Source organism: Haliotis rubra, unplaced genomic scaffold (assembly GCF_003918875.1).
Source record: "Haliotis rubra isolate DU_JTF1 unplaced genomic scaffold, ASM391887v1 Scf767, whole genome shotgun sequence".
Classification (NCBI taxonomy): domain Eukaryota; kingdom Metazoa; phylum Mollusca; class Gastropoda; order Lepetellida; family Haliotidae; genus Haliotis; species Haliotis rubra.
The window spans coordinates 90,549-234,727 of NW_025767487.1; the positions used below are offsets into that span (position 1 = coordinate 90,549).

At 38.8% G+C, this 144,179-nt stretch overlaps 1 protein-coding gene and 2 long non-coding RNA genes across 4 annotated transcripts; 2 read left to right on the forward strand and 1 right to left on the reverse strand.

The window, feature by feature from the left end:
• Window positions 1-24,399: 24,399 nt before the first annotated feature.
• LOC124260513 (ergothioneine biosynthesis protein 1-like) lies at window positions 24,400-89,661 on the reverse strand. The gene is made up of 19 exons (XM_046694842.1): window positions 89,533-89,661; window positions 65,687-65,783; window positions 65,028-65,092; window positions 43,666-43,778; window positions 43,457-43,525; window positions 42,799-42,939; window positions 42,482-42,608; window positions 42,120-42,237; window positions 40,045-40,208; window positions 39,721-39,841; window positions 36,455-36,602; window positions 36,280-36,366; window positions 35,803-35,967; window positions 29,888-30,074; window positions 29,233-29,489; window positions 26,521-26,676; window positions 26,236-26,314; window positions 25,623-25,731; window positions 24,400-24,959 (listed from the first exon to the last, which is right to left on the reverse strand). Exons 2-19 carry the CDS (start codon window positions 65,761-65,763, stop codon window positions 24,872-24,874), a joined length of 2,271 nt encoding a protein of 756 aa, XP_046550798.1. The 5' UTR covers window positions 65,764-65,783; window positions 89,533-89,661; the 3' UTR covers window positions 24,400-24,871.
• On the forward strand, window positions 34,007-49,586 carry LOC124260514. Its single transcript, XR_006894110.1, has 4 exons — window positions 34,007-34,017; window positions 35,101-35,105; window positions 46,326-46,338; window positions 49,461-49,586. It is a non-coding gene; the product is annotated as an uncharacterized LOC124260514 (long non-coding RNA).
• Window positions 89,662-115,023: 25,362 nt separating the features above from the next.
• On the forward strand, window positions 115,024-118,768 carry LOC124260512. Of its 2 annotated transcripts, none has more exons than XR_006894108.1 (3): window positions 115,024-115,068; window positions 118,396-118,478; window positions 118,725-118,768. It is a non-coding gene; the product is annotated as an uncharacterized LOC124260512 (long non-coding RNA). The 2 variants fall into 2 exon arrangements; XR_006894109.1 differs by having other exon boundaries at window positions 115,035-115,072.
• Window positions 118,769-144,179: the final 25,411 nt, after the last annotated feature.

Sequence of the window (144,179 nt, forward strand, 5' to 3'; positions counted from 1 at the left end):
TATCTGTAGACTACAATGCTTTCTACCGAAATACCAATTTATGACCCTTTCGGTAGTATTTGTAAGAATAAGACAGCTTGGATTGTATGGGTATCGCCAATAATTGGAACATACTGTCTATGTAACAAGCGTTCGGTACGTCTGGGCCGGCATTCGAGGGTGTCAAATTTAGCTTGAATATCTCCGTTTTTGTAAAAATCATGTTTGTATCTGTAGACTGCAATGTTTTCTACCGAAATACCAATTTATGACCCTTTCGGTAGTATTTGCAAGAATGAGACAGCTTGGATTGTATGGGTTTCGCCAATAATTGGAACATACTGTCTACATAACATGCGTTCGCTGCGTTTGCGCCGGGCATTCGAGGGTGTCAAAACCAGCTTGAATACCTGAGTTTTTGTACAAATCGTGTTTGTATTTGTAAACTAAAATGTTTTCTACCGAAATACCAATTGATTGCTCTTTCGGGTAGTATTTGCAAGAATTAGAGAGCTCGGAATGTAGGGGTATCGCCAATAATTGGAACATACTTTCCACATAATATGGGTTCGGTACGTTTTCGCCGGGCATTCAAGGGTGTCAAACCAGCTTGAATACCTCCAGTTTTGTAAAATCGTGTTTGTATCTGTAGACTGCAATATTTTCTACCGAAATACCAATTAATGACCCTTTCGGGTAATATTTGCAAGGATTAGACAACTCGGAATGTACGGGTTTCGCCAATAATTAGAACATACTCTCTGCATTACAAGCGTTCGGTACGTGTGGGCCCGGCATTCGAGGGTGTCAAAACCAGCTTGAATACCTCAGTTTTTCTACAAATCGTGTTTGTATCTGTAGACTACAATGCTTTCTACCGAAATACCAATTTATGACCCTTTCGGTAGTATTTGTAAGAATAAGACAGCTTGGATTGTATGGGTATCGCCAATAATTGGAACATACTGTCTATGTAACAAGCGTTCGGTACGTCTGGGCCGGCATTCGAGGGTGTCAAATTTAGCTTGAATATCTCCGTTTTTGTAAAAATCATGTTTGTATCTGTAGAATACAATGTTTTCTACCGAAATACCAATTGATGGCTCTTTCGGGTAGTATTTGCAAGAATTAGAGAGCTCGGAATGTAGGGGTATCGCCAATAATTGGAACATACTGTCTACATAACAAGCGTTCGCTACGTTTGCGCCGGGCATTCGAGGGTGTCAAAACCAGCTTGAATACCTCAGTTTTTGTAGAAATCATGTTTGTATCTGTAGACTACAATGTTTTCTACCGAAATACCCAATTTATGACCCTTTCGGGTAATATTTGCAAGAATTAGAGAGCTCGGAATTTAGGGGTTTCGCCAATAATTGGAAAATACTGTCTACATAACAAGCGTTGTTACGTTTGCGCCGGGCATTCGAGGGTGTCAAAACCAGCTGGAATGCCTGAGTTTTTGTACAAATCGTGTTTGTATCTGTAGACTGCAATGTTTTCTACCGAAATACCAATTTATGACCCTTTCGGTAGTATTTGCAAGAATGAGACAGCTTGGATTGTATGGGTATCGCCAATAATTGGAACATACTGTCTACATAACATGCGTTCGCTGCGTTTGCGCCGGGCATTCGAGGGTGTCAAACCAGTTTGAATACATGAGTTTTGTACAAATCGTGTTTGTATTTGGAGACTAAAATGTTTTCTACCGAAATACCAATTGATTGCTCTTTCGGGTAGTATTTGCAAGAATTAGAGAGCTCGGAATGTAGGGTATCGCCAATAATTGGGACATACTGTCTACATAACAAGCGTTCGCTACGTTTGCGCCGGGCATTCGAGGGTGTCAAAACCAGCTTGAATACCTCAGTTTTTGTACAAATTGTGTTTGTATCTGTAGACTACAATGTTTTCTACCGAAATACCAATTCATGACCCTTTCGGTAGTATTTGCAAGAATGAGACAGCTTGGATTGTATGGGTATCGCCAATAATTGGAACATACTGTCTACATACCATGCGTTCGCTGCGTTTGCGCCGGGCATTCGAGTTTTTGTACAAATCGTGTTTGTATTTGTAGACTAAAATGTTTTCTACCGAAATACCAATTGATTGCTCTTTCGGGTAGTATTTGCAACACTTAGAGAGCTCGGAATGTAGGGGTATCGCCAATAATTGGAACATACTTTCCACATAATATGGGTTCGGTACGTTTTCGCCGGGCATTCAAGGGTGTCAAAACCAGCTTGAATACCTCAGTTTTTGTAAAAATCGTGTTTGTATGTGTAGACTGCAATATTTTCTACCGAAATACCAATTAATGACCCTTTCGGGTAATATTTGCAAGGATTAGACAACTCGGAATGTACGGGTTTCGCCAATAATTAGAACATACTCTCTGCATTACAAGCGTTCGGTACGTGTGGGCCCGGCATTCGAGGGTGTCAAAACCAGCTTGAATACCTCAGTTTTTCTACAAATCGTGTTTGTATCTGTAGACTACAATGCTTTCTACCGAAATACCAATTTATGACCCTTTCGGTAGCATTTGTAAGAATAAGACAGCTTGGATTGTATGGGTATCGCCAATAATTGGAACATACTGTCTATGTAACAAGCGTTCGGTACGTCTGGGCCCGGCATTCGAGGGTGTCAAAACCAGCTTCAATACCTCAGTTTTTGTAAAAATCGTGTTTGAATCTGTAGACTACAATGTTTTCTACCGAAATACCAATTAATGACCCTTTTGGGTAATATTTGCAAGAATTAGAGAGCTCGGATTGTACGGTTTCGCCAATAATTGGAACGTACTTTCTGGATTACAAGCATTCGGTACGTCTGGGCCCGGCATTCGAGGGTGTCAAAACCAGCTTGAATACCTCAGTTTTTCTAAAAATCGTGTTTGTATCTGTAGACTACAATGCTTTCTACCGAAATACCAATTTATGACCCTTTCGGTAGCATTTGTAAGAATAAGACAGCTTGGATTGTATGGGTATCGCCAATAATTGGAACATACTGTCTATGTAACAAGCGTTCGGTACGTCTGGGCCGGCATTCGAGGGTGTCAAATTTAGCTTGAATATCTCCGTTTTTTTAAAAATCATGTTTGTATCTGTAGACTACAATGTTTTCTACCGAAATACCAATTGATGGCTCTTTCGGGTAGTATTTGCAAGAATGAGAGAGCTCGGAATGTAGGGGTATCGCCAATAATTGGAACATACTGTCTACATAACAAGTGTTCGCTACGTTTGCGCCGGGCATTCAAGGGTGTCAAAACCAGCTTGAATAACTCAGTTTTTCTAAAAATCGTGTTTGTATGTGTAGACTGCAATGTTTTCTACCGAAATACCAATTAATGACCCTTTCGGGTAATATTTGCAAGGATTAGACAACTCGAAATGTACAGTTTTCGCCAATAATTAGAACATACTGTCTACATAACAAGCGTTCGGTACGTTTGCGCCGGACATTCGAGGGTGTCAAAACCACCTTGAATGCCTCAGTTTTTGTACAAATCGTGTTTGTATCTGTAGACTACAATGTTTTCTACCGAAATACCAATTTATGGCTCTTTCGGGTAGTATTTGCAAGAATAAGACAACTCGGAATGTAGGCATATCGCCAATAATTGGAACATACGTTCTACATTATAAGCGTTCGGTACGTCTGGGCCCGGCATTCGAGGGTGTCAAAACCAGCTTGAATACCTCAGTTTTTCTAAAAATCGTAATTGAATCTGTAGACTACAATGTTTTCTACCGAAATACCAATTAATGACCCTTTTGGGTAATATTTGCAAGAATCAGAGAGCTCGGATTGTACGGTTTCGCCAATAATTGGAACGTACTTTCTGGATTACAAGCGTTCGGTACGTCTGGGCCCGGCATTCGAGGGTGTCAAAACCAGCTTGAATACCTCAGTTTTTCTAAAAATCGTGTTTGTATCTGTAGACCACAATGTTTTCTACCGAAATACCAATTGATGACCTTTTCGGTAGTATTTGCAAGAATGAGACAGCTTGGAATGTAGGGGTATCGCCAATAATTGGAACATACTGTCTACATAACAAGCGTTCGCTACGTTTGCGCCGGGCATTCAAGGGTGTCAAAACCAGCTTGAATACCTCAGTTTTTGTAAACATCGTGTTTGTATCTGTAGACTACAATGTTTTCTACCGAAATACCAATTTATGACCCTTTGGGGTAATATTTGCAAGAATGAGACAGCTCGGAATTTAGGGGTATCGCCAATAATTGGAAAATACTGTCTACATAACAAGCGTTCGGTACGTTTGCGCAGGGCATTCGAGGGTGTCAAAACCAGCTTCAATACCTGAGTTTTTGTACAAATTGTGTTTGTATCTGTAGACTACAATGTTTTCTACCGAAATACCAATTTATGGCTCTTTCGGGTAGTATTTGCAAGAATAAGACAGTTCGGAATGTAGGCGTATCGCCAATAATTGGAACATACGTTCTACATTATAAGCGTTCGGTACGTCTGGGCCCGGCATTCGAGGGTGTCAAAACCAGCTTCAATACCTCAGTTTTTGTAAAAATCGTGTTTGAATCTGTAGACTAAAATGTTTTCTACCGAAATACCAATTAATGACCCTTTCGGGTAGTATTTGCAAGAATCAGAGAGTTCGGAATGTACGGTTTCGCCAATAATTGGAACATACTTTCTGCATTACAAGCGTTCGGTACGTCTGGGCCCGGCATTCGAGGGTGTCAAAAGCAGCTTGAATACCTCAGTTTTTCTAAAAATCGTGTTTGTATCTGTAGACTACAATGTTTTCTACCGAAATACCAATTGATGGCTCTTTCGGGTAGTATTTGCATGAATTAGAGAGCTCGGAATGTAGGGGTATCGCCAATAATTGGAACATACTTTCCACATAATATGGGTTCGGTACGTTTGCGCCGGGCATTCGAGGATGTCAAAAGCAGCTTGAATACCTGAGTTTTTGTAAAAATCGTGTTTTATCTGCAGACTGCAATGTTTTCTACCGAAATACCAATTAATGACCCTTTGGGGTAATATTTGCGAGGATTAGACAACTCGGAATATACGGGTTTCACCAATAATTAGAACATACTCTCTGCATTACAAGCGTTCGGTACGTGTGGGTCCGGCATTCGAGGGTGTCAAAACCAGCTTCAAGACCTCAGTTTTTGTACAAGTTGTGTTTGTATCTGTAGACTGCAGTGTTTTCTACCGAAATAGCAATTAATGACCCTTTCGAGTAATATTTGGAAGAAGGAGACAGCTTGGAATGTAGTGGTATCGCCAATAATTGGAACATACTGTCTACATAACAAGCGTTCGCTACGTTCGCGCCGGGCATTCGAGGGTGTCAAAACCAGCTTCAATACCTGAGTTTTTGTACAAATCGTGTTTGTATCTGTAGACTAAAATGTTATCTACCGAAATACCAATTAATGACCCTTTCGGGTAGTATTGGCAAGACTGAGAGAGCTCGGAATGTAGGGGTATCGTCAATAATTGGAAAATACTGTCTACATAACAAGCGTTCGTTACGTTTGCGCCGGGCATTCGAGGGTGTCAAAACCAGCTTGAATACCTCAGTTTTTGTACAAATCGTGTTTGTATCTGTAGACTACAATGTTTTCTACCGAAATACCAATTTATGGCTCTTTCGGGTAGTATTTGCAAGAATAAGACAACTCGGAATGTAGGCATATCGCCAATAATTGGAACATACGTTCTACATTATAAGCGTTCGGTACGTCTGGGCCCGGCATTCGAGGGTGTCAAAACCAGCTTCAATACCTCAGTTTTTGTAAAAATCGTGTTTGAATCTGTAGACTACAATGTTTTCTACCGAAATACCAATTAATGACCCTTTTGGGTAATATTTGCAAGAATTAGAGAGCTCGGATTGTACGGTTTCGCCAATAATTGGAACGTACTTTCTGGATTACAAGCATTCGGTACGTCTGGGCCCGGCATTCGAGGGTGTCAAAACCAGCTTGAATACCTCAGTTTTTCTAAAAATCGTGTTTGTATCTGTAGACCACAATGTTTTCTACCGAAATACCAATTGATGACCTTTTCGGTAGTATTTGCAAGAATGAGACAGCTTGGAATGTAGGGGTATCGCCAATAATTGGAACATACTGTCTACATAACAAGCGTTCGCTACGTTTGCGCCGGGCATTCAAGGGTGTCAAAACCAGCTTGAATACCTCAGTTTTTGTAAACATCGTGTTTGTATCTGTAGACTACAATGTTTTCTACCGAAATACCAATTTATGACACTTTCGGGTAATATTTGCAAGAATGAGACAGCTCGGAATTTAGGGGTATCGCCAATAATTGAAAAATACTGTCTACATAACAAGCGTTCGGTACGTTTGCGCAGGGCATTCGAGGGTGTCAAAACCAGCTTCAATACCTGAGTTTTTGTACAAATCATGTTTGTATCTGTAGACTACAATGTTTTCTACCGAAATACCAATTTATGGCTCTTTCGGGTAGTATTTGCAAGAATAAGACAGTTCGGAATGTAGGCGTATCGCCAATAATTGGAACATACGTTCTACATTATAAGCGTTCGGTACGTCTGGGCCCGGCATTCGAGGGTGTCAAAACCAGCTTCAATACCTCAGTTTTTCTAAAAATCGTGTTTGAATCTGTAGACTAAAATGTTTTCTACCGAAATACCAATTAATGACCCTTTCGGGTAGTATTTGCAAGAATCAGAGAGTTCGGAATGTACGGTTTCGCCAATAATTGGAACATACTTTCTGCATTACAAGCGTTCGGTACGTCTGGGCCCGGCATTCGAGTGTGTCAAAAGCAGCTTGAATACCTCAGTTTTTCTAAAAATCGTGTTTGTATCTGTAGACTACAATGTTTTCTACCGAAATACCAATTGATGAGCTTTTCGGTAGTATTTGCAAGAATGAGACAGCTCGGAATTTAGTGGTATCGCCAATAATTGGAACATACTGTCTACATTACAAGCGTTCGGTACGTCTGCGACGGGTATTCGAGGGTGTCAAAACCAGCTTGAATACCTCAGTTTTTGTACAAGTCGTGTTTGTATCTGTAGACTACAATGTTTTCTACCGAAAAACCAATTTATGACCCTTTCGGGTAATATTTGCAAGAATGAGACAAATCGGAATTTAGGGGTATCGCCAATAATTGGAAAATACTGTCTACATTACAAGCGTTCGCTACGTATGCGACAGGTATTCGAGGGTGTCAAAACCAGCTTCAATACCTCAGTTTTTCTAAAAATCGTGTTTGAATCTGTAGACTAAAATGTTTTCTACCGAAATACCAATTAATGACCCTTTCAGGTAGTATTTGCAAGAATCAGAGAGTTCGGAATGTACGGTTTCGCCAATAATTGGAACATACTTTCTGCATTACAAGCGTTCGGTACGTCTGGGCCCGGCATTCGAGTGTGTCAAAAGCAGCTTGAATACCTCAGTTTTTCTAAAAATCGTGTTTGTATCTGTAGACTACAATGTTTTCTACCGAAATACCAATTGATGAGCTTTTCGGTAGTATTTGCAAGAATGAGACAGCTCGGAATTTAGTGGTATCGCCAATAATTGGAACATACTGTCTACATTACAAGCGTTCGGTACGTCTGCGACGGGTATTCGAGGGTGTCAAAACCAGCTTGAATACCTCAGTTTTTGTACAAGTCGTGTTTGTATCTGTAGACTACAATGTTTTCTACCGAAAAACCAATTTATGACCCTTTCGGGTAATATTTGCAAGAATGAGACAAATCGGAATTTAGGGGTATCGCCAATAATTGGAAAATACTGTCTACATTACAAGCGTTCGCTACGTATGCGACAGGTATTCGAGGGTGTCAAAACCAGCTTGAATACCTCAGTTTTTCTAAAAATCGTGTTTGTATCTGTAGACTACAATGTTTTCTACCGAAATACCAATTAATGACCCTTTCGGGTAATATTTGCAAGGATTAGACAACTCGGAATGTATGGGTTTCACCAATAATTAGAACATACTCTCTGCATTACAAGCGTTCGGTACTTGTGGGTCCGGCATTCGAGGGTGTCAAAACCAGCTTGAATACCTCAGTTTTTGTACAAATCGTGTTTGTATCTGTAGACTACAATGTTTTCTACCGAAATACCAATTTATGACCCTTTCGGGTAATATTTGCAAGAATGAGACAACTCGGAATTTAGGGGTATCGCCAATAATTGGAAAATACTGTCTACATAACAAGCGTTCGGTACGTTTGCGCCGGGCATTCGAGGGTGTCAAAACCAGCTTCAATACCTGAGTTTTTGTAAAAATCGTGTTTGTATCTGTAGACTACAATGTTTTCTACCGAAATACCAATTTATGGCTCTTTCGGGTAGTATTTGCAAGAATAAGACAGCTCGGAATGTAGGTGTATCGCCAATAATTTGAACATACGTTCTACATTATAAGCGTTCGGTACGTCTGGGCCCGGCATTCGAAGGAGTCAAAAGCAGCTTGAATACCTCAGTTTTTGTAAAAATCGTGTTTGAATCTGTAGACTACAATGTTTTCTACCGAAATACCAATTAATGACCCTTTCGGGTAGTATTTGCAAGAATTAGAGAGTTCGGAATGTACGGTTTCGCCAATAATTGGAACGTACTTTCTGCATTACAAGCGTTCGGTACGTCTGGGCCCGGCATTCGAGGGTGTCAAAAGCAGCTTGAATACCTCAGTTTTTCTAAAAATCGTGTTTGTATCTGTAGACTACAATGTTTTCTACCGAAATACCAATTAATGACCCTTTCGGGTAGTATTTGCAAGAATGAGACAGCTCGGAATTTAGGGGTATCGCCAATAATTGGAAAATACTGTCTACATTACAAGCGTTCGGTACGTCTACGACGGGTATTTGAGGATGTCAAAACCAGCTGGAATACCTCAGTTTTTGTACAAGTCGTGTTTGTATCTGTAGACTAAAATGTTTTCTACCGAAATACCAATTAATGACCCTTTCGGGTAATATTTGCAAGGATTAGATAGCTCGGAATGTAGGGGTTTCGCCAATAATTAGAACATACTCTCTGCATTACAAGCGTTCGGTACGTGTGGGTCCGGCATTCGAGGGTGTCAAAACCAGCTTGAATACCTCAGTTTTTGTACAAGTCGTGTTTGTATCGGTAGACTACAATGTTTTCTACCGAAATACCAATTTATGACCCTTTCGGGTAATATTTGCAAGAATGAGCCAGCTCGGAATTTAGGGGTATCGCCAATAATTGGAAAATACTGTCTACATAACAAGCGTTAGGTACGTTTGCGCCGGGCATTCAAGGGTGTCAAAACCAGCTTGAATACCTCAGTTTTTGTAGAAATCGTGTTTGTATCTGTAGACTGCAGTGTTTTCTACAGAAATACCAATTAATGACCCTTTCGAGTAATATTTGGAAGAACGAGACAGCTTGGAATGTAGTGGTATCACCAATAATTGGAACATACTGTCTACATAACAAGCGTTCGGTACGTTTGCGCCGGGCATTCGAGGGTGTCAAAACCAGCTTCAATACCTCAGTTTTTGTAAAAATCGTGTTTGTATCTGCAGACTACAATGTTTTCTACTGAAACACCAATTTAAGACCCTTTCGGTAGTATTTGCAAGAATGAGACAGCTTGGATTGTATGGGTATCGCCAATAATTGGAACATACGTTCTACATTACAAGCGTTCGGTACGTCTGGGCCCGGCATTCGAGGGTGTCAAAACCAGCTTGAATACCTCAGTTTTTGTACAAGTCGTGTTTGTATCTGTAGACTACAATGTTTTCTACCGAAATACCAATTGATGACCTTTTCGGCAGTATTTGCAAGAACGAGACAGCTTGGAATGTAGGGTATCGCCAATAATTGGAACATACTGTCTACATAACAAGCGTTCTCTACGTTTGCGCCGGGCATTCGAGGGTGTCAAAACCAGCTTGAATACCTGAGTTTTGTAGAAATCGTGTTTGTATCTGTAGACTACAATGTTTTCTACCGAAATACCCAATTTATGACCCTTTCGGTAGTATTTGCAAGAATGAGACAGCTTGGAATGTAGGGGTATCGCCAATAATTGGAACATACGGTCTACATAACAAGCGTTCTCTACGTTTGCGCCGGGCATTCGAGGGTGTCAAAAACCAGCTTGAATACCTCAGTTTTTGTAAAAATCGTGTTTGTATCTGTAGACTACAATGTTTTCTACCGAAATACCAATTTATGGCTCTTTCGGGTAGTATTTGCAAGAATAAGACAGCTCGGAATGTAGGTGTATCGCCAATAATTGGAACATACGTTCTACATTATAAGCGTTCGGTACGTCTGGGCCCGGCATTCGAAGGAGTCAAAAGCAGCTTGAATACCTCAGTTTTTGTAAAAATCGTGTTTGAATCTGTAGACTACAATGTTTTCTACCGAAATACCAATTAATGACCCTTTCGGGTAGTATTTGCAAGAATTAGAGAGTTCGGAATGTACGGTTTCGCCAATAATTGGAACATACTTTCTGCATTACAAGCGTTCGGTACGTCTGGGCCCGGCATTCGAGGGTGTCAAAACCAGCTTGAATACCTCAGTTTTTCTAAAAATCGTGTTTGTATCTGTAGACCACAATGTTTTCTACCGAAATACCAGTTAATGACCCTTTCGGGTAGTATTTGCAAGAATGAGACAGCTCGGAATTTAGGGGTATCGCCAATAATTGGAAAATACTGTCTACATTACAAGCGTTCGGTACGTCTGCGACGGGTATTCGAGGGTGTCAAAACCAGCTTGAATACCTCAGTTTTTGTACAAGTCGTGTTTGTATCTGTAGACTACAATGTTTTCTACCGAAATACCAATTAATGACCCTTTCGGGTAATATTTGCAAGGATTAGATAGCTCGGAATGTAGGGGTTTCGCCAATAATTAGAACATACTCTCTGCATTACAAGCGTTCGGTACGTGTGGGTCCGGCATTCGAGGGTGTCAAAACCAGCTTGAATACCTCAGTTTTTGTACAAGTCGTGTTTGTATCGGTAGACTACAATGTTTTCTACCGAAATACCAATTTATGACCCTTTCGGGTAATATTTGCAAGAATGAGCCAGCTCGGAATTTAGGGGTATCGCCAATAATTGGAAAATACTGTCTACATAACAAGCGTTAGGTACGTTTGCGCCGGGCATTCAAGGGTGTCAAAACCAGCTTGAATACCTCAGTTTTGTAGAAATCGTGTTTGTATCTGTAGACTGCAGTGTTTTCTACAGAAATACCAATTAATGACCCTTTCGAGTAATATTTGGAAGAACGAGACAGCTTGGAATGTAGTGGTATCACCAATAATTGGAACATACTGTCTACATAACAAGCGTTCGCTACGTTCGCGCCGGGCATTCGAGGGTGTCAAAACCAGCTTCAATACCCTCAGTTTTGTAAAATCGTGTTTGTATCTGCAGACTACAATGTTTTCTACTGAAACACCAATTTAAGACCCTTTCGGTAGTATTTGCAAGAATGAGACAGCTTGATTGTATGGGTATCGCCAATAATTGGAACATACGTTCTACATTATAAGCGTTCGGTACGTCTGGGCCCGGCATTCGAGGGTGTCAAAACCAGCTTGAATACCTCAGTTTTGTACAAGTCGTGTTTGTATCTGTAGACTACAATGTTTTCTACCGAAATACCAATTGATGACCTTTTCGGCAGTATTTGCAAGAACAGAGACAGCTTGGAATGTAGGGGTATCGCCAATAATTGGAACATACTGTCTACATAACAAGCGTTCTCTACGTTTGCGCCGGGCATTCGAGGGTGTCAAAAACCAGCTTGAATACCTGAGTTTTTGTACAAATCGTGTTTGTATCTGTAGACTACAATGTTTTCTACCGAAATACCCAATTTATGACCCTTTCGGTAGTATTTGCAAGAATGAGACAGCTTGGAATGTAGGGGTATCGCCAATAATTGGAACATACGGTCTACATAACAAGCGTTCTCTACGTTTGCGCCGGGCATTCGAGGGTGTCAAAAACCAGCTTGAATACCTCAGTTTTTGTAAAAATCGTGTTTGTATCTGTAGACTACAATGTTTTCTACCGAAATACCAATTGATGGCTCTTTCGGGTAGTATTTGCATGAATTAGAGATCTCGGAATGTAGGGGTATCGCCAATAATTGGAACATACTTTCCACATAATATGGGTTCGGTACGTTTGCGCCGGGCATTCGAGGATGTCAAAGCAGCTTGAATACCTCAGTTTTGTAAAAATCGTGTTTTATCTGCAGACTGCAATGTTTTCTACCGAAATACCAATTAATGACCCTTTGGGGTAATATTTGCAAGGATTAGACAACTCGGAATATACGGGTTTCACCAATAATTAGAACATACTCTCTGCATTACAAGCGTTCGGTACGTGTGGGTCCGGCATTCGAGGGTGTCAAAACCAGCTTCAAGACCTCAGTTTTTGTACAATTTGTGTTTGTATCTGTAGACTGCAGTGTTTTCTACCGAAATAGCAATTAATGACCCTTTCGAGTAATATTTGGAAGAACGAGACAGCTTGGAATGTAGTGGTATCGCCAATAATTGGAACATACTGTCTACATAACAAGCGTTCGCTACGTTCGCGCCGGGCATTCGAGGGTGTCAAAAACCAGCTTCAATACCTGAGTTTTTGTACAAATCGTGTTTGTATCTGTAGACTACAATGTTTTCTACCGAAATACCAATTTATGGCTCTTTCGGGTAGTATTTGCAAGAATAAGACAGCTCGGAATGTAGGTGTATCGCCAATAATTGGAACATACGTTCTACATTATAAGCGTTCGGTACGTCTGGGCCCGGCATTCGAAGGAGTCAAAAGCAGCTTGAATACCTCAGTTTTTGTAAAAATCGTGTTTGAATCTGTAGACTACAATGTTTTCTACCGAAATACCAATTAATGACCCTTTCGGGTAGTATTTGCAAGAATTAGAGAGTTCGGAATGTACGGTTTCGCCAATAATTGGAACATACTTTCTGCATTACAAGCGTTCGGTAACGTGTGGGTCCGGCATTCGAGGGTGTCAAACCAGCTTGAATACCTCAGTTTTGTACAAGTCGTGTTTGTATCGGTAGACTACAATGTTTTCACCGAAATACCAATTTATGACCCTTCGGTAATATTTGCAAGATTGAGCCAGCTCGGAATTTAGGGTATCGCCAATAATTGGAAAATACTGTCTACATAACAAGCGTTTCGGTAATGTTTATGCCGGGCATTCGAGGGTGTCAAACCAGCTTGAATACCCCAGTTTTGTAGAAATCGTGTTTGTATCTGTAGACTGCAGTGTTTTCTACAGAAATACCAATTAATGACCCCTTCGAGTAATATTTGGAAGAACGAGACAGCTTGGAATGTAGTGGTATCACCAATAATTGGAACATACTGTCTACATAACAAGCGTTCGGTACGTTTGCCGGGCATTCGAGGGTGTCAAAACCAGCTTCAATACCTCAGTTTTTGTAAAAATCGTGTTTGTATCTGTAGACTACAATGTTTTCTACCGAAATACCAATTTATGACCTTTTCGGGTAGTATTTGCAAGAATGAGACAGCTCGGAATGTAGGGTATCGCCAATAATTGGAACATACGTTCTACATTATAAGCGTTCGGTACGTCTAGGTGCCCGGCATTCGAGGGTGTCAAACCAGCTTGAATAACCTCAGTTTTTTGTACAAGTCGTGTTTGTATCTGTAGACTCAATGTTTCTTCTACCGAAATACCAATTGATGACCTTTCTAGTATTTGCAAGAACGAGACAATTGGAATGACTCCTTTCTGCAATACTACACCGTTTTTGCACGCTAAAGAATGCGTTCGCCAGACAAACCAGCTTGAATAATTGTAGTTTTGGAACAAACGGTGGAATACCCGTTATGACCCTCTTTCGGTAGCATTTGCAAGAATCAGCTCGGAATTTAGGGTATCGCCAATAATTGGAAAAATACTGTCTACATAACAAGCGTTCCGGTACATCTGCGACGGTATTCGAGGGTGTCAAACCAGCTTGAATACCTCAGTTTTGTAAAAATCGTGTTTGTATCTGTAGACTACAATGTTTTCTACCGAAATACCAATTTATGACTCTTTCGGGTAGTATTTGCAAGAATGAGACAGCTCGGAATGTAGGGTATCGCCAATAATTGGAACATACCGTCTACATTATAAGCGTTCGGTACGTATGCTACCCGGCATTCGAGAGGGTGTCAAAACCAGCTTGAATACCCCAGTTTTTGTAAAAATCGTGTTTGTATCTGTAGACTACAATGTTTCTACCGAAATACCAATTAATGGCCTTTCGGGTAGTATTTGCAAGAATAAGACAGCTTGGAATGTACGGTATCGCCAATAATTGGAACATACTGTTCTACATTACAAGCCGTTCGGTACGTCTGGGCCCGGCATTCGAGGGTGTCAAACCAGCTTGAATACCCTCAGTTTTGTAAAAGTCGTGTTTGTATCGGTAGACTACAATGTTTTCTACCGAAATACCAATTTATGACCCTTTCGGTAGTATTTGCAAGAATTAGACAGCTTGGATTGTGTATGGGTATCGCCAATAATTGGAAACATACTGTCTACATTACAAGCGTTCGGTACGTCTGGGTCCCGGCATTCGAGGGTGTCAAAACCAGCTTTGAATACCTCAGTTTTTGTACAAGTCGTGTTTGTATCTGTAGACTACAATGTTTTCACCGAAATACCAATTCTATGACCCTTCGGGTAATATTTGCAAGAATGAGACAGCTCGGAATTTAGGGTATCGCCAATAATTGGAAAATACTGTCTACATTAACAAGCGTTCGGTACGTTATGCGAGGGTAATTCGAGGGTGTCAAACCAGCTTGAACACCTCAGTTTTGTAGAAATCGTGTTTGTATCTGTAGACTACAATGTTTTCTACCGAAATACCAATTAATGACCCTTTCGGTGTAGTATTTGCAAGAATGAGACAGCTTGGAATGTAGGGTATCACCAATAATTGGAACATACTGTCTACATAACAAGCGTTCGGTACGTTTGCGTCCGGGCATTCGAGGGTGTCAAAACCAGCTTGAATACCTCAGTTTTGTACAAATCGTGTTTGTATCTGTAGACTACAATGTTTTCTACCGAAAACACCAATTTATGACCCTTCGGGTAGTATTTGCAAGAATGAGACAGCTTGAATGTAGGGGTATCGCCAATAATTGGAACATACTGTCTACATTACAAGCGTTCGGTACGTTTGCGCCCGGCATTCGAGGGTGTCAAAACCAGCTTGAATACCTCAGTTTTGTACAAGCCGTGTTTGTATCTGTAGACTACAATGTTTTCTACCGAAATACCAATTGATGACCCTTTCGGTAGTATTTGCAAGAATAAGACAGCTCGGAATGTAGGGTATCGCCAATAATTGGAACATACTCGTCTACATAACAATAAGCGTTCGGTACGTTCTGCGCCCGGCATTCTTAGAGGGTGTCAAAACCAGCTTGAATAACCTCAGTTTTTGGTAAAAATCGTGTTTGTATCTGTAGACTACAATGTTTTCTACCGAAATACCAATTAATGACCCTTTCGGGTAGTATTTGCAAGAAAGAGAGCTTCGGAATGTAGGGGTATCGCCAATAATTGGAACATACTTGTCTGCATTACAATGCGTTCGGTACGTTTGCGCCGGCATTCGAGGGTGTCAAACCAGCTTGAATACCTCAGTTTTGTAAAAATCGTGTTTGTATCTGTAGACTACAATGTTTTCTACCGAAATACCAATTAATGACCCTTTCGGGTAGGATATTTGCAAGAATGAGACAGCTCGGAATTTACGGGTATCGCCAATAATTGGAAAATACTGTCTACCACACAAGCGTTCGGTACGTCTGCGACGGGCATTCGAGGGTGTCAAAACCAGCTTGAATACCTCAGTTTTGTACAAATCGTGTTTGTATCTGTAGACTCATAATGTTTTCTACCGAAATACCAATTAATGACCCTTTCGGGTAATATTTGCAAGGATTAGACAGCTCGGAATGTAGAATGACAGTTTCGCCAAATGTTAGAAACATACTCTCTGCATTACAAGCCGTTCGGTACGTGTGGGTCCGGCATTCGAGGGTCGTCAAAACCAGCTTGAATACCTCAGTTTTTGTACAAATCGTGTTTGTATCTGTAGACTACAATGTTTTCTACCGAAATACCAATTAATGACCCTTCGGGTAATATTTGCAAGAATGAGACAGCTCGGAATGTAGGGGTATCGCCAATAATTGGAAAATACTGTCTACATAACAAGCGTTCGGTACGTTTGCGCCGGGCATTCAGAGGGTGTCAAACCAGCTTGAATACCTCAGTTTTGTAAAATCGTGTTTGTATCTGTAGACTGCAATGTTTTCTACCAGAAATACCAATTAATGACCCTTTCGAGGTAATATTTGCAAGAATGAGACAGCTCGGAATGTAGTTAGGGTATCGCCAATAATTGGAACATACTGTCTACACTATAACAAAGCGTTCGCTACGCGATTCGCGCCGAGGCATTCGAAGGTGTCAAAACCAGCTTCAATACCTCAGTTTTGTAAAAATCGTGTTTGTATCTGTAGACTACAATGTTTTCTACCGAAATACCAATTTATGACCCTTTCGGTAGTATTTGCAAGAATAAGAGAGTTGGAATGTAGGGGCATCGCCAATAATTGGAACATACGTTCTACATTACAAGCGTTCGGTACGTCTGGGCCCGGCATTCGAGGGTGTCAAAACCAGCTTGAATACCTCAGTTTTTGTAAAAAGTCGTGTTTGTATCTGTAGACTACAATGTTTTCTACCGAAATACCAATTAATGACCTTTCGGGTAGTATTTGCAAGAAGAATGAGAGCTCGGAATGTAGGGGTATCGCCAATAAATGGAAAATACTGTCTACATTACAAAGCGTTCGGTACGTCTGCGCCCGGCATTCGAGGGTGTCAAAACCAGCTTGAATACCTCAGTTTTTGTAAAATCGTCGTGTTTGTATCTGTAGACTACAATGTTTTCTACCAGGAAATACCAATTAATGACCCTTTCGGTAATATTTGCAAGAATGAGACAGCTCGGAATTTAGGGGTATCGCCAATAATTGGAACATACTGTCTACATAACAAGCGTTAGGTACGTTTGCGCCGGGCATTCGAGGGTGTCAAACCAGCTTCAATACCTCAGTTTTTTTGTACAAGTCGTGTTTGTATCTGTAGACTACAATGTTTTCTACCGAAATACCAATTGATGACCTTTTCGGTAGTATTGGCAAGAATGAGACAGCTTGGAATGTAGGGGTATCGCCAATAACTGGAACATACTGTCTACATAACAAGCGTTCGCTACGTTTGCGCCGGGTATTCAAGGGTGTCAAAACCAGCTTGAATACCTCAGTTTTTGTAAAAATCGTGTTTGTATCTGTAGACTACAATGTTTTCTACCGAAATACCAATTTAAGACCCTTTCGGGTAATATTTGCAAGAATGAGACAGCTTGGAAATTAGGGGTATCGCCAATAATTGGAAAATACTGTCTACATTACAAGCGTTCGGTACGTCTGCGACGGGTATTCGAGGGTGTCAAAACCAGCTTGAATACCTCAGTTTTTGTACAAGTCGTGTTTGTATCTGTCGACTACAATGTTTTCTACCGAAATACCAATTTATGACCCTTTTGGGTAATATTTGCAAGAATGAGACAGCTCGGAATTTAGGAGGTATCGCCAATAATTGGAAAATACTTTCTACATTAAAGCGTTCGGGTACGTCTGCGACGGGTATTTGAGGGTGTCAAAACCAGCTTCAATACCTCAGTTTTTGTAGAAATCGTGTTTGTGTCTGTAGACTACAATGTTTTCTACCGAAATACCAATTTATGGCTCTTTCGGGTAGTATTTGCATGGATTAGAGAGCTCGGAATGTAGGGGTATCGCCAATAATTGGAACATACTGTCTACATAATATGCGTTCGCTACGTTTGCGCCGGACATTCGAGTGTGTCAAAACCAGCTTGAATACCTGAGTTTTTGTACAAATCGTGTTTGTATCTGTAGACTACAATGTTTTCTACCGAAATACCAATTAATGACCCTTTCGGGTAGTATTTGCAACAATGAGAGAGCTCGGAATGCAGGGGTATCGCCAATAATTGGAAAATACTGTCTACATAACAAGCGTTCGGTACGTCTGGGCCCGGCATTCGGGGTGTCAAAACCAGCTTGAATACCTCAGTTTTTGTAAAATCGTGTTTGAATCTGTAGACTACAATGTTTTCTACCGAAATACCAATTGATGACCTTTCGGTAGTATTGGCAAGAATGAGACAGCTCGGAATTTAGGGGTATCACCAATAATTGGAAAATACTGTCTACATAACAAGCGTTCGCTACGTTTGCGCCGGGCATTCGAGGGTGTCAAAACCAGCTTGAATACCTCAGTTTTGTACAAATCGTGTTTGTATCGGTAGACTACAATGTTTTCTACCGAAATACCAATTTAAGACCCTTTCGGGTAATATTTGCAAGAATGAGACAGTTCGGAATGTATGGGTATCGCCAATAATTGGAACATACTGTCTACATTACAAGCGTTCGGTACGTCTGCGACGGGCATTCGAGGGTGTCAAAACCAGCTTGAATACCTCAGTTTTGTACAAGTCGTGTTTGTATCTGTAGACTACAATGTTTTCTACCGAAATACCAATTTATGACCCTTTCGGGTAATATTTGCAAGAATCAGACAGCTCGGAATTTAGGGGTATCGCCAATAATTGGAAAATACTGTCTACATTACAAGCGTTCGGTACGTTTGCGCCGGGCATTCGAGGGTGTCAAAACCAGCTTGAATACCTCAGTTTTGTACAAGTCGTGTTTGTATCTGTAGACTACAATGTTTTCTACCGAAATACCAATTAATGACCCTTTCGGTAATATTTGCAAGAATGAGACAGCTCGGAATGTAGGGGTATCGCCAATAATTGGAACATACTGTCTACATTACAAGCGTTCGGTACGTTTGGGTCCGGCATTCGAGGGTGTCAAAACCAGCTTCAATACCTCAGTTTTTGTACAAATCGTGTTTGTATCTGTAGACTACAATGTTTTCGACCGAAATACCAATTTATGACTCTTTCGGGTAGTATTTGCAAGGATGAGCCAGCTCGGAATGTAGGGGTATCGCCAATAATTGGAAAATACTGTCTACATAACAAGCGTTCGGTACGTTTGCGCCGGGCATTCGAGGGTGTCAAAACCAGCTTGAATACCCCAGTTTTTGTAAAAATCGTGTTTGTATCTGTAGACTGCAATGTTTTCTACCGAAATACCAATTAATGACCCTTTCGGGTAGTAATGAGAGCCCTTTGGTAAGAACACTGGAGACAGCTTGGAATGTAGTGGGTATCAACAATAAGTGGAACATACTGTCAACATAACAAGTGTTCGGTACGTTCAGCACCGGGCATTCGAGGGTGTCAAAACCAGCTTCAATACCTCAGTTTTTGTACAAATCGTGTTTGTATCTGCAGACTACAATGTTTTTCTACCTGAAATACCAATTTATGACCCTTTCGGTAGTATTTGCAAGAATGAGACAGCTCGGAATGTAGGGGCATCGCCAATAATTGGAACATACGTTCTACATTATAAGCGTTCGGTACGTCTGGGCCCGGCATTCGAGGTGTCAAAAGCAGCGAATACCTCAGTTTTGTACAAATCGTGTTTGTATCTGTAGACTACAATGTTTTCTACCGAAATACCAATTTATGACTCTTTCGGGTAGTATTTGCAAGAATAAGACAGCTCGGAATGTAGGGGTATCGCCAATAATTGGAACATACGTTCTACATTACAAGCGTTCGGTACGTCTGCGCCCGGCATTCAAGAAGGGAGTCAAAACCAGCTTGAATACCTCAGTTTTTGTAAAAATCGTGTTTGTATCTGTAGACCACAATGTTTTCTACCGAAATACCGATTTATGACTCTTCGGGTAGTATTTGCAAGAATTAGACAACTCGGAATGTAGGGGTTTCGCCAATAATTGGAACATACTCTCTACATTACAAGCGTTCAGGTACGTCTGGGCCCGGCATTCGAGGGTGTCAAAACCAGCTTCAATACCTCAGTTTTTGTAAAAATCTCAATGTTTTCTACCGAAATACCAATTGTGACCTTTTCGGTGTATTGGCAAGAATGAGACAACTTGGAATGTAGGGGTATCGCCAATCTGGAACATACTGTCTACATAACAAGCGTTCGCTACGTTTGACGGGTATTCAAGGGTGTCAAAACCAGCTTGAATACCTCAGTTTGTAAAAATCGTGTTTGTATCTGTAGACTACAATGCTCTGGAAATGTATTTAAGACCCTTTCGGGTATTTCGAGACAGCTTGGAATTAGGGGTATCGCCAATAATTGGAAAATACTGTCTACATTACAAGCGTTCGGTACGTCTGCGACGGGTATTCGAGGGTGTCAAAACCAGCTTGAATACCTCAGTTTTTGTACAAGTCGTGTTTGTATCTGTCGACTACAATGTTTTCTACCGAAATACCAATTTATGACCCTTTTGGGTAATATTTGCAAGAATGAGACAGCTCGGAATTTAGGGGTATCGCCAATAATTGGAAAATACTTTCTACATTAAAAGCGTTCGGTACGTCTGCGACGGGTATTTGAGGGTGTCAAAACCAGCTTCAATACCTCAGTTTTTGTAGAAATCGTGTTTGTGTCTGTAGACTACAATGTTTTCTACCGAAATACCAATTTATGGCTCTTTCGGGTAGTATTTGCATGGATTAGAGAGCTCGGAATGTAGGGGTATCGCCAATAATTGGAACATACTGTCTACATAATATGCGTTCGCTACGTTTCCGCCGGACATTCGAGTGTGTCAAAACCAGCTTGAATACCTGAGTTTTTGTACAAATCGTGTTTGTATCTGTAGACTACAATGTTTTCTACCGAAATACCAATTAATGACCCTTTCGGGTAGTATTTGCAACAATGAGAGAGCTCGGAATGCAGGGGTATCGCCAATAATTGGAAAATACTGTCTACATAACAAGCGTTCGGTACGTCTGGGCCCGGCATTCGAGGGTGTCAAAACCAGCTTGAATACCTCAGTTTTTGTAAAAATCGTGTTTGAATCTGTAGACTACAATGTTTTCTACCGAAATACCAATTGATGACCTTTTCGGTAGTATTGGCAAGAATGAGACAGCTCGGAATTTAGGGGTATCACCAATAATTGGAAAATACTGTCTACATAACAAGCGTTCGCTACGTTTGCGCCGGGCATTCAAGGGTGTCAAAACCAGCTTGAATACCTCAGTTTTTGTACAAATCGTGTTTGTATCGGTAGACTACAATGTTTTCTACCGAAATACCAATTTAAGACCCTTTCGGGTAATATTTGCAAGAATGAGACAGTTCGGAATGTAGGGGTATCGCCAATAATTGGAAAATACTGTCTACATTACAAGCGTTCGCTACGTCTGCGACGGGTATTCGAGGGTGTCAAAACCAGCTTGAATACCTCAGTTTTTGTACACGTCGTGTTTGTATCTGTAGACTACAATGTTTTCTACCGAAATACCAATTTATGACCCTTTCGGGTAATATTTGCAAGAATCAGACATCTCGGAATTTAGGGGTATCGCCAATAATTGGAAAATACTGTCTACATTAAAAGCGTTCGGTACGTGTGCGACGGGTATTCGAGGGTGTCAAAACCAGCTTTAATACCTCAGTTTTTGTAAAAATCGTGTTTGTATCTGTAGACTACAATGTTTTCTACCGAAATACCAATTGATGACCTTTTCGGTAGTATTGGCAAGAATGAGACAGCTTGGAATGTAGGGGTATCGCCAATAACTGGAACATACTGTCTACATAACAAGCGTTCGCTACGTTTGCGCCGGGCATTCGAGGGTGTCAAAACCAGCTTCAATACCTGAGTTTTTGTACAAATCGTGTTTGTATCTGTAGACTAAAATGTTTTCCACCGAAATACCAATTAATGATCCTTTCGGGTAGTATTTGCAACAATGAGAGAGCTCGGAATGTAGGGGTATCGCCAATAATTGGAAAATACTGTCTACATAACAAGCGTTCGGTACGTTTGCGCCGGGCATTCGAGGGTGTCAAAACCAGCTTGAATACCTCAGTTTTTGTAAAAATCGTGTTTGTATCTGTAGACTACAATGTTTTCTACCGAAATACCAATTTATGGCTCTTTCGGGTAGTATTTGCAAGAAGTAGACATATCGGAATGTAGGGGTATCGCCAATAATTGGAACATACTGTCTACATAACAAGCGTTTGCTACGTTTGCGCCGGGCATTCAAGGGTGTCAAAACCAGCATGAATACCTGAGTTTTTGTAAAAATCGTATTTGTATCTGTAGAGTACAATGTTTTCTACCTTAAAATCAATTTATGGCCCTTTTGGGTAGTATTTGCAAGAATTAGAGAGCTCGGAATGTAGGGGTATCGCCAATAATTGGAACATACTTTCTACATTACAAGTGTTCGGTACGTATTGCCAGGGGATTTGAGCGTGTCAAAACCAGCTTGAATAACTGATTTTTTGTAAAAATCGTATTTGTATCTGTAGACTACAATGTTTTCTACCGAAATACCAATTTATGGCTCTTTCGGGTAGTATTTGCAAGAAGTAGACATATCGGAATGTAGGGGTATCGCTAATAATTGGAACATACTGTCTACATAACAAGCGTTTGCTACGTTTGCGCCGGGCATTCAAGGGTGTCAAAACCAGCATGAATACCTGAGTTTTTGTAAAAATCGTATTTGTATCTGTAGACTACAATGTTTTCTACCTTAAAATCAATTTATGGCCCTTTTGGGTAGTATTTGCAAGAATGAGACAGCTCGGAATGTAGGCGTATCGCCAATAATTGGAACATACGTTCTACATTATAAGCGTTCGGTACGTCTGGGCCCGGCATTCTAGGGTGTCAAAACCAGCTTGAATACCTCAGTTTTTGTAAAAATCGTGTTTGTATCTGTAGACTACAATGTTTTCTACCGAAATACCAATTGATGACCTTTTCGGTAGTATTGGCAAGAATGAGACAGCTTGGAATGTAGGGGTATCGCCAATAACTGGAACATACTGTCTACATAACAAGCGTTCGCTACGTTTGCGCCGGGCATTCAAGGGTGCGCCGGGCATACCTCAGTTTTGTAAAAATCGTGGTGTCAAAACCAGCAATTGAATACCTCAGTTTTGCAAAAATCGTGTTTGTATCTGTAGACTACAATGTTTTCTACCGAAATACCAATTTAAGACCCTTTCGGGTAATATTTGCAAGAATGAGACAGCTTGGAAATTATGGGTATCGCCAATAATTGGAAAATACTGTCTACATTACAAGCGTTCGGTACGTCTGCGACGGGTATTCGAGGGTGTCAAAACCAGCTTCAATACCTCAGTTTTTGTAGAAATCGTGTTTGTGTCTGTAGACTACAATGTTTTCTACCGAAATACCAATTTATGGCTCTTTCGGGTAGTATTTGCATGGATTAGAGAGCTCGGAATGTAAGGGTATCGCCAATAATTGGAACATACTGTCTACATAATATGCGTTCGCTACGTTTGCGCCGGACATTCGAGGGTGTCAAAACCAGCTTCAATACCTGAGTTTTTCTACAAATCGTGTTTGTATCTGTAGACTAAAATGTTTTCCACCGAAATACCAATTAATGACCCTTTCGGGTAGTATTTGCAAGAATGAGAGAGCTCGGAATGTAGGGGTATCGCCAATAATTGGAACATACTTTCTACATTACAAGTGTTCGGTACGTATTGCCAGGGGATTTGAGCGTGTCAAAACCAGCTTGAATAACTGATTTTTTGTAAAACTCGTGTTTGTATCTGTAGACTACAATGTTTTCTACCGAAACACCAATTTAAAACCCTTTGGGGTAGTATTTGCAAGAATTAGACAGCTCGGAATATAGGGGTATCGCCAATAATTGGAACATACTATCTGCATTACAAGCGGTCTGGACCGGGTATTCGAGGGTGTCAAAACCAGCTTGAATAACTCATTTTTTGTAAAACTCGTGTTTGTATCTGTAGACTGCAATGTTTTCTACCGAAACACCAATTTATAACCCTTTCGGGTAGTATTTGTAAGAATTAGACAGCTCGGAATATAGGGGTATCGCTAATATGTAATTGGAACGTACTATCTACATTACAAGTTTTCGGTACGTCTTGCCCTGTGTGTGCGTGCGTGTGCGTGTGCGTGCGAGTGTGTGTGTGTGTTTGTGTTCAGTAATGTCCTGCAGGCGTTTTGGGGTTGTCCTTTTGCTTCAAGACATGAATTACACAAACATAAATAAGTCTCAATCATTTATTAACTTATATATCTAAACATATCTTTTTTTTATAAAATGTACTTTAAAGGGATAATAGAATACAAGAAAACCTTCTATGTTCGGTTTGTGTTGGGGATTATGAGAAATAAATTGTACCGTAACTTCCCATACATTCATGCAACCTCAATACCAGTAAAAGACTGTGAACAGTGAGTCTTCCATGGAAAACGCAAAATCATAACACGTGTAGATACACAATGCAAAAAGAATACCAACCTAATGGAAAACGTCATGCAATAATTTCTTAAATTTGTTAAACCTCAGTTTATGCAGCATGACCAACTCACAATGTAAAAACACACCATGGTTGTAGCAATTATACATTGTGCTGTGCTAACATCTTCCTCTCTAGCGCATTGTCGGTTAGTTTATCTGTTTCCTTCGAAATCATGTACATCGCGCACTTCCAGCAGAGGTGACTCTCTGTCTCTACCTAGTGATGTCGCCATGCGGTGACCACTGCAGTGTGACTCCCTGAACGACAGTGATATTCAGTGGCTTCACTCAGAACGCATGACATCCTAAAAGAAAGAACAATTTGTATTTATCATGTCTGCACATAAGTATGTTTTCTTGCAGTATTCCAGCAATATCACGGTGGACACCACAAATGTCGTCTGCTAGCAAGTAAACAAAGGGGGATAACTCTTCACAAACTAATGAAAATGGATTAACGGAGTTGTCTCTCTTGAATGAAACCAAGCACTTGATAGCTGGTCAAGGTTGTTTATACTAGAAATCCAATTAAACATATTCCTAAAATTCTCAATAGTTTCTGGTCATACTATAACAGCGGTCGGTAAATAATCGGCTCTGGTCCAGACAATATAGTGTCTGTCATGATGAGCATCGAGTTACGCAACTGGGATGCGAGCCTTACCAGTCAATCGGGCCAAAGGGTAGTTGTAGCCAATTCTAGGGATCTTCAAGGGACAAGCAAGTAAGTGATATTGTATATGTAAGTAACATACACTGTAAATTTGAAGGTAACGTGCACTGTACATGTACGCATAAGGTATAGTAGTAGACGTAACTGACATTTTGCGTGATTACATAACACTGACAATTTGTTTCAGTATTCTGCTTGTGTATGAAGTCAATATCAAATCACGTGGAAACTATGAATTGGACGAAACACCCTGAAGTCCATATTTCTGTAAAATTAAGCGAGTTGTTGTACTCACCTCTCACCCAACATAGGTTGCATCTTCTCCAGGGTCCACTCACCGCTGAGACTTCCAACGATAGCAATACCGTTGGGTTTTGTGATTTCCCAAACACGCATCAACCATGCTGCAATATTTGCATGTCAAAGTACACGTGCTATCTGACGTAATTTGCGTTCTGGAATAATGACATCATGCGTCGTTGGAATTAAGAATAATAAGAAACATATGCAAAATATAGAATAAATAGACCGCACTTCAAAGTGTTCGCTGAAACACCACTTATCGTTAATGTCCAACTGATGGTTGTGCCAAATACATTGTCTCTATGTACACAGATTTGTGACCTACATTTTGCATACCACGTCCCACAGTGAAGCTTGTAAAAGTCTGACACGAAACATGAACCGTTTACATTTTAAAATGTATTCTCGTGGTTATGTAAACTGCATCCTCTAAATATGCCGTTATTGGCGATATACATTTGTGAACGACCTATTTTATCCATCAAGGCTCTGTGATGTAATCGAACTGCAAGTCTGGTGTTGATGTATAAAATTGACAAAATTAGCAAATTAATAATCTAGAGTGCTTGGTTTTAAAGAATGTACAAAACCTGGGCTTTACTGACCTTTAGGATTCTGGACTCGGTCCAAATGACTTAAGAGGACCAGATCATGACTGTCCAGCTCATTTGATATCCACGTCAACTGATAATGTAAACATTTAATATGTAAGCGCTTACACAAACTCACACACAGTGGAACTAATGACAATGTTACTGTCACGGAAGAATTGGTTTACTCATATGAACTACCCAGATTTTCTCTAAGTTACTTGGCAATTGACAGAATTCTCAACATGAAAACTAGTCACAACACACTTTTTAAAGTGGAGTCATCCGTCATGATTTTACCTGTTTAAATGTGATCCTCTCAGGATTGGCATCGCAATCATTTAAATTTATCGCTGTTGCAGAATTGCTATGTGTGGTTGAAAATGTCAAAGTACGCTTTTCTTGCAATTTCAGAGACGCGTCGACAAATCTGCCGACAGGTTCCACTCCAAGGACCTATGTGCGAACGTTGTAAAACAAAACAATGTTACTTAAGATAACATCACACAATGCCACACGATACAATAGTTAATCAGACAATGCCTACATATGTTTTATGTTGTTGATTAACGCCATACTCAGCAATATTGCAGCTACACGACGGCGGTATGTAAGTAATCAAGTCTGGACCAGACAGTCCAGCGTTGACATCATAATCATCATTCAACGCCATTAGGATACGATATAGGCCCGAAAGGCAATAATGACTGACGATTCAATAAAACCATCTTCTAATTTTGTTTGATCGGTATTCTAGAAGTTGGTGAGTCAATAATGAAACACAACTTTAATTATAAACGTCAACTTTTTTATTTCAAAGAGAGAGGTTTCGATGTAGATTCGAATTAAAACGCCCGCACAAGACCATGCACACGCACACGCACACGCACACGCACACGCACATGCCCTTTAGAAAAGACTAAACTCATTCCACTGATAACATAAAAACTTTTTTTTAAAAACAAACAGAAATTGGAGAATTGTTAAGGAGGCTTTGAAGCTGTTCGAAACTGGTTATGAAATTTCTTAGCTGTGGGAGACTTCAGAAAATTCTTTAAACGTTGAATTTGAGAAATACAATTAAAGGAACTGCTGGACTCATGTGGAATACATGATACGATTAATAGGGAAGGCAAGACCTCACTCATTTACAAATGATATTTGATATACACTAGGCACATAAACAAACTGTGCATACAAAAAAATAAAATCTAAATTTATCAAAGCTGTGTAGACACATAAGGATTTAAACTCAGAGAATAGTGACATGTATCCAACATGCATGCACGTGCCACGTTCCGCGACGTCAGTGGGTTCGTCCTTGAGACATGCAATACGTTGTTGCACGTGCATTCCGGGAAAGACAAACAGAGCAAATGAATGCCACACAATACTGTCACTTTGGAAAGCTCAACCCCTGCCTTTGCGATCGTTCAAAAAATTAAACGGCTATTGAAACGCATAGCATGCCAAGGCTCACGTCTGCACAACGTCATGAGGCCATTGGGATGGTCCGTGGGCAAATGTCTCAACAACAAGTGGCTGCACATTTCCACTGCCACCGGAACACCATTTCTGCACTGGTGAGACGCTACCAGAACACAAATGACGTCATCGATCGGCCAAGTTCTGGACGTCCACGTGTAACAACGCCAAGACAGGACATATGGATAAGGGTGACCTATCTTCGCCACAGGTTTCAGACTGCAGTGATGACTGCCCGAACCATCCCAGGACTTCGCCGTATCCACCCCGGGATCAGACCACGACGTCCCGCCATACGGCCTATCCTGACACAACGTCATCGACAAGCTCGCCGAATGTGGTGCCGAAATCATGTCCGCAGACCCTTGTTTTGGTGGAGAAATGTTGTTTTTACAGATGAGTCCAGGTTTAACATTTCCCATAGTGATGGACGTCAACGTGCCTATAGACGCGTGGGAGAACGTTATGCACAGGCCTGTGTCTTGGATAGAAATCGCTTTGGTGGTGGTTCCCTGATGATTTGGGGTGGAATAACAGCACGCCAAAGAACTCCTTTGGTGATTGTTCAGGGCAACTTAACTGGTGTGGGCTACAGGGATCAGATTCTTCGACCTGTGGCAATTCCTTTTCTGCAACGTCATGGCCCTGGGTTAACATTCCAACAGGACAATGCCCGCCCTCATACGGCAAGGGTTGCTATGGATTTCTTGCAACACCACAACGTTGACTTACTGCCTTGGCCTGCAAATTCACCGGATCTCTCCACGATAGAGCATGTCTGGGACGAGATGGATCGAAATCTGCGCCGTCTTCCTCATTCGCCAGATAACGTCCTTGACCTTGCAACAGAACTTGACTGCCTGACTGAGTTTGGTTTTACGCTGCTTTTAGCAATATTCCAGCAACATCATGGCGGGCAACAGAACTTGAGAGAATCTGGTGTGACATCCCACAAGCCTTCCTTGCACGTTTGATAGGCTCTATGCGTCGTCGATGTACTGCTGTTCTCAATGCCGATGTCGGACATACCCGTTATTGAGCTTGTGACATGGTCGTTTGACCCCTGTCCCACTTGTGGATTCGTGACGTCATTGTGATTGACTTTTCAATTGATATTCTCCCGACTTGTTATGGTCTCATGATCCCTCCATTAAAGTTAATATGTACATATGTATATAGTGACATTGTTATCGTACTTATCAACTGGGATCACATTTTGACAATGCACAGTTTCTTTATGTGGCTAGTATATATATATAGAATCGAAGTGTGCAAAACATTGCTGTAAAATACCCATTATTTTTACTAGTGCTTTCAGGGACTGTCGAACTCACATATGTGAGTGAGTGAGTGAGTTTGGTTTTACGCCGCTTTTAGCAATATTCCAGCAATATCACGGCGGGGGACACCAGAAACTCACATATGTGCCAAATGAGTATTTCTGTCGATCCTATACACGTTCTGAAACATTGTCTGGAATAATAAGCCACATTGCTTAAAACTATATCATCGCAAATTGACACTTACTTGCAAAAAAACCTTGCTAAGTTCAAACGCCCCCCGTCCTGTTCCTGCCCCAAGATGCAGCGCTGTGTTTGTTGGGATGCCCATGTCACGCGCGTAGTCCACACACATCGCGGCCAGGACGGCCACGCCCGAGTCTCGGAAGCCGAATTCCAATTCCAAGATTCCTACCAGTGAATCTTCACCTTCATAGCAATAGTTGAGGTTTGTGGTAGGAACACTCTCAACACGATACTTCCCATGTAGACTTCCGTTGTTGGCTAAACACAAATACAATTTCTTCAAAACAAATTCATATTCACAAAAGTGTGCAAACATGTGATATGTCAACAATGAGACTTGAACTTGTTTGTTTACTAAATAACACTCATAATACATCTTATATTTTGCATTTGTTGTTTTACATCAGCTGACAAGGCGACTTGTTTTCATCATTCACGATAGCAATAGTTGATGTAATTATGCAAATTATGATTTTACAATGTCAACGGAGGTGTTGCACCCTATACGCACGTTATCTATTTCAGTGTTCTGTTTCTGGTTCACACGGAAAAAACACGTCAAACAGTATGCAGAATTTCTTTCATTAAAGCACGAACATAAATGGAAAGAAATCTAAAACATGCTTGGTTTGAGTAATATTTTTATCCAAATATACCTGTGACGCCCTGCCCTAACACGAATACTGGTGTATTCACAACTCGGGCTGGCAATGACACTTTCCCATCTTTCGGTTGGTCTATTGTCTGCACAAGTCGGAATCCAAGGTGTTGGAAGAAATGTCGTCTAAAGCCAAACCTGGCGAAACGAGATGCCTCATCTCCGGTCGATATCCAAGAACCGCCCTTTATAGTAAAACATATCTTAGTGATATACCATCAGAAGAACTGATTTTCAAAATTAACCATCGTGGTAAACTGATCTTTAAAGCATAACTGTATTTTCATGAGCTACATTAAAAAAATTGAACTTATATTGAAAATTGATACGACTTTATAGAGATAGGGTTATCTTGACAACCTGAAACACTATCACGGCGTCTCAGCAACATGCATACAAATCAGATCATGGATTACATTGACATTGGGATGCGATTTTATCGCTGGAATATTCACTCAGAATCATAAAAAACCTTTCGTTCACAATTTGGGTTGATGAGGGCTACCTTCCTGTAATTCGAGCCCCATTTGTTTGTCAACAACCAGCACCTTTCTTTCTTCTCCAAATGTTAACAGGTAATATTGTTTGATCGGCATTCCAGAAGTTTGTGAGACAAAAATGAAGTATACAACTTTATGGATGAACCTCACGAAGCTCAAGTTGTTTGCTGTTTTTAACACGAAGTACAGACCACTGAAACTGATGGGATTCAGGAGTAGGCGTTTCTTGATATTGTCTCGCTCTGTTCATTTACTCTTTATAATACTAATTAGACCCTCAGATCCAGTGGGGACCTTCGGGATTTTGGTTAGGTACAGATTACATATAGCTCATTTTGACATAATATCAACCTTTGATGCCCAGACACAGTAGACCACCCGAGTATGCAGTCAACAGTTTTAACCGTCAGCAAAGAGAGACAATTAACCCATATAGTGATACTTAAATATGTTCTGCACAATAATTGCTGATTTATTTATACACATAATACGAAACAACTTGGGAAGTTTCAACATTTTTCTATCTGCATCTGTGATTATACCATTCATTGCCTTACAATTCAAAATATGAATTTCTTGGATAGTAATTGATACATTTAGACAATTAGAGTTTATTTTAAAAGAATCATCTGTAAATATCCACGTAAAAGTGCTGAAATATCACTCCACAATAACTTCCTAAACAAATTTATTACCCACGTGGTCAACGTATGGGTAGTTGCATACTAATCTCGTACGTCACACGAGTGTGGTATCGCGTTGACCTGTGTCGTAACGACTTGAACTGAGATTCTAACGATTTGATTGGATAACCGATGACCTCTCAGTTAGGTCACGTTCTGACGGAACTACTTGTTCATTCGTAACAAACACGTGAATTTATTCTCTCTACAACTTATATGCATTGTGGGAATGTCAATATTGCGAACGTTGCCGTGTCGTTGTTTAATTGTGAGTCGAACTGAGATATTATATCCGTCGAAAAACATAAACGCAATGTTTCCACCAGTGCTGTTAGCCGAGTGAAGCAGTTGCAAACCAAGAAACGGGGTTCTACAGAGTAGTGTACTGTAGAAGGCTGTACGAGGCGATGACAACTGACATGCATCGTGACGTCGGTTACCAAGGGGACAGACGAGAATGGCGTAGTGACGTCATTACAGTGTGACGTCATGCAAAAGTGTACTACAGAACAAAATCCTTCTGCAACCTCTTTATGAAACCGGTTTCGGTTTGAAACCATAACAATAACAAAAATACGCTATTTTGTTAATTTAATGCATTTAAGACGTGGGTAATAAAATAAAATACCACACTCGTTCTCATTATATGCGAGTTATACGAAACTCGTGACCTTCCTATGGTTTGTGATCTCATAGGAAGGAAACTCGTTTCGTATTATTCGTATGTAATGAGACCTCGTGTAGTAGTCTCTATGTATCTGATGGGATATGCTGCAAACGTGCTGCAGTGTGTGACACGTTTCATTGGATGACTCTCTAAAAGTCTTTGATGTTGCTTCTGTGAGATAATATTTGCTGTGATGCTTAGATTTTCGTATGCACACATCACAATCAAGATGGCTATTTCGGTGATTCCTACAAATCTTATCATTACATGCATGTATTGTTGTGTGTGAACGACCTTTAAGTTTGACATTGTCAATACTTATGATAATGTCCATGACTAGCTCTCTATAGCATCCTGTTTGGGTACAACTGACCTGCTGTCCTCGGTCCTATTTCATACATTGAATGTCTCACGTGGATTTATCATTTACATTGACTGAAGGGATCCTCTTTGTTGTTACTTTAAACATTTGTTTGTTGTTTAACGCTGCACTCAGCAACATTCCGGCTACATGGTAGTGGTCTGTAAACATTCGAGTCTGGACCAGACAATTCAGTGATTAACAGCACGAACATTGATCTAAGCAACTGGAAGAGATTTGCATGTGCCCATTAGGTCCACGAGCCTGATCCCCGATCCCGTTACTTGCCTCTCACGACAAGCATGGTAGCCGAAAATCAATTCTTACCCAGATTTTGATGGGTTTTCCTGTTAAGACATGCGACATACGTTATTGACACGATAATTACAGACTGTAAAAGGATGAGCAGACAGAACGGTGATGAAGGATAACAATATATGGAAGAACAACTTCTTTATTGCAGTCAGAGCGAGCTTTCGATGTAGGTTTCTAACAACCTAAATACCTCCCAAGGAAGTTAGACAGAACGGTCTCTTCAGTGAGACTGAGCACCGGCATTCGTTGCAATTGTTCTTCCGACACCGAGAACAGGTTTCAACCCCAATGAAGGAAACACATTTTAACTGAAAACGTGGACTCTTTCATTTTTGAAGTAATTTCGCCAGTCAATTTATTGTTTGTTTTAGGCTATTTCCGTTTTTCTCCTTTCATTTTTGTCAAGTACATGTATTTGTGATAACGTATGCCCAAAATATTGAAATAAGCAAAGTTGCTCTTTAACATATACTTCATCTTACTTACGTATTTAAACATTTATAAGCGCCTTAGCTTATGTGATGAAACATTCAAATCTTTTATAGGTTTTCTATGTAATGGAAGATTTAAATGCGTCCTAGATTCGGTAACTAAACATTTATATGCCTTGTACCTTATGTGATGAAAGATTTAAATGCGTCCTGGTTCCAGGAAATAGACATTTCAGAGCGCCCAAGCTCTTGTATTGATAGATTTATGTTTGTTTGTTGTTTATTTTTCAGCTTTTCAGCAATATCCCAGCAGTATTATAAATATTGTCTGTAATTAATTCTTTTGGACCACACAATCCAGTGCCTGATTTCATGAGCATCGGTATAAGCAACTGGGAAACGACATGTATTATTTCAGTCAACGAATCTGACCTTCTTGTCCCCTTAGTTGCCCCTAAAGGTAAATTCTCACGTGTTAAAATATCTAAGAGCTTTAGCTTATGTAATGAGAAAATTATATTTGCTTAAAGGTTACATGTAACCAAAAAATCAAACATAATTAAAACACAATTATCACTTATTCATGACATATAATAAGCATTGCTGATTATGAAAAAACATATAAACAAAATTATAAGCGTATAATCGCAAATCAAAAGTGCAATATTTTGTACTTGGGTTTACCTCCCTCGAAACGAAGCAGCCGGGATACCGAACCCAGTCAGAGCGGGTGGGTGTGCACTCAAGTGTAACGGCTGGTTCATTAGCAGACGCCGCCTTCACGGCTCATTGTGTGTGTATATATAGAAAGTTGGGTTTTGTAAATACATGCTCATTTTTTGTGTATAACATTTTGCAATCAACAGACATCATAACATGTCATGTGTTCAAGTATCACACCTGCCTGTCTGTGTAATTACATAATGTGACAGAGACCGAACTCGGGCCATAACTCAATGCGTTTTGTTTATGGTGTATAGCCTGATTGGTGTTAAGTTCAAATTGCATGTGGTCAGTGATCGCAGTTGTGTATTGAATATTGTCATTAGCAGACAGGCAGGCAGACACACAGGTGTCAATAAAACAAGACATTGAGTTTTGTCTGTGACAGCGACATATCTATATCACAGTTAGAAATTCTGTCAACTCTAAATAATGACATTGCTTTTAAGTATCGAACTGAGAAAGTGACTCGGTAAGAAGAACGTGTGGTGAAATAGACAAATGAAATTATATAAACAGTTTATTTACTGTCATAACATATAAAAAGCTCGCGCCTGTGAGATATCAACAAAACATTATGAAAATAGCTCACACCAAAGCCTTCACCGAGTATTCACCAGACAGCCCGCTTCCAAGTTGCGCGAACCTATTTCACTGCGCACGTGCTATGAGCGCAGCCCAGCTGTTGAAACCCGTATTTCCCAGAAAAGTCGGGGGAAAATTAGTGAAACGTTTGAACTCCGATTTCGCGCGTTTTTTTTCATCGCGTTATTTTTCAACTTTATAAGTTGAATTTGCATTTTTGACGCTTTGTTTCGGTAAGTCCATACCGAAAGGTATCAGAATCTGCAAAGTTGTATTTTACGTTGCATGTGACCTTTAAGATTATTCAATGAAACATTTATACGCGCTTACTCACGCAATGAAACTTTTTCTAAGCTTTAGCTTATGCAATGAACCATTTTTGGCGCTTTAGTGTACATAACGAACCATTAATTGCGCCCAACCATTTGAAACATTTATATTTGCCTACCTCATGTATTGAAACTTTAAAAATATTTGCAATGAAACATTTAGGAGCGTGTAAGCTTTTGTAAGTATTTATGTGCGCTCTAGTTTATGTAGTGGACATCTTTGTTTCATTATTGAAACAAATACATGCGCATTTTTGGTGTCTAAGAATCAGAAATGTCCTCAGCTTATAAGTTTCGTTCGACAGTGTAGCAGCATGTAACCTAGTGGTTAAAGCATTTTCGGATTATCGTGTGGTGAAGTGATTAACGCAGAACAAAATAATACCTATTGTTACAGCACATACGTTTAATTAACTTAGCTACATATAGTTTTCATTATGATATATTTCAAAATGTATCTAACGAACAAAATCTGTTATGTGGTTAATGTTCTGACACATACAATTATTGTTAAGCACAATCAATAACTGTGCACCATTTCAAAAATGAATTTCAAGGTCGTAAGTTGACGAGTTGATTGATGTTGTATTGATGTGTCGACATGTTTCGTATATTAGTGATGGTATGGACGATGGACTGTTTATGATACCACACTGCTTCCAATAACGCGATACCGAAGTATGAGTTCGTATGCCCTGTTTCAAACATATTTGGTGGGGTATTCAGAAATAGACCGTAGGCAAATCCAAAAAGAATCAAATAAAATATGTCTGCATAGTCAAGAGACAGAGTCATAAGCTTCCAAACGATATTTTATATCAAACCGCTTTGGGTAATATTTGGGTCACAGTGTGTCAGAATTAACACATTTTATGCTGGGTGTTCGTAAATAACTACAGTTCATTTCACCACCATCTACAACAACTGATAAAAACCCTTGCTGTAACATACTGTAATTGTAGTTTGAAAATACAGAGAAATATTGACTGGGTTTCAATTTTTTAAAATGATGAAAAACTTCACATAAGTTTCGCATGGTAGAATTATGTATACCAAGTTTCACGTTGATTTGAGATGCAGAGGACCCAGTACTGACATGGAGGCTTCATAGACATGATCCCTGTTCAAGTGAGTCGAACAAAGGGCTCATCATGGCTCATCATGCATGTTATTTGGGTATGAACTAAACGTAAGATGTCTTCACATACACATATCAATATCTTCCTTTCTTGATAGTTTTTATGAAAAGGAACTTAGAATAGAAAATCAATTCTTCAAATGTTCCAAAGCAGTGAATCATTAGTTAAAGGGATATATACCAGTATCATGTTGTGATGACCATCGAAGCACGGCGAAGAAAAGTCGTCATACAACCAGTGTGTGTCAAATCCGGAGAGTCCATTGAAGTGATCCTCCACCCATGTCCATACATTCCCACATACGTCATGGAAACCCAACTCATTGCTTGGGAACAGGTTAACAGGCTACCGAACAAAGAGTCAACAATATTAACGACATTTTGGACAGTGATGCTTGATGTTGATATTTTAAGCACTGACAGAACCAAGTCGTCAATAACAATATGTTTTAACGAGTGGGATCATTATTGTGTGACTGTCGGAAAATGCGTCTGAAAATGTTGGAAAGAATGTGTATGATTAATTGAACCACGATACCCTGATTGAACCAGGGTATATGCCATGATTGTTTTCCACCCCTTTCACTTATACCTAGTCATCAGCCCCGACTCAAACAAATGTTAAAAGGTCCCGACTATCACCGAATACCATACTCACAGTTGAGGAGCCGTATTGAAGATTTAAGTTGGCTTCGATGTTGTCACTGTATATGATGTCACACGCTGTACCATCGCTCACTGATCGCTAATGAGAGAGAAAATCAATCACGTACACACATCCAGATTCAACAAGTGTTCCTTATGCTAGACAAAGACACATAGTTAAGACTAACCTGCTTGCCTCTCATGACATTATGCTCCGCTTCGGTTGGTAAGCGGAAATCCTCTCCCTTCCAGTAACAAAATGCCTTTGCTTCGTGGTAATTAACTTCAACTGGCCAGTCGATGGGAAGGTTTACCAGATCAAACATCAACCTCAGCCTGAACAAATGTATAACTTACACAATGCAATTTCGAAATTGGTCAGATGTAACGTATGTGATACTGAGAAGTACTCCTTGTCAGTAAAGTACATATTCCAGGATTCGAACCCACTCTCTCAGAGTACGGCACCAAACCGTCAGCGATCTAACCCACTCAGCCACCGTGGCTTCCACTAAAGGTACTAGAATCTGTACCTTACTGAAAAAATGTAATGCTGAATGTAAGCCACGTACAAACTGCATAAAGGTGGTCATGATCCCCAACGTTTGTATGCATATACACAAAACCAGATCTGTATGGAACTATTGCAACACAAAACCATTTTCTTTATGAAACAACATAAGGTATCTGTCAAGAAGATTATATTTATGCAATGACAGGTATATTTCCTTGTGTGTACTTTATTCATATCAAACTTTAGTGAGGGAAATAATAATTCAACATGCATTGTATTGGTACGATGAAGATATTATCAGGGATACTGTAGGGTACATTCATTGTAAACTGCCACTCATTTCTCAAGTCACTGTGAGGGTAACTTTATTCAGAAAACAGTTTGGGTTTTAAAAGTATACTCAGGCATTTTAAGCTGTTTTTAGCTGTTCGAAGTGTGGCCGAGTTAAGTTTTAAGTATTTGTATATAATAGTAAGATATTATATTTTTGTAATCCTATAACTGTACTATACACCGCCATCAGGAAACAGGAACCGTAGTACAGAAAATGATCAGCTAACGTTTGAGATACATACAGCTAACTTTCACCGATGAAGATAGCAACTAAAAAAATATAATTTCACTTGTCCCTCTGTTGTCTTTGGAGATACATTACTGCAATCACTAGTTATAATCGACACTAACAGCCCACTTGGACAGGTACATTTGGGTCGAAATCGGACGGTTGGTTTGAGAGTTACGGGTGTTTGAATTGTATTTGAGGACTAGAAATCGTCCAAAACGGAGACAGAACACGTTTTTTACAGGCGAGCGGCTCTTCCTAACACAGCCGGGGTCGCGGGGTCATGTAGTTTTAAGAAGTTCTGGAGAAGAAATAGTTCCCTCTTTAAAAGGCTGTATCTCAGCTGTTCTTGGGATTACGGTCAAAACAATTAGTGTTCTGGAATCACCAAGACTTCTTTTTGTGCAAAATTGGAACAATAGTTACTGGACATCAGTTATGGAAAGTTTGGAATATTGAGAGCTGATGGTTCGAGCTCAGCACATTTTGGGAGCAGACTACTCAGAAAACTGCTGAAAAACATGGCCAAAAACTGAAAACAAAAATAACTGCCAAACAGTACATTTTAGCGACTTGACCCGTCCAGGCACAATTGTTGGGAATTCGATTGTGCATCTGTACAAGAGATTTGGAAATGTTGGAACAAATATACTTGAGATATTTGCTGTCAAACTTTGAAATTTTGGAATTAATTTTGAATTAACTCCCCTTTGCTATTGGGCTTAGAGCCTAGAGATTTTTAAGGGGAATATCTTCACCTCGGTGGACATCTGTGTGATTTTTTGTAAGCGATTCTGAACACTGGTTTAGGAGGTATGTTTGGTAGAAAAATCGGCGGAATAATAAATAACAATAATAATAATAAATAAATATAGTTGCAAACAACGATGATGGCTCCTTGGCTTGGATACAATCTAGCCATTTGTACCTGTCACGCAGATGTCGCAAGTAGTAAAGGCTATAGTAATTATGGATTATATCACTGTCAGTAATGAGAAATGCTTCAGTAATTAACTTTGAATTCTTATGGACAAGGGTTAGATACAAAGGATTGTGTGGTATGGTTTGGATTTGGCTTGGAAGAAATAAGAATAATGGTTGCACGTTCAATTGCTAATTATTTATTTCTTTTTACTGTATTGATGACATCCTCACCAGTTCAGACAAATTTATTGTGCTGTCTGAAAACATTTTAACTGGAAGTACTGGACGTTCTGTAAAATTAGATAATTTAGCTTGAACTGCATTCCTGGATCTGGATTTAAGAATATCATTATGATATCTACATTGTATGTAGATGTGGGTGTGGGAAAGGGAAAGGTAGTTATTGTTTATGTGGTTGTTTATGGTGTTTATTTTGTTGTGAGTGTAGATATCATTTCCATATAAATATCAACAACAGCCAAGTAGAAATGTGACACGCATCGCCCGTACTCTGTATTTGTGTTGCATGTACCAATATCCACAACGCTGTTTCTCTCACGCTGAGCTTGGTTGACACATGTTCATCGGTTCCCAATTGCTCAGATCAATGTTCATGCTGATAATGACTGGATTGCCTTGTCCAGACTCGATTATTTACAAACCGCCGCCATACAGCTTGAATATTGCTGAGTACGGCGTAAAACTAAACTCACTCACTCACTCACTTACTCTCACGCTCACGCAAGTGAACTTGTGATTTCACAGCAGTTAAGGTAATTCAGTAGTTTGTAACAGTATCCATTACACTGTTACACTCGGGCTGTTGCAACTGAATTTGTGAATCGAGAGCAGGTATATATACTTGAAATACACGTAACGACTCGATACAGGTCACCTATGAAGTGTTAATATCCATGCAAACTGCAGAAAACCCAAATGTTACCGAAAGCGCATTACTCTTTAGGCATTGCACAGACGGCGAGTGGGTGTTGTTGAAAGATTTTACTGGCGCTTCCTTCAGCTAGCATAACGCAACTACCGCCAACACACACACATACATACAAATACATACACACGTACACACACACACACACACACATATATATATATATATATATATATACACACACACACACACACACACACACACATAATTTCTATGTGTTTGAAATTGTACGTTCAATGTTATATGTACTCTTCTAACTAATAGCTAGTATGTAGTTTGGCGTGAGTGTGTATTAGTTATGTTATGTTTTAAGATTGAATACATAATGATGTTAATGTCATATTTTCAATGCCGATGATGAATATTAATATAATTTTTGTCATAATCGTGCTCTCTGAATTAAACATCTATACCCACGAGTAGCGTCATGTGTGTGTCCCACCCACCAACATCAACCCCATATTCGTTACTGCAGACGCTTAATCGCGATGCAGGAAAATGGTTAAACCTGTATTCCGTGTCAACGCTGGGACAGTCGTTTTCATCCTTTTCAAGTATCTTCTCTGGTACACCTTTGATATGGCAGTGAGACCAGTCAGCTAGGTCCCCACCACATCCCCCTATGCATCCTGTAAGAAATCAGTTCATCTGTTAAGTCTTCGACTATGAACAACGGAAGTCATTTCCATAGTACACACTGGACAGAAGAGAAATGCATGTCGGGATTTACTTGTTTCAATAATTCACGTGACGAGAGCTTTACACAACACAATCTTGTATCTTGAATCAAATGTTCTTTCAGCCATTAATACAGTTTAGATGAAATAAGCACCGTTATTGCAGATCCAGAACACCGGGTGGTTTGCCTGTTTGAACACTCGCCACTTCCATCCCTCATCTGACCAATACTTCTTGCACTTGTATCCACCAGCACGGACAAAACCTAGAAACTCCCTGTTGGTCACCAGATATTTAGATGCTTTAAATGGCGGCACACTGGAATATAACAAAGGCACATATTATGCTAACGAAAATTTCATAAATTCAGACAAGTTGATTGTTTCACGTCGCCATCACTGATGATAATAATAATGCCCAAATTCAAGACAAACTTCGGGTCGCATATAAATCCCGCTTAAAAGAAATTCTGGAGCTCAGAGCTAACTTATTCGAAACAAAGTCAAAGCCACCATTCTTTTGCTGTGCAAGTCCTTTCCTATATCTTTGGAGTAGTTGATCGAACAAAACAAGACATCCAGAGTCTTGACCGCCTGACCAGAAGGATCATGTCTGATAACAGAGCCCACCACCCTCGTTCCTCCCAGTCAATTCGGATGGTAGGGGTTTGATTAATGTGGACGCTCTTCATGATTTAATTCTACTGTGTACTTTTGCATATATTTATTTATCGGTTGATCCTCTGGTGATGTATGTCAAGACATTCGCTATTTTAAGCGTGCCAAGGTTGTTGTACAGAATCTGATTTTGTCGATGGCAATGTACTGCTGGACGGTACAGCGATGGCAGTAAACCAGGTGAAGTCCTTCACCAAGACTGCCCAGTGTCGGTCATTTGTGGAGAAGCTTTCTGAGAAGCCACTGTATCGTGTGTATGCAGTGTGTGGAACAGAACAGTAATCCAACCGGCTGGTCGTAAATGTGAAAATGAGGGCTCTCTTTTTGCTGCTCAGGACCAGTCCACTTCCCACTCGCAATCGCCAAAATGTTATTCTTGAACAAACTACTAATATGAAATGTCCACTTTGCAATGAATTTACTGAGAATGTCCAACACAGTTCAATGGCACAAACAACATATCTTAAAAGACATGATGACATGGCTCGCTGCTTCTACTATCGTCTTCGTCATGCTTTTGGCTTTGACTCCGAGGTCCATCCATGGTACGACTCTGAACATGTCCAGGGCGTCACTTAAAATGATGCTTTTGAACTTCTTTGGAATAGGTTCATATACAGCCTCAGAAGAATTCCAGCCAAACAAACCTGGTCTTGTCCTTTTTGATAAAGCCAATGAATTTATTTATATCATTGAATTATCTGTCCCTTTTGACAGCAACATGTTTGGCGTGATTCAGGAAAAACATTCTAAATATGGGGATATCGCCTTTGAAATGCATCGCTTGCATCCCAAAAACACTGACGTGAGGCTCCCCATTGTTCTTGGTGCATGGGTTCTCCGACGGGAACACAGCCCTTCTGACACTCTGGGTAATGCAGGCTGCAGTGTTAGAGAGCCTTCATATTCTGCGGAAAGTTCTTCGTGGGTTCGACTGGGCAGCGCTTCCAGGGAGAAGTCCGACTCGCCGCTGATATGGAAGTTCCTGATATGATAACGTGTTTAACCAGCCTGACCGATTACCCTAACCCTCTACTTCAATCTGTAAGTACTAACGATAATGTGATAATTCATAATGCGCCAACTCAACGCCCTTAGCAAGTTGAAAAACAAAAATTCTTGATTGTGTACCACAGTATTAAATAGTGACGTATCAGATGTCACTGCAAGGGTAAATCTATTCAGAAATATGCTGGGTTTTATAAATATACTTGGACATCTGTATTTAAGCTGTTCAAAACTTGCACGCAATGCAGTGTCAAAAGTGATGATAACCTGGTCTTCATGAAAATGTGAACTTACTATTCGAAAGCGGTGCACAGATGTGTACAGAAGTAATCTAAGACTGTTGATGAATATATATGATCTATATCCCATCCTTTTCGAAAGGGAATAATAGCACACTTGGAATATGATAATGAAATTATCAGCCTTGCATATATACTAACTTTTAAATATATGTTCATTTACGCATTCATATTACATACAATATTATCATTTCAGAGTATCGAGTTTGGAATCTTTCAATGAATACCCCGACCCCATAACTTACTGTATCTCAGCTTGGCCATACTCGTTGTCCCACCCATAGGAAGGAAAGCTTTTAGGCTTGCCAATTGTGATGTCTTTTGCCTCCATGGAGAGTAGTGTGTTCTCAGTCGCGCTAGAGCCTGGAAAGTACTTACATATAATATCTTCAGGCACATATCCATGCGTGTGTGTGTGTGTTCAAATAAAGTTTAATGACCAACAAAAACTTATTAATAGAGGTATATTTCGTTGTATTTGTGATATTCGTTTCCTGAACAAACATGTTGCGTCATAATAAATTGCGACCGTAGTATTATGTTTTATCTTCAATGCTACCAAAACAAATAATATTAAAAACAAACCCGAAATATAATTCATACCTACCACTTTTCACGGGGCCATATGTCCATCTTTCGGGCTTGAGGACCAAATGTATGGGCAATTGGCGTATGAGAACAGATGAAGTCTCCACGTGAATCCTTTCATGCTCCATTCCCATGATAAGGCCCCACTATTTTAAACAGACATAAATCATATATATTCTTTGCATTCATATAGGTTCCACAGGATGGCTATATCCGCCGTGGCTGATCGACAGAACACATATTTAAAGAACGAATCTTGGTGTGTGTCGTGGTAATCCGACGCCAATGACACACGTTATTATAACACGAATTTAGGACGAAATACAAACGTCTTACCCATGAATGGTCCATTGTAACAGGCAGAGTGAGTGGGGTGTTATCTATCTGGTCAAGAATCAGATTTCTCACTTTTCGTCTGTACTCCACCACTTTGTCCAGGGTAGGCCATATAAAGTTTCCTCCCATGCGGTAGTTCTCCTACAACAAATAGACCATTAAGCAAAATGTTTATTACAACACTTCTGTAAGTGGTCTGTAAGCGGAAAGATGACTATTACTGCTGTTGCCACTAAAGCCTAACGTGATTTTTGTAATACTCGCTAGCTATCTGTCTATCTATCCATCCATCCATCCATCCAACCATCCATCTGTGATTGTGAATCTACCTTACATATACCAATGTGTTGGAAGTTTTGCATTTGCCCTACATATTCTACAAGTATATGATGTACTCTGTACCCAGGGGTAATCTGCATCTGATATACTATATGCAGATGAAAGTTATGTGTACCGGATTTAACATCTCTTGAAATTACAGTTCTTTTCATCTTAAACCCAATGAAACTATTGGGTATGAAATATATCATATTAGCGGAAACTGTTTTAAACCAGGAAATGTGCTAAATGTAAAGTACCTAATGTACACTGGCCACGTCTACTCCTGAAACAGTAAATTACCTGATGTTGGATCCTTGATGTGATCGCTGCGACTTACCGTGTCGTCCCATGACATTTCATCTACGCCAGTTTCAAACATTGTTTCAAATTCAACATTCACTCTGTCCTGAAAGAAAGAAACACTGTTTTGTACTTTTCAACAATGGTCAATGATGATATGTGGTGCTTGTAGCAATTCTGCCGTCTCCTGCGTTTTTAATTATGTAATCGTTGTTTTCATACGAAAACAAAAAAGAAAAAAATTACCTTGATAAAGCCCGCAAGAAGAAGTTTATTGACGTAGACAGTGGCTGTATGGGCGAAGTAGAAGATGAGAGGGAGGCGGAGACGGTCGGGGCATTTGTAAAATGCAGACTCATCTACAGATGGAAGAGAAAGTATTTTTCACATGCATATATATTTAATCCTCGCCTCAAGCAGGAATTTAAGGAGTTTTAACTGCTGTTATACACCAGTTGTCACACATGCAGGCGGTGTGTTGTGACCACCCGACATTAGGCGTCTCTTTGCATTGGTTAATAATTTGAAACAAAAGAAACAAGGAAACAAGAAACAACTTTAACTTTGAAACAAACTAAAAGTGTAACTTTGAATAAAAATGAATAATTGTATGGTGAAACAATACAAAAGTAATGTGGAATTTATCGCAGTTCGGTAGTACAAGGATGCTGAAATTTACACGTGGCTCAAATTCATTTGCCTTATCATATTTCTGGGCCAAGTAGCTGTTAATTAGGATTGTTAAGTGGTAGCACGGAATGCCTTGCATGTATTTGTAGTGGCAAAATTAGGAAAGCCTTGGTAAAACGGGTACCGTCGTGGCAAGAAATTAGCAGTATTCAGGGTGGGTTGATCGTTCTACCTCACTGAATGACAGACGTCGCCAATGTAGGCCTTTGAAGAGACGTCATTTTAACTGTTCAAACAACTCTACTGATAAAGTCAATTTGGTGTAGTAAAGCAGAAATCCTCAGACAGTCAATTAGTGGGGTTTATGAATACCCATTCTTAAAGGTCAATCGTACAGACAGACTTAGTATGACCAACATGGAACATGAAGATTTTTTGTAGAACCCAGAACCAAAACTGACTGCGAAAGAAAGAGACACGTCTGTAATTCCACAATACCCTCAAAAGAACATATAAATGGGAGACACGTCAAGAAAATGTAGTACACTGAAGGGTGCCATTGGCTCTGGAAACAGCAATGGATTGGAAAGAAGATATATAACATTCACGTTGTATTAAATCTTTCGAAGAAAGGCAGGTACACATCCTTAAAAACAGCAGAGTTTGGTAGCTGAAAACTACAAATGTATTACTCCTTTGTGAAAATGACATCGGATATAGGCTTTGGCTGACCATCCACAAACGAAAGTGGTGAAGTTTGTGATGAAAATTAGAAATCAAATGACCTTACTCACCAGGGGTAAGCCCTGTCCATGCTCAACAGGAAGTTGGTCGTCATCAAGTACCATTTCCCCGATAGATTGTAGATCCCGGTAGAGAGTGAGACCCAAACTTCGTAATATTATAATATTTCCAAGTAGTAAATGTTTATGAAATCGACTTGTCTTATAATAAGCTAAATGGTCATGGATTATAACCCCTATATCATTTGGTCATGACACATTATATTTTGTTTACATTTGAAGCATTTCTTGACACGTCTTTCGGTGCGAATAAGAAAAGCCGAGAAGTCGACCACTTTCGACGGCTTTACAACATTATCAAATGAATTCATTTCACGTATTGTGCATTATTAGGCTAAATGAGGTTATGTAGCCGCTGTGTCAAGATTTTAGCTTCTGTCAAAGCATACAAACTGAGATATTAACGAAAACAATAACTGTACGCATCGATGGTAGTTGCTTCATCACCGTACGGGTTGTTGGTTTCTTCTCACACAAAACTGTCTTGGTAGTTGCAGCTATCGAATTCTGATTCGTTCCCTTTTTCTCTTCTGTAGGTCACTATTACAACCACAGTATGTACTGAGATTATCAGTTCGTTTGCTTTCAATCATGGGTGGAAGTTTCCATTGTTATTATTGCGCAGAGAAATCAAAATTTTGAAACATTATTAATCACTTCTGTAAGCACCATCCACATAATGTCAGCAAGGTTTGCCAAAGGATGTCTGATATTGACAGTAAAAAAATATAACTTCACACCAAACCATTTGCAAATATAATTCCCTTAGAAATCCATAAAATGTGGCAAGTCGTGTACACCAGACCCATTTACATTGACCTTGATGGACATAGAAAGAGAAGGTTGATGAAAATAACACTGACCACGACTTTGCGTGCAGCAGCACCAGCAGTCGCTTTGAAAGAGATGTCAATACAGAGGAGGATGCCACGTCCGAGGTGATTGAACTTCTTCCAGGTGTCATTTCCGCATTGAAAGAATTAGGACACCTTCCCAGGTTGTAGATTGGTAATGTCACAACGTTAGTGTTTCGTCATTTTATAACATTATGTCACAACGTAATAACAACGTTGCAAAGTTACGTGAGGAAACTTAATGCTTTGGGCTCCTCACAACGTTAAAACAACGTTTCTTATAACTTGGTGTCACCGAGTTTTCTGTAAAACCTTTCAGAGATTCTTTCTTCACTATTCAGCTTCAGCATCAAAAACACACGACTAAAACTTCATGCAAATTGACAAATAAACATTGAAGTGAATTTCTGCTTTGTTTCTTATGTACTGTTGTTCATTACTGGGAAAACTATTCAACTTTTAAAGTTAAATATACCGTAAAACAACGTTAGCATTAGTTAAATAACTTGAACTTTGCGGCGACGTAAAAATGACATATCAAAACGTCCACAGAATAACGGTGTAACAACAAAGCTAAACGCTGTGACAACGTGAGATTGTTAGCTGGGTTGACACCTAGATGAAGTTCAACCGTTTGTCACACAATGGAAAACTCCCTTTGGATAACATTGCTTTCCTATTGTTTGAAGACGTAATACAGTGGTATTCACTTAAAACAACTAAAATGGGATACAGAGATGAGATGAGATTAAACAACTCTGGAGAATCGGTAAAAAGTTATTTCATGGAAAATTATTCCGTTTTATGAGAGATATTAAAAACACAGGTCACAGGAAGAATCGGATAAAGGTGACTTAAAGCCAGATGATTTGGACAAGGTTCAAAAGACATTAAAGCGCACAGATGGCCAAGGCATCTCTAGTGAGGTTCTTGCTAACATTTAAGAATATTGGGGTTAGTGTCAAAGCAGCTGCCCTAAACTTACAAGGAAAACCGTATACTATCATGGAACAGTTCACAGGGGAGATAGGCTCCTACAGGAGGGAAGTGTTAGTTCCACTCACGAAGGAAGCTAGAAGCAAGAACCAAAAGGCTCACATATCTGTTGATAACATCTATGTATAGTATGACCAGAAATTATTGAGAAGTTTAGGAATATGTTCAATTGGATTTCTAGTATAAGCAACCTTGACCAGGTATCAAGTGCTTGGTTTCATTCAAGAGAGACATCTCCGTAAATCCTTTTTCATTAGTTTGTGAAGAGTTATCCCCCTTTGTTTACTTGCTAGCAGACGACATTTTCAGTGATCCTCAGTTTGGATGATTTAGAGAAGAGGAAGTAGATTTTAGAGTATTATAACAAGGACAGCAGATCAGCTTAAGTGATTTCAAGTAGAACAGGCATCCCTTTGTCCACTGTTTATCGTGTTTTGAAAAATATTGCAAATGCTAATGGCATTGAGCACAAGGGAGACGCAGGTAGGCCCAGAAAATTGACTGTCGGTGACAGGAGGCGGCTTTGTATTCTTGTTTCTAAAAACAAACGAAGGAGTTTAGAAAACTTAAGGCTGGATATGATTGATAGAGGAACTGTGGCTGTCTGTAAGGAGACAATTAGAACTGAGCTGCATGCAATAGGTTGGCAGAAAAGTCGAGGAATTCCATCACCGATCATGAAACCTGAACAAAAGGAGCGAAGGTTGAACTGGTGCTTACAGCATAGAAATCTTAACTGGGACAATGTGATTTTCTCAGATGAAAGGTCTGTGTGGCTGTTTCCTAATACACTGAAATTCTGGACCAAACAAACTGAAAAATCTTTGTATCAGCGCCCAAAGTACAGTCCGAAATGTAACGTGTGGGGTGGCATATCTGTGTTAGGGGCAACGCCCCTCTGTGTATTTGAAGGGAATATGAACAGTGAGCGGTACATTTACCTCCATCTGCTCACGTGTTCTATGGAAATTTGTGGATTTTCCAGCAGGACAACGACCCAAAACATCGTTCAAAGTATTCACAGGCCAGGTTTTGGACCCAAAATATGACATTCTTAGATTGGCCAAGCTATAGCCCTGACCTAAATCTAATAGAAAATGTTTGGGGACTTATGAAGGAAAGTGTCAATAAGAAAAATCTGACAAATATTGCTGAAATGAAAGAAGAGGTGGTCCGATATTGGGACAGCATGGACCACGACTTTCTAACTTCTTTGATCAGTAGTATGCCCCGCCGCATTGAAGCCTCTACTGCTGCCCATGGTGACTTGACAAAATACTAACTGTTCACCTGTCTTTGAATCTGGAGTTATATTCTGCTAATATTCACATTTAATACGTGAGTAATGAGTGAAAAAAAATATAAAATTACAATCTTTAAATTCTCAATAATTTCTGGTTGTATGTAAATAATGTGCTCCAGCAAGTGTCTATACCGCCCCCTTACCGTGCACCCCCACAGCTAACCCAGGCCAAGACCTCCTTTAGATAAGGGTGTGCCGGTGGTCAGGGGCAGTTAGTGCTACCCCATGGTAGTAGGGAAGCACACATAAACGACAATGAGTCTTCTACTCGTACAGTTTGTGATCCCCATCAAACGGACCCAGTTAACACTACCAAACACAACAGCCAATATCGAAATATCGTGGAACACAAGATAATGTCAAGATTAATATTTATGACATTAGACTAATTGAAATTTGCAAAACCTTATGTATGTTTATTTGCAACAGTAGAGTTGGTAGTGACAAATTAATAGGTAAAACGACGTGCAAATATACTAGTGTAATCAACTACTTAATAGCCTCACCAAAATGTTGACATATTTTCACTGAGCTAGAAAGTAAAGAATTCTGACCTTTGTTTTCTGCCGTGCACTGCCCATTTGTCTTTAAGTTAAAAGCAGTAGAATTCACCACCTCCACTCAAGATAATCCTTGTAATATCTCATTGGAAAACGACTCCAAACCGGGTAGATATGATAAATCTAAATCCGAGGTATTTGTTAACAACTTAAATACGCTCCAAATAAACAAATTATTACAATCGATTCGTGACGCACGCAGAGGTCAGTGCGACCCACTTGTCGTGAATGATCTCGCTGAGCGCATAACGCACGTGCTCACCAACGCCGCACGAGAAACATTCGGAACCCGTTATCAGTTTGTACATAAGAAAGGCGTGCAAAATAAATAAACCGTGGTTCGGATATGAATGTTTACAATTACGAAAACAATTTCATAAAGCTAAAAGTCGTCTTCAGAATTCAAACACCGCTCAAAATATAGAAATGTTCCGTAAAACATCGAAATTTTATAAGAAATGTATGGATAGACACATACGAAAATACAAGAAACAGGTACAAGATATGCTGAGAAATTCCATGAAATACTCCCCCAAGGGATTTCTTGCATTTATTTAACAAACATCCAGTTAAAAACCTGAATAATGCAACCCCAGATATAAATAGATTCTATGATTACTTTACATCACAAAACAGTACGCAAATCATAATACCGAGATATTTGACGAATCGGATACTGCACCAGCACGTTATGACTGTAAAGAATTGAACAAAGATATAACGTTAGAAAAAATCCAAAAAGCATTGAGGGAATTAAAAAGAAACAAAAATGAGATTTTATCTTTTGCTCAGACTGTATTTCGAAAACATTTTATGACTGCTGATAATATGTTTGTCCTTCACCTACTCATGCATTTTTTGAAATGCTTTTTACGAGTATTGTATTATGATGAAGTTAATATTGTGAAAACTGAAGTTGTTATATTTCGAGGCGGTCCTGCTATATCATTAAAACTTGCCTTCTTTTACGGTAGAAATTGTATATAGATGGTTGATTCCTATACTTATCTTGGAAATAACATGCATAGAAAGACGATTTATATATGCAATAAAATCTCTATGCGAAAATGCACAAAAAGCAATGTATGATCTACTCAGGAAGTCTCGAAATATCAACTTACCGCAAGACTGCTTATTATCAGCATTTGACACTTTGGTTGTTCCAATTTTAACATATGGCTCAGTAGTTTGGGGGGTTGAAAACCTACACTTAATTGAACAAGTTCATCTAAATTCCTTAAGCTCACTGTCGGCCTACGAAACTTACACCAAATTTATGGTATATGGGGAACTAGGAAGAGAAACTTTACACAGCAAGATATACAAGCGTATGTTACATTTCCAAACAGGTGTAACTAAATTCTCTCGAATAATGCTTCGGTTTGTTCGGTTAGATTTTGAAACTAATAACAATGACAACCATGGCTTACTTGTATACAGCGTTTCTTAAATAACATTGGTTTAAACCATGTTTGGAATAATCCATCTGGGTACTCCACCCCATGGTTAGTTTCGAACGCTGAACGAATTCTAAAAGACCAGTTCTTTCAGAATTGGAAAGGCGATATCTCTGCAAGCCCTAAAGGTTTATATTATTGCTATTTTATACAGTCTTTTGGATTTGAATCATACCTTCTTCTTCCTAAGACGTTATCATTACAACTGGTGAAATTGCGAACATCAAACCATAGCTTCCCTGTGGAAACAGGCCGATGGAGTGGAGTACCAAGAGCTGAAAAACTTTGTCCTCTCTATAACTCAACTGCTATCGCAGATGAGTTCCATTACCTTTTCAAGTGCGAAACCTTCACCCAAGAGAGATCTATATATATTCCCAAAATATTCTGCCAATTCCCAAACTTAACTAAAATGGCAATCCTTCTTCAATCAAAAGAGACAAGCATCCTATGTAACCTTTCCAGATACCTTAAATTAATATCATCAAAACTTAGGAGATAATCCCTACATTCCATAAAAAACTTCCATCCGTTACTTGTTTTCATGCCTGGTGTATTCGTATGACATTTGTCTGTATATCTGATATGTTTGACGTATTCATGTAGATGTATTCCTGTTCGATCTGAGGTATTACAAATGACTTATAATTTATATTCATGTATGTTCTGTCATCTTGATGTTTACTGTATATATACTGAACATCATTGCAAACGCACCACGTATAAAAGTTCAGATTATTAAAAGCACGTGTAAGGAATTGATATTTTTTGAGTGGATAATAACAGATGGACGACTGACAAAAACAACAACACAGAATAGACGCTCATTCATTGAAATGTTCCACAGTCAGAAAGGATCCAACACACGTGGTGTCAAATCGAAATGTCAATATCGCGTGTGACCGCTATTTGCACTGACACATGCAGTTCAACGTCTCCTCATTGAGTCAATAAGCGTCCGAACAGAGTTCTTCAGGATGGCATTCCACTTCTTCAATAGTGCAGCCTCATGTTCCCGGATGTTTCGCATCTGTTGTCGCCGCGAAAGACTTTGACCAATTTCGTCCCACAAGTGCTTCATGGTGGATACACCTGGCGAGTGTGCTGGCCAATGAATAACATGGATGTGTTGCTAGGACAGATACTGCATGGAAAGTCTTCTTGTGTGTGCCCGTGTGTTGTCCTGTTGAAAAGATGGACATCTTGGTGGTGATTGAAGAAAGATACGATGTGATTCTGAAGAATCTGCTCACGGTAGTAAAGGGCATTAACTCTCCCTTGACAGACATGAAGGCAGTCCTGTGATTGTAATATAATCCACCCAGACCATGACACTCCCACCACCCAAAGGTCTGTCTGAACCACACACTCATCAGCATAACGTTCACCACGTCTACGCCAAACACGTAATCGGCCGTCAGCATTACGTAGATAAGACGTGATTCGTCAGTGACTACCACACCATGCCATTGTTGTAACCTTTACTGAAAATGCCTACTAGCCCATTGTATACGCTCATTATGGTGTCTGTCAGTCAGAATTGGTCCAGCGTAAGGACGTCGAGCATGGAACCCTGTAGCGTGTAGACGGCATCGCATGGAGTCAACGCTGATGACCACCACGTCAACCTTGAACTGGTGCAGCAGTCCTAGCAGACGGCAGTGTTCAATCACTGATATGGACAAGGTCAATATGGCGATCCTGATGGAGCGTCGTAACACGTTGTTGCCAAGGTCATTGTCTACTGATGTCGTCTATGAAGCCAAACGATGGTGGAGTGGCCAAGTCCAAGTTGTCGTGCAATATCCCTGCTGCTGGTGACAACCTGAATCATGCCTTGTGCACGTTCTCTTTCGTGAGGTGTTAACCGCGGCATCTCTGTCCTCGTTTCACAATCGTGGACAGGAATTTGTTTCTATTTTTTGCAACTGGACATGCCCTTCGACTTCATGTTAGTTATATTCATTGATCATTGTAATGCTGAAATCCATCTTGATGAAAATATGGAAAATTTTACACTGGTGCGTTTTCAATGATGTTCAGTATATATGCCATTATGTCTCATGTACCATCGTGGGTGGTTTCGAGAAATAAATGATGATGATGATGTGTACAGCTGCATACTTCAAACTTCATACTTTCATCATTCACTGCAGTTGATTTGTTCACATGAGTAACTAACATCGGCGCGTACAGTTATTGTTTTTTGTGAATATCTGTATTGACAGAAGCTAAAATCTTGACACAGTGGCTACATAACCTCATTTAGAATAAAAATGCACAATACGTGAAATGAATTCAATTGATTATTTGTAAAGCTCTCGAAAACGGTCGACTTCTCGGCTTTTTCGATTCGCGCTGAAAGACATGTCAAGAAATCCTTCAAATGTAAACAAAATATAATGTGTCATGACCAAATGATATAGGGGTTATAATCCATGCTTATAAGACAAGTCGATTTCAGAAACATTTACTACTTGGAAATATCAAAATCGTACAACGTTTGGGACTCACTCTCTACCGGGATCTACAGTCAATCGGGAAAATGGTACTTGATGACGACCAACTTCCTGTTGAGTATGGACAGGGCTTACCCCCTGTGTTACTTAACTAAAACATATTCTGACCAGCATCCTTTAATAAGCAGCACCTGTCTAACAAAGTCTCTTTTATTCCACATAAGTATCATATCATATCTTGATTTATCTTGATAAGTATTTGCCTATATGCATGTACCAGGCACCAACACATAAGTTTTCATAATAACTTTTTAACCTAGTTATTCTTTCAACTATCATCAATTGACAGTTCTGAATAGACGTCTAGGACTCTTTCATACACTATGCAATAATATTAGTACATGTTCTGCTTGCCATACAAATTTGATACCACCTTTTCAGAATGGAATGCAAGAAGACATGGTCAAATTCTCTTATTTCTTTGAACAGAATGGACTGTAATAAAGTTTATAAAAATGGGCTGGAAATAGTTTTCCGTAACAGGCTAATATTCGCCCTTGAGTAACAATCAAGCTTATCATATTTGCTGCTGACACAAACTAAATTATATATAGAAAGAAACGAACGATCTATCTATCTATCTATCTATCTATCTATCTATCTATGTGAGACATTCTAAAAAAATCGTGCATATTCATATTAATTGTTTGTACCCGACAAACTGAAGTCAAAATCAATATTTTACGGTAACCGATTTATCTCAGTTTATTCTACACAGTAACACAATTGGGGAAAAAATAATTGTATGTTTATTTTAACCCCCTCAAACCATCCAAGTTTTATTCAATTCCCATGTGTCACAACTCCAGTGGCTGACTACCGTAACATAAAAAATGCACTCATGATTACTCCATGGACTGTCTGCTAGTTCTACTTCCTGTTTGCAAGCAATGGCATTGAGGAAAAATGACTGTCAAACACTGACACAAAAAATCATTTTTCTGAATTTTATCGCAAAAAGAGATGAGTACAAAATGATATCTGAGATTTTTGCATGTCCTTACCGTTACGGTAGCTACCACTAAAACCAATTAATTTTGTGAAGCCAAACAACGCCAAGTACTTCAGGCAGTGGGGGAAATCATTTGAAACCATGTGCTCAGTAAACTTTTGGGACCAGTTATTGTTTTTAAACTTTCAGTTGTATAAATATAGACGGTGTGTATCAGATAAAGATGGGTTTTCTTTACATAAAATCAATAAGTGCAAATGTTCAAATCTATTGAGAAGAAATTCTGGAAAATATTACAGATGTGAATATTAAACAAGCTTTTAGTTCATTGAATGATTTAATCCTGAATTCTGCTCAGTTAATGAAAATGCGAATACAACAAAGAGTTGTGAAACAATCTGTTTGGTTCGATAGCGATTGACAGAGATCACGTGATCAAAGGGCATGGCGGTTGTTATGATTTTGCTGTGAGAATGTTTCCTCAGTGCAAGATTCCTAGTGATACATACAGTCAATATTCTTTCTTAACTTACACATAAACCTCAGAGCGAATATGGGGGTTAATATTGTTGAATGGAGGGCGAAACTTGGATGTTTCAGTCCACGAGGCAGGCGAGGCCATGTTATGAACCCCGGTATAACAATACCACACGGGACTCGTTTGTGTTTGCGTCTGATTCTTCTCTCTTTGACTCTCTTACTTGTTGCTGGCGATGTTGAGGCAAACCCAGGGCCTCCTAAATCTGCATCAGACAGAATTCAAACGCGTTTATCAGTTCAAAATGTGTCTGGACAGTGTATAACCTCTGACCCACCTTCACAACACTGAGTGACCTCGTTGCAACGCTGGCATCAATACAGCTGCAGATCACTAAACTGAATGACAAGTTGACATGTTTGCCCAGGACTATAATAAAAAGAATCTCTGTACTCCAAGAGGAAAACATGTCATTGAAAACCAAACTCTCTGATCTTGAAGCCAAAACAGATAAAATTGAGGCGCAGTCTCGAAGAACAAACTTAATATTTCATGGTTTACCTGACAAACGAGGAGAGAAGTGGGATGAGAGTGAAAGGTGTGTAAGAGATATTTTATGGAAGCTTCGCTTCATCTAGATAATGCCACATCTCTTCCCATTGAGCGAGCTCATAGGCTACATTCAAAGTCTGGAACTCGGCCTATAATTGTCAGATTTACTTTCTTTAAAGATAACTGTGCTGTTCTGGACGCTGCCAAAAAGAATCTCAAGGGCAACAAAGACTTCAGAGTCTCAGAAGATTTTACTGAGAGAGTGCGTAGAGCTAGGTCCCAACTATTCCCCTTCATGAAGGCTGCGCGAGATGATGGTAAACTGTCTCATATGAACTATGACAAGCTAGTAATAGATGGTGCTGTCTATGTGTTTGACTATGAGATGAACGATATTAGACAAGTAGGCCAGAGGCGTGGATGGGTTTCTCATAAACCAAACCAGTTGCATCTCTCAGAATCTGTCTCAGAAACTGTCTCTCCAAGATAAGATTCCGGTCATGCCTCCAGTTCATCCAACACACATTTAGAATATTCAAATGACTCTCACAATGCAAATACTTGCAACACCAACGAACAGGATTACCCTACTACAATTTCTACTCAGTCGCCTGTACACATTTCTACCTCAGTAACTGATACAGTAACCTCTCAGGATACTGATGTAGATCAACATACTGCCTGCAGTAAAACAGCAAATAATGAAATGACCACAATATGTACATGGAACATACATGGCTTTAAATCAAAAGGTAAGTATACTGAATTTATAGATTTTTGTTAACATTTTGATATATTTTGCTTACTTGAAACAATGTGTTCTGATGCATCAAATGAGTTGCAGACTATTTTTCATGAATACGATATCTTTGTTAGCAATGCTAAACGTTCTGGAAACAAAGGACGGTTTGTATAAACAAATGTATATCTTCTTATTTTGAAAGAGTTTACTGCCAGTGGGAAAATACTTTATTCTTCAGATGCACAAATGACCAGTTACCCTTCCACCTGTTCCTGGTATTTGCATACATCCACCCTGAGCATTCTGCTGTCTACCATAATGAGGAGTCTAACGGTATAGACAAGTTGCAAGACCAACTTAGTCAAATCATGTTTGACTATGGAGAAAACTGTAAATTCATTATCAGCGGTGATTTTAATGCAAGTACAGGGAATGAAACTGATTATATTATTGATGATAAAACAGAATATGTATACCTGTCGATCAAGACTACAGATCTGATAACTTCTCTTGCAGTAAAGATTCGTGTGATACAGTCATTAATAACTTTGATAGATTCTTATTAGATATGTGTAAATTGATGGCTGTTCATACGGACGGTTTGATGGTGATAATGTGGGTGATTTTACGTTTGTTTTACACACTGGGTGTAGTACAGTTGACTCCTTTATTAGTTCACCTGATTTGTTCTCTGATGTTACTGATTTGTCTGTTCAAAGTAGAACAGAAAGTGACCATTTGCCAGTGATCTCTTCAATGAAAAATATTTTTGGCTCTTCTACACACAGAGAGAATCCTGTAGATGAGATACAGATTCCTATTTCAATTACAACTGTTCCCAAATATCGTTTGCCAAGTGAACATATACCTGATTATATAAGACACATTTCAAGTAATGAGTGCACTCATATGTTTGCAGAAATTTGTTCTTCATTACAAACGGATGTTAATATTGCTGTTGGAAAGTTATCAGATATACTTATTTATTGTGGAGAAAACGCAGGTGCATTATGTATATGGCCAAGAAGAGTTATATAGAAAAAACAACCGTTGTGGTTTGATGCAGAATGTCTACAATTAAAATCTAAGATAAATAAACACTTAAATAAATTCAGAACTTTTAAATGTGATGAGAATTTAAGGAACTATTTCAATACAAAATCTGAATATAAGAAGATATGTACTTTAAAGCAAAATTTATACAAGATGAAACTTAGTAATGAAATAAATGCTGTCAAATATGGTGATTGTAAAGAATTCTGGAGAACTGTAAATAAATATCTGAAGGGTTATGCTGGTGAAAATGATGTAGCACCCGAAGTGTGGTATGAATACTTTAAGGGTCTTTTAAACCCCACAGAAGCAACAAAGTTGAGTGAATTTGATAAATTAGTATCTGAATTTTGAGATTCTCACTCATGCACAGATTGTAGTGACTCTTGTCAGGTGAAATCATTGAACATCAGATTAAACAAGCATTGAATGAATTAAAGATTGGTAAGGCTCCTGGTATGGATGAAATATCACCTGAATTTCTTAAGAGTATAAGTCAGTTTATAATTCCGTATCTTAAACTATTGTTTAATAAGATTTTGGATACTGGTGTATTTTCAGATGCTTGGAATGTAGGAATGATACTTTCTCTTTATAAGTCTGGAAACAAATTGGAACCCAGCAATTATAGAGGTATATCTATATTAAATGTCCCAGGTAAACTATTTTCTGCTGCAATTGAAAAACCTATCAGAATTTGGCTTGATGTAAATGATTTCCTATCAGAAGCCGAGCAGGATTTCGACCTAACTATTCAATAGTAGACAATGTATTTGTTCTTCAAGCTTTATATACTAAATACCTAAGCAGACCAAAGGGGCGTTTTTATTGCGCATTCATTTATTTAAAAAAGGCTTTTGATTATGTGGATAGGAAGAAAATGCTTTATTTATTGATTCATAAAGGTTTAAGTGGAAAAATAGCAATTGTATTAAAAATATGTATGCATCATTCAAAGCATGTAGCAGAACAGACAAAGGTATTACTGATTGTTTTACAACTTCAAGTGATGTCAGACAAGGCTGTGTTCTCAGCCCAGTTTTATTTATATTTTCCCTCAATGAACTTGTATCTGATATGTATAATGAATGTGATCATGGTGTATTTGTTTCTCAGGAAATTGTAGATATAATGCTTCTTCTTTTTGCATATGATATTGCTTTGTTTTCTTATTCAGTTAATGGCTTACAGAAACAATTACATGTATTACAGTCTTATTGTTCCAAATGGGGCTTAACGGTGAACTTAGATAAATCTAATGTGATTGTTTTAGAAATGGTGGTATTGTAAACAGATTTGAAAAATGGACATATTGTAATACAACTATGAAGATAGTTTCATATTATAGTACTTAGGATTGATGATGTCTTCTAGACTAATATGGTCTACAGCATGTTAGCAGTTAGCACTTCAAGCATCTGAAGCAATAATGCCTGTTTATAATTTGTTCAAGCAAAATGATTTTATATCATTTAATGTAGCTTCTTCTATTTTTGATAGTAAGATTGCACCCATTCTATTATATGGTTCTGAAATTGGGTGTAAAATATCATGACTCTATAGAGAAAATACAAACTTCATATTTAAAGAAATGCTTAGGTGTCGGTAAATATGTTTCCAACAAAGCGATTCTTGGCGAAACAGGTAGATATTCTATGTTTGTTTCAACACAATTAAGAGCAGTCAGCTATTGGATAAAGTTAATACGTATGGATGCTTATAGATACCCGTATCAATGTTATGTTATGTTAAAACAATTAGATGACAAAGGTAAAAATAGCTGGGTGTCTGATATTAGAAATATTCTTTTCATGTATTGGTTCTCTTATGCATGGATATCACAGGATGTCGGTGATAAAAAGATGTTTAATTTCATTCTTAAACAAAGACTAAAAGACATATTTTACCAAGATTGGCATTCTTACGTACACTCATCCAATTATCTTTCTCATTATGCTCTTGTAAAATCGTTATTAGCGCCAGACAAATATTAACTGTATTACATGACAAATCTTTGAGGAGAGCTTTTTTTAAACTCCGGATCTCTTTGCATGATTTCAATGTAAACTCTGAGCGTAAAAGAAAAAAATTAAATCCAAGTGAAATTAAATGTGTAAAATGTAATAGCAACCAGGTCGAAGATGAATATCATGTGTTATTTGTGTGTAAGCACTATAGAGACCTGCGACATAAATATCTTCCAAACTTATGTGCAAGGTACAAGGATCAACATTTAATGATAAATCTTTTAAGTTCTAAAAATGAAGATGTTATTACCTCTGTTGCTCGTTTTCTTAAAAATATATTTATATATAGATGTAAAACGTGATAAGTATGTAAACTTTGAAAATATGTAACTGTACTATGGGTCGCTTGGCCTAAAATGCTGAATAAACTGTGTGTCTGTCTGTCAGAAAGCCAAGAGGCAAAAATATGCTAATCTTATGAAGTTTAGAAGAACGCATTATGATAATGATTTAAGCATGTATTTAGACAGTAGAAGAAACTTTGGATCTATTTGTCAACGAAAGCAAATTCAGACGGATGAAGCATATATGCATGAATTGATGGAAAATCTTAATGCGCCTAATCGTATTGGAAAACAGTAAAGCACACATTAAACAGTCGAAAAACTTCCACACGTAAAACTAACATATCTATAGATACATGGACGGAATACTTTTGTAAATTGTTCAATGATGGAATCGAGAATACTTCTTCTCCATTGGAGACGGACGAATGTAGTGATTATAATGATATTGATGAAGTTTCGAATATGATTTTAAACAAAGAAATAACCGAGACAGAAATAACAAAAGCAATCAATGGTTTGAAGAGGAATAAGTCAGCTGGTCTTGATAAATTAATTACTTAATTTTTCCTACATGGTGCTGGTGTTTTAACCCCAGCTCTTCATAAGTTATTCAACAAGAATTTTGACACGGAATGCATACTAGATGAATGATCGAAGTTTATCATTATCCCACTACATAAAAGTGGACCGTCAAATGATCCACGTAACTATCGAAGGATATGTCTTTAAAGCATATTTAGTAAAATATTTACATCAATCATATGTAAACTACTAAGAATGTGGACAGAGATGAAACAAACAACTTTATGGATGACAACTTCTTATTTATTGCATAGAGCGACGTTTCGATGTTGATTCTTACACCATTATCAAGCTAAAGGTGAATACAACCAGATGTAGAGGAGTATATATACACAGTATGTTTTGACAACAGCAGATTAACATTAACAACAACATGTAATTGAATAACAACTGGTACATACTTATGAGAGGCCAGTGGGAGACTAAGAACAACAAATGAAGCTGGGAACGAAGCCAACAAACAAGGGGGATTAAGTTGTAATAACAAGCTGATTAGATGCGTATAGAGTCTATAGTTTGATTAGTTATTCAATTACATGTTGTTGTTAATGTTAATCTGCTGTTGTCAAAACATACTGTGTATATATACTCCTCTACATCTGGTTGTATTCACTTTTAGCTTGATAACGATGTAAGAATCTACATCGAAACGTCAGTCTATGCAATAAATAAGAAGTTGTCATCCATAAAGTTGTGTGTTTCATTTTTGAGTCACCAACTTCTAGAATGCCCATCAAACAATTAGTGGACAGAGATATTTCATAACATTGTTGGATCGCAAGCTGGATTTAGACATGAGTATTCTACCATTGATAACGTATTTATTTTGAGTGCAGTGATAGAGAAACAAATAACGAAGAAAAGAGAGAAAGTATATGCAACTTCCATAGACTTTAAGAAGGCTTTGGACACAGTAAGGCGACCATAATCATTTAAATTATTTAATCGCATCGGAATAAAAGGCAGATTATTTCAAATAATACATAATCTATGTAATGATGTTGCTGCTTGTGAAAGAAATAATAGAACGTATTCAGAATTCTTCAATTGTCCTATCGGTTTAAAACAGGGTAGCATTATGAACCCTTTGATATTTCCTATATACATAATTGAATTAGCAACTAGTATTGAATGTTCAGACTGTTATGGGCCACAACTGATGCCTGATCTTGAACATATATATTTATTTATTTTTGCTGACGACATTATGTTGTTTTCTAATGTGGGTAAGGACTCCAAAAACAGTTAAACAGTCTTTCGATCGAATTTGGATTGAAATTTAACATGGCAAAATTAAATATAATTGTATTCAGAAAGGGAGGGAGGAATTTGATGGGGAAAAGTTAAAAGTTGTGAATAATTATAAATACCTAGGTATATATTTCACTCCTCAGCTATCATGGAAATATGCTATTAGAAGAAGAGCTCTGGAAGGGCAGCGAGTTTGAAATAGTGTTCTACAGACAGACAGAATACATTGAAGTTATTCTTCCATATTTTCCATACCAAAATATTACCAATCCTAACACACGGATGTGAAATTTGGTGATATATACTATACAATGAACCAGAAAGAATTCAGTCAATAGCTGGCAAGATATATTTACAACTAGCAGTAAAGACACTAACACGCTCTATTTCTTAACACTTCAGTAAGAGTCATTAAATATTGGCTTAAAATAAACAGGATGCCTGACCATAGATATGTAAAAAAATGTTACAGAATGTCACTTCTCTATGATACTAATGGAAAAGTAGACTGGGTTACCAAGGTAAGAAACATGTTATGCTCTGGTGGATTTATATATGTATGGACAAATCAGGGAGTGCAAAACATAAATTTTATTTCTCCACGCGTTTAAACAAAGAATGAAAGATGTATTTATATCAGATTGGTTTAATTCAATAAATGATACATGTAAACTACATAACTACAAATTGTTTAAGTATAGATTTGAAACTTAACTCATTACAAATAAGTAAATTTAGGTGTATTTTGGCAAACTTTCGTTGCGGTACACTCTCAGTAGAAATAGAAACTGGTAGTATGAACGGTGTCGAGCGCAAAAACAGACTGGGTAAATTATGTAAATCGGGAGATATAGAGGATGAATACCATTTTCTTTTGGGTTGTAGATCGCTTTCACACATTAGAAAACAATATGTCAATGTCAACACAATTTCTAAAGATCAATTTGTTTACCTGATGTCCCCCCAAAAGGAGGGGACTATTATAAATGTGTCAATGTAGTTACATCATGCAATGAATTTGAGAACTTCTATATTATTACCACACACATGAATCATTGTATCAGTATATTACTACACATATGAATATGCATATTGTACGCAAGCGCACTGTGCTATTATATTGTCTATACATTGTATGTTGTAATAGGCCGTTGGCCTTAAATATCAACTGAAATACAGAAATTGAATGTTTTAAAACTGATATTGTTAGTTGCTGTCACTACCGTTACGGTCACTGCCGTGATCATGGGTTTTGTTACGGTAAGGACAGATTTTGTGACGGCGGTTACATTTTTCTAGTTTAATATTGTTTGTATCTAAAATTTCAATTCAAACATGTCAAATGTTTGGAATTCTTATTCTCAAATGAATAAAACCAATAAGCGTATATTATGTATGATTTTTTGATACGGTAAGGACAGGGTAGTATAACGGCTGTTACAAAAAAGAACACGACTTATATAGGGCCGTTACGGTAGAGACATTAGTGGCTCAATGGCATTACTCATAATGTTACTGCCGTAACATGCAGTCTTTACCTGTTTTTTACATGACAGGGACATCTAAGTAAATATTTGCCTATTACATATGCTTCAAACATTCTGAAATATCTTACTGACAAATTTGATTCAATCAGCTTTTAAAGTAAACATAAATAAATGGCTATTATTAAAAGTGTCACAACCGTTATTGCGTCACTACCGTAACAATTAATGCCAAGGTCAATGCCATAACATCATCATTTTCGTTATTTTAAAAAAAATTATTTATCTATTTATGTCTGGAATTTGCAATGCAAGTATGTTTGGCAGTAGAGCTTCAAGTAAGCATAATATAATTCATATTCATATTCTCATTTTCAGAAATGAGAGGATTGTTTTAGCTGAACAAAGCTCAGAGGAACAACGCCAACTGCTGCCTCCACTGCATCCTCAGTACCGGGACTGCGCAGGATCTCGGACCACACTGGTCAGAACTGTCTACGAGAGGCAGGGTTGCGACCAAGACGTCCTGTTAGAGGCGTGATTTGGTGGAGAAGGTGTCATGATGTGGTCAGCCATCTCTCATAACGCAAGGACAGACATGGTGCACATCAGGGGGAACTTGACAGCACAGCGCTATATCGATGAAATCTTGCGTTCGCACGTCGTCCCCACCATGACCAACATTAACGATGTTTTCCGGCTGGACAATGCCCGTCCTCATACAGCACGCATCACCATAGCCTTCCCAGTAAACAGCATTCTGCCATGGCCTACCAGATCCCCGGACCCAATTGAGCATCTTTGGGATGAATTGGATAGACATGTACGACAACCACAACCTCAGACATTAAAACAGCGCTTTGGAGGCTGAGTGGGCTACAATTCCCCAGGTGTCATCCTCAATCGGATTGCGTCTATGGGAATGAGGTGCCAGGCAGTAATTGACTCTCAGGGAGACCACACACGTTACTAACTGTACGTGATGTCAAATGTGACGTTGGGACATTCGATGAATGTTACTAAAGTACTGTCGGAAAAAAACTGTTATTTCGCATTAACATCTACAATTTACGTAGATAATATGTGAAAGTGTGAAATATTTGTTAAACTAAGTTCGGCCTAACTATAGTCTCAGAGGTAGGGAGATAGGAAACGTAAAAATTGGACTTTACTCAGGAGAGATCAGTGCAGAAGTGAGCAATGCGGGTTTTTTCTAAGTCCATATCGACTTATTTGGAACATACCATGGCTTCATGAAAATTAGAGGCCGATGATATTGTATTACAAAGGACACTTTTTAAATACCCATTTTGAAATTAGACTTAGCTTCATTATAAACGACAGCTGACGTAAAAAAATAATAACTTTAATTGTGAAACTATTAAGGATGCAGCTACCATGGAGTCTCACTATCACTATAAAAAGAAACAGGTAGGAGGGGTCGTCTCAAAAGCAAAACAAGAACGGGTGTCGCATACGCTGATTTGGGGTCGGGCTGGGGTATAGAGATATCAGCTAAGATAAGATGATCCTTCAGGGGAATTAAACTGGGGAAGTAAACGGCATGCCATAACAATTTACAAATAATATCCAGTCCTGTCGATGTTTGGGTGGTCATGCCATTTATGTATTTTGAGACATTTAATACGATGACTGATTAGGCTTTTCTACGGGTGTCATACTTTTTTACATATATGAACATAAACTTTATGAAAGAAATACACGTAAGATGTTAATCAATAGATGCAACATATTCAACACACAAGAAAAGGCATCAAATATCATTGATATGACCCCTTGTGCCTGTAGGCAGCACGTTCATTTCATGACAGGTGAGTCGATGGTCCGTCGTCATACCTGGCTGAGCGACCTAATTGCCATCAATAGTCTGACCTATTGTTTTCAGAAGCTATTCGTATTCTTTCTAAATTTTGCGCGATTTTACGAGTAAGCATGCTTTTCTGGTGTCGTCTCAGGACGCCGACGGCTTTTCTGGATATCCTATTACGCATCCCACTGAACGCCCAGTTAGGCCGATGTGGGTTATTTCGACATATGCTATTTGCAATTGTGTAAATTTTAGGGATACAGAGTAATAGCCTAAAAACAGTTTTTTCTATTTCCGACAGAACTTTAAAGCCTCGGTTGAGGTTGTTTATCTGCACATTTCAAATTTCTTTCATTTTTAGTTCATGTAGTAAAATCTGGCTTTGCGTTACATTTTCTTAAGAATATAATTATACTAACGGAAAAAGTAACTGTGCATAACATAATATTGCATTAAAAAACTTATTGGAAATCTTATGATAATAAACCTAAATAACTATGTAGCAAAACAATTTGCATGAAATGTGATGGCACGTGCATTTTGTGCACAATTGAACTTACTCATTTTTGCATGATTTTTTACACCTGGAGCTCACACACCTGATATTGAAAATTGAAGTTTGGTTGATTATTCTCGAAGCTCTGAATGTTGTGGAAATTTGAACCTAAACTGTGCGTACGTCATTCGAATACGGCTTGCAGAAAACCAGCGACTCTATGCCGTGGAGACATATGCTGGAAACTGGAATGGCCGAAAATGAAGACGCATGCGTTGTTCAACGCCAACAGTCGCAAGCGTTGTGGTATAGTGAAGCATCACATCTCCTAGTCATTGTCAATCTCAATCTGACAGGTCTGCAAAACAGGGATGCGATCATTGGGCCTCATGTGCGGCCGTTCATTCAAGGACAGAGACGTAACTTCATGCTTCAGCAAGATAATGCCTGTCCGCATGTCGTTCGTGTTGTGACAGATTTCCAGAGACAGCAGAACAGTCCGGTGCTACCCTGGTTAGCTGTTTCTCCGAACCTGTCCCCTATCGAGCACGTTTGGGATGAAAAGGAGAAACGTTTACGTCAGGCCCAGAATCAGACTTTGACGTTAGCTGAATTTTGGCAAATAATGCACAGTTACTTTATTCCAGTAATATATATAAAATCACTGAAGCGTGACACAAATTAAACTAGCGTTGGTTTTGTGCATAAAACATAACATATCTAAAAATACACATATTATAACTGGAGTAGTTACCTTTGAGTGCCGTGAAGAGGCTTTCGTTCAAGTCATAGCTGTTTTCGAAGTAAAGCTTGATCTGTCTAAAAGTAAAACTTTTGGTGAAGCAATGGGTGACAATTGGATGACAGTTCTTATCATATTTTTGTGGAATGTTCTTTGTATTCTAATATCAGACAGGAAATGTTTCCAAATATTAGCAGAGTTTGTAGCATTAGAGCACCAACAAACCTAAAGGTACTATCAAATGGCAGTGCAGATCTTCCGTACAGTGACAATATTCAAACTTTTAAAGAAGTTCAAAAATATATATCAAAATCCAAAAGATTCAGTAATTGGATCTAATATTTATGATCTAAATAATTCATGTATTCAATCTATTCTTATTTTAAATGTCTTATTCTCCTTTTGTATATATATCTTTCTATCCCTGTACATGCAGTTTGTTTCAATTTTGCATCTAAGCACTGTAAATAGGCGAGAATTTCACTAAGTTGGAAGAACTTGTACCAAATCCATTCTCTTTAAATCAAACAGTTAGATTCGCATGTCAATAGTTTTACACACACATAAGGCTACACAACTCAAAAGCGATAAGAACTTCATTTTGGTAGATTTACAAATACAGAGAGACAGAGACAGGTAGTGACAGAGACAATGAGGCATTTCAAACTCACTTCTTGGTGCAGGTCGACAAATCAAGAGGTTTCAGGGAGGTGAAAGTGAGTTCACCGGTCAGTATTTTGGTCATCATCCTTCAGCACTGACGTTTACCTGTCACAAAACCGAAGGCAATTATACCGCGTTAATCTCAATTCCTGAAAAGTTTATATACATCATTGACGACCATATATTTTAGAATGACGTTGGTGAATGTTTCGTATCCCTAATCGCCATAGGCGTCTTACGTGAGTTCTTAAGCATGAATGTACTTATACTCACCTACTATTTAATCAGCTTACAAAAATAATGCTAATCAAAGCTCAGACAAATAAGTATTACTATTGACAACAGAATAACTGCCATAAGCACACGCCTCTATTCACATAAACACTCTCAGCAACTATTTTGCAAATCATTATCCATCAACAGTGCCTGACTTTTATGACGGTCTATAATAATGTGTATAATAATGTGTTGCAAATGAGTTTCCATTGTTGTCCCCCGCCGCAACGCGGAACGGGGGACTATGTATTCAGCGGCGTCCGTCCGTCCGTCCGTACGTCCCGATTCTTGTTAACGCGATATCTCATGAACTGTTGTACCCAATGTCTTCAAACTTGGTGACAGCCTACATTGGGAGATTACCCAGACACCAGTCGATTTTGGTGACCTTGACCTTATTTTCAAGGTTCAAGGTCACAACGACACTTTGACCACTTTTCCTAAATTCTTATTAACGCGATATCTCATGAACTGTTATACCCAATGTCTTGAAATTTGGTGACAGCCTACGTTGCACGCTTTTAACTCTTGTTAACGCGATATCTCATGGACTGTTGTACCCAATGTCTGAAATTTGGTGACAGTTTACATTGGGGTATTACGCAGACACCAGTTTATTTGGGTGACCTTGACCTTATCTTCAAGGTCACCACGACACTTTGACCGCTTTTTAAACTTATTTAAACGCGATATCTCATAAAACATTGCACCCAATGTTTTCAAGTATGTTGACAGCCTACATTGGGTGATTATGCCAGTGACACCAGTAAATATAGATATTCCATTCTTTAGCGGCTGGGGACATTGCCCTATCAGTGGCAAAGACTTGTTTGTCATTGAACTGACATACTTGAACAAGCAATTTGCAAAAACAAACCCATGACAAAAAACGTATACCGTGCACATCACGTTTCAACGTAAATTGGTTTTAATATCTACAGTGAATCATGTACGCGTGCTTATGTTGTCTTCAACTACTATATCGCAAAGCCAAGGTAATACAGGTAAATTTAATTGCCACGAAGGCAAACATTCCAAAACCTAAGGCCCGCATGAATTTATAAACAAACGCGGAAGATATTTTGAAGCGAAGCAAAAATCTTCGAAAGCACTGAAAACATTTCAATGCAAACTGAGTCTGTTAAATACAAGTAAACCATATAAAAGATATCACAAAAATGTTTCAGTAACCAGTCCAAAATGTTTACGTATTTGTGTGAGACTGAAACTATGGAGCAAAAGCAGATCAGTTAAAAGATACAGGGAAAATGCTGTGTAGTTTCTGACATATGCTAAGTGCAACATTTCTAGGATACGCAGATTATTAGTTATCTGCTGTGTACTCTTATGCACATTACAAATGTAGTACGTGGCAGTATGACATAATGTGTCTAGAAGAATAGTCAGTAAGACAAGAGGTAAACGTTTTGTACGATCATGAGTTGTCATTGTATCCCAACTGTGTGAAGTACTGGTCAGCCAGTGGTACATATAGACCAAAACGACCTACAGGCTGCAAGGGTAGAACACTGTACAAGAAACTAACACAGCTAATGGAGAAATGCACCCACGGTCGACTGTGACTATATATTCAGGTACTGCTTTTGATTGAATGTGACATCCGGACACAAAAGAAAACTGTGAAACCAATTGCAATGCGTAGTGAGAATGACAAGAGTGACCAAATGTGGACCTTAAAGCGCCGACATATACATTCTCCACGGTCTCTTTTTCGTCGGCAAATTCACATGGACTCTTTGAAAGTACTCTAGTAGAGTTAAGCGGTAGCACTTCGTCTTGACAACGTATTAACTATCATGAATGATCTCTTCTTGTCTAATAAATACCGTAGTTTACTTTTGTACAACAACGAGTCACATAGTGTAAAGGGAGTAGCCTGTAATAGCACTAATATATAAACGCAATAGACCCAGAACAAAATGATTGGCACAGACATTGTAACAAGTAACGGTGATGATGATGATTTGGAGATTTACGTGCGCTTTCCGACATGATGCGTATTTCGTACACTGACTAGCCAGGCCATTTGGTGTTTTGATTGAAGGGGCGAAAGATATGGCAACTTGGAGAGAGCTTTAGGGCTGCATAATTAAATTTGTGTGAATTTTGAATTTTGAAATTTGCCAGAAGTTGTAGGGGGGATGAACAACGTAATGTTTTGGGTGGCATTTGTTCTGTTTTTGTATTATTTTTTTAAGGAAGCAGAAGTTTGTTATATGGGTTTATAAGCGACCTAAAAGACCAGTTTTCATGAAAAATATGCCTAAGGCTTTGAAGGTTTGAGTGTTATTTAGTGGGCTAAGTGTTTGTAGTGTTAGGTATGTGTTAGTGTCCAGTGAACTCTGGAGCACCGTTTTTGTGTGTGTGTGTGTGTGTGTGTGTGTGTTGTTGGTTTATAAAAAAAACCATTATTATGTAGATGGGAATTTAATTTTGTGTAATTTGGTTACCGCCCTGTGCATATTTTTAGATTTATTGTAGTATTGTATTTTTAGATTTATTGGCATGCCCGTTGCCAAGAACACCAGCATGGGCAGGGATCCAAATGACGAGTTGGTTTTTGGTGCTTTTGTTTTTATTGCTTGGTGCTCACTGTGAGGGTCTGTTAGAATTAATATTTTATTGTGTTGTTTACAATCGGGTCATGGAGTGCTGTTACCATGCCCATTAATTCTGAAAGTGAAAGTTGATTGGCTGTCTGTATTACATACTTATCCATGAAATTTATCAATGAAACGATACCACTGAAAGCTCCTGACAGGTAATTAAGCGCAGTTGGACGGATTGAAACATAACACCAATAACAAGGGGCTATTATGCAACCTGGATACAGGCGTACCTGGCTATTAATTAACAGCAACATGTGCGCTTAAAATACTACACTTTGAGAGGTGTATTATCTTTTTGCCTGCACTTTAATTGGCAATAAGCGGATTAGGATTAACAGTCTAGTGCTTGCAGAATTATAGCCTGTTCGAGTAAGTGGAGTTCACTCACTGACCACACTAAACCCATTCATATAGATTAGTGAACACAGTCATTAAAAGTAATCAAATGTGCAATGAGGGGTTATACAGCAATTTAAGTTTACGACAAGTCATTCTACAATGGCAGAGGCACGTGTTCAATTTGTTTCCAATTCCTCGGGTGGCCAGAGTCTAGTATTCAATGGTTATAAGTTTAGAGTGAAATGAAGAAGAAACCGAACTGTCCAGTGGAGATACTGTAAGAAAGGTTCTGTATTTGTTGATGTTGCATCCAATATTTGTCAAATGATTCATATTCGTGCATTTATTGTATTTCCGGGAGCTATATGCAACAAACGGAATTTGATAAACATTACCATTTCTCCTTATTTGCTTGCATACATGCATTTCTAATATAGACTATAGCTTGAATCACCATTGTTATAAGGATAAGTATGGTCCGCTGATTTTAATCCCAAAACAATACCTGCAGACAAAAAGAGAACACCCCCTTTGAGACTGTGCATTTTGACAGCTCTGGCCAAGTGGGACGGAACACCTGTGATATGGAGACAATGCTAGGGATGTGGCACTTTGAAAAGTGTATTTGTTTACAACACATCACTTTGATATCTTATAACGTGGTATTTAGGTAGATATAATACTTTTGATTGAGTCAATGTTGGAAATGAAAGAGAAAAGGGCTTTCATTTTAATGGACCAGTTATCTTTACAAAGTATGTATTATGACGTTACTAAGTGGTATGTAGGTAGATATAGTAGTAGTGTATGGATTGAAACACAATTCAGGATACAATCGTAAGATTATAGTTGTTTTTGAAAGCCCGATTTAAACATATTTATTTCCAATGAAAGGAACCGGATTGGTAAACAATCATAAGCTTATATGAAATTATTTGAAAGCCCTGGCCTATTTGGACGAAACAAAGTCTTGACACTTTTTATTGGGCTATGTTGGGAATGTAGAGGGAAAAGAGCTTCATTTTAACAGCACAATTGTCTGGCTGGATATTACATCTACACCACACACTAGTGCTTCAGAGAAAATGTCATGTGTATCAAATAATTCAACGCTTCTTTACACCAGTTTACTTCCACGTCATCGTGTATAATATGCAGGATCACATGGTATAATGTTTGATAAACTAAACAATCATATTATAAGTTGCAATTTAAACATACAGAAGACAATATTCGTTTGATATAACAACGCTGACAATGTTGAAATTAAGTTAAAATGAGTTGAATTTGTTGTCATGTTTCTATTAAACATGCTTTTATTTAAATACAACCCCCAAAACATGAATTTTGAGTTTTCGAAAATGATTTTGTAATATTTATTCATCCTTACCATATAAAAATATCATCACACGTTTATTACTCAAAATAATCCACCATCGGTGGTACATGGGTATAACAAAGAGGTATGTTACATACAATATGTACAACAAGATGACTAAATGATGCATCAATTGAAGTGTTTGCAAACAATCTTGATGAACTTGGATACATTTTTAAGGGTAGAAATTTTACTTGAAAACAGTTGACGGAATTTCGATAAATTTGGCCAGGGACTATAAGGTTCTTTTAACAACGATTTACGTATGTCTGCAAAATAATTACATTTAAACAAATAGTGGAACTCATCTCCGATCAAATGTGAGTCACATAAGTTACAAACTCTGTGTTCTTTTGGTATATTTTGCCATCTCCCTGTTTCTATGGGGAGTTTATGGTTGCATGTTCTAAATTTTAAGATCGGTTTAGAAATAGCATCTGAGAGAAGTAGGTATTGTTCGAAGTTTGGAGAGCGCTTCAGAACTTTATAGTATATTCCTTTAGAGGAGTTTTGCATATCGCTCGTCCACGATTGTAAAAATTGGTCCTTTAAGATAAATTCAACATTTGAAATGATCCATGGATTTGAGTATAGATGAGGGTTGTCAAAAACGTCAGGCAATCCGCACCTACAGAGAATATGTTTAATATGACTTAGCCAGACATAGTTATTCGATGTTTTGTTTTGTTTAGTAATATATTGAAGAATGAAAGTTGCTATTTTGTTATTTGGATGTGATAATGTCAATTTACACCAGTACGAGATTAGTCGTTTCGAAATTTGAAGCAAATAATAATAATAGTCAACTTATCATGCGCATTTGTCCATGCACAATGCATGCTCGGAGCGCCCAATCAATCTGATTGTTTTTATTACCCTGGATAACACAATCTGCCTGTTAGGTGCTAGAAAGCAATAGTCACATGTTTTATCCCACCGGGTACCCAATTTTTGCTGGGTGAACATAGGCAATTTTGAACAGACTCACTTGCCTAAGGTGAGGCCACATATATCTCATGTGCTTCGTTGTGGGGCAGGACTGAAGTCCTAGAAACTCTCAGGAGTCAACACAAGAAAAAAAAGGTCTTTCCAAAAATTTCCAATTGGATATATCATATTTCAAAAAAATTCCAAACTTGGGAACATCATGTTTCCAAAAAGTTCCAAAATTGGAAATATCATATTTCCAAAGCTTGGAAATGTTTGGAAATTTAGGAAGGATTTTACTACCACTTCGTTCAAGTTCTCCTAAACCCAAGGATCCCCATGAGTGTATAGACTATTTCACGCATCTTTTGTTCTGTTCGAGTTCTTATTGTTGATATACATAATGCATCTTGCATGTGACATATTTATTCATTTGACTTGCAGGAATAGGCCGTATTTTGATATTATCCATTTGCGCTTTAATGTAATTGCATCTGACGCGTGAAGAGATACATTTTTAAAAGTTGGGATCATGTTTAAAGTACTATTAAGTGTTTTCTATTCGCCGTCCTATGCGATCAACTGGGAACCAATTCTATATAATAGTATAACTTCACTCATCTGCATCCTTCTTGTTCTAAGTGTCAAAACTTGATATTGACTGCCATATTTGCCCCCTACTATGGCTAGCATTTTCTAAAATACTGTTTTAAGTATATGTCTTACTGTTATCCACAGAAGCGCAAATAATGTTTCCCCTGTCACTGTTTGTATAAACACAAATTACATAGACCTACGTTACATCATGGATTAAATAAAAGTTTAACGGACTCACTGACTGACTGGGCAGGGTTTATTACATGTCATAAAAGTGAACCCTTGCCAGGGAATAATAGACATATTGTTGTAGAATACATTCTCTAATTGGTACCGTCTAATTAACACCTGTCACAAGGGATGGGCCGTTTGGGTTTATGGTCAGAGATCGTGTCATGCAATTGATGTATTCACGAAATATCATGAACTTGTTAATAGATAATTGCTTATGTTGTCCACACACGGGCGGACTGAGGCAGAAACGGTGGTATCCTCTTTTGCCAGTCGGGCAAGTTGTTCATTTAAAGAGTAAGAGGATTATGAGGCATGGTCGACTGGGTGTGTTTGTTTAACTAATCCCACACGGCTCTCACTAGTAGAGGGAATGATTTTGGTTCAGTTATTACATGGCTGTTCTCCATACACCTCCATGTTCCCCATACATCTCTATGTGTCTAGAACAGCAAAACTTAACAATGTTGTTTTACTGTAAGGTATATTAGTTGCCATGTTATGGCAAGTCTTCACTTTATCCCATGATGGCAAATGCTTTGGTGAACGTTCAGTTTGTTCCAAATGGTCGAGGTGGTAGAAGTTTAGTGTATTAGGGATATAATTTTCGAATTATGACTAGCAAGCGTGATACAACACATTCGAGATGTTGCTATCCTTCTTGTTGAGCAACAATTAACACCAGGGACGACTTGATCACAAGCTACAGAAACCATTTCCTTGTCTTCCTCAGTGAGAACAGACCACAGGCCATTTACACAAGTGACACAAGTGGACTATCATTTGTATTTTCATTTTCGCATGCATAAATTGATAAATTACTAATCACAATCATACATAACACATAACATACATAACTGTACACAATGTTTAGCATTATGTAACTGCGTAAATAAAAGAAATCGATAAGGTACTAATCACAATCACAATCATACATCATCAATGTCCACAATGATGGTTCATACACAACTGACTTTAAAGTCCAACAAGATGAGAAACAGCATCTCCATATTCTATCATGGTCTTCCTTTCTGCTTGAAGATGGTCTTTTGCTCTCTGTAGTCTACCGTTAAGTTCTCTGTATTTTCGTTTTCTGGGTCATTTATGTATACTGAACATAAAAATACAAATGATAGTCCACTTGTGTCTTTCTTGGCTTGGTCATCTCCTCAGTCATCCCCCATCATTGTCTTGCTAATTAACATGGTCTGGTGATCCTCTTAATCCCTTAATAAACAACTTGCCCGACTGGCAAAAGAGGAACACCCCGTCAAAACAACACAAATGAATTCCTTCTTTAATAAATTATAGTGTAACTAATTCATTTGGTCATTTACAATAAAAGGTGACTAAATGTTTAATACATTATTCGCTTTAGATCACGTTGAATAATTTCTAGAGAAATCAGTACACAAGTTCATATCACAGATGATTCTAGTTTATGAAAAGGATTAAAGGGCCACTGATCCAGAGCGATTAATGTTTCTCGCCAACAGTCTAATTACGAAACCTAGCTGCAAATTGGTCAGCCCCTGCTCCCTCGGCCGTGACGGACGCGGGGTCTGGGCTACTGTCCGCCTTGGCAGAATTTCTTCAACCTAATCAGTTGATTACAACCTGGTTCGTCTAATTTTAGGCCCTGACTATACCTGGATTGTCTAACCACGCATGAGTGATTTCCCCATGGGTCAGTGTGAGCCGTGAAGTCACTGACCCGTAAAATCTTGTTTGGGAGAGGCTATTGGAGGTCTTGGGGGTCTCAAAATGGCATGTTCTCATTTCGCCTACATCCCATTTCGCCTACAGTCTTAAAACAACATGTCATGGTCTGTTGACTGTTGATTACGCAATGGTAAACTAGTGACACCCCTATGATCTAAAAATGGACTCTTCTAGTTACTTATCATTTTCTGACCACAATGAAATGATAATTTATTTATCTTATATCACATCATATCATCACATCATCTTCTAGTTGAAGTAGTTGAAGGACAAAAAGAAAGTTTTTTTAACGAATTTATTTCTGTTATTTGTCTGTTATTTATTCTGTTATTTGTCATTTTCCGATCACTATCGTGACATTGTCCATTCTCACTTCAGAAGCAAATTGCTCTCTAAGTCTGTCCAAGCGACTCTCAAGGTTTCGGTAGATCCTTGATTTGGTGCGGACATGATCGATCTGTCTGCGTGCCAGTCTGTTCGCTGTTTCCAATTTCTTTATAGCAATGGCGAATTCATATATGTTCGGGTGATGCTTTCCGACGAGTTTCTTGAAGCCGTTGTGAAAACCCTCCAAATGATTGTTGGTTCTGGGTCCTGTATTTTCATGCTGGTTCCAGATACGAGGCGGGAATCTTGCGTCGTAGTCTACCCATGTAGAGGTCATGTAGTCGTTGAAGGCAGCAACACCCTAAACATCTGGAGACGCAGTCAATGTATCCATCCACGCATCATGGACCTGATCCACCGGGAGGAGGGGAAGAGAAGCAGCACGTCGCACATGGGAGTTGAAAGTTGGATTGTTCCTGTAGTCGTTGACTAGGCCTTTCTCGAAACTTGTCTCCAAACAGCTTGTGTATAATGGAAAAAGCATGTTCCATCCATGTACACTGTTTCGGCTACAGCAAGGATATCCATCATCTCTGCGGTTGTGAAGATTAGAATCCTGTTTTCATCACCGTCGTCTACCACCAGGAACTGCCGGCCGTCTGAAGTCTCTGTCTTAAAAGCTTAAATTTTGTCTCTATTTGTTTGTAATTATTTTAAACACAATCATGCGCAAGTCTTGAGCTTGTCACTTGTGACAACAGATCTTATCCTCTTTACTCAACTACATATCCTTATGACAACTTGGTATTTCACAGTGAGGAATTAACTACATCTCATCATCGCATGCATTAATCCCTGTCATTTTATTTTAATCCTGTTTTAACTTCTCAGTGGATGCACTAATCCTGTTTACTCAACTACATATCCTTATAACAACAGTCAATCAACACTCAGTGAGTCAGGTTCATTATAAGAGTAGGGGTGCATTCTTTAATCCCAATTCGCCTACATTGTTTTTTAAGGCGAATTGAGATGTAGGCGAAAGAGACTAAACCCTCAAGATGCTTACCGGGGGCGCGCTGGGCGGTCTGGCTAAGGCGCCAGGCTACTGATCCAGCGAGGTTGAGGTGCCGGCATCAAGCCCACTTGTGACCGGGTGTAAAAACCTTGGAGTCAACTTTGTGTGCAGACTCTTTCCGTGTTGCCACAATCCCTAGTGTACAGTACACAACCCTGTGCACTTAAAAGAACCCACGAATCCGTTGGTATATGACCAGATGGTGGCCACATGAATACATGTACGTGCAAACAAGAATCTACCCAAGCTGCCAAAGACACAAGCTGACTTTCAACTGGAGAGAGACAGGACAACTACAGATGCAGGGGACCGGTTCCTGATAGTTGACCAAGGGGATAACAACCGAATTTTGAAATTTTACACAACCTCCAACCTGGAACATCTCTGTGATGTGATGGCCTGGGACCAACTGATTTGGAACCACTTTGCTAATGATGGACACAGAACAAACAACAACATTGAAGGTTGACACAGCAAGATCAACTCCCTCACCCCATGCCACCCGAATATATTTGATTTCATTCAGCTCATCAAGAGGGAACAGTCTACAACTGTGGTGAAACGTGCACAGCAGAGAGGAAACAGACGTGGACCATCAAGACGCCGACAGTATGTGGTAGTTGACCAAGGTCCTCGTCGTGCAGGAGCATTTAAGCAATGAAGTTTCAATGTGTAAGATATATATGCAAATAAGCACAGTAAAATAATAAATAATAAAAATATACGATGAAATATATCTATGTTGTCTTTGTTTTTATTTTGTGGTAACAACCCTGTTAAGTTTGAAATGGATTGGTCCACATGCCTACTTCGTCTAACGAGCAAAGACACTCAACCCTGACTATGCCTGGGTCGTCTAATTGCTACTGTTTACCTGTTTTAAACATTAGACGAAATAGGTTAATACCAATCAGTGGGACATTAGGAAGGGTGGATGCCTATCAGATGCCGTTATTTGAAACTATCCCCGGTAGTTCTTGTCTGATTGTAATAAATTATCCCAGCAGTGTAGGCTTTTTTCAGATTTTCAAATGTTTAGATGGTTTAGTGACTGATCCAATTTGATCCTATTTCTGTGTTTTTTTACCTCAATATTTAATCATGTAAAAATATGGTGTCTATTACGTATGCTATGATATCAAAAACACACATTTGATATATATTTGAATCCATAAACTAAACAATCCCACTTTGCCATTGCAAAATAAATCTGAAATTTTACTTAGGTACATAGGTACATACAGTTTTTAACTAAGTACACAGCAAATGCTTACATATATTTCTAATGTAACAACGAAGCTCTGTTCGTATCCTCAAAACAGTGTCGGCCCATAAGTTGTTTGTTTTTCAGGCAATCAAACTTGCATGCAATACAGCGATTACTACTCTCTTGCTGTAACCCTTGTTTGGTGGTAAACCTACACATGTTATTTGTCATCATTCACTTGATGGTCTGTCAATGAATTTATAAAAGGTATAATTAGTGATAACACCACTCATATTACCCGACTGACTGAACTGAACTTTTGATTTTATTCAATCAGGCTGCAAACTGTAGCATAAGAGGTACATAAATAATATTTACATTTATATGCAACATAAAAAGTATATACAAACGGTATGATAGGTGCAATGTACATCGTGCTAGTTACATATAAAGTTATTGAAATTATTTCTTAAATACAGCCTTAGTTATTTTACAAAAACTTGAGAGTTTTCTTAAAGTTCCTAGTTTCTTGGTGTTAAATAGGATATTCATTTTAAACATATTTAGTCTAATATAATAATACTTCTGGATATATTTTTCTCTTTCTAATTCTAATTTGGGACATATAAATAAATAATGAAATTCGTCACCAATATCATTTAGGTTACACATAGTACACCTTCTATCATTTACTGGGATTCGTCGCCATCTACCTGTCTCGATTGGAAGAAAATGATTTGAAGTTCGAAATTTTAACAAGTTATTGTAATGCAGAAAATTTAGGTATGGTTCAAAGTTGAGAGATGGATCTTATAAGTGGTTGCTTTGGATGAGGTTTTAATTGTTGAGATCCATGTTTACTGATAAATATCTTTGAATTTGCTGTTGATAACACTTTTAAGCCAATATATACTTTTAAAATTTTGGGATTTCCAGATAAAACTCAGTCCAAGATTGTCGAAAATTTTCTCAAGATAGATTATCCATTTATGTTCACACTTGCCAAATATATAATCGTTGAATATTAATTTATATATTAAGAGGCATAATTTCGATGATTTTCTGGTTAAAAGTTTAGTCCCAAAACATACCATTCTGCTTTTGATAACATTTACAAGTAGGAATCTACCAAACTCGCCATATAACATAAAGTTAGGTGTACTTTTCCTGAGTGATACTAAATATTTTAGAAAGCGTTGATGGACATTTTCAATGCAAGAAGTATTTTCAAAACCCCAGACCTCACATCCAAATAAAAGAATCGAGGTGACCATACAATCAAACAATTTCAAATGACAATCAATGGAAAGTTTAAATTTTTTCTGCCTTGGCCTAATACAAAGAACATTGCTTTTGTTGACTTTTCCACCAGTATACGTTTGGTGTTAGTAAATTTACTATTCTGTTGCAGTGTAATGCCAAGATAGGGATAATAATCTACATTTTCCAGGATAGTATGTCCAATTTTGAAACTTCTTTATATTCTTTTGCGGATCCACCGAAAATAAGAATTTTGGATTTGGATGTGTTAATTTTAAGTTTCCATTTTGTGCAATAATTATGAAAAGAATCTAATATATTTTGCAAATCACAAGGATCAGAGGACATAAGGACGGTATCATCAGCATATAGCAAGGCAAAAAGTGTAATGAGCGTATCTAAGCGGTTCTGGAAATCACCGGGTTTAAGTTGCAAACCACAACATGAATCTGAAGCTAAAGCATCTTTAAGATCATTAAGAAATAATGAAAACAAAAACTGGAGACAAGTTCTCTCCTTGCCGGAACATACTTGATACAGTCATATCTAATAATGAAAATACTATTGGATCCAATGATCAACTGTCAAATGTGTAACCGCATTAACAAATAAATGTACTCAATATTGTTTTCTTTAACTACTATTCCTCACATGTTTGTGAAGAACATTTCCCCTCTCTGTTCACAGGCGATACGTCTGACGTTGTACATGTTGTCTGATGATTGTAATATCTAGACATTTTATAGATTGCCAACGTGTATCATATTTCACACACACGCCCTGAGTGCGACCTAGTGTATGCTGTCTGTCTCATTACACTTCACGGCAAAAAAAAAAATGATTCTGTTGAATGCCATAACAAATAAATAAAAACAAAATGCAAATATTAAAATTAAAACAGACTAAAGTTATAGCAACAATATCAGGCTATTACCTTGTTCTGGGAATGTATCCATCAATATCCACATAAAGGAATGAGATGTCATTCATCTGCAGCTGACAAGGTATCCTGTTCCATGTCATGTGTGTTTTAACAGTCTAATATGCGAAAAAGTTATCTATCGTTTCAGGTTTTACACATTGGTGTATAGTCCCATTGGTCACCCAAGATAGCACACCTGGCAACTAATTGCATGATGTCCGCCATTCTTTAAAAAAGTAATTTAGTTAGCCAATAATGAGCAATCAATCAATGTATTGGCGGTTAATCCTTTGAAGCAGGGAGACTATATAAGGGCCACTGATCCAGAGCGATTAATGTTTCCAGCCAACAGTCTAATTACGAAACCTAGCTGCAAACTGGTCAGCCCTTGCTCCCTCGACCGTGACCGAGAGGGTTCGGGTGATCCTGGCACAGTCAGGCTGGTAAGGCTCATCATCAACTCAGGGCCCTTGCCCCCTCTACACGCAGCCCAGACAGCGAATGGGACTTCTCCCAGGAAACGCTGCCTAGTCGAACCCACCAAGAACTTTCCGGAGAATATGAAGGCTCCCCAACACTGCAGCCTTCTGCATTACCCAGAGTGTCAGAAGGGCTGTACTCCCGGTGGAGAACCCGGGCACTCTCCTGATCTGCGCCAAGAGATCAGGAGGTACCAAACCAAGGGCACCGAGAACAATGGGGAGCCTGGCGACAGTGTACTTGGGATGCAAGCGAGACATTTCAAAGGCGAGGTCCGCATATTTATCATGCTTTTCCTGAATCTTGCCAATCACATTGGTGTCAAAAGGGACAGAACATTCAATGATATAAATAAATTCATTGGCTTTATCAAAAAGGACAAGATCAGATTTGTTGGCAGGAATTCTTCTGAGGCTGTATATGGGCCTATTCCAGAGAAGTTTGAAAGCGTCATTTTCCATGACGCCCTGGACATGTTCAGGGTCGTACCATGGATGGACCTCGGAGTCAAAACCACAGGTATGTCGGAGACGGTAGTAAAAGCAACGAGCCATGCCATTATGTCGTTTAAGATATGATGTTTGTGCCAAGGAAGGGCATCAACTGACAAGATGTTGGACAGTCTCCGTGAATTCATTGCAGAGTCGACATTTCATATTGATATTTTCTTTAAGAATTCCATTTAGGCGATTGCGAGTGGGAAGTGACTGGTCCTGAGCAGCAAAAAGGAAGCCCTCAGTTTCACATTTACGACCATCCGACTTCATCCAGGCGAAGGAGTCGGTGGGATTGCTATTCTGTTCAACACACTGCATGTACACACGATGTAATGGCTTCTCAGAAAGCTTCTCCACTAAAGACCGACTCTGGGCAGACTTGGTGAAGGACTTCACCTGGTTTACTCCGATCACTGTAACGTCCAGCAGTATATCGCCATCAACAAAATCAACCTCAAATCTCAAATTCTCTCCAACAACCTTGGCACGCTTAAAATAGCTGTGGAATTCCTTGCTTTCATCGTGAGTCTTCACGTGCATCACCAGAGTATCATCCGATAAATAAATATGTGCAGTAGTACACAATAAAATTCTATCATGAAGAGCTTCCACATTAATCAAACCCCGACCTCCAGAATTGATTGGCATGTATAAACGGTTAAGAGAGGAACTAGGGTGGTGGGCTCTGTTATCAGACATGATCCTTCTGGTCAGACGGTTAAGACTCTGGATGTCTTGTTTTGTCCAATCAACTAGTCCAAAGGAATAGGAAAGGACTGGCACAGCAAAAGTATTGGTGCTTGGACACAGGGGAACTGTTTCCAGTACCGGTTTCGAATGCCATCAGGCCCTGGAACTGTATTAGATTGGGACTTTTTGATTATTATTATCATTATTATTATTATTATACATTGATATGGTATTATTTGAATTTCTTTACATTTTACAGAGAATGTAAATAGAAATATGCTTGGTGCAAAAGATGTAGTGTATTAAGACAATTATTAGAAATGGTGGCTGAAAATGTTAACAAATGATGCTTCTTTGGCTGTAATATAGCACACACATGGACACCACATATATCGAGTGCAAGTATCCACTTCTGAATACCAGCCTAATCATTAAGTGCTAGTAACCACTTCTAAATCCTAGCCTATTCACAAAGTCAACAATCGGTTCTAGTCATGTTTTTTGCCTGCTTGTTAAGAACCAGTTCTTAAGTCAAGCCTATTTATGTATGTTAGCATCCACTTTTTAACAGTGATAAACAGTGCCAATACCACTCAACACGTTTACGACAAGGTAACATTTTAACTGTTACACTTACAAATTCCATTCACATATGTATTGCTGTATGGACCAATTGTCTAGTGACAGTTGGCGGTGGGACAGCCTAGTGGACACGAAATTGTGCAGAACTATGGATTGAGAACTAACTAAATTTTACATTGTCGTATTAGACTGGGATGCAGCAACTTGGACACTGCATTATCTAATCTTTGAAGGACTGTTGTAATATGTATTAGTTTGGGGAGCGACATTAATATAGGGGACACACTGTTTGTCAATCCCACTGTTCACTACTAGTGGTACAAGAATAAATATTGATTAAACTACAGTGAACAGTGTTCACCACATGCAAAACAATTTTAATCAATAACTGTTCACAATTTGGAGCTTCAATTATCAATTTCTTATGTTGTCTCCCACTAAGTGGGATTGTAAATATTTGTATTTGATTAAAATGACATTACATGATTATATGTTATATATGTATCATTTATTTATCTGTAACTAAAATTACAACACTAATCACCTGCTTAAAATGATAAAAATGTTAAAGAAACATCATGTGACTATAAACTATTATGTTATATATGTATAATTTGTTTATTTTTGAATATCAGTAACTTTATATATAACATGAATCGTATATATTTTTGTAAATTTTGTAAAATGAAATAAATTGGCAAAGTGTTGAATGCCCTACTAATCCCCCTTTGTTGCACCATTAACTTTAATTAACTGCTTGACAATGAAACTGGCAAAGTGAGAGGACACCACATTCTTAAAGTACGACTTTACAAATGCCAATTTCTTGTTGATGCATAGAGGGGAGTTTCCAAATTTATTCCCACACCGTTATCAATATAAAAGTTACTACAACCAGGTGAATAGAAGTATATATGCATAATGACAACCAGCAACTTAACAGATAATTTAGCAAGTAGCACATCGTTGGATGGGGGCAGCAGGAGAGTAAGATCAACAAATTGTAAACAGGCTGAGTGGATGGTAATTGAACAGCTGATTGACAGATTCTAGCTGTAAATCAACTTCAGTATGACAAAGTCGAAATCCACTCCACTGTCAAAGTGATCGTATCAGTAAACATTCAATCAGCTTGTTTATCCTGAACGATGTACATCGAAATGCCGCTCTATTCAATAAACAGGGAGTTGTTATCACTCAAGTGATATGTTTCGTTATGTATCCCCATACTGTTTACTGCAGTATAAGTGAGATCTGATTCAGTTTGAGAATGACCAAACTTTTGGAGATTATTTAAGTTCTACTTTAGTAAACTGCATCCTAATAATTTGGTTTCAGATTAAAATATCTCATTCCGAATTCGTGTAATCGTATTTCAGGTACTAAAAAATACGGTATTTTTACATATTAGATATAAATCTATCAGTACCAGTTTGATGTGTCTGGCCATGAGTTAACTAACATAATGATTATATATTTATTGTCATTGCATGTGTCATTAAGCGTCATTTATTCCATTATAATGTTCTCTGATCCATTTCATCGTACAGCATTTATTTCATTCAATGTTTGAATTTCACATGATGACATGAGAAATGTTACTGTTCCAGTTCAGTTCGTTCTTCAAGTGTTCCAACCAATATAGTCATTGTGGTTACAAACGGCCTGATTTTAATACCTATCAAGTTAGATGTTATATATGAGTGTATGCATACACATTCACACAAAACATACGTAATTTGTAAATTCCATTCAGACGAAAAAGAAATATCTAATTTGATAAGAAACACTACATAAATTATCTTCCCTCACTCTGAGAGAAGCATGGCATTATTCGTTAATTTTTAAATAATTTTATCTGCAGAAAAGAAGGGATTATAGAAAAATCTGAAACAAACTTCCGTATACTACCATTTCACCAACATTGCGACATTGACCATGGAATCATGTTAATTTCAGTCTGATTTTAATGTCATACTTATGCGAGGTTCGTCATTCACACATTCATACAAATTGACAGCTCAACACAAAACAATATGCAACCAACCAAATTCAATACAATACAACTTTCACCGCCTGTGCATACCACACTGTTGACGAATCTCTCAGGTGTGTTAGAGCGATAATCACATCGCGACATGTTTAACAAACCTACAGCTCAGCAGATTTAAATAACTTACCTTTTTAATAAGAAAAGCAAGATTTATGGATGTCAACTTCTTTATTGTGAATAACACGACGTTTCGGAGCGTATGCTTGCTCCTTCATCAGGTAAAAATCAGGTCACAATACAGACTAACTGAATTTGGGTTTACGCCGCTTTTAGCAATACTCCAGCAACAACACGGCGGGGGACACCTGAAATGGGCTTCACACATTGTACCCATGTGGGGATTCGAACCCGGGTCTTCGGCGTGACGAGCCAATGCTTTAACAATTAGGCTACCCCTCCGCCCCTCATATGTATAATGCACAGTGCACAAAAGTATATATTTCCTGGTGTAACATTTAACGCTTATTTATGTATTTGCTGATTTAAAATATCATCATATTTGTCAGACGATTCATTTTTGTATATTTGTATACATGCAATATTGTGTATGCATATGATGTTACATGCAATATTAGTAAAATTAGAAATGTCATCATATTTTCAAATAACTCATATTCGTATATTTGCTATTGCTATATGCAATAAACAAAATGTGATAAACTTTACTGTTTACCAACAAGCGCTGGCACACTTGCTTTTCTACAACAGACTGTAGCTTTAATCCCCATTGTTGTAAGGATTAGTACGGTCCAGTAATTTCAATCTCAAAACAGTACGTGCAGGCAAAAAGAGGGTGTCGGTGTCGTGTCACGACGCCGACCTTTCGATTTTCCACTAGTCTCAGGACGCCGACCTGCGGTTTTCTTTGAAGTTTAGGTTCTGATTAGGCTTAGGATAATCTACTCTAGATGTTTTGATAAGGTGAACTCGTCGCACTTGTCACTTGTCATCTCTGCGAATCAGACACCATCTACGGAGATGGCACATTCTACGTGGCGCCGACCATATTTCACCAGTTGTACACTATCCATGGCATGGTAGATGGGAACATGTTTCCTTTGGTATTCTTCTTCCTGCCAGCTAAGAAAGAGGATACTTACACCAGGATGTTCAGACTACTTGTCGATGCAGCCGCGACCAGAGGTCATCATTTGGATCCGCAGAAGATCCAGGTAAATACAAATGAATGCTTCTTTTTTTTCGGAGAGAATAATGCAAGTTACATGCTTATTATAAACCCATGCACTGTTTCTGTCCATTGTTGTGAATATTAGTATCATGATATTCCAATATTTTGTTGCAGATGGACTATGAGGTTGCCGCCAGAAACGCCTCTGCGGTCGTGTTCCCCCGAAGCGACTGGAAGGGCTGCTTCTTCCACTTCACCCAGTGTGTATGGAGGAGAAGCCAGCAGCACCATCTCCAGATGGCCTACCAGGACGATGACGAGATCAAGAGATTCGTCCGGAGATGTGCCGTCTTGCCTTTGGTGCCTGCACAGGAGGTAAGTAATTTTAAAACAAATAGTTAACTCCACCCCAATAGGTTGTGTAATAAAGGTGTTATTTTGCCCTGTATATTCAGTAACATTAATTAATGTATCTTTTCTTCTTCAGGTAGAGGACCTGTGACTGGATACCTTGGCGACGATGCCAGATGATGACCGGTGCCGACAACTCGGGGACTACATGACCAACTTCTGGGTGGAGGGAGATCTGCACTTGACGCAATGGAACCACCGCAACTCAGATGGGCCAAGAACAAACAACCACCTAGAAGGATGGCATTCCCGCCTGAAGAAATACGTCGGCAAGGCTCATCCAAACATTTTCGAGATTGTGTCGTTCTTGTCACGAGAACAGACCAACACCGAAAACAAGCTAGTCCAGTATGCTGTTGGCCAGAAGCGTCCGTCCAAGAAGAGGAAATACAGGGATTTGGAGCGACGACTGGATAACATCTGTCACCAGCTTGAACAAGGAACACTGTCCGTGAGGCAGTTTGCTGATTCAGCATCCCACTTATTGCATTTAGGTTAAAATCTGTGAAAAAATGTATGCTATATGAATTTACGATGTATTTATTAAAAATGCTAAAATCTGTCAACTAATAAAAATCTGTCATCTGTTGTCATCTTCTCATTAGGTGCGCTCTCATCCGCATAATCCGGATTATCCTCCTCTAACAACACTTTGATCCTGCATTGTCCTCGTAATCCATTATTAACTGGCAAAGTGAAACTAGTCTCAGGACGTCGACCTTCAGATTTCACCCAACCGTAAAGTTGGGTCGAAAGGTCGGCGTTATGAGCCTGAACCAAAAAGAGAACACCCCGAAACTTGGAGCTTGGTTTTCCTTCCAGAGGCCGTCTTCACTGACTTGACTCACTCATGAATTAACAAGCCTTGTTAATTGGTGAATCTTAACTGCCTTGATTCACTCATCAATTAACAGGGGATTAGGTCTTGGGGCGTGCAAACTACAATCATTTACCATCTCCCACCAGTTATCTCCCCTTGTGGACATTTCCAAAATTGGAATTTTTTGGAAATCTCATATGTCTTGGAAACATCATCTTTCCAAAATTGGAAATGTCTTGGAAACATCATCTTTCCAAGACATTTCCAAGCTTGTAGATGTGGACTTTTTTTCCAGTGTTTTAAGCTGCCAACCACGGTCACCCATCCGAGGACTCTCCGCGTTCACCGTTGCTTAACTTCACCTGATTTGTGATCTGAGCTCTATGAACAGGGCCACGTGTCACCACATTATCATATTCATGATAACTGCATGTTGAATTTTGTCAAAAACACAGTGCGGAGAGTTTCTGGACTTTGGGGTTTCGAGAATTAAATTGTGAAAGGGTAAATTAAGAAAACGGTATGTTAGCCAATATAAATATGACAGAATAATCCTGTAAAGAGGTAACAATTATTATAATCTCTGGGTTTAAAATCTTTATTTTCAAGAACTGAAACTGTCGAATATTACTCACTTTCAGAACATCAACTCATTTTGTGGTGGCTCAACCAGGGATGTAAATTATTCTTCAATCTAATTTACCTGATATGTAAAAGATCAAGTGAAGTCGGAGATCAATTCCACGATTGCTACCTATTTGTGTGACAGGAAATCGTTTGTTCACTCAAAATGAATCGTGAACTAAAAATGAATCGTGAACTAAATATTAGTAAAGATAAGAGAACCGCCTGCACACTAAAAATATTTAATCAAAATATAAATAACTGAATTACTCTATGGTTTGTGAGTATTTTGTGTGTATATATTTGTCGCGCTCACGTTTTCCATTCTTTTTGACACCTGAAGTTCACAATCCTGATATTGAAAATTGAAGCTTGGTTGATTAATCTCTAGCCTTCAAATATTGTGGAAAACACGTTATTTCCAACCTAAATTGCGCGAACGTCATCCTACGGCTACGCGATATACACATGAATACTTAATAAAAGGTGAGAATCCTCCGTTTTGTATCCCTTGTGATGAAAGAATCACGGTCAAGCATGTCACCACTTGACTGTATTGATTTTTCCATCACAAGGGATAAGTATTTCAATGTAAAAACGATGAAGGATCTTTATAGTAATATACATGTTGAATTAATGACGTTGACTGTTAGTGGCATTACCTTTAAAGGGGATTGAAGTAGCGTAAAATCATTGTTTCCTGAGAAGGTCTGTAAGTCCCATTTCATTGGAACTTTTCTCATACCACGTGTTTTTAATCGTAGAGTATGTGTTCCTTTAATTATAGCTAATTTTGACTACAATCGGCAATGGTTGAAGGGATGATGTCGATCCTGGTGCTCTACCTTCAGTTGTTGGCGATATATAGCCCGTTTTATATATTGTATTGTATTGTTTTTAACAGATTTTCATACTAGTTTTACAATTATATCTGTGATATTCTTGTTATTTTCACTGTCCTTCGCCGACAGGGTGTTTTTTTAATTTATGACGCAATTATAACTTGCTTTTAGTCACGATATGGCTGAAATATTTCCGATGTGACTTTCAATTTTAACTCACTCACTCATGCCACGGCTAACAGAAAGCCAGCGTCTCCGCCTCCTGGGTATGCTGGAGACTGGAATAGACCCAAATGAAGTGACCAGACATTTTGATGTCCATCATCTTATCTCTATGGAGACGTTTTCAACATAATGGGAACAAGAGAGATTTGCCTCGGACCGGCCGTCCACGCGTGATGTCATGTCAGCAAGACAACCACATTCGGCTGACCCATCTAAGGAATCGATTCCAGACTGCCAGTTTGACTTCTTAGACCATTCTTGGCTTACGTCCAATCAGTTCCAGGACTGTCCGGAACCGACTAAGGGAGCACAATATCCGAGGACGACGGCCTGTAAAACACCCAATTATGCTCCAACGTCACCGACAGGCACGTTTACGGTACAGGAGACAAGATAGGGATGGAGTTTGTTTCACTGACGAGTCGAGATGTCATTTACTCAGGTGGCAGGACAATGGTGTACAGACAGCGAGGTAAACGGTGTGATGACGCGTGCGTTGTTCAACGTCGACAGCTTGGTGGTGGCAGTCACTGTCAATGGCAATCTGCAAGGTCTGCGATACAGGGATGAGATCAATGGGCCTGATGTGCGGCCGTTCATTCAAGGACAGAGACGTAACTTCACGCTTCAGCAAGATAATGCCCGTCCACATGTCGCTCGTGTTGTGATATATTTCCAGAGACAGCAGAACCGGAAGGTACTCCCATGGCCAGCTGTTTCTCCGGACCTGTCCCCTGTGCCCAGAGCATGCTTGGGGCGAAATAGGGAGACGTTTAGGTCAAGCCCAGAATCAGACTTTGACGTAAGCTGACTTGGAACAAACGTTAATTCAGACAAGGAACAACATTCCCTAATCTTTCTTCAATCGCACAGTGTCGTCTATATGTCGTCGTTGTCAAACCTGCATCAACGCCAAGAGTGGACACACACGATACTCAATTTGTGAACTGACCTTTTACACCACATATCTGAAAGGGCGTGTGACGATGCCCAGTGTCAAATCAGACAGGAATTCGGTATTACCCTGTCAACAGTTAAACGGCGACTAAGGAAAACACCACAAGTCATGTTATTTGTCGGTTTGCACTAAAACATGGCATGACATCAAATAATTTAGTAACTTCATTCCAGTCGTATATAATCCTACGTGGCTAATAGTGTTTGCTCTTTGCACACAGTGGCAGCTCCAACGGGCGGACACCGCAAATTACCTGTTTGCGCGAGGTGTAAATACAGATACCGCAACGCCCCAATTGACTGCTTTTGGTATACATAGTGTCAATTTGCCGATACAATCCCCAACACCAGCTATAGCTCTGCACAACCCCAACTAACACACTTACTTGCCCCACTGCTCCTGGCCTGGTCTAACACATCACAGTTACATCACCGAATGTTTCGCTGTGACTGATAACCGGATCTCACGACTTGACAAATATAATGTATTAAACGGGGTAAAGATTTAACAATAAACGTACGCTTATCGGTTTGGGAATGGGTTTAGCGTATCTATACTCAACGACAAAATTTATTATTTATTATGATTTATATGTTTAAGCCTATAACATTCATGCTATATCACGTTTCTGATCGTACAAACTGCTGATGATAATTATTGCTCACTGTCTTCAAACACATCGGTGTAGATATAACATATTTTTGTTGGCATTCAAACATCTCAAAGTGCCTGTTCAAAACTATTTTCGAAATACCCTTGAAATTTCAGAAGATGTATGAAATTCATAATGCTTATGGTATGACAGTTTCTTTGAAAGTCCAATTATTTGTCATACCAGACAAGATTTAATGCTATCAATAGCGCAATCGATCCACCTTGTAGTAGCAAGCCTCGCGTTACCTTCCGCACATGAAAATGCACCGTCACTGATTGTATGATCTGTTCCACGAAACTTGATAGGAACCCATGACAACGCCATTAATGACACCACGCTTAGCTCAAGGTGGTCAACAGACAGTCCAAACCTGACTTCATCGCCAGGCACGTCATCACCAATGTCGAACCTCTTTTGTTTGAGTGGATGAATGTAATATCAAAACTTGAACAAACCCCAAAGCTTAAGGATGCCAAAATGTCGTGGTTTGTGATTGTATCCGCCTTAACCAGAAAACTGTTGGTAAGGAGATTGCACTATTAAAAATGTTGGTTATAGTGGAAACCGCTGGGCAGCGCAGCGTTACGTTGTTCAGGATGTGGTGTTGTCCTTTATGTCGGACATCTAAATGTGTATTTAAGCACGATAATGGTCGACCCATGGACAGGATAACTACAGCTCGTCTTTCACATCAGTTGAGCGCCTAAGGAACCAGAAGCAAGACTGAAGTACGTCCCAGACTATGATCTTGCATTAGGATATATACAGCGAGATTACAGTAAGGTCATAATGTCTCATTCACGCCACGAAGTGTCGCAGTCCACAACGTTACACGGCTGACACGCTCGAGCTTGAAAACAGTCCTCCTAAACAACGAATGGTCTAATGTGTAGCTTTCCTGTTGACTTTTTTGTAAAAACTGTTGGAGGCTCTCAAAAGGACATAATCTTAAAAATTATTTACAGGCACAGCGTGAGGAGTAGACGCTACTCACCCTGGTCAGCGTGCTAGCGATGGGGCGGATTACACTGGAGGTCGGAAGCCAACAAAACTCTTACAACTCCTCAACTCCTGTCAAGATTTGGCAAGGACACGGCAAATGTCGCTATTTATTCAAAATGTCACGTCAAATGTGTGTCACGTGCTTTGGATGTATTTAGCGCACCCCTGCCGTTATCCAATCGGAGCTGGGAGTGTGGCTGTAGGTCAGATTCACCTCTGTCTGAACCCCGAACACATATCTTTAAACACCTGTCTATTTACCTGATTTCTTCTCCCAAATGTCGAACGGCACGTGACAGTACATCTGTCTTTTCCCGTTATGTTTGCGTGGACTATCCCAACAAGATAATGTTAATAGGGACAAAACATAATATATGCCTAAACTGAACCCTATATACGCATTTACTGTACAAGATATACACCTGTGATGTGCATTATGTACACCTACACAGTAGAGGATTTAACACCTTAACATAATCCACATCCATAATGTACATGGTATACAGTTATACCGTACATATCCATACTGAATATGATGCACACATGTAGCGTGCATTATATACACCTATACCGTACATGATATGCGCCTATATTGTGCACAATATACGCCTACACTGTTCATGATATACACCTATACTATACACGACATACGCATACACTATACACGATATACACCTATACTATACATGACATATGTCTACACTGTTCATAATATACTCCTATCCTATGCTATGCTATACACGACATATGCCTACACTGTACATGATATATACCTATACTATACACGACATACGCCAACACTATTCATGATATACACGTATACTATACACAACACACGCCTACACTGTTCATGATATACACCTATACTATACACGACATATGCCTACACTATTCATGATATACACCTATACTATACACGACATACGCCTACACTGTTCATGATATACACCTATACTATACACGACACACGCCTACACTGTTCATGATATACACCTATATCATACATGACATACTCCTACACTATACACGATACACAACTATACTATATATGACATATGTCTACACTGTTCATAATATATACCTATACTATACACGACATATGCCTACACTGTACATGATATATACCTATACTATACATGACATACTCCTACACTATACACGATATACACCTATACTATACATGACATATGCCTACACTGTACATGATATATACCTATACTATACACGACATACGCCAACACTATTCATGATATACACCTATACTATGCACAACACAATCCTACACTGTTCATGATGTACACCTATACTATACATGATATATTAATACACTGTTCATGATATACACATATACTATACACGACATACGCCTACATTGTACATGATATACACCTTCACTATACACGACACACACCTACACTGTTCATGATATACACCTATACTATAAACGACATACGCCAACTCTATTCATGATATACGCCTATACTATACACAACACACGCCTAGACTGTTCATAATATACACCTATACTATACATGACAAACACCTACACTGTTCATGCAATACATGTCACATGCCTACACTGTATATGATATACACCTATACTATACACAACACACGCCTACACTGTTAATGATATACACCTATACTACACGCGTCAAACGCCTACACTGTTCATGATATACACCTATATCACACATGTCATACGCCTACACTATACACGATATACACCTATACTATACATGGCATGTGCCTACACTGTTCATGATATACACCTATACTATACACGACATACGCCTACACTGTATATGACATACACCTATACCGTACATTATGTACACCTATACTATAAAAAGACACACACCTATACTGTTGGCCTATACAATGGACGACATAAAATTACTCTTTTTATGATACCTATGTTATATGTAATATTGTCCAACACTGTACAAAATCTATATATACTGCAATTGATAATGCCTCTTTACTCAGCAAATTACACTTAAATCGTTATAGTATACTCTGTATGTACGTCTTCGATTTCATAGGTGATAATATCCAGGTCTATATTTAATTAAGATAGCGGGCCATCGGAACATGCGCAGTGCCGTTAACAACACACAAAAAGACACAATTCATAGTTGCATCTCTCTCTCTCTCTCTCTCTCTCTCTCTCTCTCTCTCTCTCTCTCTCTCTCTCTCTCTCTCTCTCTCTCTCTCTCTCTCTCTCTCTCTCACACACACACACACACTAACTAACTAACTAACTAACTAACTCACTAACTAACTAACTAACTACTACGCCCTAGATTAGATTTTTAACGTATGTTTATTTCAAGGAAAAGGACATACAGGATAGAGAGTAGATTGCACGTGGTGTTTAGGAGACAAATTCATGGAGGCGTAACGACACACTTCCTTGGTTGAATGCAATAAAGCACGTTTGCCACGGAACGTAAACATTCGATCTCAACGCCCTTTGAAGTAAACATGTGTGAATGGACACAAATAAAAGTGGCTTGGAGAAAGACAAAGGCCCATTCGGATAAAATGCCCATAGTTCACAAGCTCCGAAGGTCAAATGCCCACCCGACATACTCGAATAACTATGAAATACACTGCCATTTAGAAAGTGGTCATATGTAACATATGTTATATTCGGCATTACACTTTCTTAGTAAAGTACAGATTCTAGTACTTTTGTTGGGTTGAGTCTCATCCGGGATTCGAGCCCACACCCTCAGAGCCGCGGTGGCTGAGCGGTCTAGGCGTCTGACTTTGTGTGCTGGCGATTAGGTGCTTGACTCTGAGGGTGTGGGTTCGAATCTCGGATGGGACTCAACCCAACAAAAGTACTAGAATCTGTACTTTACTAAGAAAGTGTAATCCCGAATATAACATATGTTACGTAAGAATAACTAGTTTAATAAAACAGCAATCACATTCCATCTTCAAAGTCATTGTTGTACCGACAGCAATCATCAACACACCAATAACTGTGTTTCACACTATTCAGACTGTGTTTTCACTATGCACAGATTATGCAGCCTCGTCTTTATGACTTCCTAAGTTCTCTCTGCTTTCTTTTATTTGGTCTGATATTACGACCCTTATTCATCGACAGTTAAATGGCTGTATGATATAATTGTTCACTGTCAGAAATCATATATGCCTCCTTGATAACTTAAGTCAATTATTTTATTGCGTTCAGTGGTAGCCGCACAAAAAATTGAATGAAATACTTAGCACAGACTGTTAAGACATACAAAGTGTTTACTTACATTTCTATTGAAGTTCCAATGTACATGTATACAGAGTAGCTAACTCAATTATAGGTCTTGCTGTCAGGCGCTATTACAGTAGGTGGGAGACGTCAGACGTACGTCAGGCGTATCGCCTGTGAACAGAGAGGGGAAATGTTCTTCACAAACATGTGAGGAGTATTAGTTAAAGAAAACAATATTGAGTACATCTATTTGTTAATGCGGTTACACATTTGACAGCTGATCATTGGATCCAATAGTATTTTCATTATTAGATATGACTATATCAAGTATGTTCCGGCAAGGAGAGAACTTGTCTCCAGTTTTGTTTTCATTATTTCTTAAAGATCTTGAAGATGCTTTAGCTTCAGATTCATGTTGTGGTTTACAACTTAAACCCGGTGATTTCCAGAACCGCTTAGATACGCTCAATACACTTTTTGCACTGCTATATGCTGATGATGCAGTCATTTTGTCCTCAGACCCAGGTGATGTGCAAACTACGTTAGATTCTTTTCATAATTATTGCACAAAATGGAAGCTTAAGATTAACACATGCAAATCCAAAATTCCTATTTCCATTGATTGTTATTTGAAATTGTTTAATTGTATAGTCACCCCGAGTCTTGTATATGGATGTGAGGTCTGGGGTTTTGAAAATACTTCTTGCTTTGAATATATTCATCTACGCTTTCTCTAATATTTAGTATCTGTCAGGAAAAGCACACCTAACTTTATGTTATATGGCGAGTTTGGTAGATTCCCACTTGTTAATGTCATTAAAAGCAGAATGGTAATACTATGTTTTGGGCTAAACTTTTAACCGGAAAATCGTTAAAATTGTGCTTCTTAATATATAAATTAATATTAAACGATTATATATTTGGCAAATGTGAACATAAATGGATAATCTTTCTTGAGAGAATTTTCGACGATCTTATACTCAGTTTCCTCTGGAAATCCCAAAGTTTTAAAGGTATATATTGGCTTAAAACTGTTATCAACAGCAAATTCAAAGATATGTATCAGCAAACACGGATGTCAACAATTGAAACCTCTTCCAAAGCAACCACTTATAGCATTTTCAAAAATCCATCTCTCAATCCATATCTATATTTTCTGCATTACAATAACTTGTAAAAAATTTCGAACTTCCAATCATTTTTTTCCAATCGAATCCCAGAAAATGAAAGAAAGTATACTGTGTGTAACCTAAATGATATTGGTGTTGAATTTCATTATTTATTGTCCCAAATTAGAATTAGAATGTGAAAAATATGTTTACAAGTATTATTATATTAGACCAAATATGTATATAATGAATGTCCTATTATAACATTAATAAGCTAGGAACCTTTAGAAAACTGATTTTTTGCAAAATAATTATGGCCTTATTTATGAAATAACTTAATATGTAACTTGCTCGATGTACATTGCACCTATCATACCGTTTGTATATAATTTTTATGTTGTATAAATGTAAATATTATTTATGTACCTCTTAGGCTGCAGTTTGTAGCCTAAGTGAATAAAGTTCAGTACAGCTCAGTTCAGTAGTGTTTGCAGTGCAGTAGGACGTGTTCGGGTGTTTCTGTCTCGTTGCAGTGCGTGCAATGGTCTGTTTGGTGCTTTTTATGTAGATGGGAATTTAATTTTCTTTGACATGTTTGTAATTTGGTTACCGCCCTGTCAATAGTACTAGATTTATTGCAGTTTTTAGAGTGTCTTTTGGAGTAGATGTTTTAGTTTAGAATTTGAATTTTGGTATTCACTTTGCCACTTTAGGAAGATTCTTTGTTGTTTTGATAGGCTTTGGATTTCATTTTAGATAATGGTATGTTTAAGTTAACTTCTGGGAGTTTAAGTGCCGCTTTGGCTGCTTGGTCATGATGCTCGTTGCCAAACACACCAACAAGCGTAGGGATCCATATGAACTTTACCTTTTTGCCTCAGGCGTGAAGATCCTGACTGGTGTTAGTATCTCATTTATTGGTTTATGATGGTTTTTGTTGTTATTGCTTGGTACCCGCTAAGGGAGTCTTCTAGAATTTAAATTTTATTGTGCTGTTTGACGAGTGGGCCATGGAGTATTGTTACCATGCTAATTAATTCTGCCGTAAAAATCCATTGGTCGTCTGGCCCATGGGAGTCTGTACGATTTAGTTGGTTTTGAGGGTACTGATGTGCGGATGAACGAACGAATTTATAGGTTTAATGTCGGCTTTTAGCCTAGCCAATGTCGCCGACGGGTTAGGTGGGGTTTTAGATGTAGGGGCTTTAAACTTACCTGCATTTTAAATAAAACGTTTATAAAAATTTAGTAAACTAAAATAAAAGCCGAAATTATAAAGGGAAAGAGAAAAATAAAGCAGTTGTTGATAATAAGAGGAATTAGAATTGAATAGATAGTAAATAAGGTTGGTGAGGGGTGGAGGGTGGGGTGGGTGGGTGGGTGTGGATATAGAGTGGTTGTATAGCATATTTTGGGCTTCAGTTGTTGTTGGTACAGTTAAGCTGTACTGGTAGGAATACGGGGCCTAGTAAAGAAAGAGGGGTGGTGGGGTGTGGGGTGTGGTAGGAGCACTGAAGGCGGTAAGGGTTTTGCCGGGGGTGGCTGTATTATGGTATGTATATGATAGTAGGTATATTGGTTAGGTAAGGGTGGGGGTATGTGAGTGTTGTTGACTTAGGGGTGGGGGGGAGTTGTTTTGTAAATGCTAGGTTGAAGTATGAGCTGAGAGCGATAGTGTACTGTTAGGTATGGGTTAGGGAGAGGGGTGTTATGTAATTGCTGTGGTTAAAGTAGCGGCTGTGAGCGGGATGGGTTGAGCGTGGTTGCTATTGTGTGGGAGAGAGAAACCGGATCGAAATGTATGGAAGGGGCGCGCGGACGTCGGAGAAGACGGCCGCGCTAGGGAATGTGAATTTGGATCCCTTGTCTAAACAGTGAGCGGAGAGGTGATAGATTTGTTTACGTTAGTATAGAATTTGTTTGGGATGGTCTAAATTTTACCCATTAAGTTTGAGTTTGTGAGGAAAGTAGATATAGCGTTGAATATGTTGGGTGGGTTGTGTGGGTTGAGTAAAAGGTGAATGTTGTTGTGGAATTTGCTAGGTATGGCGTTGTGTAACTGGGTGATGTTTGTTTGTTGCAGGTGGCAGTGTGTAAAATATGTTCAATTGTTTCGGGTAGTTTACATTGTGTGCATAGTCCATCTGGGTGTCTATTTTGTTTACATAGTGGGTGGTTTAGGTTGGTGATGCCGGTGATGGTTAATCTCGTGATAAGTATATCTGTGTGTTTGTTGTTTGAGTAGGTAGGGGTTTTGCTAATAGGTTTTGTTATGACGGATTTGACCCAGGTGGATTTGTTTGTGTTGGTAGTTTTGGTTAAGTGTGTGAGATTTAATGAGTTGTTTGGTTTCTGTTTTAGATGTGTGGAAGTTGATGGTTGGAGAAGTTTTTGTGGTGGCTAGTTCGGCTGCTGCATCTGCTATGTTATTACCTTGGTTGTGAGAGTCCTGGAATCCACATTAATGTTCTGTTTTTGTATAATTGTTGTAATGAGTGAATCTGGAGAATAATGTTGTGTATTGGGTCGTTTCGTGATTTTGAATGCTTGTTTTGGAGTTGTTTGATAGCACTGAGGGAATCTGTTAGTATTAGGAAGTTGGTAGGGTGGAGGGTGGGGATTAGATGGAGTGCAGTTAAAATGGCTGTTAATTCCGTTGTATTGATATTGGTGTGGTTTGTATAGTGGAGGTTTGTTGTTAAAGGGGGTGTTTGATGTACATGTATGTCTGTGCCTGTGTGTTTGTTTGTGCCGATAGATGCGTCTGTGTATATGTGGGTGTGGTGGGGGTAGTTTAAGCTTATATGGGTTTGGATGAGGTTTGTTTTGGTGTGAATGTCAGAGGTTTTAGGGAGATATTGGAGTGTGCATGCCAGGGTGGTGTCTGTGGTGGGTTGGGGTTTGTCGTGAATGTAGCTTGTTATGGGAGGTGTGTGCTGGATGTTGTTTAACTGTTGTGAGTGAAGCAGATTGTTAAGGTGAGTGAGTAAAGGGGCATTGTTGGGATTGTTTTAAAAAAATTTGATGGTTGATTTTTTGGTGTTTGTGTACTTGGTTGTGATTAGTTTATAAATTGGGTTGTGTTGGGCCCCAGCCCAGTAATTGAGTGCAGTTTGGTTTATTCGTGTTTTGATTGAAGGGATGCCTGTGAGTAGGAGAAGAGAGTTGTGGGAGGTGCCAGTCCTAGTGCCTAGGGCTTGTTTAAGGGCTTTAGATTGGATATAATTTAGTTTTTGTAGGTTGGATGGGGACAGGGAGTGGAGAACCGGAACAGCACAGTCCACTTTCGACTGTTTAAGGGTTTTATATATGTTAATAGGTGTTTGTTTGTCGGCACCCCAGTTGGTACCACTGATAGCTCTCACGAGGTTTAAATCTTTTGACAGGAATTGACCAAATTATTAATATGGGGTGTCCATGTCATATGTTGGTCGAAAGTTACACCTAGGAATTTTGCTTCTTTTTCGAACTTGATTTCTTGATTTTTAAGGTGTAGTTTGGGTGTATAATTTTGCATTCTTTGTTTTTTTTAATAAGATGCCCACGGTTTTTTTACATTAATATGGAACCCCCATTTTGGGGCCCAGTTTTGGCTATGATTTAGCATTCTAAGAGTTTTGATTGTGGCTTGGGTTACTGAAGTAGAGGATGTCCAAGATGAGATATCCTCAGCAAATTTAGCAGTAGAAATTTCTGGCCACTTGTCCGGAAATATGTCGTTTATCATGAAGTTAAATAATGTTGGGGATATTATGCTCCCCAGGGGGGTTCCATTTTCTAGAGGATAAGGGTCCGAGATTGTGTTGTGAGATTTGACGATTATTTGTCTGTTATTAAGGAATGAATGAATGAAATTTAGAATACGCCCGTGTATGGCATTTTTCTGGAGTTCTTGGATGAGGCCGTTATGCCAAACCATGTCGAAAGCTTTGCTAAAGTCAATAAAAATGGCCAGCGTGTACTGTTTTTGTGCCTGCGCTACCTTTATATCTTGTTCCAAATGTAAAATGTGGTCTGAAGTTTGTCGATTTGGAGTGAAGACACTCTGGTCCTGCTTGATTAGGTTATGAGTTAAAATTTGGTGTTTTAGTCTATTGTTTACTCTTGTTATAGACTCTAGTGTTTTGCATACGTGGGAAGTTAGTGAGATTGGCCGAAATTAATCTTGGGAGTTAATTGGTTTCCTTGGCTTTAGGATTGGCACCACCTTGGCTGTTTTCCAAGTAGAGGGTATGTTACCTGTGGTCTAGATTGTTTGAATAATGTGAGTGTGAGGTTGAGCATGTTTGGTGGTAGTTTGTTTAGTATGGTGTATGTGATGTTGTCTGGACCAGGGGCTGAGGCTGTGTTTTTGTGTTTAAGAGCTGCTTTAAGTTCGTAAATGTTTATAATTTTGTTTATGGGAAGGTGTGAGTGGGGTGGTTCAGGTGAGTATTGGGGTAGGTTTTTGATGGTGTTTTGGAAGTGTAGTGGGCAATTGGTGGATCTGCTAGTTTCCGAGAAGTGGGCAGCAACTGTGTTGGCTTTTTCTTTATTTGTGGAAAGGTTCGGAAGGTTTGGTTGAATTATCTTTTTGGAATTTCCCTGTATAGCTTTAAATTTGTTCCGATATCCCTTATCTCGCTACCAATCACCCACAGCCATAGATTTAACAATCACCACACCCACACTATCCAAATCTTGTCAATGGGAGGTCCATTCAGACACCTGGGGCAGTGACCACTGCCCCATCAAAATCTCCATATCTACACTGCTTGCACCCCAAATACAACCCAACCCCAACACTACCATCACCACCCATACAGAAATACAATATAACTTACACAAAGCAGATTGGAACAAATTCACTAAATTATGCAAACAAGTAGATACATCTAATATAAACAATACTGATACAGATGCTTTCAACACTTCCCTCACAAACACCATCATCGACATAACAAATAAATGCATTCCCACTTCTCGGACCACCCCTGCACAAAAAACAGTCCCATGGTGGAGCCCAGAAATTGTTAACGCCAGAAAGGCAAGAAAAAAGGCCCTCAAAAAGGGACCGTTCAAAATTACATTTGGCTAAAAGACTCAGAAACAATACTAAACAACTCATCAGGGCAGCAAAAAAGGATCATTGGAGGAAATCTTGCTCAACCCAGAGGCTAAATCTACATAATTCCAGGAAATTTTGGAACGCAAAGCCCAGCTCTGTGTAGTCTAGGGCTCATTCGCACAACGCTAAACAAAAAGAAAGCTAGAATCGTACGAATAGAAACTACAACACAACGCCACCTCTAGAAGTACAAGTCCACAGACTGTTTCCATAGCCGACAGCAAATAGTCTAGTCTTGCCCCAATTGTATAGTTTTCTAGACAGACCCTCCGACAGCTCGCCTAGTATTTTTGCAGATGCACAGTCTGCGGTTGGCAATACGGATGTGCCAGAGTTCGGATTTGTAGCGGGGGAGGAAGAAATAGGTTTTGTAGCTATTTGCATATCTTCTTCTGTATTCCATATTTTGCGTTTCTTGTGCAGAGATTTGTCCACGCACCTTGCGAATCTCTTCCACTTGGTTTTGCGATAGTTCTCTTTTCGGAGGCATTGTGTTTGTACTATATATCTGCATTCACACAATTGTTTATATGGAAAACTAGGCAGTACCTAGACAGACTAGGCAAACTAAGTACACACTAGGCAGAACCTCGACAGACTAGGCAAACTTCTAGCAAAAACAAGCTAACTTCTAGCAAAATCTAGCAAACTTCTAGCAAAATGTAGCAAACTTCTAGCAAACTTCTAGCAAAACAAGCAAACTTCTAGGTTCTGCCTAGTGTGTACCTAGTTTGTGAACATAACGTGACGATGTTGTCGGCTCGTGTGGAGCAAACCGCGACGATGTTGTCAGTTCGTGCAGAGCAAACCACGAATTTGTTGGTCGACATCTTGTCTAGGCTAGACAAGGACGACGATGACGAAGAACTCCTGAAGGAAATAGAAAGGGTCGAGAAGACCTGTCTCGATATCGAGAATGTGCGGCAGATGGTAGAATCGGCCCAAAGGTGGACATACCTTTCGCTAGCCACCGTGTTTCTCTGGAAGGTTGTCCACAAGACCTGGAAGCACAGCACACCGGCTAGCACGCCGGCCAACATACCGGTCAATGAGAAGACAGAAACGCCCATACCAGTTTCCACAGCCAAACCCGAGGATCCCCACTATATGGAGTAGAGGAGTCGATGTGTGGAATGCAGCCTATTTGGAAAAAAGCATTGTAGTAGGTTATACGAACCATGCGTTTGTTTCTTTCGTCCGGGCGTGCGCCCTACTTTCCGGACCACGAATTCCATGAAAAGCTGTTGAAATACGAAAACGGGCCTAGACAAGTCTACGACTCCATTCGTCCTTTGCAACCCCAAGCTCGCGACTGTGCATCTGCAAAAATACTAGGCAAGCTGTCTGAGGGTCTGTCTAGAAAACTATACAATTGGGGCAAGACTAGACTATTTGTTGTCGGCTATGGAAACATAGTCTGTGTCTGTGGACTTGTACTTCTAGAGGTGGCGTTGTGTTGTAGTTTCTATTCGTACGATTCTAGCTTTCTTTTTGTTTAGCGTTGTGCGAATGAGCCCTAGACTACACAGAGCTGGGCTTTGCTTTGTCGACAGATCTATATGTCCATCCAATGTCCGTGTACAGGTATGTCTACATCGTCTTTTGGCGCTCCATTTTCGTCCAGCGCTTGTAGATAAAGGATAGTTCGCTCGGTCCCACGATACATCTGTTTTGCAAACCTGTGGATGGCATAGAACCCCTTCTGGAAAGTCTACACATTTCTGGATGACGTGCGTTTTTGGCGGCGATACCTTGGCGATGGATTTCGTAGCCTTTTGTAGTTCTAGATATTCTTCGTATTCCGACATGTTTTCTATTTCCTCTATCTTCCTGCGCTCGTCCAGATACTCCTTTCGCATAGGAGATGCCACTACCTGTATTTTCTTCCAACGAATCTCTTTGCCGGGTTTGTCGAAGAACGACCTTTCAGATGATTCGATCTCGATTTGCAGGGTGTGTTTGTACACTTCGTCTCGAGAGAAATCCTTTTCTACCAAACAATATGTTTGTCACTCGAAACAATCTGTCTTTGTTCTCTTGAAGTAGGAGTCATGTTGTCGTAGTACTCTTCTAGCCCCGCCATAGTCCAGACAGTGTTTGTTTCGCCTGTGGGCGATTTGAGGAGAGTACATGTGGTACGGTTGGTGGTTCGAAAGCCGAGAATACCGTATCGACCGGCTATTGCCCCTACTTTATTTGAATCCGTATTGCGGAGAGCATGAAATAAAGCTTTACAGAGGCTTTTGTCAAAAGTGATCTCGTACCGCTGTTCCATATACTACTCCGCTGTTTGTGACTGTTCGTTAGGGCGGTCGTTGTGTTCTGTTACTGTGTTACTGAGTAGTTGTGAAAACACGTTGAGTCTAGCCTTACAGCTGGCAATTTGATTGTTGAAGTCAGTTGTTGTAAAGTCAATGGCTTGTCTTAACTGGATATTTTCCTGTTTTAGATGTTCGCATTTTGTTTTAACACATGAGAGGTCACTTTGCAGTGTTTGAATTAATTGAGAGCAGTACGGCTTGTGTGCTGATAGGTCGCTGACAATAGGCTCTTTGTTTCAGCGTTTGCTATGGCGTGTGTGAGTTCACTTTGTAAACTGTTTTTGGTGATGGCCAGGTACATGTTTTGATTTTGAGTTGAAAACTATGGCAAATCTCAGAGTTGTCGCCATCAATAACATTTTGCAAAATGTAACAGTCTCTAGTATATTTGTAGGTGCTTGTGTTCTTCTCTGTAGATTTACACATATATAATCTACCACTTGGGCATTCATCCAGATCTGTGGCGATAGTTGCTAGCCATTTTTTATAAGAGCAAATAACACTGTCCGAGTGGTTGGCTGTTTTGCTTAAAGTTGAAACATATAAGTCCCTAGGTAGGTCTTTAAGTTCTTTGTTGAGGTGCATATTAAAGTTATCAGATTCGGTGTATGACACTGCTTGACTAGATGCATTAAATGATTGTGATCAACTTCACTTGCCTGTGACAAAGGTTTGTCGTTATCGTTGGTCAAGATGGCGGGATCATGCTGCGTCAAGTCCGAGTTACACTTATGTGGCCGAGATGATTTTCTATTTGTTTTGTAAATATTTTAAAATATATGTTTTAGGCCATTAAGTGCCTGTACAAGCTATAACACATACACAGTATACAGAAAGTAACAATAGATTTACCCCAGCAATTATATAACTCTTAACTTCACCATAGCCACTGTCACTCTAATGACAAGCGCATTGCATTGTCTGCCTTGTCCCATATCCTTATTATGTAAGTCTCCTTGCCTACAGTTCAACTTTATTTCATCAAGCAGTTGTCAGATACTACTCTTACAAGTCAGGTCTTACACATGTTATGCTGAGCAAATAGTTTGTTTTTTTGTGGACCGAGTGGCTGTGGACCTCACTTCTATTTATGTATATATAAGGTCAGTTTGTGTTTTGCTTTCATATTTATGTATTTATATATATGTCTGTATAGCTGTATATGAATTAAATGCATTAAGTTAATGCATTGATAAGATATATTTCTCTGTTGAACCAACACATTAACTTGCCATTGAGTGTGTGTTATTGACTAGTAGTTCATAATTAGTATATAAGCATATTTAAATGTTCAGATATTCTACCAGCTTTGAAGTTAATATAATTTCTCTTTTAATCCATGAACTTATGTCCTATATTTGTATTGCCATTTTTCCTGGTTGCTCATCATTGTGTAACATTTGTAGAATATCCCGATTGGACACTGTCAACTTAATAGCTGCCAGCTCATTGCCATACAGTGGTAAGTCAGGTGTACATATTGCATATATTGACCATATATCTTGACAATTTGTGAAGACAGTAATGTGTCGGCAACCTAAGTATACATTGTAATCTGCACGAGTTAATCTTTTCAGTTTAACTGTATCTACTGTTCCCTTTTGTATATAATTCATAGATGTTATGTGATATGGCTGGTGTAATTAATTTATCAGATATTTTAATAGTATTTTTATATAATATTATTAGAGCTGGAAACTGATTAGTAAACTCTGTTTACACAATAAAGAGATTGCTGTCGGCTCACAACCCAGTAGCTGTTCTGCGTTATTCTTCCAACTGGAACCTCGTCCGCTACTACACTTATTGTTCGAATTCGAGTCATCCAAGACTTTCTGGTGGCTTGAAGGTTGCATATGTGCAGCAGGTTGCATCACTGTGAACGTACGTCCATCTTCTTGTAATAGGACTTGGCTGTGTAACGGGGACCACGTGTTTACGTCTTGTGCAGATCTAGACATTTTACTTCCGGGTGTTGGTTTTAACTTACTTTAGGAACTGTACCCTTCGTTGGTCATGGGTGCAGGAAATATATTTCCTGCGTGGTTTGGGGTATCATACTGTGATTCTGTTCTGTAGTCAGGTTATTTGATTGGTGGTGGGCAGATTGGCTGGTCAATCGTGTCTCGGGTGTTATGTAAGACGTAGGGCAGCTACTGGGTATTTAAGTGCAAAACACGAATTGTTCAGTGTCTGTATGATCGGCGACCGATCAGAGGTGAGGTGATCCACCGTAATATGTCCCGTGATGGAGCTATAAGATGTTCTGTGATGAAAAAAAATGAAAAATTGTTTTGTAAGGATGGCCGGGTGGATTTTAATGCTATGGTACACGCTAGAAAGTAGACTGTAGGTAGGATGTAGTGCTATTTTAAGAGGGTGGCTTATGTGAAGTTAGGAGGGTTGGGTTAGGAGAAAGAAGGCTAGTGTATTAGTAATGTATTTTAAGTGACTGTGTTTGTATATCTCTTTTCTCGGGAATTTGTTAGACTTAGTTTATTGTTTTAGTTATTTTCATTGCGTTATTATTTGTTAATAAATTATGTCTTTATTTGAGAAATTTGTTGGATTTTAATTGCTTCTCTGCATCATTGAACTGGCAACAGGACGGCTTTGATTCTGAGTACGCAAAACACAACGCAAAGCATCATGGTCGTGTGTCGTAAAGCCGTTCCCGTTACATTTGGTGCCGTGACCAGCAATAAAATCTATTTTGGTGGTTAAGTTAAGATAAAAGAATTAAGTTGTGGTTTTTTTTCAAGGATTATGAATAAGATCAGTTTAAAATGGATGTTGAATATGAACTATTTGGTCTCTCTGGTTTGCCGTCACCTTCAGTTCGTGATGATGCATTTTGCGAATTACCTTCTCGTAAAGCCTCAACACCACGACACAATCTCGGCCAAACGTTTTTGCCAGATTTTGGGAAACAAGGTTATCAGTATTGGGATACCATCGGGTCAGGAACTGTGACAGCTTCCGCCTCTGAGATAGGTTATCCGTATGTAGTCGGCTCTCGACCAGGTCAGTTTGGTGGTAGGTCTGTTAGGTTCGAACCCTCGTCCGATCAGGATGGGTTTGGTGGTGGCCAGAGTTTAGGATCGAGTGCATCAGGCCCGTCGTATTGTAAGGAGAAAGGACATATGATCAGTCACTGTCCGCAGCTAGGAAAGACGAGGGTCCACTACTTCTGATAAGACAACAACTAACAGTTCGGAAAACTAGTTTGGACTGAGGGAGGGGCCAAAACTTCAGTCCTTAGTTGTCAGGTTCAACAACTGACAGGGCCACAATTTGTGAGTTCTAAAGATCAGGAGGAATCTGGTAGTACAAAAAGGGAGTATCGTCCAGTAGTGCTAGGATTACAAATCAGGTGCTCAATGTACAGGGTGATCAGAATTGTCTTTACACAAGTATTCAGTTGAATCAAGGTCAGAGTACAATGCTTATTGATACCAGTTCACCCATTTCTCTGTTGTCCAATAAAGAATTTGCCAGATTAGGTTTTAGTGCTGAGATGTTGTCTCAGGTTGACGTTAGGTTAGTGACTGCTAATGGTAAGCAGTTGGACGTTAAACGTCTGGCTACATTGAGATTAAGGTTGATGGTTTATGCTTTGAGGATGCCTCAGTGGTAGCTGATCTTTTTGTGGCATATTTGGCATGGACTTCTTTGAGAAGTACAGGGCTGATGTATTGATAAGTAAGCAGATCCTGAAGACGTGTAAAGGCAAAATCAGGTTGTTTAAGAAACTGACCTACAATTGTGCTAAGTTACGGATTGTGGAAAAAGAGTGCCAGCCCAGTCCGAACAAATTATTTCATACAAAACTGAAGGAAGTTTTTGCTATTCCCAGTCATACAGTTTTAACAGTAGCTGACAAACTGGTGACAGAAGTGATTTGTCGATATGGTTGCACTCAGCAAATTCATACTGACCAGGGGCGTGAGTTCGAATCTGATCTGTTTGCACGAGTTTGTCAGCTATTGGGGGTCAGTAAATCACGTACAACTCCATATCACCCTCAATCTGATGGATTGGTAGAGCGTTTTAACCGTACATTGAGACAAATGCTTTCCATTTATGTCCATCAAGAACCTCTAGACTGGGATGACCACTTGCCGTTTTTGTTGATGGCATTCAGGGCAAGTGTTCATAGTAGTACAGGCTGTACTCCAAATCTGCTTATGTTAGGAAGGGAGGTCAAAGTTCCTTTCGATTCAATGGTGAGTGACTCCCAAGATTCGGCCCGGGAATATTGTCCTGTTGAGTATGTCGAATGGTTGCCAAAATCCATGAAGAAGAATTTTGATTTTGCAAATGAACATCTGAAGGTATCAGCCAAAACACAAAAGAAAAATTATGACACTAATCTGAAAACAAGAGAATTTGAAATGGGACACTGGGTCTGGCGTTGGTACCCTCCAAATGCTGGAAAAAACTTGGTCTGGTGTGGACAGGACCATATCTTGTGCTTGACTATCTGTCGCCCCTCACCTACAAAATACAGAAAAATAGTCAATCATCTAGTCTTAATGTACATGTGGATCAGTTGAAGCCTTATGAGGGAAGAAATGCACCTGAAAATTGGATAGATAGGGCGGACTTAGATGTCAATTTGGCCGAAAGTGAAACTATACTTAGTAAATCCGAAGAGGAATCCGAACCGCTACTTCAGACTAGGAGCGGGAGAAATGTGAAACATCGAAAACCTTATTCTCCGTAGTACAGACCCTGTGGAAGTTTATTTGGTAGTGTTTTTATGTTTTAGTTCAATATGGAGATCTAGGAGGAATTGCGACAATTCCAATCTCACATCCGTCAGGAATTTCCGTCCAGAGGATTGACGTGTGCAGTACCATAAAGACACAGTGACTTTGTATCAGTGTGAGGAATATGGAAAAGGTTCCAGACTCGACAACACGTCAAGTCTCATCTTAAGAATCATGCAAGCGGAACCATGTACCAACAGGTTGCCGCTAGTAACAAGGACTACAGGGATCCCGGGGATGTCCTCCTACCCAGGCCAGCAGGAACTACCAACTCTTCTGGACCTCTCTCGACGGATCGCCTACGGGACAGACAGCGCGCCCAGGAGAACAGAAGACGCTGGCCACACCGGAGATGTTCTCGGGAGGAACAGTTCATGGAGGACATGAACTACTTGATTAATTCAGATACTGACTGACTGATGGACTCCCTATTGTGAATGTGTTCATTTAGTTAATAATTATGATTTCCACAGTAATACTATTTATAATTGGGTTTTTGTATATTTAGTTACTTTGTATATTTAGCTTAGAATGATTTGGGATTTAGACTTAGGATTAAGGGGACAAAGTAAAGTTTTACTTTGATCTAAGGGGGGAGGGATGTAACGGGGAGCATGTGTTTACGTCTCGTGCAGATCTAAACATTTTACTTCCGGGTGTTGGTCTTTAACTTACTTTAGGAACTGTATCCTTCGTTGGTCATGGGTGCAGGAAATATATTTCCTGCGTGGTTTGGGGTATCATACTGTGATTCTGTTCTGTCGATGGTCGAATTGTTTTCGCCGCCATTTTCTGTTGCAGTCAGGTTATTTGGTATGAGCAATTCTGATTGGTGGTGGGCAGATTGGCTGGTCAATCGTGTCTCGGGTGTTATGTAAGACGTAGGGAAACTACTGGGTATTTAAGCGCAAAACACGAATTGTTCAGTGTCTGTATGATCGGCGACCGATCAGAGGTGAGGTGATCCACCGTAATATGTCCCGTGATGGGGCTATAAGATGTTCCGTGGCGGAACAATGAGCCCCTATTCCATTCCCTGATAGGCTTTAGTTTATTTTCGGCCAATAAAGAGAAATTGAGTAAGACTGTGTATTTTGGGGTAAATTGTTTAGTAGGGACGGCCGGGTGGATTTTAGTGCTATGGTACACGCTAGACAGTAGGAATTTAGTAGACTTGTGTAGGAACAGTAGACTGTAGGTAGAAGGGCAGGAAACAAACCCATTTTTGGGGGGTGATTTGATCAAATTGAGAGGTTTACAGGATCTATATATCAAATTAAAGCTGAGGACCTATAGAATAATATTAGACATGATGTGGAAATATTCGCGTGGACACTTTCTGGTAAAAACAGATTTGGGGTCAAAAACACTAAAAGTCATAATTTTCCAAATATCTGTATTAATTTTCAAACTATTGACCCCATTCAACCAAATTCCACATCAAATGAAAGGTTATTCTCTGTACAATAGAAAAATAATAGTGATTCCAATGTTTAGACATAAAATTGTCATTGCATGCTTGAAAATTTGGGTCAAAAATGTAATTTTCGGTCCTCCTCTTTGACAATATTTTCCAGGTATGATACAGTAGAATAATAATAAATTTAATTGTTATAATTGCAAAATTACCTGTTAATCACTCATCACTGTCATCATTACAGATAAAGATACATTAATATCTCTAAAATAGAACATCATTAAAGATACTGAATTATAAGTGTAATGTGTTAGGAACCAACACTCCTTCAAACTAGATTCATTTGCTGTTCTTTTTGTAAAGCAATAGTATGTCTTGTGTTAAAGGTTATTGTAATAACAACTTGGAGAAGGAATAAGCTCAAATATGAATTTCAAACAATTATACTGACCAAGCATTCCATACTGGACTCGTCCAATTTCAGGTTTAGTTACACATCAGATCAGGTTTAGTCACACATCAGATCAAAGTTTGTTGCTTTCTTCGGTAAGAATTCCTCCATCCCAAATAATATGTGTAGTTAATATATCCTAAAATTATTTACAAAACCTAACACAACAATTACTAGAGATCTCACAAAAATACCTAAAAGCCCAATAATTAATAACAATATATAGGGTCGAACCACGTTGTATGATAATGGCCCCAGGCACGGTGATGTAACAAACAAATATGGAGGAACGGAAGGAAGTCTTTCCCTTTCTTCAGTTTCAAAGTTCTATTTTACAATCTTCATGCCATACATCAAATAGATTTATGATTATTACACAGGTCATTCTTCATTGTCACTGGTTACCTTCAAGATCATTCATGGGGTTAGTGCAATTTTGTCCACCCTGTCCTTGCTTGCAAGGACACAGTTCAATACAAGGCAGATTGCTCTGTCTACAAATGCACCACACTGAGGAGCATGGGGACGTGCAGCAGGTGCAAACAAGGCAGTCAAGAACTTCCGAAGCAGTTTCATGTTCAAACAATGTGGGGTGAGCAATACATTCACCCTGGTCCAGCCAAGATCTTCAAGGTTACCAAACTCTGGTTTACCATAATGAGAACTTGTCCAGATGCTAGTTTGCCACCTCACACGCTTAACATGCTGTCGAAAGTTATCTTCGCATGAGGGAAGTTTGGCAAGCTCAATGTCTCTTAGTCGACATAGTCATGTCATTCAAAGAGTGACGTGGTTTAACCTTCTTCCTGGGGTCATAGAAGGCTGACGTTAGTTTGCCTGCAGGCCTCCACTGCTGCATCAAGGTTTCCTGAAGATAAGACTTGATCACTTGAAAACAGATCTTTGTCTTTCATCATAGCTTTGTTGACTGTCTTCTTGCCAACATGAAAAAGATGCTGATGACATATCTCAGCCAGTAAAGGCATGGATTCCTTGCAAAGCAAATGACAATGATGATCCAAGAAGATGACAGATGTTACGGACAGGAATGACCCGGTGCTTGTCCGTGACTGCAGAAGACACTCCATTTGTGGACAATAGCATATATATAGTATGAGAACATCTGTATCAGGGTACTTGATGATGATATGTCCTTGGGTATGACTCTCTTCAAACTCACCATTGCAGTACATGGCGTGGAAGAACATGCGTGTATCAGCTTTTTCTTGAGAACATTCAAGTTTATCAATGCAAGCATCACCAGTGGGAGGGATCAGCTTGGTCACCATTCCATCTTCATATCTTCCTGAGAGATACAATCTTCCTTGTGGTTCTGTTGACATTGTAGCAACTTGGACTTTGGTTCACAAAACGTAGTTAACTGTGACATGTTCTTAGATACACCAATAATATTGTTCCACTGTGGAATCTGTCTGCCTGATGACACTTGATACTTCTTGCCGGTGTTGAGGTCAGCTCTTGAGGAACGTTCTGCAGACTTAATGGAGTTGGGATTGCCATACTGGTCGATCACATCCAGGACAGTATCAGCCCTAGTGAAACAGTGCGTCATATTTCGCATGAAACTGTCAGCGACTCTATATAAGGTGGGGGTGATGGCAGGTTTCATACTTCTCAATACTGCCACTGCATCGCGAATGTGGACAGTGTCTTTCTTGTCAAAGTCTGGTAAAGTGTCCACACTCAACAATTTCTTCTAATTTGTCTGTCAAATCGGCATTGGGTGTCTTCCTCCTTGATCCATCTTCATTGAAAAGTAATGTAGGAACTGATCCTATGGGATGTGCGAGAACCTTGGCCATTTTTTTTGGTCTTCTAAAGACCATTTCTGCGCGCAAATTCACAAGTCGAACAGTCCCATCTTCACTAAGAAACATCTGTGATATAGCAAATCCTGACCACAAAGATCATTTTCAAACAACTGCACAAGTCTGGTAAAACATCGTCTTAGCACAATTGGGCAGTGATTGTAATTCTCCAGGTGATAAATTTGTTTGAGCACTAATTATGATGCAGTACTCAGCAGATGAATGTTTACTCTTTTGGACTTGGTACCTTTGAGTCCATTTCTCTTTGAAGTTAACCTGAAATAAGAAAAGTTTCATCATTAAATCTTCTTACGTTTATTAACAGTAGAAAATATTTCATAAAGACAATGGGTGGTGGGGTACTACAGTGGTTAAGGCGTTCGCTCATCATGCTGAAGACCAAGGTTCGATTCCCCACGTGGGTACAATGTGTGAAGCCCATTTCTGGTGTCCCCTGCCGTGATATTGCTGAAATATCGCTAAAACCAGCATAAAACTAAACTCATAAAGAGAATTCCTTTCTTAAACATGAAAGGTCATTATGATTTGGGTTAAGAGCAACATTTAAAGTAAATACGTCTTACAAATAAAGGTAGGATTTTATCAATAAATAAGTCAATGTATGTGTAACTTCTGTGATACTATATATATATATATATATATATATATATATATATATATATATATATATATACAATATATCTAAAAGGCTCAAGAGGGAGTGATCTTTTTCGGACTTGTCCTAACTTCACTGGCTTTGGCTCCATTTCTTCAAAGATTTAAAATAAAAGAAATGCACTTCTTAAACACAAAATTTCATTTTGACACAACAAAATAAGTGATTTTTTTGTGATATTTAAAATTCGTTATAAAAAAGAGAGAGTTAGGATCTCATCACTGAATAAGTGACTGTGTGCGAAACTACTGTGAAATACATACATACCTAAAAGGTACATGAAAATCTTAAATTTTGGACTTGACCTATCTTGACAGAATTGGGGCACTTATGTATCTGTATTCAATGTGCACCGGAAATAAGACAAAGTTTAATCATTAAAAATGTATCAATAAAAACAAAAGAAAAACTATTTCAAAAAGGGAAATGTCTTTTTTAAAAATACAAGCTTTCATTATGATGCTACATGAAAATGATAGCAATTTTTAAAAAAAATATGTACATTGTATTTGAAAAGATCAAGATATTATTAATAAATAAAAGAATGTATGTGAAACTACTAAAGGTTAAAACTTGAAGAAAAAAAACACAACTAGTGCGCAGTTTTAAAAACAACAACTTTGCAATCAATTTTTGTGTACAATTTTACCCCAAAAAAATAAAATAAATTAAAAGGTATTTTAGTGAAAATATTTTTTAACAGCATGCACATATTGAATTTTATCTATGTTTATCAAAATAATTAAATAATGTCAAATTATAAGTTTGTGTTTATATTTTGGTGAACAAAAAATATATACAAATTATGTTTGGGGAAATTATATACGTTAAGTAAGAAAATTATAAATATTCATTTACATGCATATCAGAAATGGTAGATCTAGTTATTTTCATCGTATGTAAAAATATTCACAGAAATAAAAAATACTAACTATACATACTTGTTTTCATTTAATAACATTCATAGATGGCATAACATACATATATAATCACATAAGCGAACAGTTTCATATCTATTTCATGACCACATTGGCACAAAACTCACGTTTGTTTTTACCGCATATCAGCTGCCATTATGACCCGGATGTTGAATATGTTACGGTTTCCATACAACTAATTCCATAATAACATGTGGACGTCTAATGTACAATCAGGCGTGTATCATAACATATATGATTTATAACTTGAAAAAGTCTTTGATGGTCATTAACATCAAACACGTCTAAGTGGTGTCTCAGAAATGTTTGCAAAGTGTTCAACGATGTTTTGGCCTCAGATAGCTTGAAGCATTGGAACCAGTCGTAGAGACGCTCAACCACTAAGCAGACTGCTTCAGGATGTCAGATACGGTTGATCGTCAATCTTCACATCAAACTTCTGCTCAGCAAAAGTGATGACTTCTTGTTGTGTTGTCTGGGGTTTGTCTTTCTTCAAAAGGAGATTTCTTTTTCTTGATCAATGGCGTAACTTCTACAAGGGGTCGCTTAGCAGGTGGTGTACTCGTGACAAACATCTTGTGATGAAAACTCATGTCGGTTGTAAACATTTTATACCGCTCTACTGTTATTTCTTGATTAAATCGTCTCAATTAATTATCCTGTGTTCCTAATTAACAAGTGTGATGTTCACTGACGCCGGTGTCAAGCAGCCAGTAAGGCACACGCTAATTACCACTCACGTGTGATTGTTTGTATACGGTCGGATCATCCGACCGGCTGTGTTGATTGTCGGATTAACGAATGTTTTTTTACAATGTATTTACAATAATAAGCTGCTAGATTGGTGTGTCGGAGTCGGAATGCGAGAATGTCGGATTAACGAGAGTAATTATCACTGTTTTAAATGGTTCCCTAATTTTTTGTCGGATTAACGTGATTGTCGGATTAACGAGTGTCGGATTAACGAGAGCTGACTGTATACATTTTTATGGCTGGATCTCATCATCTGAACCCTTAGCGAGTCTATCGCTTTGGTTAAGTCTATTTATTTTGGGGTTTCCTTTCACAGTTTGTTTAACCTGAGGTTCTTGTGCAGTTTTTGATGGACATGAATCTTGTCTGGGTTTGGGACTGTAGGACCGTCTTGTGTCTTGTTGTGTCTTTGGACACGCGGGACCCTTTTGGGAAGAAGGGATATATTTAGATGAGGTCACTGTAGCAGGTAACACGTCAGCAGTCTGTGTAGCAGATTCTCCTCGCACTGACAGTTCTCGATTTGGGACAAGTACAGGAGATGTAGAATTAGTCCATGTCAGCTCTGTCTGACATTCGACTGAAACTGTGGTCGTGGATGGTCTTTTGGTAATTGAAGCATAAGATTCACCTGGGTGGACAGTTGGTACAAGTTTCTCAGCTTCAGCATAACTGAGGTTTTGACTGTGCTTTATCTTATTCACCTCCATTTCCCTCTTCCAAACTGGGCAATCTTTTGACGACGAGGAATGCTTACCCGAACAGTTGACGCATTGTTTAAAGTTGTTGGTACAGTCTTCTGTGACGTGTGATTGCTCCCCACAATGAGTGCAAGTTATTGGGTTTGTGAATTAATTTATCCCATGACGCAATCTTTGCCATTTAAAACACCTCAATGGATTAGGAATATACAGTTCAACTTGAAGATTACAATATCCTGCTTTTATTGATCTTGGTGCCGATGGAGACACAAATGAGAACAAGTACGTGTTGGTTGGTATCACTTCTGAGTTCTGACGCCTTGTAAATCGTTTCACGTACGTGACACCTTGATCTTTGAGTTCTAGCATGATATCAAGTTCTGTCATGTCCTCTAAAAGATGATCTCTATCTCTGACAATGCCTTTACTAGAATTGAGGGTCCGATGGATTGACACTGAAACAGGGAATCCAGCCAAGTTATCAATTGACAGCAGGTTAGACGCTTGTTGTCGTTTGCTACATTCTATGAGCAACGATCCAGATCTCATTCGTTTGATATTTTTTACGTCACCTGCTATACCGTACACTGCTTTAGAAACAGCAAACGGGTTGAGTTTAATTGGTTTCTTATCTGGAGATTCTATCACTAGACATCTTGGCCAGTATTCTACTTGCTTAGATGGTCTACAACTATCAGGTGTACTTTCATCAGTATCACGCTGACGTTTCTTTTTCAAGGGGGTTTCAGGATTCATGTTAAAGTATATAAGATTCATCATCCCAGATCCCCACCCACCACGGAGTATCACAAGGACAATGCTAAAAACAAGTGGACCTCCTACTTGCAGCACCAAGGATACTGGGATGATATACTCAAACAGAATAATAGAAAGTAATTATTCTACCAGATTTGCCCATGAGCCACTGCCTTCTGGGCATACGACTCTAGGCAAAGTACAAAATGGAGGTTTTTGAAATTCGAACATAATAATCATAAGCCAATGCATCTAACAGAAATTTTACAGAGTTTATTGCATTTTTGCAGCAAAATAGATATGCACAGGGCTTGGCATGACCAGCCGATTGGTTGAACCAGGCCCATTCAACCACCCGTCTAGGTGAAGTAAGGGCCGAAGTGGTGTGTTGGGCAAAGGAACGCTGTTCCTGGAACCAGTGCCCTCAACCACCAGAATCCCGTCCTCCACCGACACAGGGGCGCAACCCACGGCAAACAGGTTGGTGGACCAAATACACCCCCGGGTCCACAACGGGGGGTCGAAGAGCGCTTAGCGTGACCCAACACCCACCACGAGGAGGTGGCTCTTCACGGGTGCCTCTACCGAATCGAATGTTTTCTTAAAATCGACAAAAGCTACACACAGGTTGTGTTTTCGACGGGATAAACATTTCTGAATCAGTGCATACAAATTAAAAATATTATCAGTTGTGGAGTATTGCTTACAAAAACCAGCTTGATTCTCAGGAATCTTATCTCTCACGTTTGCCCATTTAGAGAGTAGAGTATTTAGCATAGAAGTGAAGACTTTGCCGAGAATACTCATAAGAGATATTCCCCTATATTTATCGGGACTATTAAACATAAACTATTTCCATAGTGTATGTGTAGCTAATTCTGGATGGATAAGAGAGCAGACAAACAATAAAGGTATTGTGGTCAGAGTAAATCAATACATATACTTCGTTGGATGGAAGTGTCTGTGTTACTGTCAAACTCCAAAGGTTTTTGTTTATGAATTCTCCAAATGTTACATATTTTTCATCACATCGTTTAGGTTATACTTGTGAATAATATCAAACAGTTATGTGACAAAGTCATTTGGATAGCTTCTTATTCCTGCAAGATATTTGCCATGTTTCCATAGGAATATTTTCTTTTATATGAATTTTATTTTCTGTATGCAGAATCGTCCAGCAGTTTACATTAATCGATTAACCACAGTCGATTGACCTTATTGACCGTTGTCAAAGAGTGCCTATAGACCATTCTTAGCCAATATGCATGACCTCGAGGTCAAATCGAAAGCGAGGCTTAAATAGGTTGACCCAACCTTGAAAATGGCGACCTCGAAAAGGAAAGATTACTGCTGTGTGCCTTTGCGTTGGAGTGATACCCGTAAGGATTTTACGGTATCTTTTCACCATATTCCCAAGAATAAGATGAAGGCAGTGGTTGACGAAAATACGGAGAGATGCTGGAAAATGATTCATAGTAAGTACAAAATAATTACGGCTCATGGCATAGTATAGATCTGCCGTGTAATGTACAAACTGTTCACTATGCAAGGTTTTAATATTAGGGGTGCATGTACAATGTGAATGTCACACACACACACAGACACATTCAAACCCCACCCCCACGTCCCCAACCCGACACACACATTGTCATGTTCAAAAGCAGTGATGACCCCAGTTCATATGTACACAATTGGCCCCTGCCCCTGCCTCCCAAAACAAACTGGGAGACACCCCAAACTCCACAAACACCGCACCTAAAATCATCATCACCCCCCTAGTCATAAGTTATGTATGGTCCATTATATTAATTTTTTTAAAGAACAAATAAACTTTTTTTTTCTTACTCTTTTAACTATTACATATGAAAGATTTGTGGTCAGTCTTATGCGGAAAGCCAAATTCATTCTTTAAAAACTTGTGGTTAATTAGTACCGAGCGATTAAAAGTTGCCCAAAAGTCGCCTGCTTCACTCTCGCCCGCCAACGAAACCACAGACAGGTTACGTAACTCTGTCGCCAGAGCACTGCAGTGACGTCATATGAGGAACGATTTTCAGTTAGTTGTATAGAAAGTGTGTAGCAAGCTGGTCATTTTGATGATTTCTCGACATCAACCAAGACATGCCGAATCGTTGCGTTGTCGTCGATTGCTCCTAGAGGTCGGGCGATGGTGTCGCCATGCACAGATTTCCACAGGACCCCGCGGTTTGTGCAAAATGGGTTATGTTTGTGAGTGCGAAGCAAGTTGTGGAAGCCTGAAACGATATCTTACTTGTGTTCAGATCGCTTCACGGAAGTTAAAGAATCAAAACTACTTACTAGTCGTAGTAAAATATGTATATGATTGATGACCATAAAGATTTTCCATGACACAACTTGTAACATAAAGATTTCTGCCTCAGAAGCGAGGTTGTGGTCGAAGTAACAATAATACTGTAAGTACATGTAGTATTATATTGTCACTCACCTCGCTTCAACGAGAGAAATTGTTATGTTATACGCTATGTCATGCAAAATCCTATTGGCCATCAATCAAATACATATTTTACTACCAGTAGAGAGTAGTTTTGATTTTGTAACTCAGTGAAAACATACCTAAATAGCATGTATACTCAGACTGGCGGATGTTCGCGACAGATCGCCACCATTTTTGAAAATCGTGAAGTCACGGGCTAAAGTCTGTTGAATTAATGAGATAATGGTTTGTTTTCATCAAGTTAGAAAATCAAAACTACTTTCTTCTTGTAGTTAAATATGTATTTGAATCATAACCAAAAGCATTTTGCATGACATAATGATTTCTTCCACTGAACCGAGGTGGGGGGTCGAAGTGACAATACTGCACGATAAATTTCTTGCTACATTCACGTGGTTAACCTGCACTCACCAGTATGTAGATACTAGTCAATGTACGTCTTTATATTTGGTCTTATAATCCTAAATAGTTTATTATCATACTTGTATGCATTTTGAAACTAAATAAAAAGCAGACGATCTGCTGATACTTATAGTGAATTTATAACAGGACTGTAATATCTAAACATTTTATAGTTTGCCAATGTGAATCATAATTCGCACACACGCCCTAGTGTATGTCTCATTACACTTCACGGCGAAAACAACGATTCTGTTGAATGCTACGACAAATGAATGAAAACAAAACGCAAATATTAAAATTAAAACAGATTAAATTTATAGGAACAATGTCAGGCTATTACCTCGTTCGAGGAATTTATCCATCAATATCCACAAAAAAGAGTGATATGCCATTCATCTGCAGCTGTTCCAAGTAATGTGTCTTTTAACAGTCTAGTATACGAAAAAGTGATATATCGTTTCAGGTATGTCACATTGGAGTATAGTCTCATTGGTCACCCAAGATAGCACACCTGGCAACTGATTGCATAATGTCCGCCATTCTTTAAAAACGGTAATTTAGTTAGCCAATAATGAGCAATCAATCACTGTATTAGCGGTTAATCCTTTGAAGGAAGGACGTTGTTTTTACGCAGACACAGACACGACAGAGTGTATTCAGTATAGATTAGTAAATCTACATACATAAACACTACCTTTTGACAAATCCGCAGTGTAAGATAAAAGCAATTAATCAATCAGCGTGTTATCGGTTAATCCTTTGATCAATGTTTATAATGTTGAATATTTACAAGAAATGCCAAATGTGAACCTTTGTCGGGTAATCCAAGTGGTGTTACCACTAATTATACCTGTTATAAATTCATTAACTGACCATCAAGTGAATGATGACAAATAGCATGTGTAGGTTTACACCACCTAACACGGGTTACAACGAGGGAGTTTTAATTGCTGTATTGCATGTGAAAACTTATGGGCCGACACTGTTTTGAGAATACAAACAGAACTTCATTGTTGCATAGGAAATACATATAAGCATTTGCTGTGTGCTAAAACTGTATGTACCTATTTACCTAAGTAAAATTTCAGATTCTTCTAGCAATGGCAAAATGGGTTGTTTAGTTTACCGATTCAAATAAATCAAATGTCAATTTTTAATATCATACGTAATAGACGTCATATTTTTACATGACATGATTAAATATCGAGGTAAAAAAACACAGAAATGGGATCAATTTGGATCAGTCATTATACAAATGAGGCCTAACGACACCAAGCGATTTTGACAGAATCGTCTATGAAAACAAGTTGTAACTCGGAAACTAGGCAAAGCAGGAGACAAAATTATATGACAATAGATTGTGAGAACATATAGCTTTCATTTTCCACAACAGTTGTCACGATTTCAGGTTTATACAAACCTGTAAACACGATAATGTACCCCCTGAAATGTAGATGAATTCTGCATCGGCCCTCATATCAATTCCTCATATAACGTCACAGAGACGCCCGGCTCTGATTGGTTGAAATTTCGTTCGCGGGTGAGAATTGTGCACTGTTGTCAAAAAGGTCGATTTAAGTTGATTAAAGATCGAAGTGAGTAGTTTTAATGACGGGGTTTCATTTATAGCGATGCGAGTTAGTGATTTATGTATTTGTACCCCCTAGAGTATATGTGATCTTTAAAGCATATGGACATATGGAGAGACTCTTGTCATGAAGGCAAGGGAATTTTATTTGCAAATATTCTGTATCAGTGAAATTAGATTGGCTGCAAATCAAAGTAACATTTCAAGTACATGTATATGCAGGACACACACATGCTGTTAAAAAAATCATAAAATATGCACTTTCAAAATTACTGCATACTGATCAGTATTCCAGGGATACAGGACATATTACTGGACAATCAATATCCATTTCAGATGCTGCTGATTAAGAGTAAGAGAGCATGTCACCACCTCAGGAACCTCCCATAAGGAATCTACCTCTCACCATCTCAGATACAGTAAGAATGTCAGATCGTATTAAGTTAATTTTGCCAACTTACATGGTTTTAAAGAAATTAATACAACTGAACTTTGACCTATATGCTATGTTATTTACATATAAAAATATTGATTGCCCATACTGTCTAAAATATGAAATGATGTTAGCCCCTATTCCTTGATGTATATTTGTAATTCCAGAGATATAGTTATTGTTTGTGTGGTCGAAGAGATAATAGTGATGCTTTACAATGCTTATTTTACAGTGAAGCAGAGAGTGATACAGCAGCCACTGACCCCCAGTCCTACATAGAACAACTGCATCAAAAATTACATGAACAGGAGAGGCAACTCAAGGAAAAGGTTGACAAAATAGAAAAATTGAACAGAAAACTTGAACTCGAAAAAGTTTGGAGTTTGTAAATTCATGTATGATGATAAAAATTGATTGAACATTTTACAGTATTCCATCATTTCAAACATTGGCACTGATTAGCTGGAACTTTTTTATTTGTTGAATATCTTCCCAGGGTTTGTGAAGTACCTTGCCAAAACAGCACAAGAATTGACAGACATGAATATAAATGAAATTGTTTCGTGCTTTTGTGTTGTGTAAATGCTGTGTACAGCTGTAATACATACACATTGATGGATTTAGCTGAATAATAGAAAGGTCTTTCAGAGTGGCATAGTTGTAGATGTAACTGCTGTAAGTTGCTGCTGTTTAATTAATAATTGATGAAACAAAATGTATTTCATCCTGTTTGAAAAGAGTTAGATCTAGTTGGGAATCAAAAAAAAAAAGATCATTCATAGGTAAGAGATTATGATAATGTGTAAGGGGAGAAAACTGATAAATTATTAATTGATCCAGCTGTAATTGTTGTCATTCATGTCAGACTAATCTGAAAAGATATTTCTATCAACATAAATACTGCACTTAATATATTTTCAATTTGCATCCTCTGAAAATTTGCGATACAACTGAAAATAAATGCGTGAATAAATACCCTATATCTATAAAACAGAGTCGGTAGGACAAAACATTTTAAACAGAAAAAATACCAAACAAATAATTTCATCACATGAATAATACAATTTTGTTTGGTCCAGATCCACTCGAGGAGAGCTATATCTTGATCTACATATCACTTATAATATCGATTATCCAGCTCAAGAAATTAACAACACTACTCCCATGTGGAAGTGGATGATTTGAATCCTGGTCAGGAAATACGTTGAGTCTTTTGCTTTGTTCATATGTTGATAAAGTAAACGTAATTGACTTCCCTTGGCAATATTTCCACTATTGTGACTTTAGAGTAGCTTCCCTACAAAAATGCTGCGCAACGCGGTAAACGTTAACCTAGATATCTAGGTCATATGACTTATCGTGATGTGTCGTGAAGTACAGTAATTATTCACCCTTCAATCCGTGGATATGCTACAGAAACATTTTTGTAGCCCTTTCCCATTTCTCTGCGATTTCCCTGAACTACTGGACAGTTTCGTAATGTACCGTTCAAGGGAAATTTGAAACCAGGAAGTATACATCGAGATTCGTCGCCATTATGCGATTGTGTCCTTGCCCAATTTAGCCTCGTTTTGGTACAGATATGAATATTCATGGGGCCTCATTAAGAATGGTCTATAGAAGGGAGAACGTGCTGTCTCAAGGTAATTTTTGCCTTAAAATAAATATATGAATTCAGGATAATGATGACATCAGAGTTGCTGGCGTTCCAAGGTTTATTCAAATGCAGAGTGAAGATTCAATAAAACATTTCAATTCAATTCAATATATGAAGATATCAAAATAATCATACAGTATTACAATAGACTGACGTGAACATATTATTTTCATCTTCATAATTATTAAGTGAGTGAGTGAGTGAGTTAAAATTTAAAGTCACATCGGCAATATTTCAGCCATATCGTGACTAAAACTAGTTCTAAATTTATACTATATATAGATAATATATAAAACCCTGTCAACGAAGGACAGTAAAATCACTAGATTATCACAAAATGAGTTAAAACTAGCTAGCATATAACTTTAAAAGTAGAAAACTATTTTTAGACAATACAATGTAAAAATGGGCCAGTAATCGCCAACAACTGAAGGTAGATCACCATACTAGGGGTCATGGGGACTTACAGTGCCTTTGCTACCTGCATGGACCCTAGCTGGATTTACACCATCCCTTCAGCCATTGGCGGTTATACTGAGATTTAGCTATACATTAAAATGACAAAAATACTACGCTTAAAAACCTGGTACACTTAAATTGACTAAATGTTTTGGGACTTACGTACCCTCTCAGGAGGACAATAATTTTACGCTACTTCAACCCCCTTTGAGGGTACAGCCACTAACAATCTCAGTTATTAATTTAAATTACCAATAATAAAATATTTATCTATTAACAAATCAGTTAACAAATCTAATTCTTTTAAAAATGCAATAATTAAATGAGAACTTATAGTACTAAAAAGATCCTTCATAGGTCGTGATTTGAAATAGATATCCCTTGTGATGGAATATTCAACACAGTCAAGCAGGACATGCTTGACCGTGATTCTTTCATCACAAGGGATACAAAACGGAGGATCCTCACCTTTTAACAGGTATTCATGAGTATATCTGGTGTGACCAATACGACATCGTCGCATGATGACCTCTTCAAATCTGGACTGACAACCCAAGTAAGTGTAACCAATATAGGGTTTTATTTCATGTAATTTATTAATACCTACTTGAGTGTCCACTTCTTCTGCATCAGATCACGGATGTAAGTTCTAATGCTGGCTTTGTAATCAGAGTATGGAATAAGAAGTGGTGTCACAGATTTGTTGAGTGCTGCCTTGGCAGCAAGATCCGCCAAAGTATTCCCAGAAATACCAACGTGGCTGGGTAACCAACAGAGGACGATGTCATATTGGCCAGTGGCAAGATAATTATATAATTCTATAATTTCTAATAAAAGTGGATGTTTACAAGAAAGATTTTTAATAGCCTGAAGGCAAGAGAGAGAGTCGGAAAATATTATATATTGTTTATATTTAGAATGTTTATGAATTTACTTGAGAGCTGTTAGTATTGCGTTAGCTTCTGGTGTGAAAATTGAACTGTCATTTGGTAATCTGGAAGATATTGTTTTGGACCCAATGACAGTGGCACAATCCACTGCGCCACCATCCTTGGACCCATCTGTAAATAAGGATTTATATGTATTATATTTACTTTTTAATTGATTATATTCTTGTTTATATTGTAATTCATTTGTTTCCGATTTTTTAAATGTTGTAAGTGTTAAGTCAACTTCTGGTCTAACTAATTGCCAAGGAGGAGAAGAAAGAAGACGGGAAGGAGCTATATTTTCCAGCTCAATGCCGGCAGCAGCAATAAATGGCTTAATTCTGAGCCCAAGAGGCGGAACAAGAGAAGACTTTTCGTTATACAAATCCTCATAAAGAGGATTAAAGACACAGTGAAACGCAGGATTAGACTCGTTAGAATATAATTTTGTAATATATTGTAAAGATAATTTTATACGGCGTTGGTTAAGAGAAGGTTCATCTGCCTCGACGTAGAGACTGTCAACAGGAGAAGTTCTGAAGGACCCAAGACAAAGTCTCAGACCTTGATGGTGGACTGAATCTAAGAGTTTTAAGTTGCTTTTACAAGCTCCACCATATACGATGGAGCCATAATCAAGCTTCGAGCGGACAAGTGATCTGTAAAGGTGTAGGAGCGTAGCTTGATCCCCTCCCCACCTTGAATTAGACACGACTTTCAATAAATCGAGTGCCTTCAGGCATTTATTTTTTAGAGATTTGATATGCGGAACAAAAGTTAAATGGGAGTCGAAAATGATACTTAAGAACTTGGCCTCTTTTACCACCTTGATGGGAGTGCCATTTAAAACCAGTTCTGGGTCTTTATGTGGTTTATATTTACGGCAGAAATGTATGCAATTAATTTTGGATTTAGAAAATTGAAAGCCGTTTTCAAGACACCATTTATGTATTTTATTTAATCACAACTGTAGTTGCCGTTCTATATTATGCATATTCTTACCGCGACAAGAAATGTTAAAATCATCCACAAAAAGTGATCCATCAATTGAATCGTTTAAAACCTTGGATAAACTGTTGATCTTAATGCTAAATAAAGTGACAAACAAAATACTTCCTTGGGGGACACCCTGATCCTGATTATAATTGTCAGACAGGGTTGAACCCACTCGGACTTGAAATTGCCTGTCTGATAAAAACTGTGATATAAAAAGAGGTAAACGACCCCTTAAACCAAAATCATGTAAATCCTTTAAAATGCCATGCTTCCAGGTGGTATCGTATGCTTTCTCGAGATCAAAGAATATCGATACTGCATGTTGTTTATTTATTATTGCATTTTTGACAAAGGATTCTAAACGTACCAAATGATCAATGGTACTACGATTTTTCCTGAAACCACATTAAATATTTGTTATGAGATTATTGGTTTCAAGATACCATGTTAATCGATTATTTACTATTCGTTCCATGGTTTTACAGACGCAACTCGTGAAAGAGATTGGTCTGTAATTAGACGAATCAGTATGATCCCGGGCAGGCTTTGGTCAAGGGACTACAATGGCTTTACGCCACGAAGGTGGGAAATCCCTGAAGTCCATATTGTGTCAAAAATATTTAGAAGAGTTTCCAAACATGATTCCGGTGAGTGCTTCAAGAGCTGATAGTGTATATTATCAGCTCCTCTTGCTGTGTCATGAGCTTGCTCAAGGGCAGTGTGGAGCTCATGTAATGAAAATAATTCATTATAGTCTTCGCCATTGTCCGAGTTAAAATTTATTCTCTTCTTCTCCTGTTGTTACTGATATTGTTGAAATTCAGGGACGTAATTTAACGAAGAAGAGTGTTTAGCGAGTGTTTCACCATGCTTATTGGCAATGTCAGACTTACCAGTTAATATATTGTCACCATCCTTCAGATGGTGAACAGTAGATTTGGAACCTTTGCCCTTAATTCTTTGGATCCTGTTCCACACCTTTGAAATCGGTGTGCGTGAATTTATTTTAGAAACATATTTCCTCCAAGGCTGACGCTTATTCTGTTTAAATGTACGTCGAGCCTTGGCATTTAAATTTTTTACTTTATTCAAATTATGGACAGTAGGATGTCGCCGAAAGTATTTTTCAGCTTTCTTCCTGCTCTTTCTGGCCTGTTTACATTCATTATCAAACCATGGCTTACAAATATGTGGAACTGCAGAGGAATTAGGTATAGTTTGGTCAGCAATGTCATTGAGTAAATCGGAAAACAACTGTATCGGATCTTCGCTGTTCGCAAATATATCATGTTTTAAGTGATCAGCACATAATGTCTCATATAATGATCAATCAGCCCTGTCGAAGTTCCTTCTCGATAAAGGTGGATCATCACCAGGGTTGATTGTCTTGAGAATGGCAGGGAAGTGATCACTCCCACATAGATCATCATGTACCATCCATTCGAATTCATTATACAAGATGGAGTCAGCAAGTGATAGATCCAGGGAAGAATATGTTCCCGTAGCTGGATGTAAATAAGTGGCTGAGTCATCATTAAAAATACATAAATTATTATCGGAAATGAATTCCTCAAGGATTTTACCTTTAGTGTTGGTATGGACACCTCCCCAAAGTGGGTTGTGTCCGTTAAGATCGCCCATGATAACACATGGCTTAGGGAGTTGATTTTGAAGATCTGTCTGACGGATATTAGAAGAGGGAGGGATATACAAGCTGCACAATGTCAGGGCAACGTGCAGAGTCAGACGAACAGCAACAGTTTGAAGATCCGTATTTAGAGTGACAGGGCTATGAATAACGCTGTGATGTATCAAAATAGAAGCGCCTCCAGTTGCTCGATCCCTCGGAGGAGAAAAAGAATGATAAGCACTATACTGTCTCAGATTAAAAGTATCTGTATTTTTAAGATATGTCTCTTGGAGACAGAATGCTGACGGGTGATGATCTTGTATGAGTAATTGTATCTCGTTGAAGTTATTTTTAAGCCCTCTGCAGTTCCATTGAATTATATTGGCCAATTGAGTCATGGCGGCTCAATTGGCGATCTTTCACGAGAATGTGAGGGGGGTAAGCCCCTCTGCTTATCCTGTGAGTACAGGGTCACCTCCATGCCTAGAGGCCCAAATGTGTTCTGTAAAGGAACCTCTAAAGGTAAAGGTACGACAGGTGTTTCTTTCCTATTTAATTTTTTTCCTTTCTTCTTTTTCACTAGAGCAGTGGCTGGCTGTGATGTGGCTATTTGCGAAGCAGTCATCTCTGATGACTCAGACTGAATTTCTGTCTGAGACTCAGACATTGACATAGTGGATGAGGCAGTAGGTTTCTTAGGTGGGGAAGCAGGTTTGTTAGATGAAAACACAGGTTTGTCTGACTTGACCCAGGTCAAGTCAGTCTGACATGCAGCTGAGGACATTGCTACAGAGCGTTTAACTGCAGCGGAATATGTGATGTTTGATGGAGTTGAAGATTGACTGGTGAAAAGGTTTTTGGCTTCAAAATAGGAAAGGTTTTGTTCACATTTTATTTTCATTATCTTCGATTCCCTTTGATATACAGGGCATGACCTAGAAGAAGCAGGATGCGTCTCCTTACAGGTGACACACTTGGGATCATTTTCGCAGCCTGTGCCGTCATGGTGATCTCCACAGCGATAACATACTGCAGGATTATTGCATGAGTAAGTGCCATGACCAAACTGTTGGCATTTATAACACCGGAGTGGATTGGGGACATACACATCCACCCCGATATTGAAATACTAGTAGCCTGCTTTTATAGATGCTGGAAGTGCAAAGCGAGAAAAGGTCAAGAGATAAGTATTGTTTTTTGTAATAATGCCCTCTTTCTTAAAGGTGAACCGTTTCACTGCTGAAACGCCCTGATCCTGTAATTCCAAAGCAATGTCCTCCTCGGACATATCCGCGAGGCAACGTGCCCTGTCGCGGATGATGCCACGGCAAGAGTTTAATGTTCTGTGTATGGAGACACCAACCTCTATATTCGCAAATGTTTTGATAGATAACAGATTCTCAGATTGTTGTTTCCGTAAACATTGGACCAAAAGTGAGCCACTACGGAGACGAGTAACATTTTTCACCTCTCCGCAAATGCCAGAAATAGCCTTTGAAATGGCAAAAGGATTGAGTTTGAGAGGAAGAAAATCCGCAGCTTCTATCACAAGAAACCGAGCCCATGAGTCAACATTTCTCTGAATGTGTTCCGTGGAATGATCTATTTTGTCAAGACGTCTCTTTTTTTTCGTGACGTGATGAACCAGCTTGTTGTTGTGCCATGATGAAAGGAAAATATTTCAGCATCCCTGCTCCCCACCCACCATGGAGTGTCAACGAGAACGATGTCAAATAGCACCGGATATCCAAGATGCTGACACCAGGGATACAAGGATGTTATACTCCAGCGAGTATGACGCAAATAGCAATATTTGTATACCAAATACAATGTCAGGGTGGTTCTGCCCATGACAAGAAAAAGGATACATACTGAATTTGGAGGTCAACATCACCAGATTGGCCCATGAGCCACCGCCTTCTGGCATAGGACTCTAGGCAATTAAACAGATCAATAATTCATGAATACAAATCAAAATGGCCAAAAACCCAAAAGAGTTAAATGTGCAAAAATATTCACTATGCACAGGGCATGGCGTGACCAGCCGATTGGTAGAACCGGGCCAGTTCTACCACCCGTCTAGGTGAAGTAAGGGCCAAAGTGGTGTGTTGGGCAAAAAGGAACACGGTTCCAGGATCCTATTGCCCTCAACCACCAGAATCCCGTCCTCCACCGACACAGGGGCGCAACCCACGGCAAACGGGTTGGTGGACCAAATATACCCCCGGGTCCACAACGGGGGGTCGAAGAGCGCTTAGCGTGACCCAGCACCCACCACGAGGAGGTGGCTCTTCACGGGTGCCTCATAATTATTGAGCTTCGCGGAACATCAACATGTTTTGAACATTACATTTATGAAATATTTCAATTCCATCATATGTATACATATATATGAACACATCAAATAATGATAAGGTACAGTATTACAGATAACTGATACGAACATATTGTACTCATATATATAACACTATACTATCAAAACATCAGCGTATGTTGGGCATTATATTATTATGTACAGGTAGAACCTTACAGGAACAAGTTTTTAAGTTCAGAGAACGGCACACAACGATACCAATACACACGCTAACACATTAGATTCTTATTGGTAACATCAGCTTAAAATAATGAATCACGTAGTACACGTATCGTAGAAGTTTTACGGTAGTGCAATTTACGCACTACCGTACTCCCTTTAATACAAGCGCTGCTCTTATTAGCCTGAATATACATAATAGTTATACATAGGTGTAAGTGTACACCTGTTTCCGGGGTTCAACCCTTCCTAAACATTATAACAATTTCGCAATACATTGAACAATAACTACACAAATGAACGTACGCCTGTAGCTGAACATCTACAATAATATATATGATTTGAAGTTACCGAAATCTAAAACAGTAATCCAAAACACTTTCAACATATATTGAAACGAACATAGAAACAACGCATGGAAATGTCTTACCTTAAAATAAAATATATGAATTCAGGATAATAATGACATCCGAGTTGCTAGCGTTCCAAGGTTTATTCAGATGCAGAGTGACTCGACGTACGACGAATTTGATGATTTTACGTCGGCTTCTGGCGGTAGCCAATTTCGCCGACGGGGCAGGTGGGTTTTAACAATAAATATGATTAGGTGGAAATAAGGAATAATACACCATGCCCCAAAAAATGTAAATGTAGGGACGTTAACCTAAATGAGTTTATAATAGAAACGTTAAAACATAAGATGCAATAACAAAAAGCCGACTTGACAGTCAACGGCACCTGCTTATATATCGGAGGAACGCATAGCAATTGTAAATTATTGTCACCATTATCCCTTTGTTATTTCATGGGTTGTTCCTGGTTGATACAATATCCTCATAAATTGCCTAACGTATATCGGTCTATGACCGGACGGAGGTAATAAAAACAAAAGGCTGCCGTTTCATTTCGCCAGACTTGCTTGTGGGATTATCATTACGTGGTCAGCGTGTCAATCAGGAAGTGACATGCAGCCGGTAACTGCAGTGCAAACCGTTATCTATTGTCTACAGTATGTCCATGTCTAGCGGCATGTATTTTACAACCTGAGTGAGTTACTCTCGTTTGTGTACGGAAAATCACAACATATGTACTTTTGTGAATTCATATAAATTATATATCATAGTTATTATATTTTTGTGTGTGAAATATTAATAAAACATTTGCACTATAACAGTAGTATCACTCGGCGATCTCTCGGGCAAACCTTGTACTCGTCTAGCAAAAGCTCTTTGAACTCGTTCCGGGAATAGTATAGTCTGAGTTCGAATGACTTCAGAAATAGTTCACATCCATAAATGGCTCTTGGGAGTATTACACGTTTCCATATTTTAGTGCTTACAATGGGATTAATATCATTTAAGTGAAGAATACAGAAAGTTCATGGCTGTGGAAGTTCTTTCGCAGGCTGTCTTAGCTAGAACTTCCATATGATGTAAACAAAATTGCATATGTCCAAGTTTGAATGTTGGATTTAAGTGTCAGTTTTACTTCCTGTTGAATATTATGGAGCAGCTTTTATTTGGGTTATAAGCGAGGCGCCATTCACTTGGGAATCGTTGCAGGCTTGCCAACGACGACGTACAGACGACACTAAACGATTGGCGATTGAAGAAAGCTTGAGAATGTTGGTCCATGTCTGAACTAACGCTTGTCCCAATTCAACTAACGTCAAAGTCTGATTCTGGGTTTGACGTAATCATCTCTCCATTTCATCCCAAGCGTGCTCGAAAGGGGACAGGTCCGTAGAAACAGCTGGCCCCAATTTCTCGAAACAAACTTACGTCTGAGTTTTGACTTCAGTTAGAGTTTAAACTCAAATTTGAAAACCCAGGAAACTGCATTTCCCAGAATGAACTGAAATCAATATTGTACCTAAACATAGTAGACAATTTGAGTTTGGTGGATAGATTACTTAAGTTGTTTGGGGTTTTTTATTTTGAAAATGCAGTTGAGTTACAAAATCCCAACATACTCTCAATGTGGGGATAATGTTATTTTCAAATATAACCATCAAGAGTACTTCCAAATAGCCACTTCCATATCAGCTTTCACTATACTTCTTATCTGTTTAGTTATGCCGAACAAAAATATATACATATGCATTATGTAGCGTGAAAACCATAACTGGTGCGGGTAACCAGAAGTGCGTGTAGATATTTACGCTAAAGACTAAACAGCCTGTAAAGCTCACTTTCGTCTGCCCAATCTATTCATGACAGCTAGTGAGCCCTAGTGGACTGTGGCAGATAGGAGCTCAAAGTTTGACGTTTTTTTCTCTCTTTTAAAACTCCCTGCGGAGAAACACACATTCTTCTGCAGACGGACGTCTTTTTGCCCTTGTGAAAACGGCAATGAACGTGGGTATAGCTTAAACAGTATGAATATCTCATTAGAACGATTGAAGTATAAAAGTGGATAAGGAAATATCAGCAAAGACAGTAAACATAGAAAGTCAAAACGATTTAGGAATTACACTTAAAACCGATTGTTCATGGAAAGCATATATACATGATAGTGATAGGAAGGTAAGTCCGTATCGTACCTACGCAAAATCAACTACAGAACCCAGAAGTATGCAAATTCACCTCTTCTATGTACAACTCCTTGCCCGAAAAAGTCACTTACGTTAACATAACAAATAATTTATAACTTTAAGTTCTACTCCAGATTTGACAAGCACACACTTTGACTTTAATTCAGGAAATGAACACTCTATCAGGCTTTTCACTGTCACCGCTGGCTCAGCTGCTGTGATCTCAACGCTGATGAATTTCATAGACGCATTTCCGAAACATCTAACTACCAATGTGGTTATTACTGTGAAGACGTAGCTGAGGGGCAACTGCCGTAAATTGTTCTAGAATTTAGTTTTACCTTAGTATTGATTATATACATTCTCACACAAAGTGTTGTTAGAATATGGTGGGAATCTGACATCTGACCTTTATGTAAATCAACCCACAAATCAGCACTCGTTGTTTTTAGACATAGGCAAATAATAGCTAAACAAAATTTCCAGACTGTGGTTATTTAACAGCATATAGCTGCATATATAAGGTAAGTTCTGATGGTGGAAATAGTGTTTAACCAATATTGGACACATATAAGGCTTTTTCAGAGTTATAGGAACTTCCTCCATACGAATTCACGCAAATATATAGGATTAACATGGTTCGGAATAGGTTGATGATTAATTAGGTGAAACTAGTGATGGCTTTCGATCCTTTCAGCAGCCAGAAAGGCACAGGCTTCAGCGAGCATGATTTGTTAAGACTCTTCCTTAATTTTCCCGGTATCTCTGCTTTTGTTTGGAATCTTCTTTCAAACACTATGTGTCATTCCTTTTGCTAAGACTGTCCTAAATACACTATGTATCTCTGCTGGAATACAGACATCTGAAGGATGGTGCATAGATGCAACAGCATTCTGGAAACGGGATTAACAAAAGGCCACGCCACAAACGTGTTTAGTGTTAACCAAAATGTAAACATGACGGGGAATACCAGACGTTTGGATCAGTTTACCACAGTTACACGATACAAACTGAGGACAGGTTTCTCCTGTTTGCAACAAGACGTCATAACACCATCACATGAGACTGTATCTCGTGGAACTGTGCGCAATCGTCACTTATTGTGAACCTGGTTTCATCCCACTGAAGAACATCAAAAGACACCTCGGAAGAAGCCCTGTACTTCCAGACCGTGATCTGACATCACCTGGATCACATGGAATTGTGTACCATATCACATCGGACTCTATAACATTTGTTGATGCACAAAATGTGACGTTGTTACCCTCCACCAACTTTGAATAGTAGAAATCGTTTTGCTATTATAGTCTGTCAACCCAACTTTTGGGACACCCCTTTTGTAAAATATCTTCCAAATAACACCAACTGACCACATGCCATTAATGTATATCTTAATGACCCTCTTTGACATAATAAGAAAAAATAGTTTTAACTTTGTTGGTCACTTGGGAAAAGTTACTTAAGTAACTATCATTAAAATTTCTGTTTGTTTTGGTGTCAAGAGACGGGGTATAGTGGCAGTAAACGTGTCTCTCACCCTTGCCTGGAGGAATCGTCCTGTTTTCTTTGGGGTCAGGATGCTGCCACTGATATGAAGGGGTGTGGTTAGCATTTATCCACGTTTCATCCAAATAGACTACTTCAAAGCCGTTTTGTCGTTTTTTCGGATATTGTTGTCAGATAATTGGCCCTAAGTCTCGCGAGATCACCTCTTTCACAGAGTGAACTTTTGTGCTGGATATTCGTTTTTAATGAAATCCGAATTTCACTGATAATATACATATTGTAAATCTGGAAATGCAGATGTTGTGTTCATCTTCAAGAATTTTCTTTCGTTTTCTTGACGAGAGATGCTGGTTTCTGTGATAAAAACGGCGAATTATGTCCCTGATTAGTCTCAAATTAAAAGTGTCCAACTTTACTGAAGTCTTTGATTTTGAGACGGTCCCTAAATGACTACTGTTTATTACCTGATCAGGGGAGAGAACACTATGAAAATGTTTAACACTTTATTTTTAATGCTGCCAACATTTGTTTCTTAAAATTTGTTGATAGATTGTAAAGGATATCCTCTTTCGGCTTCATTCTTGAAAAAAATATATACACATTCTTGATCAAAATGTGCATATCTTTGCTTAACATGGGGAAATTTATCCTCAGGGTAACAACTCTGTCCTTGCAAGTCACTTGTAATGATGACCCGGGGTCATGAACGTGAATTGCGCTTTGACCCGTAAGCTGTTACGTTTACTGCCACTACACCCCGTCTCTTGATACCAAAACCAACCGAAATATTAGTGATAGTTACTTAAGTAACTTTTTCCCCAAGGACCAACAAAGTTAAAACTATTTTTTCTTATTATGTCCAAGAGGATCATTAAGATGTACAATGTACGTTAATGGCATGTGGTCAGTTGGTATTATTTGGATGATATTTGTCCCAAAAGTTGGGTTGACATACTGAAGTGGCTAGTGTTTCATCGCAGTTTTGTAGGTGTTGGTAATTTTACATGTATATACCAGAAGAGGTTCACCACCTTCATCTGGCATGTTATATTCTTTCATAATATGTGTGTGTACTTTGTCAGGAGGCTTCTTGATAGAGCAAAAAAAGACTGATAGACCCAGTCACACATCAAGGGCATTTGTCAGCATGCTCAATGTGTTGTTTCTCCGTGTATGTCCTGTCACAATTTGAGTTTTTTGACATAAATGTTAACCTATAAACAGGCGTGTATTATCTCTTTTAAGAGGAAATATAGCTCACGTTCCCAAATCACAATAGTCCCTTGTGGTGTGATTTAGTTATGTATCTGTGTGAAATCTGGGTTTGGGAAAACGTGGTTTAGATTAGTTTAGCTGATAAGATGAAATGTGTACAAGAACAGCTGGTCTCCACGATGATTCATCACATCTGTAAGTGTCTATCTTGAGCGCATTTAGTATTAAATAATAAAAGATTTCTCATATAACTCGTAACATATATGAACTACGTAGGATGTATACATTAAATTACGTGGTCTGGTGTGCATAGACGAAGAGACGGGAGTGGGTTGGGTGGCGTCACAATGTTGGGCGATACATGCCCAACACCTTGCATAGCATTCATAGCATACTGTTGACTGAGCGGGTAAGTCAAAACTCTGTATGCCTTCTCGCCGGAGATTAATCGATGATAACCTACGCACGATATGGTCTGGCATCGTCTTATTGCATTCGATATTTCGATTAAATGAAACAACGACATGGCGCAACACTTCGTCATTATATCCCGGAAAACGAAATCAGTTTGTCAGTTCTATACCACCCCATGCCATGACACTTTAACCGCCATATCGATCATGACCAAAGATACCTACCCTGGCTAACCGAAGAAGAAAATGCAGATGGTTACCATATTAAAATCACTTACGATACGGTGGAGTTAACTCATTAAGCCCGAGAGCCCCATCACTACTCAACACCTGGAAGCCCTCGCTGATTGCCCACTCTCTGTGCCGAGACTAATTAGTGCTAGTCACACCTGATTTCCCTTGCGGGTTTCGAGGATCACAGGAAACTGTCTAGTCGTACAAACAAGTCCTGATGGTTTAATTGTGTCTTAAAGATATATGTTGAAAGAAATCAGGTGTGAATACATGTCGTGTATTGCAAGCTTTATGTAATTTTATTGCGAGTTTCTCTTGTAGACCGTTTGTCGGCTTGTACATTTATATTTTATCACAATATGCATACACATGTATTCTTTGTATGTAACAAATGAGACACACGTTAACAAATTCTCTCTCTTATATCATTGTGTGAGGTTTAAATATACAAAACATCTATGACAATTACATACTGTAAAGAAGAATTTACCTTCATACTTTATAATCTTCGACGAAAATAGCGGTTTTGCTGATACATTTCTAGTGTTTACGAATTATTTTAATGAAAGTACTATAACGCTAGTCTGTGACTAGCACAACGCACATTCATAGCATTGCACTTTATTTCATACAGATTTAATGCAGAAAACATACGTGACCATACAAACATACATATACAAAATGTATACTACATATTCCTTGCATAGACATAAAACAAAGAGTCACGTGATAGGGCGTCATCAAATTTCCCGAATAGTGGCTGGTCATATGTTATCTGCGACCAATCGTATCATGAGATACCCGTCACAGAGGAAAGGACAGGTGATGGGGCGTGGGCGAAATTTCTGAAGAGCACGTTTGGTCACTCAGCAGCTTTGATAGAGATTGGTTATTGGCTATATCCTTGACCAGTCGATATGCTGGGTTTCGGCTTTATCAACTCAAGCTATCATGTAACAGTTTGTGTATTGTAAACATGCACACTGGTATCTCAACTGTTCAGTATAGTGGCTGGTCATATGTTATCTGCGACCAATCGTATCATGAGATACCTGTCACAGAGGAAAGGACAGGTGATGGGGCGTGGGCGAAATTTCTGAAGAGCACGTTTGGTCACTCGGCAGCTTTGATAGAGATTGGTTATTGGCTATATCCTTGACCAGTCGATATGCTGGGTTTCGGCTTTATCAACTCAAGCTATCATGTAACAGTTTGTGTATTGTAAACATACTCACTGGTAACGATGTATGAAATATACACATAAGACAAATAGGAGTAGATAGTCGCTTTGGCGAGTTTATTTGTCCTCATTTTAGTGTTTTTCGATAAATATAACAAAGCGATTGAAATCCAACCACTGAGTAGAAGTAGTATTTATTTTCATATACATTTTATGCACACAACTAGTACATAAAACATAATGGTTTGCTGTACATGTAAATATAATCTTCACCTTGATACGAATGACTATCCAAACTAGAGTACACGCATTACAGAATTCACGAGGTGACACTATACTGAATTATTATAGTGTATAAACTTGCAGTTGACACCCCCACCCCAATATTTATGAAGGTGGGCGTGCCTATATCTTTACTGAATGCAAACGAGGTTCATAAGATTACAGATGTGCATGCATGTATAAACATCACAGAGAGGGGCGTGACTCCATAAAGCAAGATGTCCAATGATATAACAGCGCATCTGTTTATTTTACACTTGTCACGGGGCAAACCTTTCAACAAGGACGTAACTACATATGCATTCTACCGGAGGCTGTTATTTCAAGGTCGAAAGAGGCGTTCAATTATCTCATTACTGTAATCTGCTTTATACGCATGTGTATCGATACCGTAACTGATATACTATCCAGCTTTTATTGACGATGGATCAATAGAGACTGAATTGATTGATACACGTGATAATTGCACCGGATTTAATAATTACACAGATCAAATACAAACGTTTTACAGAATGCTCATGTAAATTGCATAGAAAACTGACAATTCAAATCAACATGAAACTTTCAACAGCTTGAACAAAAATGCTTGAAATACTTTTGTATGGCTTACATGTAAAAAACTTATGATATTACTTCTGTCCATGTGTGACAATGTTTTGAATTACCAACTTACTGTCTTTTGTAACAAACGTAGTAAAACATTTCATTGTTGTAATAACACTGACATGTATATATGTATTCGATGCAAAGGCGCGACTTATCACTTTATATTCGCTTAGGTAACATTACGAACTTTAGATTATGGAAAACAACTAGTTACAATTCAGTTAACTTCAAATTATTAAGTTCAATTATGTTTAATCTATTCGAGCTTGGATGTATAATTACCTGTGTTTATACATTATGTTTCAGTATATGAAACATGACAACGTAATGATGCCTAAAAAGTAAATTCAAACTATTCTATTGTGTTTAAATTCTTTGTATGTCCTTGAAATTTCGTATATTGTTTCCTATTTATTAGGTAGTTGAAGGAAATATAATTTTTAGTAACCTCTAAACCATTACATCTAATTCAATCAAGGTGCATACGAAGTATTTTAGTATCCATTCCCAAGGAAGAGTACCAGGCACTTACCTCTGTAAAAACATCAGAATCCCCTTTCTCGCCGACATGCGTTCATTTGCTAAACGCTGTACAAGCCTATGGTAATTATTAGCAATTGTTATCAAAACACTTTAAATACTTCTTCTAATTGATACTAAAGGTGGGATCTCTCGTAAGAAAAGCTAACATTTGCTCAGTACTGCTAAATTGGTTGAAATAATATGTACAGTGCGATTTTTAAAAGTACCACACACATGTGCGTCTCTCGCTGAATAAGAGGTGCTTTCTGTTGACGACTGTATGTGGCTCTCGCTGTGAGAAACTGCTAATTACCTGCCCCATAAACACGTCACTCGCTGTGAGGAGCTGATTAATTTGCCCCACATATGCGTCTCTCGGCCTTAATGAGCTAACGCGAAAGCTTTTGTTCTCTTCGCTGAATCATTTGGGAAAATAGTGATGTCTAGGAAACTCATTTTGCATTCAGTGTAAGGGCCGGCCCATAGAACATAGGAGGATCCAGGAATTTACGGAGGGGGGGGGTGATTCAGGGGGTTTGAATTGAACCCCCTACAGGCCACGCACGCACACATGCACTTACGCGCCCCCCGGATCCGCCAATGCAGAGCACATCAGTGCTTGAGTGCTAATTTCCTCACATCTGACTGAAGTGTGAGTGAGTAAGTATAGTATGACCAGAAATTATTGAGAATTTTAGGAATATGTTTAATTGGAGGGGGGCGCAGGTAGGCCCAGAAAATTGACTGTCGGTGACAGGAGGCGGCTTGGTATTCTTGTTTCTAAAACAAACGAAGGAGTTTAGAAAACTTCAGGCTGGATATGATTGATAGAGGAACTGTGGCTGTCTGTAAGGAGATAATTAGAACTGAGCTGCATGCAATGGGTTGGCAGAAAAGTCGAGGAATTCCATCACCGATCATGAAACCTGAACAAAAGGAGCGAAGGTTGAACTGGTGCTTACAGTATAGAAATTTTAACTGGGACAATGTGATTTTCTCAGATGAAAGTTGTGTGTGGCTGTTTCCTAATACACTGAAATTCTGGACCAAACAAACTGAAAAACCTTTGCATCAGCGCCCAAAGTACAGTCCGAAATTTAACGTGTGGGGTGGCATATCTGTGTTAGGGGCCACGCCTCTGTGTATTTGAAGGGAATATGAACAGTGAGCGGTACACAGATATTCTCGAGGGACATTTACTTCCATCTGCTCACGTGTTCTATGGAAACTTGTGGATTTTCCAGCATGACAACGACCCAAAACATCGTTCAAAGCATTCACAGGCCTGGTTTCGGACCCAAAATATGACATTATTAGATTGGCCAAGCTATAGTGAGTGAGTGAGTGAGTTAATATTTAATGTCACGTTGGCAGTATTTCAGCCATATCGTGACTAAAGCAGGTTATAGATTGACAATAAGTAAAGATAGATTATAAAATCCTGCCAACAAAGGACAGTAAAACAACTAGAACATCACAGATATAAATGTAAATCTAGCAATTAAATCTAAAACATTTTTAGTATAGAGGACAACACAATATAAAAATCGGCTATAGATCGCCAACAACTGAGGGTAGATCACCATACCAGGGACCATGGGGACTGACAGTACCTTTGCTACTTGCATGGACCCTAGTTGGATTTACACCAGCCCTTCAGCCGTTGGCGAGTATAAGAAATGTTAGCCAAAATTAAAATAACAAGAATACTACGTTTAAAAATCCTGGTAAGTTTAAATTGACTTTCAAAGTTTTGGGACTTACGTACCCTCTCAGGGGGACAATAATTTTACGATACTTTAACCCCTCTTGAGGGTACAGCCACTTACAATCTAAGTTACTAATCAAAACTACCAATCATTAAAACACATCTGTCTACAGAACATATTTATCAAAATTCATTAATTAAATCAATTTATTTTAAAAAAGCAAGAATTAAATGAAGATGAACAGTATTAAAAAGTTCCTTAACAGTTTTAACATTGAAATATTTATCCCTTATGATGGAGAATTCAACACAGTCAAGCAGGAGATGCTTGACTGTGACTCTCTCATCACAAGGGATACAAAACGGAGGATCTTCACCTTTTAACAAATATTTGTGGGTGTACCTTGTATGGCCAATGCGACATCGTCGCACGATGACCCCTTCAAATCTGGACTGACAACCCAAGTAGGTGTAACCAATAAAGGGATTTTATTTCATGTAATTTATTAATGCCTACTTGGGTGCCCCACTTCTTCTGCATCAGATTGCGGGATGTAAGTTCTAATGCTAGCTTTGTAATCAGAGTATGGAATAAGAAGTGGTGTCACAGATTCGTTGAGTGCTGCCTTAGCAGCAAGATCAGCCAGTGTATTCCCAGAAATGCCAACGTGGCTGGGTAACCAAGAAAAGACGATGTCGTATTGGCCAGTAGCAAGCTCATTATACAATTCACTAATTTCTAATAAAAGTGGATGTTTACAAGATTTTTAATAGCCTGAAGACACGAAAGAGAATCAGAAAAGATGATGCATTATTTATATTTACGGTGTTTATTTATATATTTAAGAGCTGTTAATATGGCGTTAGCTTCGGCTGTGAAAATAGAGCTATTATTTGGTAGTCGAGAAGATATTGTTCTGGATCTAATGACAGTGGCACAAGCAGTCGCGCCACCATCTTTGGATCCATCTGTAAATAAGGATTTATATGTATTATATTTATTTCTTAATTGACTAAATTCTTGTTTATACTGTAAATCATTTGTTTCGGATTTTTTAAATGTGGTTAATGTTAAGTCAACGTCTGGCCTCACCAATTGCCAAGGAGGAGAAGAAAGAAGACGAGAAAGAGATATATTCTCCAGCTCAATTCCGGCAGCAGCAGTGAATGGTTTAATTCTGTGCCCAAGAGGCGGAACAAGAGAAGACTTTTTGTTATACAAATCCTCATAAAGAGAATTGAAGACACAGTTAAATGCCGGATTAGATTTGTTAGAATATAGTTTGGTAATATATTGTAAAGTTAATTTTATACGGCGTTTGGTAAGAGAAGGTTCATCTGCCTCGACGGAGAGACTATCAACTGGAGAAGTTCTAAATGATCCAAGACAAAGTCTTAGACCTTGGTGGTGGATAGAATCAAGTAGTTTAAGGTTGCTTTTACAACCTCCGCCATAAACGATGGAGCCATAATCAAGTTTAGATCGCACCAGTGATCTATATAAGTGAAGGAGGGTAGTTTGATCTCCTCCCCACTTTGAATTGGAGACAACCTTTAACAAATCGTGTGCCTTCAGGCATTTAGTTTGAAGGGATTTAATATGTGGCAGGAATGTTAAATGGCAATCGGAAATTAGGCCCAAGAATTTGGCCTCCTTTAAAACTTTGATGGGAGTGCCATTTAAAGATAGTTTTGGGTCCTTATAAGGCTTATATTTTCTACAAAAATGTATACAATTCGTTTTTTTATTTAGAAAATTTAAAGCCGTTTTCAAGACACCATTTTTGTATTTTGTCTAAACATAACTGCAGTTGCCGTTGAATAGTATGTATATTTTTACCACAACAAGAAATATTGAAATCATCCACAAATAATGGTCCATCAACTGAATCATTTAAAACCGTTGATAAACTATTGATCTTGATGCTAAACAGTGTGACAGACAAAATACTGCCTTGTGGGACACCCTGATCCTGATTATAATGATCAGACAGGGTTGAACCCACTCGGACGTGAAAGTGCCTGTCTTTTAAAAACTGTGATTTAATAAGAGGCAAACGGCCTCTCAAACCAAAATCATGTAAATCTTTCAAAATGCCATGCTTCCAGGTCGTATCATAAGCTTTCTCAAGATCAAAGAAAATTTATTCAGCATGTTGTTTATTTACTATAGCATGTTTAACAAAGGATTCTAAACGTACCAAATGATCAATGGTACTACGATTTTTCCTGAAACCACATTGAATATTTTGTTATAAAGTTATTGGTTTCAAGATACCAAGTTAATCTATTATTCACCATACGTTCCATGGTTTTACAGACACAGCTAGTTAGAGATATCGGTCTGTAATTCGACGGATCTGTATGATCCCTGCCAGGTTTTGGTATTTGGACTACAATGGCATTACGCCACGAAGGAAGAAATTCTCCAGACGTCCATATTTGGTCAAAAATATCTAAAAGGTTCAGGTAAGTGTTTCAGTAGATGGAAATGTATGAGCTTGCAGTGTCATGAGCTTGCTCAAGAGCAGTATGTAGCTCATGTAATGAAAACACTTCGTTATAATCTTCACCGTTTGATATAAAGACCAGTTAGGCTTCGAAAAGTTCCATCTTGTATACGATGGAGAATCAGATGGAGTTATTTCTGAAAAGATAGTTGGGAAGTGGTCACTTCCACAAAGGTCATTATGAACAGACCAATCAAACTCATTCAGGAGGTTAGAACCTGCAAGAGACAAATCCAGAGAAGAATAAGTGCCAGTTGCAGGATGCAGATAGGTGCTTGAATCATCATTAAATATGTACAGGTCATTATTGGAAATGAAATCTTCCAGTATTTAACCTTTAGTGTTAGTGTAAGTACTGCCCCAGAGTGGGTTGTGACCGCTTAGGTCACCCATAATAACACATGGCTTTGGGAGTTGATCATAGAGTGATTGGAGATCACTCAGCTGAAGGTTCGATGAAGGCGGAATATACAGAGAGCATAACGTAAATGCTACACCCAGAGTAAGTCGCACTGCAACAGCTTGGAGATTAGTGTTAAGTGTAACAGGGCTGTGAATAACATCCTGTCATATAAGGATAGTAGAACCTCCAGTGGCTCTATCACCTGGAGGGGAAAATAATGATACGTTTCCAACTGACGTAAGTTAAAATTATCTGTCTATTTCAGATACGTCTCTTGCAGACAGAACGCTAATGGTGTCAAATCCTGGATTAATAGCTGTATTTCATTAAAATTTGTCCGGAGTCCTCTGCAGTTCCACTGAACGATATTGTTAGATAGACCTATCTTTTAGGCGGATTAATTGGGGATCTACCCCGCACCGTTTTCGAGGGCGACAAGCTGTGTGCCCTAGAGCGGACGTTTTCGGACACGTCCATGTCCTCAAGCGATCCAAGTTGGGAAGTACAATATAGAACAAACTTTATGGATAACAACTTCTTTTTATTCGTGAGTGCGACGTTTCAATACAGATTCTTGTACCGTTGTCAAGCATAATGCATATGCTTGACAACGGTACAAGAATCTGTGTCGAAACGTCGCACTCACGAATAAAAAGAAGTTGTTATCCATAAAGTTTGTTCTATATTGATCCATATTTGTTGTACAAGTTAATTCTATTTTCTGACCCCTTTGGGGCTCTGCCACTTAGTTTTTTCAAAGAATCTGGCTTTTTGCCTTTGGTTTTAACGATTTGTGAAGATTTAGGTGTTGATTGAGAAGATGACTCACGATCAGAGGATGCTACTGATTGAATTCCAGACGTACAGGGAGGTGATTCTGGCGTTTGAGTAGATATTGTAGATGAGAAAATCAAAGGAGCTTCTGATGTAACCCAAGTCAAATTGGTTTGACAGCTTGCAGAACATTTTGTTACTCTTGTTGTTGCTTCCGACGATGTTTTGGTTACGGAAGCATAGATTTCTTTATGTTCAGAGCTTTGGACTAGTTTTTTGGCATCCCCAAAACTAATGTTTCGGGTGAATTTTATTTTGTTGATCTCCATTTGATGCTTCCAGACAGGACAGTCTTTAGAAAATGATGAGTGGTCACCAGTGCAATTTGTACATTTCTTAACCTTACTGTCACAATCTTCTGTTGTATGTGTCTTTTCACCACAGTGAGCTCACACAACAGACAATGTGCAAGTATTAACCCCATGACCGAACTTTTGGCATTTGAAGCATCTAAGAGGGTTTGGAATGTACATTTCAACGTTGATGTTACAGTATCCTGCTTTTAGTGATTTTGGAACATTTGGAGAAGAGTAAGAAAATAGATACGTATTTGTTTTTATAGTTGCATCATTTCTACGGGTTGTGAAACGTTTGACATCAAGTACGCCTTGATCCTTCATCTCGGTGACAATGTCAAGTTCTGACATGTCAGCAAACAATCGATCGCGATCCCTGATAATTCCTTTCCTCGTGTTGAGTGTTTTGTGAGCAGAGACCGTGACTGGAATGCCGACAAAAGAATCAGTACTCATAAGGTTGGTGGGTTGTTGCCTTTTTGCACACTCAACCAGCAGAGCACCGGAACGTAATTGCTTAATGTTCTTAACATCACTGGCAATGTCTTGTATACCTTTAGCTACCGCGAAAGGATTCCACTTCAAAGGTGTCTTATCAATAGTTTCAAGCACAAGAAAACGTGGCCAGTAATCAATTGAGTTGGGCAGTCTGAGATCAGTTTCAATAGGATCAGTGTCAAGTTGACGCTTGGTCTTCTTTTTTTTTTTTTGGGGGGGGGGGTGTTCGTAAGCCATGTTTATTTAGTAGGATTTCATCATCCGAGCTCCCCACCCACCACGGAGTATCACATGGCCAATGCTAAAAACAAGTGGATTCCCAACTTGCAGCACCAAGGATACCTGGATGATATACTCCAGCAGAAGAATTAAAAGATTAATAATTCCACCAGATTGGCCCATGAGCCACCGCCTTCTGGGCATAAGACTCTAGGCAAAGTTCATAACATTATATTTCAAAATAACAAACGTTTCAGAAAAACAAGTAGGCCAAGACTGAAATTAAAACAATTCCAAATCAAATTGTGCAATGACATATATATATATATAGTCTATACACAGGGCTTGGCGTGACCAGCCGTTTGATAGAACCGGGCCAGTTCTACCACCCGTCTAGGTGAAGTCAGGGCCGAAGTGGTGTGTTGGGCAAAGGAACACTGTTCCTGGAACCAGTGCCCTCAACCACCAGAATCCCTTCCTCCACCGACACATGGGCGCAACCCACGGGTTGGTGGACCAAATATACCCCCGGGTCAACAACGGGGATCGAAGAGCGCTTAGCGTTACCCAGCACCCACCACGAGGAGGTGGCTCTTCACGGGTGCGGGCCAATCTATAGCCCTGACCTAAATCCAATAGAAACTGTTTGGACTTATGAAGGAAAGTGTCAATAAGAAAAATCTGACAAATATTGCTGAAATGTTAGAAGAGGTGGTCCGATAGTGGGACAGCATGGACCACGACTTTCTAACTTCTTTGATCAGCAGTATGCCCCGCCGCATTGAAGCCTGCATTGCTGCCCATGGTGACTTGACAAAATACTAACTGTTCACCTGTCTTTGAATCTGGAGTTGTGTTCTGCTAATATTCACATTTAATACGTGAGTAATGAGTGAAAAAAATATAAAAAATTACAATCTTAAAATTCTCAATAATTTCTGGTTGTACTGTAATATGGTTTTACGCGGTTTTTACCAATATTCCAGCATTATCACGGCGTGGGTCACCAGAAATTGGCTTAACACACTTTGCCCATGTGGGGTCTAACTAAAGACTAAAATCACATAAAAGTACTTCGACGAAGAGCGAATCCACCTGGTTCTATTTCCAGTGGCAAGGGGCCACAACGCTACTATTCTGGAGGCAACGCCAAGATCTGCCTGAAACAAAACAAACATGTGATTCAACATTCAATTTGTCTTTGAACAATCTATACGTACCTAATATACTTCTCTTCAAAAGTTTAGACTCACTTAAAACACTCACTATATGTTATGTATATATATATATATGGTTACATCGAAGATTGATTTCTCCACTAACAGGGGGAAGCAACTGCAAACTTTATGCAGATGAACTGCACAAGGATCATGCATCAAATTGCTGAAAAGCATGTGCAAATATCGTGCATGTGAACCGCTGCGTTTTGGTGTAACGTTTTCTTAAGAATTCACCGATTTTCACTGATTTTTATCGTTTACTGAACTCATGACAAGAATCTCTCTCTCTCTCTCTCTCTCTCTCTCTCTCTCTCTCTCTCTCTCTCTCTCTCTCTCTCTCTCTCTCTCTCTCTCTCTCTCTCTCTCTCTCTCTCTCTATCTCTCATCGATTCCCGTGAAGCCACACTCTCTCTCTCTCTCTCATCGATTCCCGTGAAGCCACACTCTCTCTCTCTCTCTCATCGATTCCCGTGAAGTCACAGACGCCGCGAGGGGTATAAATGTTCCTGCGTTGAATGTGCTGTGCAGCCCGCAAGGGTGGCACCAGCAGTCAACTGTCTAAATATTTTTGTGGTTTCTTTTTCCCTAAAAGCGAGTGTACGTTCGCAACATATTTTTGTGTTTTCGAGCAGAGATAAAAGAAAGTGGGTACAGTTCACTCGGTCACGACATGCTCAACCCTGAGCGATGTCTGAAACACAGATAAGGTTGGTGACAGTCTGATGGATGGTGGCATGCCGTTCCACATGATGATTGTTCTAGGGAGGAAGCTTTGTAGAAAAAGTTCTAATTTCCCTCTTATTTGTGCAATGTTGTTATTAGATTATCCTCTTGTACGGGAGTCAACTCCGTGAATGTAGTTATATAGGTCGGTAACGATGATGTTATTTATATACCATCCAAGGTGCTGTCACATTGAAGTGACACATCCTTGATCGTAATCAGTGTAATTGTTGCACACAAATCTGGCTGCTTGCCTCTGTACCCTCTCCAAGGTATATACATGAAGCTGTTGATAAGGGTCCCAACCTGTTGAGGCATCAACGTTACGAATTTGTTTTACAATACATCAGTTCATGTGTAAAAAGTACCTTTAAAAAGTATGAATATTTCGCAAAATTTAGTTTAACCTGAAGTTGCCTGAAGTAAGTGGCTATATTTACACTAGTGAGTCGAAACTTTTGATGAGAAGTATATATGGTCATTCGCGTGATCGCGTGATTTATGTCCGTTTGATGGTGACCCTCTCAAACTCGCAGGAGAATTTGAGGAGTTTGTCCATGAAACTATAACAAAATACAACA

Coding starts and splice junctions, on each gene's coding strand:
- LOC124260513 (XM_046694842.1), bottom strand. CDS start 65,763: ATGATGACCAAAATACTGACCGGTGAACTCACTTTCACCTCCCTGAAA. Junction 42,940..43,456: donor AAATGTCATGGGACGACACG/GTAAGTCGCAGC, acceptor TATTTGTTGTAG/GAGAACTACCGCATGGGAGG. Junction 30,075..35,802: donor GTCATCACAACATGATACTG/GTATATATCCCT, acceptor TTTACTATAAAG/GGCGGTTCTTGGATATCGAC.